Genomic DNA, 139,549 nt, shown 5'->3' with positions numbered 1-139,549 from the left:
AGGCTGTGGTTGCTGCTGCACAAAAAGTTGATGGTCAAATGATCAAGACACTAACAGACTCCACGGATGGAAGAATTTTGAGTGTTTCTGAAAAGAAGGTTGGCTATATTGGTCACTGGTTTATTTTTTGAATTGTCAGGAATGTTTTATTTGTAAAGTTTGAGTTGATTGTTTATTATTCTGACTTAAAAAGATGAAAATAAGTAAATGAGAAGGGAATATTTTTGTTTTTCTTTGAGTTACGTAATAATTCTGCACACTAATAGTTGCCTAATGATTGTGCACACACAGATAATCTCCAAAACCTCACTTTCACTTCCTTAAATATTCAGGTTTGAGGTTTATGAACATTGAGCACTGTTGTTGTTAGATAATAAAACTATAAACCAGTATAAACCATTACGTGTTAGCTGGCCAAAAAATTATCAATTGTCTAATTACAGTAGTTGTTGTTTTCAAATGAATCCCTGATTTCTGTTGTGACTCAACAAGTGACCAATGTGATAAGGTGAACTTGACAGTGAGGGACAACAAAGTCAACAATTCGTGGGCGAGCTTTACTTGCAACGCGCGTCCACGGCGCTGTTATCCGGGGGCGCGGGCCAGCGGGGAAGATGACCCCGCCAGGAAACTGATTGTGACATAAGACCGGCTACAGCTTCAAGTGGTCGACCAAATCTTTCCCTGAGTTTCCAGTCACAATACGTTGTAATAAAAATCGTAGAATCCATCTTTAAAAATATAGTTTTATTTGGCAAATGTTCCAAAGACGTTGATTTAATTTGTTATCAGAAAAGTTGTATATACACGAAGATGATTTGTTGACTTTGTACGCTACATTTAAACATTGCTGCCACTCATTAGTTGTCCAACATTTAACGTCACCTTCGTTTTACTTGATTCGTTACCTAGCAACGGCGACTTCCCAAGTTGAGATGGGGAAACAGGTGAAATCTGACAAACAGAAGTAACGCGATAACTTTGCTATTAATTAAGACAGTTATTCAGCTGTTTCACCAAACATGGCCGTGGCAAACTCAGAGCCTGTCCTGGAAGAGTGCGAACTGAAACAATGTCTGCCACAAATATATAAGGTAAATTATCTTGTGTAGGAGTGTTGGTGACGCTGTGTGGCTAACAAAGTTTAGCTACGTTAATATACATTTAACTCACCGTGACAGTTTTTTTTTTGTTGTTGTTGTTTTCTTCTTGAATGTTAAAAATCATGTTAATTTTCCTTTAACAGGTATTATTGACAGCTTCGTGTCTGTCATGTCCCAGTGACCCAATACAGTTTCTGAAGAACCGTCTTAAGTCCTTGCAGGCAAATGATGACCTTCATGGTGTGGACTGGTATGTAGACCCTCTTTTGTGACTTTTCTTAAGACAAACACATGGTGGCTCACTTTCTCACGTTTTCTGTTACTATAAAGTCATCAAAGGCTACCAAATGTGAACCAGGGAGTGTTATGTTTTTCTTTAGCTACATTTAATTTGATCAAAAGATTAATTTCAATGTGTTTCCCTGGTTGCAGTGCCCACCTTTGTTAATTTACGTTGTGGATTTACATAGATTATCTTTACATTTTAATTTTTACTTAAAGTCACTTTATGAACAACCACCCTGGGATATTTGGTGTCCTCAGCTCCCAAAGATAATTTATGGGTTATGTAGAATAGACAAAATGCATGACCTCTTCTACTAGTAACCACTTCTCACATCGTTTCCATTATACACTGATCACCACAACATTAAACCACCTCCCTAATAGTGCGTAGGTCTACCTTGTGCCTCCAAAACAGTTCTGACTCACTGGGGAGTGGACATGGACCTTCTGAGTGTGTCTTGTGGTGCCTGGCACCAGGATGTGATCAGTTTGGAAGCCAGGTCAACACTTCAAGCTGTTTTTTTATATTTTAGTGCTGTTCCTAAGCATTTTTCTGTGGTGTAGCAGGCCACATTGTTCCAATGGAAATGGGCAACAGGCTGTGTTGTTGCAATGTGGTGGGGGAGCCTGGTCAGCAATGATATTTATGTGTCTAAGTAACATCCACATGAATGTCAGGACCAAAGGGTTTCCAGCAGAACATTGTATTCTAATGAGACGATGAATGTTATTCACATATGTTATTCACATGAACGTCATACACCTGTCAGTACTTTTAATGTTGTGGTTGATCAGTGTATATTGACATTTTAAACGGTCATTTAACATGATTTTGTTAAATCCATTTCATATAAATCGCCGATTAATAAACTGTCTGTGATGTGAGGATTCAGAAACATTCAGTTTTTGATGATAACTTTCTCTTTAAAAAGGCACAAATTTGTCGCTGATGCAGCACAACACACTGCAACAACAACCTCTCTGACACGGAAGCCAGTGGACACAGACTATATGGATCCATATAACAACATGGTATGGTTTGGCACCGTGCTCAGATTAATTAAAAGTCAGATACTTTGTGCTTTTATAATATTTTCTGCTCTGTATTCCTTTCTAGGCATCCTTTTGTCTCTTTGAGAAGGCCTATGCCTACTACAGTAACAATTTAACAAGCTCTTGCTTCAGGTAGGCCTGCAGTATTGTACTCAGGGTTTCATTAACTGATCAAGGATTTCTTGGAGGTACGAGTCAAAAGCCTTAGATTGCTCGCTGTTGGCTTTTAGCATTTATGACAATTGTCAGCTGAAAAACAATGAAATTGTTAAAATATTCCATTTGAGAATAAAGACAAGTAAACACTGTAAACTGCTTAGGCCTTTACTTATTATTGTCAATATGTGCAGACCACAAGAAACTTGATTTGCTCCTGTAAACAGATCCCACTGGATACAGAAGTAAAATTAATTCAGCTCCAGTTGGAGAAAGAGCATTCACACTGTATTTGCGACTAGCAATGTGACCTACAATTTAAATGAGGAGGAAAGACATTCACAAGTTTCACATGTGATTTTTAAAGTTTTGTTAAAAGGGCAGCACTTATATTCACAAACAAAACATTTGAAAGCTTCTCCAGGTACCATTTAATCTGTCTGCTGTACTGTTCTGCATATTGTAGGATGTGGTGTTCTTTTATTTACTTTGTCTTAGGGCATGTTTCTGTCTTTAGCAGTCATATCCTTGCGCCTGTCAATAGGGTGTAAAACGTGTTTTTGATTGAAAAGCTTTAGCCCTTGTGTACCAGTTACTCGATTTCATATATGCATTCAGAAATAACGGTGACATATTTCTGGGCCGTCGAGGAGGAAGGCTCTTTCCGTTTCCACCGTTCCTCGCAGCGATCCAGCTCAGAGCAGAACCTTTGGGCACAGACATCAGTTTAGAGATCCAGTAAGGAAAGTTTCTGCGCTCTCTATTCACGCTGGCTGGAAGCATCTTCCTTACGCTCACATTTATATCATCGGGGGAAATGCCTCGTCTTTGTGGCGTAGAAAAGGAGCGCATTAAGTTTTTAACTTTGTAAGATGTGACCCCACTCTGGGGTGAGCCTGTGCCACTAGATGTGGCGTCGTCATTCAGTTCCTCAGTGACAGAAACTAGATTTGGATTGTAAAGGTCTGATTTCTCCTCAGTTGGCATGAAAGGAGTGACGCGGTCTTTCTGGTATCCAAGGTAGCCATTATGTTTGCTTGTACCATGAAGGGAGGTGGACACCAGGTGAGACTTGTCCATCTGATTTTGAAGATCACGTGGAATATTTGTTTGAACACCCACAGAATCAATAGGCCTCTGCGGTAAAAGGCTACTAGAGCTTGCAGAAACAGAACTGCCAGTTCTGGGCTGGAAGACGACAGGAGTATAGTTATTATTTTGTGAATACTTGGCTGGTATTTTCCTTTTTGGCAGTCGATCAATTGGTGCATATAAAGGTTTGCCATGGTAATTCAACAATGCTGGCTTTTGTTCATGTGGGACATCAGGTTGAGTCACTCTGGGGAAGTCTTTACCAAGGTCAAAGCCACCTGATGGCGTTTGATATCTTTTTAAATAGTCCTCACTGTGAGATGTATATTCTGATTTTGGGATATTCAGCTCAGGGGGTGTTAAACTGGATGTTTCATTGTGGCTGAAATCTTGAGATGATTTGCCTGGATGTTTAACGGAAGCTGCAGTAAAAGAATAATCCTCTCCGAAGAATGAGTCTGAGGGAAACTGTATTTGTTCTAGCTGATCGTTGCTTGTCGACTGAACATGCTCATTTTTAGGCGCGCTTAAAAAGATGTCATCATATCCTCCAGGAAAATCTCCATCAGCCACATTGCTCGAGTCACGTTCTGTGGCTGCTAAATGATATTGTGCTTCCAAGAAAGAGCGCGGTCGAAACTCTTGGTTGTCAGAAACATTGGAAGAAATGAGACTTTCACTGGAGTCCACAGGATCAGCAAAAGAGAGACGTTTATCTGGCATTTTGTAGCTGGCATCCTGTCCATTCCAAACATCATTTTTACTGTTGTCAACATGAATAGTACCTTCATTGTCCAAATTAGACTCTCCTGAAGATTCAACATTTTTCACAGCTTCCTGTGCAGTTTGAAAATGTATACCAAAGTCACTCCCTGGTGTTAAGAAGGCGTTCTTCATAATTTCTATAAACTGTTCAAAATGATTGATTGTTGGGAAACTGATGCCTTTCATGTGCTTTTCTGCATGTTCCTTCACTAAAATGCCAAACGGATGATGTTCAGAACTTGAATGTTCATATTTCTTCATCGAAGGAGAAGGAGAAGCCTCTAAATACTCATCTTCCTCCTGTACCACGTCTGGTTGTCTTTGTTCCATCTCTTCATCAAGGCTAGTTGCAGGGTTGACGTCCTCTCCATCTGTATCTAGGAAGTGATCTTTCTGAGGGGGAATGCTTTGTTGTCTTGTAGTTTCCGTCTCATCCTCATAGTTTGTGTTTAAAGATACTCCAGAAGGAAACAGATGGGAGTCATGTGCAACGCTGTATCCTACCAGGGAGTAAACGTCACATTAAACTCATATGGTTGCTTATGTAAGTGAAGAATGCTAAAATTCTTACCTTGCTGGAGAGGAAAACAAATCCAAATCCATAACACAGTGCAAAGCCAAGACACCCTGGAAAATAAAACATTTTCAGAGACGAAAGTGACAAGACACATTTAGCTAAAAAAAACAAAAAAAAACAATGTTATTATGTTATTTACCCACACAGAAGAGCCATGACTGCAACAGAAGCAGATCGTTGATTATATACAATAATCACTCATGTTCTGCCCTCTCTTTCTCCTGAAAGTTTGAGCTCAAGCACTGGCAGGAAAAGTCCACGGAAGGAAAACCTCAGTGCTCACTGATTGCAATTAGGTGACTGAAGGCAGCTGGTGCTGTGTCAAAATCAGTCCAACCTGAAGTTTAGCGTTTACTCCAAGGGCTGCACTTCCGTCTGCCTTTTTAGTTCAGATGTAACTCTAAACCGTCCTGATCAGTTTCTCTACATCATTGTGATCAAGTGGTTCAGGAGGATATTATATTTCACAGATTACCTTTCAGCTTGCCCATTGTCAGTACAGGTATCTCCCCCATTGACCCTTTTTTGTCCCATCAGTCACCCCCCCCCCCCCCCCCTCCTCCTCGCCCCGTCTGAATGTCCAATACTAATAATTAATTTAATAAACTTATTTGGGAAGGATAATACACCGACCAGATTTGCTGCTGCATTTTAATTTGATTATTTCCTAATTCCCTGCATTTTTTTCTGCCAAATTACACCGATCAGGCATAACATTATGACCACCTGTCTAATATTGTGTAGGTCTCTCTTGTGTCTCCAAAACAGTTGTGACTCATCAGAGAATGGACATGGGCCTTCTGAGGGTGTCCTGGTGTAACTAATGTTGTTAGTGGGGGCCTTAAATCATATTTGTGTGTGTGCCTGTATCAGGCTGCATCCATCAAGGAGTGTCATTGCTATGGGGTGGGGGTGTCTGGTCCGGTCTAGGTGGGTGGTACATGGCTTAGTAACGTCCACGTGAATGTCAGGTCCAAAAGTTTCCCAGCAGAACATTCTGTTGTCACGAGATGGTCAATGTTATTCGCGTCACCTGTCAGTGGTCATAATGTTATGCCTGATCGGCTTATGATTGCCATCCTACTGAATTAATGCAGGCTTCTGAGAGGCTGCCTGCACACCTCGTCACTGAATTAATAATGAGCTGTGTTTGCTGTTGTGTGACAGAAAGTGGAAGAGGTTCATCATTCAGAGCAAGAGAGATGCCATGGAGCTGACACTGAAGATGGACGTGGCAAAGAAACACTTTGAGAGGACATGCCAACGCATTGCACTCACCAAATGGCTGAAATGGGTAAAATTACGCAAGAAGACAAAGGCTGGTAGGTGACTACTTGAGTAAATTGGAATGAGGGCTTCTTGGCTTAAATAATGTGGATGAACGTCTTTTCAAGCTCTGACACTCAGGTACACTCACTTGCCAGTTCATTGGGTACACTTGTGAAAATGAATGCATTCTAATATATCAGAACTAAATCTTAGCTTCACTAATGTTCAGTCAGAAAAGTGGTAATTTAACTGCATGATAATTTTGGGGGGTATACTCTTTGTGGTGCTGTTAAATTGGAACTAACTGAAATGGGGATGTCAAAACTTTAGAAACGTGTGTCGGTACAACACGGTACAATTTAATAGTACTACAAACCACAGCCTCTGAAATGAAAACACAAATGAATCAACTCTCAGTTATTTTAAACAAGTGCTGAATCTCATAACCTTCATGAAGCTAAGATTTAGTGCACGACTGTTACACGTAGTATTAGAATTCATTCATTTTCACCAGTGTACCTAATGAACTGGCAACTGTATATACCCTGAGAAAACACAAGCTGCGGTTAAGAAATGTGTCCAAAGTAAAAGTCTTTCCTCACAATCATTTCTTCCCCACTGTGTACACCCACTCCTGTGACTCATTTTGCCCCCGAGCACTTTATAATTCGGTTTTTACGAGCCAAAACCATCCTCGGGGGTTCTGAACTCAGTATCTTGTTTTTCTAACCTTAACATTTTTTCCTCCCTTCCTCTAAGGAGAAGCACAAATGCATTCTGTTCAATAACCATTGCTAACCATTTAAAATAAGTTTCAAATTTCTTCTTAACTTAGCTGCCATTGAGAAACTCGAGACACTTGTGAGCGCTGGCCGCCTCAAACGCATTATAGCCGCGTGGCGCGTTGTTACAAAGGACTCAAAGAGGACAAAAGAATACTTTAAGGTAGTGTATTTGGAATTGTAAGGAAAACTATAGTGAGCTTGATCGATTTTTCCTTTCATCATTGCTCCTTTCTGTGTGTATATCTTGCAGAGGCTGGAAATGGATTCTATGGAAGTCGGCCACAAGCATCACCAGATTGGAGAAGGAAGTGATGGACTCTCTGTGCTCCCCAGCAGCCTCTCACTAAAGGTAGTTCCTATTACACCATTCATGTGTCAATTTTTTTTTTATACTGTAGTGAGTCTGATGAATTTGCACACACAGAGATAATGGCCTAAAGCTGCTGCTGCTGCAGCCCTGTCCTCTAAGGAGTCAGTGTTGAGATCATATGTGTTACATAACACTTTAAGGGGAGTCCATTGTAAACATGGGTCCAGTCTCTTTTTGGGGAGTTGATTAAAGTCAGATGCGGCTCATTATACTTTAGTTTAAACACTTATATATATACAGTATGTCTTATATAACCATAAGTGTATTTTCAACAAGCACAGTCACTGAGTCTTACCAGTTGTAGCCTCTGTTTGTTTTGGAGTCATGTTTTGGCAATGGGAGAGCAGTTTTGGCTTTGTTTGCTCGGGGGTTTCTGTCCAACACCTCTTTCGATAAATAATACCTCAGCATGACTATGTTTGGAGACGACGGAGGGTACTTGTTCACATGCTGCCTTATAAAGTGGCAGAGGACTCTGTGTGCCAACAGCTATTCATGTAAAATTAGAAACTGGAGGACCAAATATAAATCAAAGAATCAGTATTAAAGTTGTTTTCATTGCTTCTGTGTATCGGCGTCTTCATTTGGGATCAGTAAGAGAAATTGCTCTACTTTTATATGCATATCTGAACATACGCAGAATATTATTTTTCTGACTTTTGAATTTACAAATCAGAGCTTTTTGCCAAAATACAAATACATTTAAGCAATCCAATACGAGTCAAATAAACAGAGAGGAAATAAGTTTGTCTACTTTCATTTTAAGCATGATGAAATGTGTACGTATGATTGTTTTTTTTTTTCCTCCTTCAGATCTTTCAGTATTTAGAATTACGAGACTGGTTAAATTGTGCTGAGGTATGTTGCTCGTGGAAATCTATCATCCAGTCAGCCACGCTGTGGAGTCAGGTCTGTACTGAGAAAACACTTCTTGCATTTCATTCATGACGGTGTTTGGAGTAATGCTTTGAACTGGAGTCTAATTGCTCCCTGACTTGTGTCCTTATCAGATCAACTTCTCTGTGGGGAAAGATTGGATAACAGACGGCACAATGAAGCAAATTCTGCAGAACTATCGACCGTTTGTGATCCGTCTAAACCTGCGCGGCTGCACGTCCCTAAAATGGCCCAGCCTGAAATTCATCAGTGAGTTTTGCTGATCTAACAGACAGATGTTATTTGCATGCACCCACGTTTCAAGTCATGTTGTTTAACCGTAATAATTAGTCAGAAACAGTCAAGATGTTGATTCATCTTATATTTTGATTAAAAAGACAACAATGATAAAATAGAAAAGCAAAAAAAAGTAGTTTCACCATCTGATACAGATTTTTTTTTTTTTTTACAATACTGAGAGGAAGTTAATGAAGAGAAAACACAGTGTTTTTTTAAAGTTAGTTTTCACTTGAGTCAGGACAGCCTGATGATCTGGTATTTCTGCGGCACTCTCAAGTGGCTTGGCTCCAGCTCCTCCTCCATCTCTCTCTGTACTTCCATCGGTGTGTTCCAAAGCTCAGGGTCAGTTTGGTCTTGATCTGTTCTGCTGTGCTGCCTGTCCTTTGGACACTCTCTATTGTACTCATTCACATACTCCTCCACGCTATCCCCTGCGTGTTCAAGGGGAGAGTGACACAGCAGGCCGGAGTGCTTCACTCCTGGGTGCAGACGTAGCCAGTACACCATGTATTGGATGCTGAAAAAAGGCAGTCGGCCATTATTTACATTAATCTAAAAACATGCGTGTAAATGTTTTAGCCGAACCTACCTATAGTCACACATCCAGGGGTTTCCTCCCAATTTTAGCCGTGACAGGAAATAGAGGTCTTCAAGAACCCCGTACTGAACAAAATGCAGACTGTTGTCTGACAAGTCCAACTCATGAAGGTGCAAGAGTCCAGTCAAGGAACCTGGGTGAGAGTGAGAGTAGAAATACATGTGCATATCATCCATTTTTCTTCCTTTTATCAGTATAATTATACGTAGACACTAACCAAAGAATCTAAACACCAGTGGTACAATCAGACTGGCTCCAGTTTGTAAGTGATCACTTTAATAAGCGATCGCTTCATGTCTATAACCCTCTCAGCTTTCCCCACCATAAATAAAACTAATACTGTATAAACAAAGATAACCGTCTGGGACACAGAAGTTAGCAGCAGTTGTTTAACTGTTCTTAACCATATGTCACATAAAGAGAAACATAATTGTAGGGTTTCCTCCAGGATATGACATAAACTATTAGTCCCTTTACATGCTGTTGGATTCACTGATTATGATTAATAGGTATCAAGAAATAATAACACACTTACCTGTGTCAATGCGCTCCATGTTGTTATTATTGAGTTTAAGGGTCAGAAGTTTCCTTGCTCCTTGGAAATCTCTGGCTTTGAGATGACGGATTGTATTATGGGACAGATCGATCTGAACAACTTCCTCTGGAATACCTGTAGGCACCTCTTTTAGACCTGAAAATATGTATATTAGAATATTTTGCCAAAATCTCTGGAAAAAAATACAAAATACAGTTTACATTCATCAGAATTAAAGATTTTTCATGTAAATAAAAAAGTTGTCAAATTAAACAGTGCTCTAAGACATGAGCTTAGGTTCCACTACTAGCACTGTAAGTTCAGTAGATAAAAACTATCATAGAGACAGACTGAAGCTCTGTCTCTAGCCATAATTTATGACACTAAAATCCAGGCCTTCCGCTAGTAGTAGACGCATCGTAGTAACACATCATTTGATTTATGTCAACTTTGTATTTATTACGCAAAGTTGACATAATTTTCTGACCCAGCAGCCAAATGTTATTTTTTTCCCAACTTAATAAGGTGATAAATGACTATAAACTGGTTTCAATCAAAGGTTGAGGAGACAGCATAACACTAAATGAAAACATATGCCCGAACCAGATGTGTACGTTCACTAGCTCTACGGCTCACCCTGAAAATACTTTGAGAAATGGCGGTGTAATCATTGAAGTCATGCACCAGTATATGTGAATCATGAGCATACGTGGCTTCTGACAGTCACAGGTATTTTCCCTAACCCCTCTGTTACATAAGAAACATGTGTGGTGCATTTTTCAAAACAGCGAGGTCCAGAGAGGGGTGCAGTCAAACTTATTTATGAAAATAAAGGCTGAGTGTGAGCTTACCTCGATTACTGCAGTCCATCCGCATCTGGGGGAAAAGGTAGGTATGGCAGACTGTGGTAGCATCTGGTTTGCCATGTATTGGAATAGGCTCTAAGTGGCCTGAGGGATCTGTTTGGTCACTCTGTGGGTCACCAGCTGCGTCAGGCTCTTTACAGAGTAACTCTGCATCAACCTTCTTCAACTTCATGTTTTTCAGCCTGATGGGCTCTGCGCATCTAGCAGAAATTAGGAGGGTAATCATTATTCTGAGACTCAGTAATGATTTATATACCTGTGGAATCAGAGCGATAGATACCTGGCATGGTTTCCTAGATTACGGTTGCTTGGGACCTGAAGAGTGCGTATGAGACTTTCCATTGGGCAGTGACAAATCCAAGGATTATCATATAAGCGCAAGTAGTGAAGATTTGGCATGGGAATGAGTGCCTCCTCACTCAGTGTTCCTAGGCGGTTGTGCTGCAGCAGCAGGGTTGTAATTCTTGTCAGGCCATCAAAGGCCCCATCCTCCACCAGAGAGATCTGGTTCTGCTGCAGATCCAGGCTGATTAAGCTCCCATATCCACTGAAGGCTCCATCGCGAAGGACTTTGATCTGATTGCGAGCCAGAAGGAGGTGCTTGGGCTTTTTGGTCCAGGTCTTTGAGGCAGGAATGGAGATGAGATGTTGGTCCTGACAATCCACAAAGACATCTCCAGATTCTGTCGACTCTGTACAGTTAGATGACTCAGGGTTGAAGCGATCAGATCTGCTGTGACGCCCAACACCTCTTGCCCTGACGCTTTAACAAACAAATAATAATTTCCAGTTTGTCATAGTCTTCACATGGTCTGCGTAAAATGAATTGTACAAATTCGATCTAAGATTAAATCCATACCTGCCCTGTGCAAGTTTATTTCTTGCTCCTCTAAGGCCTCTGCCCTTCCCCGGTCTTTTCATCTCGGTGGATGGAAGGAGCAGCAGGAGGATGAGCAGGGTGGCAAAGAGTAGAGACGGGATGACATGCATCCTGAGCTGTGTAGGGTTGGTGAGCTAGAGCCAAAGCAGGAGTTTGTACTGCACGTCTTCGGGCTTGGATACAGAAGCAATAAGTCAAAGGGCAACAGAGTTAATGTTGACAGAACACAGCTGCTGTTTACCTTGCAGAAGAAGTGAGAGATAGCACATTTAGAAAGAGATGAGAGCCCTCCAAGAAGCTTTTAAAGTAGCAGAATACTAAGACACATCTTGTTCCTTTACACAATCTGATTAATTATGTTGTTATATCAGAATTAACACGGAATAATTATACTCAAAAATAGTTAACATTTTTTCTGTGTCTTCTGTTTTCTTAGGTGAATGCAAAAATCTCCAAGAGCTCAATGTGTCAGAGTGCTATAATGTTACAGTAAGTAAACATGGTTAAGAGATAATGTGTCATCATGTCACATGTTCACACTTTTTCGAAAGACCATTAATGATTATTTGGTCGTGTCCAACAGACAGATGCCACCCTGAGATACCACCCTAAAGTGACATTTGAATCTGCTCTTTAACAGGATATGATGATTCAGAGAATTGTTGAAGGCTGTCGCTGCTTGCTCTACTTGAACCTTTCCTGCACACTTGTAACAAACAGAACTCTAAAAGAGCTGTCTAGGTAAACATCCACTTGTTTTAAAACCATTAGTGGCCTCACTTATGTTTCTAAGTGATCCAAAAAAAGTTTCACAGGCTTCCTGCCAACTTAGTTTCCAGAATTATCCACACTTTTGTTTGTCCAGTTGTAGCCCAGGGCTGACATGTATTAGTGCAGTCAGTGGCAACTAAATGATTTATAGGAACAGATGTGGTACGTATAACTCCCAGACGGTATGATTGCGTTGTTGATAGATTTGCGGGTTCATGAGGTCTCAGTCTCACAGGGACTAGTAGTATTATGCAAGATGTTTTTTAGTGTTTCACAGCTTACCATAAGAATTTTAAGAATATTGAATATGAACTCAAATTGAACTTATTATTATTTCTGGATACCTAATAATCATAACCAGACTGAATCTGCACAAAGCTGCAGTGAAACTTATCTTCAGTATCTTCTCATAACTAACTGATCATTTTGAACAGGAACTGCCTCAGCCTTCAATACCTGAGTCTCGCCTACTGCTACAGATTTACAGATAAAGGGTTTCTGTACCTGACCACAGGGAAGGGTTGCCGCAATCTCATCCACCTCAACCTTTCCGGCTGTACGCAGGTCAGTTGGTGTGCTCCTCTCAGTTTGGCCCCTCAACTTCAACAGAAGACACGACCAAGCTTTTTGCCTCTTTGGATAAATCCAGCCACTCCTCTCTCTTTGCACGTTTCCACTCTTGTTTCTGTGTGTGCACTCAGTGAGAGCTCAGAGCAAATTGACAAAGATCTGAAGGACAGGGAGAGTAAAAGGCAGCTGTGGCCAAGTGGAGGGTTGGGTTTAAAAAATCAGCTCTGGCCCACCCACTCACCATGTGTTCGCTCCGTAAGGCACACGCACTCCAACATAGAATACACTTTCCTTTTAGGAATGTGCAATAGTTTGGTTCCAGATGTATGGTCTTACTTTAGGGGCCCTGCACATGTGAGGAGTGAGGAAAACTGCATCCAGGAGAATGATTCAGTTTCCAACAAAATTTCCCGTCTTCCCTCTTAGATGACAGTAAATGGATTCAGCTACATTTCTCTTGGATGCCCTTCACTAAGAGAGATTGTGATCAATGATATGCCCACGCTGTCAGATAGCTGTGTCTTGGTAAGTGTGTCCATACCAAAAAGATCTCCAGTCAACATCACTGCTCTGGACTGTTGAACTAGGACGCAGAAAATAAGGAATGAATGAAATAGTTTTCTTAATAACTTACCGATCTCTCACAGGCACTACTTGCCAGATGTCGCTGTCTGTCCGTCATTTCTCTGCTAGATGCTCCTCATCTTTCCGACATTGCTTTCAAAGCCATTGCTGAAGCAGCGAGACTTAAGTCTTTCAGTACAGAGGGTGAGATCATTTTAGATCCTCCAGCCTTCATTTCCATATACACATGAAACAAGTTAACACTTGTCCAATTATTCTGTCTGTTGTTCAATCCATGTGTGTATTAGGCAATAACCAATTAACAGATGTCAGCTGGAAGGCCCTGTGCAGCAGCTCGCAAGGTCTCCGCAGAATCCACGCTGCAGAATGCCCCAGGATGACCGACGCCAGCCTCGAATCTGTTGCCACCCTCAAAAACCTGCAATACCTGGACATCTCCCTTTGCACCAGGTTGGTGCTTGTGACTATGAGAATACAAGCTTTTGCATTACATTGCTTCACACAATGTGTTTGTATTTCAGGGTGAGTGATGTTGGGATACAATACTTGACTGAAGGCTTCTCTGTCACAAAATTGCAAGAGCTGAATGTCAGCCAGTGCAGTCTCATCACTGACGTCTCTGTCATGAGGATTGCACAAAGGTAAATGGTATGACTTCACAAACGCATGCACTCAGCTAAAAGGTTGTTAAATGTAACAGTATGAACAGATTTACACCGATCAGCAACAAGACTTTGATCCAGAGCGCATAATCATTGGTCAATCAGCCATTAAATTATGACCAATTATAGGTGAACTGAATATATTATATAGCAAATGAACATTTTGTCCTCAAAGTTGATGGATAGGATGGTGGAAGTATAGGCCGCAACCTTGACAAAGGCCAAATTTGATTTGCTGGACAACTTGGTCAGAGCAGCTCTTGTGGGTTGTTCCTGCACTGCAGTGATCAGTACCTATCAATCCAAGGAATCTGAATCTGCAACAGTGTTATGGGCGGCCAAGGCTCATGGATACACATTGAAAGTGAAATCTGTACCACTTGGGTCCAAACCAACAAAGCATCTTCTATTGCTGCAGAGCTGCAGATCAGTCAGGGTGCCCGTGCCGACCACTGTCATGGGCATATGTTTTCTTTTACATCACGTGGACGGCCTGGTGCATATGTGCCATTTGTCTGGGGAACATGTGGCACCAAGATGCAAGGAACACCTTCCTATGTCCTGGGGGTGTGCTTGTACTGCAGTAATGTTCAGATGGTTTCAAGGTAACAGCCACATAAATGCCAGGATTCAGGTTTCCCAGAAAAACATTACATCATCTTGTAATAAGATCATCAGTGTCATTCTGTTCACTGGTTTTAATGTGGCAATAGATGTGTATGTCCCCACAATATGAGTAGTACAAGTACACACACATCATTGTGGTCGCTGCCTTTTATGTGACATATTTGTGCACAATCTATCAGGTTTTGTAAACTGTACCATCTCAATTTGAGTTACTGCGAGAGGCTGACTGACTTGACTGTAGAGTGGCTGAGTGGCAGCTCCATCTCCTCTCTTGACATCACCGGATGCAACATCCAGGATCAGGTACTGTTTGCATGTTTGTTTCTGCCTTCAAAAGATAGATGGCCATCCTGGAGAAACATTTGTAACTTGGTATTTGTATATTTAGGGACTGGCTACTCTTGAGAGAATTCGCTTAAAGAAGTTAGTTCTTGCCGAGTGTGTCTACATCACAGACATTGGCATCGAGGTACGAATCTCAAATTTCACTACACTGTTTAGAATTTAAGGGGTCAGTGTTTACTTCCCTTTACAGTCTACTATCTGTGTGTTCTTTCAGATATGGTTTCCCATTTCCTTCACGTTCTCTTTCCTTATCAGAAATGTTTCATCACATCCTCATCCAATTCCCTTTGTTCCTCACATTTGTTCAGAAGCTGTGCAAGAATGTGAGAGACCTGGAACATGTTGATGTTTCCCATTGTGTAGCTTTGTCTGATGCGGCTGTCAGAGCCTTTTCATTTTACTGCAGAGGTCTAACCACACTGCGGATGTCAGGTTGTCCAAAGGTATAAATACACACACTTTCCTAAAGCATTTAGATGTTATCTCATTTAAGGTCTTTTCCCATGGCACTTATAGCCACATGTTTTCTATTTTCTTCTACTCTGCCTCAGATGACCGATATGGCAGTGCAGTATCTGACGAGTGGATCTCAGTACCTGCGAGAGCTTGACGTAAGTGGCTGCATTCTTCTCACAGATCGCACACTTCGTCACTTAGAAAGGATTTGCCCTCCTCTCAGCTCCATCACGATGTCCTACTGCAGCAATATCTCCAGGTAAGACACAAACTTAGAAGAGTGCTTTAAAGGTACAAGTCCGGCACAAGAACTTTGAACTGTGATTGTGTGTTCCCCTCAGGGCGGCTGCTTTAAAGATGCAGCCACGTGTGGCATACTGGGAGCACAGCAACGACAACCCTCCGTACTGGTTTAGATACAACGTGGGCCACATAGTGCAGCCAATCACAAGACCCATGAAAACTTATGAGTCTTGGGAAGTGGTGGTGCCGCACCCAGTGATGACAACAGCAGCAAGTACATAGAGAACCTAAGTAGATCTAAATAACTCATGTTTATGTAGAAAAAAAATAATGGGTGCAACATTTTTTGGGAATCAGTCACGGGATGATCTTTGAGGCATTATATGCTTGAGATGAATAATGTCTAAAATTCCAAATCGATAATCAGATTACGTTTTTAGTGTCTACCCACAGCCATAGTTAAGCTGCCTCTCTGACACGTCATATTGTTCCTGACAAAATGTCCTGTTGCTGCTCATACTTTTAGTCCCCACTCTTCGTTGTAGTGCTGTAAAAACTTTCCACTATGTTTTTTTTTAATACAACCATTTTCCTCGGGTCAGTTTTAGATCCTTTATTGTTTACAGCATAATTTATAGTCATATAGAGTATTGAATCTATTATATTGCACAATTTCTGACATATTCTCGGCAGCCATCAAAAGTCTTAATGCTCCTATTTGAGATTGATGGCCAGCTGCAAAAGTTGCCGTCATCTATGGAAGTAAAGATTTATTCCTCATCCTTTGTTGTAGGCTGTCTTATGGTTGGCCATATTTAGGAGTAAGATTTGACTGCATCAATATTGCTGGTACTCCGCCTCTCATCCGATGACAGCTGGGATAGGCTCCAACAACCCTGCGACTCTTCATAGGACAAGCAGTTACAGAAGATGACGAATATTGCTGGTGTTGCTCCAGTAGTTCACCAGCTTGATTCAAATCTTGTTCTTTTGATTATTTTTAAGTAATGTCTATCCACCTGAGAGTCACTTTTTTTACCTTTAATACTTTTTTGCTTTATTTATTAAATTAAAAATATATTCTATGCTACAGCCTTCAAATTTATTTTGAATCTAACACGTGCACAGTGTCTGAGATGTGTCATAGGATCTAAATATTCAGTGCTGAGAAAATAATTGATTGATTATTGACTTTTATTGATTAGAGTCCAGTAAATGGTGGAGTGCATTGGGCAATAACAGTGGGAGGTGGGCCTGCACAAGGGGGCTCTAAACAATTTATCAAGATGAGATCTGATCAGAAACTAATACATTCAATGAACTCGTTCTTCACTACAACAGCAGTCTCCACTCGATGTTGACCTCTCTTGCTCCCATAAAAACCCCAAACTGTATGATTCACCCGCTCTGCTCCTTGGTTTACACCTCAACTCAGCCTCCTCAAAGCTAAAGGACGACGACTGGAACGTCTCTACAATAAAACCCGTCTCACTGTTCATAAGGAAACGTATCACCTCCACATCCTCCGTCATAAAGACTCAATCAACATCAGCCAAATCACAATACTATGCAGGTCTCATCAGTGCCGGTGATGGGAACACTCTGACTCTGTTTTCTTTACTCAACAACTCCCTGCAGCCTCCGGACAATTTCCCCCCACTACTCGGTTGAACAATGCAACTCGCACATGAACTTTTTCAGTGCTAAAATTTAAAATATCCATCTGCAACTGGTCTCTCACATCTCCTACAATACATTCCCTCCCCTTCCTTCCTCCCTCACGTCTGGTTCAGTCCCACCAATTCCCAAATGTGCTGCAGTAACTATGATTCTTAAGAAACCTGGTTCAGACCCCAGCAGTTTCAATAACCTCCAGCCTATTTCCAACTTGCCATTCCTCCCTAAAATCTTGGAAAAGGCTGTTGCATCCCAACCTCACTCTCATCTCTCCAACAATAACCTTTATGAACAGTTCCAGTCTGGTTTCCATCACAGCACTGAAACAGCTTTACTAACTTAGCTTAACCAACGACCTCCTCCTGGCAGCAGACTCTGGACTCTTATCTTATCTCAAACTCAACAGTGACAAAACTGAGGTTCTCCTCATTGGTTCCAAATCCACCCTCTCAAAAGCCAACAGTTTCACCATCACCAATGACAACTCCTCTGTTTCCCCCTCCCCTCAAGTCAAGAGTCTGGGTGTCATCCTCGACCGCACTCTGTCATTCCATACTCACATTAATAACACTACCCGGTCTGCATATTTCCATCTGTGCATTATCAACCGTCTCCGCCCGTCCCTCACCGCCAACAACACCGCCATCCTGGTCCATTCCCTCGTCACTTTCCGCCTGGATTACTGCAGCTCACTTCTCACTGGTCTCCACCTCAAGTCCCTCTGTGAATTACAACTCTTTCAAAATGCTGCAGTCCAGATTATCACCAGGACCCCTTCTTCTTCACCACATCACCCCTGTCCTCCAGCAGCGTCACTGGCTCCCAATCACACACCACATCATCTATAAAATATGCCTCCTAACTTTCAAAGCCCTCCAAAACCTCGCCTCTTCTTACCTGACTGAACTTCTCCACATCAACACACCCAGCCGGCCTCTCAGACCATCCTCACCATCCCACCTGACCACCATGGGGTCCAGAGCTTTCAGCCGTTCCGTCCCTCGCCTCTGGAATTCCTTTCCACCGAACATCCATAACATTGACATTGACTATTTTTAAATCCCATCTCAAAACCCACCTGCTCCTACAAGCCTACCCACCCTGACTGTCACTCTCTCCAGATTTCTTATCTTTTTTTACCCAAACATTTTATCTTCTTATCTTTTCAGTGTCTTATAGTTTTTTAATGCTTTTGATGTCTGTTATATATTTTAAACCCTGTCTTACTTTGTACGGTGTCCTTAGGTGTTTTGAAAGGCGCCTATAAATAAAATGTATTATTATTTTAATAATAATAATTATTATTATTATTATTATTATTATTAATAAATGTCTTAGATGGGGTTAGGGTTAGGGCTAACCCTAACCCTAACCCATAGATGGTGTTTGGTGCAGTGTAATGTATTGTCCTCGGTTACTGAAGTCTATGGGATCAAATAACATGATCGTGAAATCATAAAATCCACAAGCTGAGCAAAAAGGGGCAGTAAGGGCGTTCCTTTATTTTTAGCTTTGTCTGGGAAAAATCCCAAAGTCTCAGACTTTGAAAACTCTGGTAAGACTCCCAATCACACAAAGTATGCGTACAACAAAATATGAGAAAACAAGTCTCTGCTTAACATCCAAGACAAACAGTTAAGCAAGGGCTTGTGTGCACATACACAGTATGTTTCCCAAACTCTGAGTGGGATATGTTTGGTGAGGTACAGCGATTTCGAACACATACAGAGCAAAAAAACAAATAGATACAGCATACCCTGAGCTCACATTTATATATTAATTAATGACATTCAGTCTGCAAAAACTTGCTCTTTTTTTTTTTTTTTTTAAATGTAAAGTCCCAGCACTGTGATGCACCATTGTGACTCTGGACATCCTGCCACTCAGCTCCCCAGCCTCAGGGACTCAAACCAGCTTTGTGTCCTGAGTCTGACGGAGCCTGTGTCTGCCTGAGCTTTAACCCACTGCTCAACTGGAGACTCTCCGTTCATGTAGCCTGAAAAGACATAAATAAGAGAGAGGCACATTGTGGAAAGCAAACCGAGTGCTCTGTGTTTATTTAATTGTTGGAGGGTTTAGTTAATTAACTGTGCCATGGTGGAGTGATGTAACGATAAATAACAGCTTACCAGTAAGTATGCTGTGGCCTTGAGTGGTGTTGTTTTCTACTCTATGCAGAACAACCTCTGGGCTGACATCCAGCGACGCTCCACGCAGTTCCACCCCAGCTCTTAACGAGGACGGGACACGCACACTCACTGTTCCTGGATATGACGCAGCGTGAGGCGTAAGAAAAGAAAAACAATGACTCAAAAGAAAAAAAAGCAGTGTACTGGAAGGAAAGCTGAGGCTCATACGGTGAATATTCTCCTCATACTGTGCGTTTACCTTCCTGACTGTGGAGGTCAGCGCTGCCACCGTCTCCCACGTAGACATCAATGCCTCCGCTGTGAGAGGAAACCTTCAGGAAACTATTTGAACCATCTGCAAAAGCAAAGCAAACCTCAGGTGTTTTGCGTTTAGCGGCCACTGATGGATACCATACGCAGGTCACTGTGCAATCAGTCAGTCTGCTTACCTATAACTGTATCTCCAGAGACATTCTTCACAGTAGTCTTACCTTAAAAGAGAAAAAAGACAAAAAAAAAACTCAGGATTAACGAATGTGATGTCTATGTATCGGATTATTTTCTGCTAAAGCAGATAAATGATAACATGTATGATTTATAAGACTGTACGTGTCAAAAAACTGCATCACTGAAGTTAATTGTTTCCATGTATACTACGATGAGAGGCTCATGACACATTTACTTTGCTTCATAGGTCTGTTTTGACTTATATTACTGCTTTTGTTTGTTTTTTTTTTTTGTTTTTTTTACAACTTATTAGTTTTACAGCTGATGCAGAACAAATAACAAATTGAGAACTTTATAATAAATTGCAAACACATTGCAGCTACGTCCAGGAATGCGGATCTTTACCAAGCAAGTTAACGTAAAGCAGCTGGGCACCAAAATGTGCTTAGCAATAAAAACAGTTCTCCTTCTGCAGAGAACCCCCAAAATAATAAGTGAACACGTCTAGATTTCTTTCTACCCTTTCAACAGAAATATGCTGTAGATGTTTAACGGTAAATAACTTGAGTTGACATCATTTAGTTGCTGCTTGCTCACCGTGTACATGTCCCAGTTCTACTCTCCCTGAGCAGGAGGAGACACAGCTGGACTCAGCGTAGATGGCTTTGACCTTCAGGGGGCCGCGTTCTGTCGACACGTTCATCTCGGTGCCCTGGAGCTTCTTGACATCCACTGCCTGCAAACACACACCTGATCACTGCATGTGGTTGTAGACAGGTGGTGTGTGCTTTAATCTTCAAGAGGAAAACGGTAACACAACCACTGCTGCTGCTAACACATATGTCAGGCTGCTGCTGCCCCCTAATGACAGATGGGTATATGATCAAAACATCCTAATAACGCTGTCCTCCTTACGCTGTCTCCGTGTGTGCTGATGTCCACGTTGCCGTGGATCGTGCCCACACCTGTAACATGTCCTCCATGGCTCTGCACCGCAACCTGATGACCCTGAGATTTGGACAAACAGCAGTGAGAGGACCAGAGAGACGCCGTCAGAGTAACGTTCACAATCATGTTTGCTTATACACACACCACTTAGCCATAACATTATGACCAGTTACACGTGAAATGAATAACACTGATATATTAGACAGCAAGTGAGCATTTTGTTCTCAAAGTCGATGTTAGAAGCAGGAAATTAGGTCAAGTTGAAGGATTTAATGAGCTCTGACAAGTGGCAAATTTTAATTGCTAGACGACTGGGTCAGAGCATCTCAAAGACTGCAGCTCATGTGGTCTGTAGAGGTCAAAAGCGGTCCAAGGAAGGGAAAACAGTGAACCAACGTCAGGGTCATGGATGGCCGAGGCTCACTGATGTACGTGGGAGACGAGCAACTGTAGCTCACGTTGCTGACAAAGTTAATGCTGGTTCTGATAGAATGGTGTCAGACACATAGTGCGTCACAGTTTGTTTTGTGTGGGGCTGCGTAGCAATAGATGAGTCAGGGTGCTCATGCTCACCCTTATCCACCGCACATCTACAATGGACACATGATCAGAACTAGTCCACGGGGCAACAGAAAAAAAGTGGCCTGGTCTGATGGAATGGCCTCTTCTAGCAGGACAACGCGTCCGGCCAAAAAGCAAATATGATTTAGGGATGGTGTGAGCGAAAACAACGAGTTCAAGATGTTGACTTGGCCTCCAAATTCCCCATATCGCAGTCCAATCGACCATCTGTGTTATGTGCTGGACAAAGAACCACGGGGGCCCCTCCTTGCAGCTTGTCAGACTAAAAAGGCTGTACTGCTAATGTCCTAGTACCGTAGTACCAAAACACATCTTCAGGGGAGTCCATGCTCCGAGGGGTCGAGGCTGTTTTGCTGGCAGGAAAAGGGGGATATACTAAATATTAGGATTAAGTGATGATAATGTTATGACTGATCTGTGTTTGTGACGCCCTATGGTGAGAGACGCCAGACAGAAAAGTGGTTTTAGAGACTTAATATGTAGTACTCTCACAAATAACACATTTTATTTTCCAGTTTTGAAACCACCAGTGCTGAGTAGTTTATTTCATCTTGAACAAGATGACACAGCTTTTCTGCCGTTATTAATCCCCCACATATCAGCCATCACTAAAGTAATGTTTGAGCCTTTGTGTGTGGTTGAATATTTGTGCATTTCATACTAGTGCATGTCCAGTTTTATATGTATTTGTTTAGTGATTATTATGCTGCCACCACCTACCTTGACAGAGTGCAGTAAGCAGTTGCCCATTTCAGTTTGCACCTTGCAGATATCACACTCCATTTTCCTCACTTGCACGCTGCCTTTTCCTTGAGTTGTAATGAAGAGATCTGACAATAACACACACACACACACACACACACACACACAGCACTTGTGATCAGTGACGCCCTCTGTTGTGGAGCTGTTCATCCTTAGCTGCATCATTATTTCTAATGAGGGACTTACTACTTTTGATAGGTGCTTCCATCTCAATAGACACGTCGCTGTTCACCTTCTCAGCAGAGATCTGCAGCTCTTTGCTCTCTTCATCATAGTGGACGTGTAGGTGGTCCAGATCGACCTCCTGCTCGGTGTCTGACCGGCGGACAGTGATGAAGGCTCGGTCAGCCTCGGGGTACGTGTGCGGGTCCAGCGGCTGGATGGAGATGTTGCAGCTCAAATGAGCCCGGACGGTGCTGAAGGGACTCACGGCCAGAGCCCACTGCCTCAGAGGTTGACTCACCTCCTCACGAGTTGGGAACTTGGCGGAGGCAGAGATGGAGAAGGACCGTGGTGTGTAGTACAGAGGACACCGGGGGATAGTGGGGGTCCTGGGACTGACTGCTGTCAGGGACCAGCAGCGGAGAAGTCCGACAGATCCCCGCTGACATGATGATCTCAGAAACATCTCGGTCACCTTCCGGTAAACCAGCTCATCCACACTTCACACTGCTGCTGTTATAACTACACAAACTGTTGGGATAAAACCACGCTGTCATTCAGTCAACATGAAGTCACCATTAGTCTCAACGCTGCTGTTAAACTGAACAACACCAAGCATTTCCGGCATGAGCTTTCAAACTAAAAGCTTCATATAAAGCATTTACAAAATAAAAATGTGAGTTGCTATTATCAGGATAAGGGTAGTAAGTACCCTAAAATAAATGAATGCAGAAATTGTAGTATAAAATGTAGTCTATGCGTGATATCATAAATGTAAAAATGTAGATATTGATAATACATGCTTAGACCTGGACCTCCTAAATTGTTTATTTTACTAATGAAAACATTTTCAGGTACATTTTAACGCCATAAGCAGCTACTGATTTACTACGATACCCAAAGTCATCTAGTTTTTTGTCCACACTTGTGAACAGTTGCTACGTGGGAATACTACATAATATGAAGTAATAAAGAAGTCCTTAGATATTGACATAGGGGCTCTCTGCTTATTTATTAACACATTTATATTAGGTCAGCATCAGAGCTGCACATCTTAGTCCCTTATTCCCCAACACATCCCTTAGCTTTATATGTTATTTGTTAAATTTGTATATTTGTGATTTTATTTTGAAGATAATATCACTCACTTCCGCCCTCCGCCTGCATCTTTCTAATAAACTTGACAAACCGGATGTATACGCTTGTATAAATTCAGAGCCACCCCTCTTCTGGTCTTGTCCAATCAGAAGGCTTGGTCTGGGCACATTGCATGTGACGCCAGTCTCGCCGCAAAGGCTGTAGGGATATTGAGTCTGGAGCCTTGCGTGGCATTAAATGCACCAAAATAGTATAAAAAGTAAATATATGGATTCATTTATTTACAAAATGTGACAAGAATTGATAAGAGGGGAAATGCAGAGTAATCATAATCATAAATACGTAAACATATAGTCAAGAAATAAAGCAATTAATAAATAAAATGGGATATAAATAAATAGGGGCAAATTAAAACAGGATTGTTAAAGTCACATTTTTTAAATTGATTCCTACATATATTTATAATAAATTTGTTGCAATTAATGGCATATTAATGAATTTATTTATTTACTGGGGGGTATGTTTATTTCTGATTTTGACAGTTTTGTTCGTCCATAATCTAAAACATGTGCCAGAGAGGACTCTTTTGTGGTGATGCTGATTTGTTTTTGAATGCATTGCACAGTGTATTTTGTTCTATAACACAGGACAAAAAAAAAATAGCTTTATGTAAATCAATTTTATTGATCTTAACAAATCAAACAATTACAAAACATCCCAGACAGCTTTAATCAACTGGCCCTTCAGTACCTACTGTAATAAAAAGTCGCTACTTACCCGTCAGATTCAGTTTTCACTGATAGAAAAATAACTCTTTCACAAATTCCTTACTCGACAAAAATGCAATGACTATAAAATACCAGATAAGATACAATGCAATCAGGACTCTAGCTTCTCTAACTACCATGTACACCCTCAGTTACTGTCATGCCATACTGTAAACAAACAGCCTTCTGCAGATTCAAACGCCACAAGGCGGCAGCAGTGCGTTAATAGTTTATGATAACTGTGTGGAGAGTACAATGATTTTTATTAAACGTATAAAGAATATCTTCGGAGCTTAAGTTAATATTTAGATCATTGATGCTTATTTGTTTTTTCCAACATGCACTGGAGCAGAGTTCATGGTGCAAAGCCTTTAGGCCTGATCATCATACTGACTGATTTAAAAGACTGTCTCTCATTTGTGGGGTAATACTCTAAAGATATGTTGTGCCACGTTCCCCAGAAAATCCCATCCCGGACTCCTTTATACTTCCCAACATAGTATCTCCCGTTGAGGTTGGCAGCCATGCAGGCATCAAACCACCAGCCGGAGCTGTAGTAGGCCCCGCAGTTCCCGGATGGGTAGCGGTCGTTGTCCCTGTCCGGAGTGGTGAACGCCCTGTTGTTGTGGTCGTACTGTTTGTTGAAGCGAAGAGCATCACCTGCGGTGCCGGAGTAACCTCCCACCGTCAGTCTGAACCGTAGCCGCTCGCTCGCAACCCGGAACTGCTCGTACTGCGCATACTCCGTCATCCCCTCGAAATCCTCCAGGTCCACCCGCAGCCCCATGTCTCTGTCGCGGGTCAGCAGGTGGATCATGTGGTTGCCCAGCCAAAACTCTCCTCCGTCCAGCTTCCCGAAGCCGGACTGGTACTCCGCCCAAGTGCGGTTGAAGCTCACGCTGCCGTCCAGCCGGCGCTGCAGCACGGTCCATCCTCCACCGTAGCTCTCCATGTCACAAAACACCGGGAAGCTTCTGCTGCGGGGGTCAGGGGTCACCAGGTACACTCCGCTTTTTGTTTCTCCTCTGAGCAGGTGGTCTGAGCAGTCTCTCCTCTCTGTAAAAAATATGAAGGATGATCATGACCCCTCTTTTTTGCCTCACAATCCTCAAAAAACAATCAGTATATAATAAATGATCTAATAAATCATGGTTTGCTCACACCTTGCAGGTGAAATTATCATCTTGCAGCTGCAATGTAGCCGTGAAATGTGTTGGATGAGGTCGAAAGTGCACCAGGTCAGTGCAAAACTACTTTTTCCACATAAAAAGAGTAAGTGCTTCTGACTACTTTTAAGATGGACCTCCAGAGTAGTTAAAACACAGAGCTTTTAAAACATCCGACAACATGTAGTGGTAATTTAGAAGTTGTTAATTAGATCTAAATATTTTTTTCCTCAACCAATTGGTTAATACACAGATGTGCAATACAATGACGAATGCAGTGAATAGATTGGGAAATCGTGTTGACCTTCTCCTATCACCACGTGATAAGGAGGATTAATTTGCAATATCTGAAGTGTCTAAATATTTATTTATTGTCGTCTCTTACCAAAGGCTCCACAGAAGGATGCTTTAAAGCTGTTAGCACACTTGTGCATACTTGTGGTTTTATCCCCACACTCGTGTTGAGCCACACATTTTGTGGACACATGTGGATTCCTCCTTTGACAAATAACGACCATGATGTGTGGCACACGAAGTTGAGCTAAGACCACATCACTATATTACAGTTTGTTAATAGAAGATCATTAAAGTTTATTGTGCTATCCTCTTCCTTAGATTCCTTTCAGCCCAGCTCATCATCAGTTGTTGTTCTGCGAGTGAGTAATAACGTTATGAAAAAAACAAACACTAATGTTTAACAGCTCCTCAACAGCTTTGCATTGTTTTATGATGCAGCATCATTAAAAGATTTTTTATTTCTACAAAGTGGGCTGAAATAGATTTTCTATGAGAAGTCGCATATGATTAATTTTAGTTTGTCTTGTCTATTTTGTGAATTTATTTCAGCTGACATGAAATTAAATTTGCATTTTTGAACAAAATTAATCTCTGTGACAGTGTGAAATATTATCTCTTGCCTTTAGATGATCCCAGTGGTGTTGGTTCTGTCCTGTCCGGCCGGCTGCCTCCCTGGGTGTCCTTGGGGTGCTCTTTTGTGTACCTGTTTGGTGGTCTTCCATTTGGATTCAGGTTGTTATTGAGGAAAGCAGCCACCTGGTTGATTTTTACACGCAGCTCTCGTGCACTGGGAGTGGAAGCCTCTACAGGCAGAGCCTCGGGGCCAGAGGTGGTCGAGGTTGTTGACCTGAAATCAGGTCTGACTGTGGAGGTGGTCTCGGAACTGGAGGAAGGGACCAAGGTTTTAGTTGGACTAGTTGTGGTCTCCTCCACCTTGTGAAGTGTCTTGGTATGTGAGCTGGAGTCCGATTTGGACATTTGATTTGGCTTTGTGGATCCTGGACTGGTGCTAGGGATAACATTTGGGGGGATCCCATGGGTGATTTTGTTTGGTCTTATTGTCGCTGGGATTGATGGTGGTTGAGTGGCTGTTTGTGGCCTCAGATCAGACATAATCCTGCTGTTAGGGCTCATTGTGACATCTTCAGGAAGGCTGTGAGGGTGAGTCAAGGGCCCAGTTTCCAGGCTGTTGGAGGTCTTTGGATTCAGAGTGTTAGTTTTCCTCGTGCTGGGTCTGACCTCTGTGTCCTCTGGGGAATGAGCCACTTCAGCGGTCTGTTTTATAGAGCCAGATGTAGGTGTCATGTTGGTTTGAGAGTTTTGGATGTCATCTGAAGTAGTCCAGCTGATCTGAGGAGGATCTGAATGTGTTTTGGTCTTTGGATTTGGCTTCAGTTGCAATGCTGGTTTTGGCCGTTGAACAGGTGCTCCTCCTGGCTTGATTGCAGGTCTGGTTGGCAGTCTGAATCGGTAGGGAGGCCTCGGTTTGGATGTTTTGTTGGACTCTGCTCTGGGGACTCCTTCAGGCACAGAGTTGGGATTGAGATGAGGCATTTGGCCAGGCCTGAGTGTTATAAGGCTCTGATTGGTTTGTGGTGCTTGGTCAGTTTTAGGGTTTACATTGGGTTTCGTCTTTAAGTCAGTGACAGGTTTTGAATGTTTTGGCTTTAGTTTAGGCACCTGGCCAGGTTTAAGCTTTTGGTTAGTTTTAGGGATTCTCTGGCCAGGTCGAGGCCTTTGATCCGAGGGTGCATCAGCTCCATTGAGTGTAATCTTCTTTCCTGGTTTTAAGTCTTGATTGGATTTACGCTCTGTTGAGGGATTTTCATTAGATTCTTCCATTGGCCCAGTTTGAGGCTTTTCGTTTAGTTTTGGTGCAGAACTAGCCGTTTCACTTCTTTCAGATTCAGGCTCTTGGAAAGGTCTGGGAGATCGGTTTGGTTCAAACCTTTGACCGGGCTTTTTGTTGTCTTCGCTTTTTGTCTCTTTCTCAGTTTTTTGATTTTGGACATCCTTGTCATTCTCAGGGAAGTGATCCAATTTTTTCTCAGGTCTAGAGGTTGGATTAATAACTGAGATTTCATCAGAGTCGTGTCCTTGGTCGACTGGAGTATGTTTGTCAGAATGGGTTACAGTTTGTGGTCTTTCATGAGACGTAGGTCTTCGTACAGGAGTCACGGGTTTTCGATGAGACTTTGGGTTTTGAATCGGTAGCTTGTTCTGATCAGACGCACCGTCTTCATCGTTTTTAGGTATTAGATTGTTTTTCAGATTTTGATCCATTGGTGAAATACCAGGTGGAGTTTTTTGGTCAGGGTTGGATGTTTGATCTTGTTTTGGATCTTGGATGAGTATAGGTCGGATGGTTGTGGGTTTGTGTTGAGAAGGCTTCTGCTTTTGGTCATATTTAGTTTTTTCGTCTGGAGAAGGAGCTTCGTATGGTTTACGGTCATTCCTAGGATTGCTTTTCAGATTTTGATCAATTGGTAAAATACCAGGTGGAGTTTTTTGGTCAGGTGTGGATGTTTGGTCTTGTTTCAGATCTTGCGTGGATTTAGGTTGGATGGTTGTTGGTTTGTGTTGAGAAGGATCCTGCTTTTGGTCATATTTAGTATTCTTGTCTGGAGAAGAAGCTTGGTCGGGTTCACCGTCATTCCTGGGATTGTTTTTCAGATTTTGATCAAATGGTACGATACCAGGTGGAGTTTTTTGGTCAGGGTTGGATGTTTGATCTTGTTTCAGATCTGGTGTTGATTTAGGTTGGATGGTTGTTGGTTTGTGTTGAGAAGGATCCTGCTTTTGGTCGTACTTAGTATTCTTGTCTGGAGAAGGAGCTTGGTCGGGTTCACCGTCATTCCTGGGATTGTTTTTCAGATTTAGATCAAATGGTACGATACCAGGTGGAGTTTTTTGGTCAAGGTTGGATGTTTGATCTTGTTTCGGATCTTGGATGTGTATAGGTTGGATGGTTGTTGGTTTGCGCTGAGAAGGATCCTGCTTTTGGTCATATTTAGTATTCTTGTCTGGAGAAGGAGCTTGGTCGGATTCACCGTCATTCCTGGGATTGTTTTTCAGATTTAGATCAAATGGTACGATACCAGGTGGAGTTTTTTGGTCAGGGTTGGATGTTTGATCTTGTTTCGGATCTTGGATGGGTATAGGTTGGATGGTTGTTGGTTTGCGCTGAGAAGGCTTCTGCTTTTGGTCATATTTAGTATTTTTGTCAAGAGAAGGAGCTTGGTCGGGTTTACGGTCATTCCTAGGATTTTTTTGTTTTTGATCTGCTTCAGGTTTAATTCCAGGTTTCTGCTTTTCACCGGGCTTTCGTCCTCTGCCTGGCACAGGTCTCTCACCAGTCCTAGTATTAGAGCTGATGTTCTTTTTAGCCGTCCATTTGTGAGCAGTATCTCTGGGGATTGCAGCCGTGGTAGTTGAAGTTGAGCTAATGTGATCCTGGAAGCCTGCCCCAGGCCTTACCCTGGAGTTGACTCTAGTGGTGCTGCTAGCTGTCTGTTGTGCGTGTCCACCCACTGTGCTTATTGTGGCGGAGTCTGAATTAGGGCTTGGGGGCTCTGGAATATGAGCTCCTCCAAGGCCTGTGCTTTGGGTTGGTCCATAATCAGTTACTGTCACGTGGCTGACATCTGTGATCAAATCTAAAGTGGAACTGGGCACAGGAGTAGATGGAAGAGATGACGTAAAGATCGTAGCTTTGTTTGAGTCCACCGACTCAGGCCTTGAAGCTATGGCGGAGTGAGGAGTTGGGCTGATTGAAACAAAGTCTGTGCTTTCAATTGCTTTGTTGGATGCTAATTCCCCATCACCGTCTCTCTGCACACTCTCTGTTTTTTCTTCTTCTGTTTTGATCTCCTTTCCCGTCTCCTTTCTCTCTCCCCCCACTCCCCCCTCTTTAATAGTCCTCTCTTTTTCTGTGTGCCCAATGTCTTCGGTCTGTTTAAGTTCCTTATTATTTCGCTCCGTTTTTATTCCCTTTTCCATTTCCTCTTTCCTCTCCTCCCTGTGCTGCGCTCGCTCCTCATCTGTATGCTCACCGTTGTCCTCAAACATCTTTCTTCTATCACCAGCTTTTGTCTGGGTCTCTGTCCCTGTTTCCTTTGTCTCATCTTCCCACACGTGATGGTCACTTTCTCCTGGTTTCTCTTTATTTTGTACTTTAGTGGTCGTCTTTCTTTCTTTTCCATTCTCCAACGCATTCTCTTGATATCCCTTTGAATTCCCCTGTCCTGCGTTGTCTTTATTTCTGTCTGTCTCCCTGTTATTTTTGTCAGCAACCCTTTCTCTCATTGTGTCCACTGTTCCCTCATTTCCACCAGCAGTTAACACATTTCTCTGTCCCAGTTTGTCCTTTCCTTTTGACCCCTCTGTCCGAGTTTTTCCATCTGTTTCTGACACTTTTCTTAGAGTTTCTTCTTGCTCATTTTCTTTTATGACCCCTTCGTCCCTCTCTTTTTCTGCCTCCCAATTTTTCCTTTCTTTCTCTTTTTTCAATTTGTTTTCTGAGTCGCTTTCAGCCATTTCCGCCTCATCTCGGTCTCCTCCACACCCATGTCTGGTATCATTCTCTTGAAGTCTCTCATTCATCCAGTTCCTCTCATTCAGCTTCTCGCGCTCTCCCCCTCCTTGCTTTCCACACTCTCTCTCAGTTTGGCTTACTGTACAGTCGGTGCACATCTCCCTCAGCTCATCCACGCTGTCCTTCAGCTTCTGCAGGTCCTTCACAATCTTCTCCAGCTCTCTTAGCTGTTGTGGCAAATAAACAGTTAACGGCGGCAGACTGAATATGTAAGGGCACGTGCCCTCATGCTGCCCCTCTCTGCATGGCTCCTTGGGTGTCAGAGTTGCAATGCAGGGTCCAAATCCTTCATCCCCCAGCAGGAGTCCTTCATCAGAGTCTGCTCTGGTCCAAAACGGACTCGCGAACACCAGCAGGGTGCCGCATACGCACAGCGCTGTTAACCTCATCACGTCCTGGCAGTAATGAGTGAAGGGTGAGCCGGGAGAGAGCGTAAAAACGATCCACCTCAGTTTGTGAAGCGCAGTGACAGCAAGAGGAGGAGGTAATGTGGGAGGGAGAAGAGGGAGGAGGGGGCACTGATGGAGCTGTGCAGTGGAAAGTGAATCTGAGACACTTTCAGGAAAACAGGTGGAAAAAAAACAAAAAGAGCGAGAGGAGAGTCTTTACTGTACTTCTCAATAGATGTTGTCTGTGAGATAGTGGATTATGAGCACACTGTAAAGAATTTCTCCGTCATAATATGAGCAGATTTAAACATTAGATATCAGTCATGATATGTCTTATTGTCATCTTATTATTACATTACCATTTATCCTCATTCTGGACACATCACTTAATGAGGACCATTTGTCGTGCATTCTCGCTGTATGCTGTAATGATGAATGTATCACATACTGAAATGTTCATGTGTGTCGCAGTTGCTTTGGCAGGCTCTTCCCAAGCTTCCTGTTCATGGTATCTACAAACATGTGATTGACAGATGTGACAGGTCAAGATATGAAATTGAAGCAAAAATATTTTGTGCTGGCCCAACCCAAGAAGTTGTAACTCAGATTTGAGAAGACATTTTACTGTAAGCTGGGTGGTTTAGTTTAGCTTCTGAGTAATGAAAGTGAGGAATGTCTTCTTTATCCAGGAAGTATTCAAACGCAGTGCCAGAAATGAGAAATATCTCCTGTACTATTGTACTAATCCCTAACAAGTGTCGGGAATTGGTGGGGGCGTTCTCTGGGTGGAGAAGCTAAGCTCACCGTGTACAGACGGTGCCTTCATCTGAGAGTTTCTAATTCGTTTTGTCTATGTGTGATCAGAAAAAAAAGGAGAGAAAACACAGTCACATGAACTAAATGAGGCATCTGCTTGGCAGGGAGTTTAGATAATGAGGCTTTAGTTTCTCAGACCCCGGGTGTAAATGTCAGGCCCACCACAGGAAATGAGAGATGAGTGATAGCATGCAATGCCAGCGTGTGATGTTTCAGAAATTTGTGCATTTTTGATGCGCATTAAACCACTTCAATTGTCTTATTTTTATCCTGAAACGTGACTCTTGCGCACTTTTGTGTTTGCTGTCTCCTTCACTGGCTGAGAGATTTCTCAGCTGTCTTTTAGTAATGACAAAGGAAACCATTTGTTTAGCGAGAGGACTGTGGGAAGCATCAGGTTGGAAATGACAAATGAGTTTAGATGGAAGAAAGGGGCTCAATATAGTGGATCACTGGCCTGGAAGTTTATATGAACATCTGGAGAAAAAGCACCTTGTTTGAGCATAACAACTTTTAAATGCTATCGTTAGATGAAATGCTAAAGTTTGAATTCCAGTTACAGAAAAGGGGTTTTAAAACGATTCAACGTGACTATAACTCTTGGTTTATATTTCTGCCACGGGTCTAAGTAGAGCGCATGCAAGTGCTCCATGCTGTTTTAAGTGTTTATACTCGTGCGCTGCTAAAATGCTGGTCTGCAGCTAGTCAGCGGCTTGTGTCAGAGTGGGAGCAAGTAAATGTTGAAATCACAGAAATCATAGGAAATCACTGCAGCACAGAAAAAAAAAAAAGAGGAGACGTCTGAGTAGGTGGTGTGTAGGAGGCAGAAGGAAGGTGAATCTTCTTTTCTTTTCTGGCCGCTGAGAGACGTGGACAAGGAAAAATATTTTAGACCAATTACAGCTGTTGTCTGTGCCCACGCTATAAGTGTGACGCAGAAGCATAAATCTAGTTTAAGCACAGACGCACTTTATTGAGGCCTTGTATATACAGGTCGTAGCTACCTATCCAACCTGTCATCCTGTCTGACTTTTCTTTTTAAGTATCACCTTTCTTCCTCATCCTATGCAAATGAACCCATGAGCTTATTTGACATTTGACACGTGACAACTGTTGACTGAGCAAAAGCCAGAAATAAGTGTCCTTTCACCTTTCACAGTCATTTCAGTACTTCAGCACTTACACTGGGAAATAGTGTGAGAGAAATGTTTACACTCTGGAAAGCCTTGCGTCTGAACACTATTGATTTATTATCGCCGAGCCACATCTTTTACAGCACAGCCAAGCACAGATCTCAGACAGTCGCTGCTTAGCCACAACAGACGAACCTGAAGCACGGGTTGCATGAGGAACGACAACTCTTAGAAGTCAGAGTGCGGTTCAACGGGGTTAATGGGGTCGAGCCATATGATAATAGCCAATTTAAATCAATTCATCTTGTTCTTGACAGCTACAGAGCACAGCCATGAAGTCTATTGTTCCTGATAATACCCCCACTCTTGGCTTTACCCATTTATGGACAGTTAGTTTTTTTTTCTCTCTTCAGGGTGCCCTCTTGGGATACAGTGTTTTGAATTCCCCTAGTGAGCTGGCTCGGCCCTCTCTCTGTCCTGGATTGTGTAAACACTGTGGTTTTTTCCATACAGACTAGAACAAACATCTGACCATCAGTCCAGCTTTGCTGTCTGAGCTTCCTGGCAGACCACTTCATCTCCATCCACTTTGGGTGGAGAAGCCAGTGTCGTCGGTCATGTCTGTTATGTGCATAAGTGTCTCATTTCCAGATGAACTGCAGTGAACCCAACAACCGTCCTCGCGCAGCGCCAGCGTCTTGTAATACCACACTCGGTGTGCCTGCCTGAAGGTACAGACCTACCTGGACAATATTATTCTACTGACTCACCGTTTGCATGCGAAGAACAAATAAACACATATTCCTTTAGCTAAACGGTAACATGACACAACACCTGCCTTAATCGGCTGGAACAGTGTGTATCAGTTCAAAATTAAACTTTAAATCCTGGGCTCTTACTTAATCTTTGTTTCCTCTCCGTCATACAAACACACACATTCATATTCACATGTATTGTCTATGGCTGAGTCCTTAACGCTGCAGGAACCAAAACATTCCTTTGCCATGTGCGAGAGTGTTTTTCACCGGTCAATTGACGGATAGTGATTCTTAAAAATGAAATAATCAAGTGTCCTTCACATCTGGGCTGAATTTCCTATGGCAAGCCAACACCAGATAACGTCTGGTCAATTTGTTTCTAATCCAAAAGCCTGAACTTCATTAAGACAGTGTTTGAAATTTATATTTAAGAATCCCTGTCCTGATGAATGATAACATGGGAACAGATTATCAGCTGCTGTCGCCGTTTGCCCAGCGGGAGTGGACTGAGGTGAAAGTGGAGATTTTTGAGGCCTTAGCATGCATGACACGTAAACAGGTATTTTTCCATCAAGGGACAGATTTATTTTGCATATGTGTTTTGTGGTAAAGCTCCTACAGAGACGTAGCTGTTCGTTTTTCCATCATATCGCGTCCTGATGTTCATACTGAATAGATTTGTGCTGCATTCTGTATACTTCCCAGCTGTGGCTAATAGAAACCATGCATCAGACAAAGACAATGGGGTAGACAATGCACAGAAAGGTGTGTCTGAACGCATCGAAAAGAACCAGTTCGGATATTTTTTCACAAGTTTGACTTTAACATTTTAATACTAAAAGAAAAACACGTAGTACTGCACTGGAAATGTTACACAAAACTATTCTTCAACAGGTCCTTAAAGCATCATAAATAACTGTGAGTGTAATGGTAAATACATTATTAACACTGACAAATGATTGTTAGAGTAAAATCAAAACAATGTTTCTCTCTGTATTGTAAAAGAATAGTAATAAAGAATAGTAGTTAAGTTGCATAAAATGGAAAAACTCAAAGTAGAAGTAGGACAACTTTGTACTTGAGGAGCTGTGTTTTCCTTCACTGCTGTCACTGCTTGCTTCGCTCTGTGTTACAGGAACCAGAAATAACCCTACTTTATTATCCTGTGTCCTTTTCTCTGTGGCAGCTGTTTAAGCGTCGGTTGTGCAGTGTAACATTCAGCCTATGAACAATTTGGGTCAAAAGAAATAGATAAATCTCATTTTAGAGTAAGCCAGTGTCGGCACTGATGAACACTCTGTATAGTACCTTTCCAATCTCCTTGGCAAATTAATACTTCTACTTTTGTTGAAGTATAGATATATAAAGAGATGAATGAGAGGGTCGTTTGACAAAATGGAAGGAAAAATGTTTTATTTTCCTCATTGTTTCTTGATTTGTTTCAGTTTTATGTCATAACACAAAGATGACTTTCATCCAATATTCATATATTACAAAAGAACAACATTTGGCATTGCATCCATTTTTTTTCAATCACTTTTAATAATGTTGACATTAAGGGAGTAACCGTTGTATTGTGCAATAGTTATGATTTTCAACGGACACCTCCCAACGTTTAAATCAAACAAATGAAACAGTTGTGAGGGTCAGGGAAGGTTTTTAGAGGAAAAATACCTAAGAGTGTAATTAAAGCACTTTACTGCCATCTACTGGCACATGGAAGAAATGGATCATAACACACAGATTACTTGTAAATAACAAGACGTTGATTAACAAGATACGGAGAAATCATTGTAGAAAAAAAAAACTTTTTGAATGTAAAGTCTTGTAAATAAAAAAGATCTTTCTGGAGGCAATACATTTTGCCAGTCCATTGAAAAAAATAAATAATAATAATAATAATAAAAAGATGTAAGTGTCTATTTTTGTTCTGGTTATCTTCCAAAACATACTAGGGAAAATCAGAAATAGATTTATGGGATAACATGTAGCCACACCAGTAAGTTGCTACTTCTCCAATTCATATTATTATTATTTTCTTTTATGGATTTTATTATTATTTTTATATGGTGTACACACTGTAAACCAGGCAAATAGAATATAATCTCTTTAATAAGAATGATAAAATTTGAGGGCTGTATTTTATACTAAATATACTGCTTCCCAACAATTATTTCATTTAATGAATTCATTTAAAATGAAACCAGATGTCATGTAGCATAAATGATAATTAAATCTAGTTTATAATAATTAAATTTTAGCCATTAAAGGTGGTTTGAAATAAGAATTAAAGAAGTCATCTAAATGTGCTAAAACACATCTGAAAACAAGAACACAATTCATGAGCCATGTATCTTCATCCCCATTCACGAGTTGAGTCTAAAGTTTATGGCCAGTAATGGGTCGTTAGAGTAACACTTGCTGGAGGATGAGACAGGATCACAACAAATATCTCTAATGTCAGGGGGGGGGTGTCAGCACACTTAAGTCATGTGAGTCTCAAGTGGGTAGATGTTCCAGATAAAACCCAAACTCCAAACCAGTCATTAAGGACTGAATAAGCTACTTGAATGAAGGTAAAACCCCCCTCAAGAAAAACCCAACAAGTCCAGCTACTGTCATTGCTGTTTCAACATAAACTGAACATTCAGACAAACACGATTTACTACAGGACCGTTATAGACTTTTCACTAGTGTACCTAATGTTTTGGCAAGCAAGTGTATAAATATAGCTAAGATTCAAGATTCAGACAACTTTATTTGTCCCCGGGGGGCAATTTAAGGCACAAGTGAGCAGCTTAACGTGCAAGTACAGACATTTTAAAGTGCAAAAAAACAAAATACAAATACAAAAAGATACAAAATACAAAGTATATACAAGTTACCATGCCATAAATGTTATGACTATCCAAAATATCCATGGAGAATGTAAACAGACTGTATAAGTAAAGTGACTAAAGTGCAAATGTAAACAGTAAACAGTAGTTACAGGGAATATGTATTTACAAGTTATAGCCGAGGTAGAATGGGTAATGGGTATGCATATTTGGGTATAAAACAGACTGATCCAGCTCCACTCCCACACTGAACGCTACAGGACTACTTTCATACCATTCTCGGTCCAGCTCTACAACAACTCACCTTTCTGTAACAGATAACTCCATGTTATTAATGTTAATGGACACTATTGCACCTTACACCTTATCCTGTATATATAATATATATTCTTCCGTATCTATTTCTTGTACATATGCTAATATGCTAATTTGTACATTTTTGCTTATACTATTTTTATTTTATTTTACTAGATTTTATCTATTTTATTTAATCTTCTTTTATCTGAGGTTCTTAAGAGTGTTTTTTTATGTACAACTAAGCTGCTGTGACCAAGCAATTTCCCTTGTGGATGAATAAAGTCTATTTATACAATAAAACTCTTGAATAAATAAATAAAAGAAATATAAAACTTTAAAAGACCAAAATATTAGAAAAAAAACAAGGTGCAAGATAAATCTGTTAAAGGAAAAGATTGTCAAGGTGCTTTGTGATATTTATACATTCAGTGGGAGTGATGGGGATTTGAGGCAGTGTCATATGACCAGGAGTCTGATGGCTTAAGGGCAGAAACTTTGTTTTCATTCTTATCTGACAATTAAAACGGATCCAGTCCATCTTTTATATGTAGTCCAGGGTTCACCTAGCGGAGCAAAGCACATTGAAGCCCATAAAGGGCCCTCTGTCGGCGGCCCTCCTCTGCTGTACCGATGGTAACACTGCAGTCTGTAGCACAGTTCCGCCTCTTGTCCTGCAGGCTGTAAACAGACTGCCTCCCCCTCCCCCTCCGTGCGTCTTACGTCACGCTCCAAGCCCCGCCCCCGGCCTGGCTCTCACGCACCAGTTACGTCCGACCGTAAAAAATAGAAACTTCCAAGATGGCCGAGTCCGTGGACTCCATGCATTTCGCAGCAAACAGCAAAACAAATTCCCCTAAACCCCTCATAGCCAAACGACCGCCGGAGAGTCGTCCGCAGTCTTCCAGCGACATTTTCCCACCGCCCCCAAAGAAAGTCCGGGTGGAGGAGAAGGGCGTGAAGCACAGGAAACTGAACGGAGAGGTGTGCGCAGGGGAAAAACACAACGGGAAGCAGAGTTGTGGGAGCCCAGCGAAATGGAGTTTCGGCCCGGCCAAGGCGAGCCACTCCACCGCCGCCGCGGTGCCAGCGACCCCCGCTCGGAAAATCTTCAAAATCAGCAACTTCCTCGCGTCGCCTCACAAAATGAAAAAGGCGAAGGAGAAACGGCACAAGGAGAAAAGCAGCGAAGCGCAGCGGAGCTCAGTGGCTGGTGTGGAGAAAGTGAGCCCAGCTAGCTGCCATACAAAGACCGAGAACGGCGACGTGAAAATGCTACAGAGAGGTAGGACGGTGCAGCCAGGCTGTCTCTACTGGACTTACTTTCACCAGTTTATAGCCATATTAAACCTGCATTTGAATCTGTGTCGCCTTGAAATGTTTTTATTACATTATTACATAATCCACTGTACCAAAGGCCCCAGTATTTATTAGGCCCGGGTGGTGATTTATATACATACACGTGGAAATGTTTGCTCGTTATTTATGTTTCTCGGCATGCACGTAGCAGCAACTTCAACCCTCCTCTGCTCCTCTCCTCAGATCACCGTGTGAAGGAGAAAGACAGAGAAAAGAAAAAGGAGAAGAATAAAGAGTGGAAAAATCACAAGTTGCCACCTGTACATGACATTGCGAGGGAAAACGGAGAAGTGATCTCGCCGCAGAAAGGTGGGAATGAAAGGAGCTGTCAGGACGAGACGTGACATTTTACATTGTTTTGGAGTAACTTTAAATTATTTCAGTGTCTTTTAATGTGTTTCGTCTGTATTAATGTGTGAGTGGGTGCAACTTTGCTCAAATCGGTTCTTAATCATTTTAGAAAATAAGAAATTAGTTTTAAGAGTTCAATTGACTAAATACTTTATTTTAAATTTGTTTTAAATTTTAAGGAAATTCAGCTGAATATGTTTTTTATGTCTGTGTTTGCACCAATGAAATACCACTGTGTACTACTACACTTTTTACTTTTTACACTTGTATTTACTTCCTATTCTCTCTGTTATAACAACATCCTCACTGCAGGATAAATAGATCCTTAAGTTATCAAAGATTAGGTGAATCAAGTTTTACTTTAACCCCACCTCTAAAGATGCTCATTATTATACCCATTAACTTCTGTTTTCCATCACAGACTCCAAGGAGAAGCCCAAAGCTGGTTCAGACGACGACCTCCTGCTGAAGAAACTCAAGAAGAAGAAGAAAAAGAAGCACAAAGATGGCGAGCGGCCGAAGGAGAGGCACAGCCGGCCCAAAATGTATCACCGCTCATGCCAGACCGTGTGCTCGGGGGTGTCTCTGGCTCTGCCCGAGTTCCTCAGTCGAATTAACGGGAACAACAACAACAACAGCAACAGCGGCGGTGGCGGTCTAATCCACCAAGCCGCCACAGCAACGCAACAACACCACCACCAGGATCCTGCTGCTACCTCCACCTCCATCTCCTCCATGGTCAGGGACAGGCTCGGCTACAGCTCCCCGCTCCACTGCACCCCAGCGCCGGGCCTGCTCGGCCTGGAGTTCGGCCGCCTCATCCACATCGAGCAGCAGGCCAACGGAGGGGCGTCTGTGGCGCACGCCTACAGCGAGCAGCTCTCCTCTCTGTCTCCGGCCGAGATGCAGCGCTTCGCCGAGGAGTTTGTGACCCTGTCGTTCAGCGAGGACGAGACTCCGGCTGCCAACTTTGTGATGGGGATCATCCACGGAGCGGCGTCCTACCTCCCAGACTTCCTGGACTACTTCACCTACAAGTTCCCCAACGCTCCGGTAAAGATGGAAGTTCTCGGGAAGAAGGACATAGAGACGACCACCATGGCCAATTTCCACTCTCAGGTGAGAAGGCTGTTCATTAATTTTTCCGTCTTTGGTGGGCGCTAGGAGAAGAAGGGGTTACTGTCGGCTTTGATACTGCTGAAGTGTCACTTTGTAGTCTGGAGGTGTGAGCGGCGCACACACAGCAGAAGCCCATGTCCAGATTGTTGCTGGGTATCACTTTAGGAGCTGCACCGAGGCATCTTTACTCAGAGGGATTCATGGTCCAGGCTGTCTCGTGTCAGCCCTGATGGTGTGTGGCGTGAAAAACTCCCCTGATAGTGATAATGGCACCTTCAGTTGGAGTCGGCTGCTGCTAAAGAGCGTTACTTCATGGTCTGAAGAGGTGACAGCGAAAGGTTTACGGTCTGGAGGCCTGTTATAGTGGTCACGGTCTGTGTTTATCATTTGTTTTGTTAAAAATACAAACACAAGTCTACTTCTGTTCAGTCTAAAGTTTAGCAGTTTCTTATTGTTGTCTGTGTACTGTCGCTTGTGTCTGATTGCTTTCCCTTCTTATTCGAAACATCCTTGATTTTAAAGAATGAAGCGTTTCCCTTCGAGTTTAAACTCCTGCGATGACGCATAAATGAAGCTTTAATGTTCAGAGATCAGATTGTAATTGAAGTACTTTTTTAAAAGAATTGCACAAGATTCAAAAACCTACAGCTTTGATTTAATTTGTGCTTTATTCCAGACGTAAAACACTGTTTATCGGTACATGTATTAGAAATACACTCACTAACCAGTTCATTAGGTACACGAGCAAAAACAAACACATTCTGATATAATGGTCCTGCACTAAATCCTAGCTTCGTGGAGGTTATAGTGTTCAGCATTTGTTTTTAAATAGCTGGGAGAGCTATTAACTCAATACAGCTTAACAGCACCACAAACTACATCCTCCATAAATACTCATACAGTTGAATCAAAACCTTTCTGACGCTGTTTCAACACAAACTGAACATTATAACAGTCATGGAGCTAAGATTTATTGTAAGACTACTAGTGTACCTAATGTTTTGGCAAGTGAGTCTTTATTAACGCCTAATATTAGTAACAGTTGCCTGAAAAAGTACCAGCACTTACCTTTGAATTGATTTGTTTACGCTGGCAGCATCTTGCCGGTTAAAAACTCTGAGATCACTGTTAGTTAACTTTTATTATCTCAAAAAGTCCCATTTTCATTTACTAAACGCTAGAATTAATGTCCACCTTGCACCTGACCACAGCGTGTAATCTGGCGTCACGAACATGTTGGCAGAAGAATCCATTTAGGTCAGGAAATTATTCATACCAGACCCCTTTCTGGGAAGAAAATTATTCCAAGGTCTCCCGCTCTTGATCGTGCTGATGCTCCAAGTGCTTTGTAATCAGATATTGCTTCAGCTTGTCTGGCATCATGACTTCCTCCCTGACCAACATAAGGCAGATGGTGTGTTTCGTGCTGTTCTCAGTTAAAACTAAACTTGATACAACTGTCAGTGTATTTTCCTGATTTAGCTGATTTGGGCTTAACGTTGCTCTGGCTGTGAAAATGTATTTTTCAGTACCAGCAGACGTGAGGGAGCGATGAGACGTTTTTTTTTTGTTTTTTTTTGCGTCTGTGTTTTCTGTCAGACTCGTAGCAAAGCGTCAGAATCAGAGTTTCTACTGACACTAAGCTTACGTTTGGGAGTAATGGATTCAGGATCGCATGCATTTTATTGCGTAGCTGGGATTAAGTGTACTGCGCGTGACAGAGTTGTTGGTCTTCAGTTCTTGTTTTGCATCTAGGGATCCTGCAGCATGTTGATTTGTTTATTTTTAACAGTTTTCATGCCTTTGTGCTGGAATTTTTTTTTGTTGCTGTGGACCGAAAATCTCAGAAATACCTTTATGACATTTCTTAAAATCCGACACAAACATTCACTTTGACATTGACTCCGGCATGAACTGATTTAAATGTAGTGGCGAAAGGTCAAAGGTCAACATCGCTATAACCTCACAGAACTCATCTTTGGCCACAGCTCAACATTTAATATGTGTGTTATGACAAAAATTTCACACAAATGCCAAATACAATGCAAAGATTAAGTGATCAGAAGGTCGTTACGATGCTCTGCGAAAGCACTTTCTAAGCAGTCTTCACTCCAAATGTTATATTACACACGATCAGCCACAACATTAAAACCACCAACCAGTGCAGTGAATAACACTGATGATCTCATTACGATTTAATGTTCATCTGAGGAAACATGAGTCCTGGCGTTTGTGTGGATGTTACCTTGAGACGAATCACCACGTAAACGTAGTTGTAGACTGAGGACACCCCCGGGGCTACACAAAGTGGGTGTTCCTTGCTTCCTGGTGCCATATGTTCCCCAAATAAGCAACGACATCCATGTGATGTAAAAGAAAACGTGTTCCATTAGACCATTAGCCACTTTTTTCTGTTTCTCCTCGGTCCAGATCTGATGCTCCTGATCAGCATGGTCACCCTGACTGATCTGCGCAGGCCCGTACAAAACAAACTGTGATGCACTGTGTTCTGACACCTTTCTCTCAGAACCAGCTTTAACCTTTCCGGCTGTTTGAGCTTGAGTCTGTTAGATGGGACCCCAGAGCCTTGGTTTTCACATGACCCTGTCGCCTGGTTCACCTATTTGGACCACTTTTGATAGGTACTGACCCCTGCACACCATAAAAACCCAACACTAGCTGCACTTCTGGAGATGTTATTGACATGAACGGGGATTATAACCAGGTGGCTGTAATGTTATGGCTGATCAGTATATTTCTGGTTTGTAGAGGTGGACAAACATGAGTTTCAAAATGTCGAAACACAGCAAGGGTTTGGTTTAATATTCTGTATCCAGGACAAACGTTTCACTGGATGGTTTGATGGTGGTGACTGCTGGGAACGTCATAACGCATCAGATCAGGTGTCCTTGCTCCTCCTTGTCCTCAAACTGGACTGCTGAAAAACGTAATTTTCCTTCAGTGGGACGTGATAGAAACATGCAACATAAACATGGAGGAGAATGGAGTCGTGGTGGTCTAATCAGTAGGTCGAGTTTACGCTGCATCAGTAAATATTTTTGGTATTTCATTCACAGTTAACACAGCAGTGGCAGCTAAACAAACATCTACAGTATCATATTAATTTAGTCTGAGTCTGGTGTAAGTAACGATCACTGAGTAAAGGTCATCCTTTAACTCCTGTTCTTTTTGTTGTCGTCACGTCTCCTGCTTTAGGTCCGATGCGTCTCCTAAATAGTTTTAACATCTATAACATATTACCACCGGTGCAGCTGTTTGTTTGCACCGTTTTTATACAGAAACACAGTCACCGCACAGATGCACATTCAGCACTACGTTTTATTCTCTTACTTTATTTTCTGCTTGCATTAGATTATGATCGTGGAGGGACGACAGGAAATGCGGGAGCGGCCCGTACCTGGATACACACTGTAGTCATGTAGTCAGTTCATCGCTGGCGTCTTTAACACTCAAGTCCCAGGGTCGGGTGGACTGAAGTGATTATAATTTATGAAACACTGTCATAAAGACTTCATCTGAACATTTCTCTTTATTTCAGGTTTATTTTTTTTTTTTCTATTAAGACAAACAACCAAAACACTTACAGGACAGGGACGAAACAATTTGTACAGATCATCTAACATAGAAGGTTGTGCTCTGTGTGTGTGTGTGTGTGTGTGTGTGTGTGTAAGGGTGTACGGTGTTGTACTGGATGAAAATTAAGTCTGGAAGGAAGTACATGTTTGTAAAGGACAGATACAAAGAGAAATAAATAAAATACAGAAAAGAAAACATAGCTAACATAACACACACACACACACACACACACACACACAAAACCCTAAATTGTAGGAACAGGGAAGAAGGTCTATAATTGGAGGCCCAGAGTGGTGCAGTGGAGTTACGTCAGGGAAGATTTTACTCTTTCTTTCTATGCATGTTTGCGCCATGTGGGGTAAACATCATGTGACGTGACGATAGAAACACGACGGCAGCGAAACAATGTGCTGCTCCAGCAAGTGTCTGAAAAAAAATGAATGTAGCAGGACTTGGTGTGTGTAGCTGGTCTGTCTTCTATTATTGGATGAATTCAGTCTTGTAAACAAAGTTGGGAATTTTTTTCTCAAAAACATTAGATACGCTAGTTGAACAAATGTATTATTGTAACATTCCTGCACTAAATCTTCCTTCATGGTTGTTTTTTTGTTCGGTTTAGGAGGACGTAGTCTGTGGTGATGTCAAACTGGATTAGTGTTTCTGTTATTTTGCTTAATCCACTGACTTAAACGGGGTTGTCAAAATAATAGGTACAACAGAACGCAGTTCAAAATGAAAACACAGCTGAATCAGTTATTTGGACAAATGCCGAAAACCACAACCTTCGTGAAGCTAAGATTTAATGCACAGCTATTATATTAGAGCGTATTTGTTTTCACTTGTGCACCTAATAAAGTGTATTTGTTGTTGACATCGAGAAGAACCACTTTATTGTCTTCTACTTGATGGTTTGGGGCGTGTAAGCACATAAACCATAATGGATAATTTTTCTTACTGTCCATGTAACTCACTCACTTGTCTCCAGCAGACCAAATTACGTTTTGTTTAAAACGCAAATGGATTATAGACAAAAAAAAAAAAAAAAGAAAACATAAGCCCTTTTGTGCCACCTCCAGGGAGGTGAAACTCGGTCCTAATGGAAGCAAATTAAACTCGGGTGTGTGAAGAGTGCAGGCACCTGAGCTGTGTAATATGTATTTTTCACATAAACGGCACATATTGAATGTTTATAGATGTGTACTTTTGAATATATCATATTTAATACAATGCAGTTTCGCCCACACACGTACACAATACTTATATTCTGAGACGTTACAGTTCAGGAAAAAGCCCGATACAGGTTTATGAACCGTTCTGATGCATCATCCGTGCTTCGTGATTTCCTCTTCACACTGTTGAAGTGAGCACTTTCACGTTGATGTTCATTGTGCAGAAGCTTTATTTTTCTGCTGGAGTCAGACTCTGATTCACCAGCGAGGGACCCGGGTGCGCTTGACATCTGATTTTGTTGTCGGAACTTAAGAAGTCTAAGAGTTGATGGTGTTTGAATATTTCAGCCGGGTTTTAAGATGGTGTTTCATTACTCAGAGTGACGCTAGCTTACCTTTTTTTTTTTTTATTATTTGTGTGCTGACATTTACTTCTCTTGTTGAGTGCTGGGTGTTGAGGAGCTCTTAAATTCGTTTATTTAACTTCCTGTCAACTGAAAGCTTTATTTAAGGCAGATGCAGAGAAAATGTCACACCGTTTATATTTAGAACACACCAACAGCGTTAGACAAACACATTGTCAACACAAGTTGCGTATGATGTTTTATGTCGTCTCATGTGGCAGTAAACTGGATGTTTGGGTTAGTTTTAGACAAGACTGATTGACTCCTGCTGCGTCTGATCTCGTGCAGGTGAAGCGGACATATTCCCAGGGAACGTACCGTGCCGGGGCCATGCGGCAGGTCAGTCTGGTCGGAGCCGTGGATGAAGAGGTCGGAGACTACTTCCCAGAGTTCATCAGCATGTTACAGGAGTCCCCCTTCCTGGAGGTTAGTGAATATCCGTGTGTCACAGCCAGTGACAATGTCTGTCCTCGCTGCGTGTTGCTGTGATGTAACCTGACGTTTCTCACCCGGTGTTTGCGCAGCGAACTCTGCCCTGGGGAACGTTCTCCAGTCTGCGTCTGCAGAGCCCAACAGAGAGTGACGACGGCCCCATCATGTGGGTCAGACCTGGGGAACAGATGATCCCCATGGCAGACATGCCAAAATCACCCTTCAAAAGGAAAAGGTGTGTGGATCTATTCAGTCTGTGAATATTAGCCTTTACACCTCACCAGCATCCTCAATCTGACAAGTCTGAAATGTAGCCAAACCAGTGAAATACTTTTATCTTTCACCTGCACATGTCTTAAACATACCCTGACTCTTGTGGATAAATGCCTTTCAGGTCCACCAATGAGATAAAGAACCTGCAGTATCTACCCAGAGCCAGCGAGCCCAGGGAGATGCTGTTCGAGGATCGGACGAGAGCCCACGCTGACCATATCGGCCAGGGCTTTGAAAGACAAACTACTGCTGCTGTTGGCGTGCTGAAGGCTGTGCGCTGCGGAGAGGAGTGAGTGAAAAGTGACACCTTTTTCATCTTATCTCACACTCGCTGCACTGAATATAAATTCACTGTAGCCCAGTGTAGCTTATATTAGACTGATAAATTACGTCTGATCGACTGCTGTTAGATGTGGTTTAAATGTTTAGAAAGGTCACATGTTATGTATAATACAACAATGAAATATATACATATATGTGTCTGAGTTTCATGTGTCGTTTGTTAACATCTTAAAATGTTGTTGCTTTCTGTATTTATGATTTATGATCATAAACTTTCTCTGTATTTCCTCACAGCAGCAACACTCCTGCTCGGATCACCAAAGACGTCGTGTGTTTCCACGCTGCAGATTTCCCAGAAGTGGTCATGAGGCTGCAGCTGGACCTCCACGAGCCCCCACTGTCTCAGGTGGGTTTGTTTTTCTGACTACATGTCAGATATACTTTCTTTCTGTGTCAGGTCACAGCTCCGTTTTTAAAAGGTGCACAAATATATATTTTTTATATTGATATCATGCTCATATTTACAACCCCCCCTGTAAACAGTTTTCAGTGTCTTTTATTTCATAGGTTCTAGTTTACTATCACTGCTCTTGTCAACCTGATTTATGATATTTGATAGAAAACCTAGGAGCATTTAGCAGGTTAGATAAATTTAAGCTGAAAGAAAAAGGTTTTAAGCGAGGACACTGCAACCTTTCCTCTCCTAAATGACAAGCAGTAATCATCTCTTTCAAATTGGTCACTGCAAACATGATCTGCAAGGCTCAGCGTACAAACAGTGCTTCATCTGTTTGTGGTGCATGTAGCGACAATTTCAGTGAGCCCCCTCCCGCTGCCGCCGCCGCCACCGAAGGTAGCTCTGATAAAAGCTTTGCACGGGTATCTCTCCTCACTTGTGTTTACAGTTTTGTCCTCTTTAAACAGCTCACCTCCCACGAGATTTCAGAGTGAGATTTCACCTTGAGCGAGGCCTTGAGGAATCCTATCCATTATGTCTTTGAATGTCCTGTTTACACTGCAGCCGTGCTGCGGTAGCTGGCTAATAGTGCCATTGTTCTTTATTTGATTGATTGCAAATATTTGTTGGAACCATTTAGACCGTATGTATATACAGGAGAGTAGGCGCCAAGTTTAGAAACACCAGAATTATTAAAGGATGGCAAATGTTGGACGTCTGTGCCAGGTAGTCAGACGCCACACTCGTAATGAATACTAATACTGGTGCAAATGTGCAAAGAATAAAATGTTTTGTGAGTAACTGATAAGAGAAGAAGAATTCCTGAGCCTGTGGATGACCACAGTTATTCTTTCAGCTCTACTAGACACAAATGTAAAAACATTCCAGATATTTGAGGGTTTCTGAATGTGTCCCTGCCTTCACAGTGCGTACAGTGGATCGACGACGCCAAGCTGAACCAGCTCAGGAGGGAAGGCATCCGATACGCCCGCATTCAACTCTACCACGACGACATCTACTTCATCCCCAGAGGAGTCGTCCACCAGTTCAAGACTGTGTCTGCTGTCTGCAGCCTGGCCTGGCATATCCGACTCAAACAGTATCACCAACACGAAGAGAGGGAGGAGGACAACGAGGAGGAGGAGGAGGAGGAAGAAGAAGAAGAGGAGAAGTGTTCACAAAGAGAAGCAACACTTCTTATCAAAGAAGAGGAAGAAGATCAGGAGGTAGAGGAGGAGTGTGACCTCGCTGTACAGACGGTGATGAAGCTGGAGGACGTGGAGGAACGGGAGGGGCCGTCGCCACAAACTCCTCCGACGCGGATTTTCAAGGAGGAAGAGCGAGAGAACAGAGCGGAGATGGAGGAGATGTCAGCAACACCGTCGCCACCTTTTGTCAAGAAAGAGAGAGATGAAGGTGTACTCACTCCCACACTAATGGAGCCTAAAGCTGAAGAAGACGTGAAAGAGGACAGTAAGGGAGGTGGAGACACGTGTCAGGCGCAACAGAAGAGCCACCGGGAGGGTGGAGTGGACGGTGCCTCCTTTAAGTCATTACAGCCAATTAGGAAGGAAAGTGACGTGGAAGACGAGAGGCAGCAAAAGACGTCTCTGCCAGGTCACGGTCAAAAAGACAAAAGCAAAGATGGTACGATGAGTGCTCAAAACACCCCACAAATCAAAAAGGAAAAGGATAAAGGAAAAAGAGAGAGAGATGAAAAGGAGAGGGCTAAAGAGAAGAAAGACAAGGACAGGATTAAAGAGAGGGAAAGGGATAAAAAAGACAGGGGGAAAGACAGAGACAGAGAGAAGGACAGGGTAAGAGAGCAGGACAAAGTCAAGGCTGAGGGCGGTGCACTGATGCAGCCACTGCCTCAGATGAAGAAGAAAGAAGACGAGGAGCGGACAAGAGAGGGCAGCAAAGCCTCTCAAGCTACCCCGACCGCTCAGAGAGACGAGAAGTGGACCAAGGAGTGGGACGTAAAAACACAACCCCACGTCAAGAAGGAGAAGGAGCATGACAAAGACAGAGGAGGCGCACAGGCAGCATCGCACTTACGGCCGGACAGAGAGGAGACGCGGGACACCTGTACGCATAAACACAAGTCTTCGCATGGGAAGAAGGAGAAGAGCGGCCACAGGGAAGGCAAGGACAGCAACACGTCGAGCACGCCGGGGGCGCAGGCGAAGACGGGGAGAGAAGACGGGAAGACTCCCAAACCGGCGAACATCCAGGTTAGGAAGGAAGGAAAGAAGGACAAAGACGTCGGCAGCAAAGAGGAAAAGAAAAAGCCGCTTTCTGGTCCCGGCCAACCAGAACACAAACAACCACGGACGCTCGTCACCTTTGACCTTTTTAAGCCAATGGAGGCTCACCAGACTTTTGCCCTTTCCTTTACAGACAGTAGACCTAAGACCCACCACTACCACCACAGTGACTCTCGAGGCTCCTCCTCTAAGCCCGGGTCTGACGGTCGGACAGTTGTGCCCTCTAAAGGACCAAAAGTAAAGGACGCGGTGCAGGGGAAACCTGCCACAGCGCTACAGGACTCGTTAAAGCAGCCCCTGAAAACACACACAGCCCACACACAGAAAGACTTCTTAATATGAATGTCTAGATGTCTTCTTTTTTTTACTGTACAACTTACGCTGAGGCTTTGTTAAAACATTTGCAAGTGCGTCCTTCGTTTCTTTGACACAGCTGCGTTATCCCCGCGATAATGAAACGAGGACGCGTCTACCGAGTGCTTTAACAACGCCTAAGAATGTAAGCTAAGTAGCTCACTTCACGTTTGTTAGCAGATGTATGTAGGCTTTATATAAAATGTTATGTGACCCGTGTGTCAGTGCCTGTGCACTACTTAGCTTCGCTCTTAAAGCACCTATTTTAGGTACTGGACTAGCCAATCTGAAAACAACCTGCTGCAAGAATCGACTACATCCATAGTTCGGGACGCGACTGAGCTTGACATCCTCTTCGTATCGCTGCTCTCGTCCGTGGAGTTCGTTGTTTAAAACACTCCCGGATCAGAGCAGAGTAGTTGTTTTCAGACTGGACTGTTGGACTCACACAGGGCTGTAAATGATACTGTATGTACCAAAACTGTACAGTATAGATGTTATTAGCACCAATGTGAGAAAATGTATACAGAAATTGCATATATTTTTTGTAAGACAAGTTTTATTTTCCATAGAACTTATTTATATCATTTACTGTCTGTTTTTATTTGAAACCAATGTATGTGAAAAATTTTGTTGTATATACATTTTATTTCCTAAGATAAGACTTGGTAGTGTGATTTATACTCTGATCAGAACCTCTCAATAAATGGTTCAATATGTTGACTTAGTCGGTGTTTATGTCTTTACTACATTATCTCTTAGCTACGTGTTGCCAAATACAGAAGCAAATATTGTTCAAAACCCAACAAAAACTATTAGATTGGTGGTAGTACCCTGACGTAAACCTTCACAGCAGACGGTTTAATGTGTCACAGCCTTTAAAATATTAAAACCAGTGATACCTGAAGTGGATAATACTGCCTGTATCATTACGATGTATATAAATGTGTCCTGCCACACAGCAAAAAACTCTGACAGAGTGTCTGCAGGATGTGCTAGAACAAGTCTGACACATGGAAGTCCCGTCCTGCAAACCACAAGACCTGCCACCAGTGTCCATGTCTCAAACGGTCAGATCTGTTTTGTTGACATTAAGGGGAACAGCGCATTGGCCAGATGGTTTTAATGTTGTGGATGGTAGGTGTGTGAAAAGCACAGCTGTTTCTAACAACGATAGCCCTGTCAACAAATCCTGGTGAGCCAGCACGAACGTAACCAGCACCCTGACTCTGAAGCAGTTAAGTTAATTCAGTCGTGACTATTTTTTTATTGTTCACACTTGTGCTTTTCTTACTGTGACACGTCAGAATTTCTGCAGTGAAAAATATCTATTAAGCTCCACCTGCAGGCAAGCGGTACAGCTGAAGCTGAGGTTGCACTTACTCTAAATCTCTAAGGACAAACGTGTTTACCATAATAATGTGAGAAGAACTGCTGCTGCTGCAGCGGATGATTGTTGAGCAGGGAGTGTTTACTATTTGAACCTGAAATGTCCTAGAGGTCGTAAACGAGCCAGACCCAGTTGATTTAGAGAACAGTACGACATTTGGCAAAAGTTTTAGAGTGCAAAAAACATTTAATCCATACAGGTAGAGGAAGTTCTCCAATTACATTCAAGTTGTGTTACTAATAAAGGGTCATTTGATGTTTGGTCTATCACATAGGAAGATGTGAGGCTTTAACATGTGTCTAACTTGTGAAATAAGTCTCACAGCTACTTATGGCTCAGTGCTCAGCTAGTGAACCTGTGAATTTTGCATATCGAGGGGCTGGTACACATTTTTCTATCACAATGTCCGATCACTACTTCTGTTCTATCCACTATTTAGACCCAATCTCACCCGGTGTGGCCCCTTTTTCTCTCGACTGTTGATTCAAGAGGAGCCAAAAGGCAGCAATGTGAATCCCACAACAAAGTGAAGGCTGAATTTATTCTTAAGATACCAAACCGTGTGGCTGGAGATCCATTAACTACTATAGCACGTTTTCTCTGGCGACACAGATTTTGTCCAGCTGATTTTCAATCCAAAACAAGTCTTTTTCTCATATTTAACGCCCGTATACCACACTGTGTAAAGCTGGGACCCTAACCCAGTTATTCTACACGCTGGTGTTAATGTACAGTAAAATGTAGCAGAAGAACGACAGGTTTTATGTGAAAGGTTAGTGTTGACCTTCAGTGGCACATCCTTCGTCAGAGAAGTTTTTGTCCCCGTCACATCATTTCAAAACCAATGTCCTCTAGGTCAGTCCCTCCTGTAGTGGAAAACACTGTGTCCCAGCTCCACCAGCGCTCCACCCAGCAGCACCCACAGAGGCACACACACCACACTAACCCAGATGTCAGTGAGCTTCTCCAGGCGCGAGCACAATGTCAGACAGAAGGCCAGCTTCAGCAGGAGGGCTGTCAAATACCACAACCTCCTCTTTAGACTATGCTCGCCATCCCGGGGGCCAATGTCTGGCTTGCAGCGGCCCGCCATCTTCACTATTAGCATGAGGATGAGGATGGTGTCAAAGGTCCAGACGGGGAGGAAGATGAGGAACCAGCTCCAGCTGATTTTGGAGTCCAACTTGAGGACCAGCATGATGAGGAAGATCAGGGCAAATATCCAGGAGAGGAGCACTCGCTGGGCCAGGGACATCTTCATCTATGGAGGCCTGGCACAGGGCCAGTGTCATCCACACCCAGAGAGACTGGAGAGGAGGCTGGAGACCACAGCCAAGGTTACAGACACACAGATCTGAAAATACACAAAAACACAATAGAGCTATTTCTCTTTTAATGTAACGCTACATGAATGAGCACATAAAACTAAGTTTACACATCAAAACAACCACCTCTAGTATTCAGGCTTTCATAAGTCTCGTTTAGAAAATACAGATGTTGTTTGCCCACTTAGCATTAATGTTAACACGAAGCTAGTGTATGTTAGCAAGCTGCGGCTAACTTGTGATAGCCAGGTGACAACAATGTTCAAATATGTCTTACCGAGTTCACCTGAAGAGCCAACTTGTTGTCTTTAAAAAACAAACTTTGAAACACCAGCTCCTCGCCGGGACGACGAATGACGGCACTTTAAATATTTTAAAGTTTTAACAGCAACGTAGTTAGCGCTAGCTTTCACTTAGCTCCGGCTAGCACTAACGGTACAACATCCGGTTAGTCTTTTCAAAACAAAAGCATTGTTCTAATCAACCCATGACTTCCGGTATCTGTTTATTTTTTATTTTTTTAAACAAAGGCATGATTTTAACATTTTTGAAATAGGTATTGGAAGATATTGTAAGATTTGAGATTTGAAACAGACAGCTTTATATATATATTTTTTGGAAATTTTGGAAAAAACTGGTGACCAAAACCTTAATCTAAATAATTTAATAGGTTTAGGATCAATTTACTAAATTTAATATTTCCAAGATTAATCTGAGAATAGTTCTTAATTAAATTAAAATGTACACAATTCTAATTTTCAGAAATTCATCATGTCTGGTTACATTTTTTATTTTTTTTCTAAAATCTTGGTTATAAACTGAAACCTTATAACTGGAAACTAGAAACTATATCCAAATGCAACTGCTCATTATCTCCTATTTAAAAAATCTCAGTGGTTCCTCATTTATGTAACTATTAATACATAATACATTTGCGTTGTTCAAAACAGAAAGATAAACCCCTTGTTTTTAAATATTACTCAAATTTATTTATTTTTTACTGGGCTAGTATAACAAATTAATACAAAGTACAACTCCGTAGACATCATAGATTGTCAAAAAAGTAAAGTACAAAACGCTTGAGGTAAAACATCATTGAAAAAGATTCAGTTAAAAAGCCCTTATTAAAATCTCACTTTACACCATCTAGCTGTCCTAAAAAAAAAACAACAATGCACTTTTATTTACAAGGTAGCGGCGGTGCAAAATACAGTGTGTGAGACAACATTCAGTCAGAATTTCCATGTCTTTGTCAAATGTAAACAATAAACATTGTCATATACCTTGAAATCCAAAGCTAAACCAGAAAATCAAATGCTGTCACACTGACGTTTGCTCTAAGAGCGCTGCTGGCAAGGTAGAGCAGGAGACCTCATTACTACCAAGCAGAACACAACAGAGCGCAGACGGAAAATATAAAACTGTTGTGAGTTGTTAACACATATACAAAACAAATCCATGAATGTTTAAAACATGATGTGTATGGAAAGTTTCTATGGTCTGTGGCTGCACGGTTATTTCCCCCGCAAAGGTCTGTTGGTGAAAACCTTTTGATTTCAACTTTTATCCTCAGTTGAACGATTAAATCCTCCTGATTCGGTTGAAGGATACAAATAATAATATCGTCATTGTTTTACTTTTCTTTCTTATTGCCAATAAAACTCATAAACACACCAAAACCAAGAATGAATCAGTCTGTCTGTGACCCATCCCATTCATTCATACCGATTCTTAAGAAGTGGGATACAGATATAGTTTTATTTTTAAGTATGAGAAGTTATTTTCTTCTTTTTGCAAACAATACTGTTTGTTAGGGACTATTTTCAGCTGCCGATGAATACATATTTGATGCTTCATTAAGTATTTACGGTGACACTGTCAGAGAAATAGGGAGCATGGTGGTGTAACAGTGGGGCTCGCTGATATGTTTGTAAAAGTCTTTGGACAAAAATAGAGCTCTGTGATATTTCAGAGGCAATATTTGTTTCTTTGATCAACTCATTGTTAATTATGAACTTTGTTGACAATAAGAAAATGTCCATTAAGAACAACACATCCACAGGTCTTTAATAACAGTACCAGTTTGGGATTTTTGTAGCTCCGAAAATGTTTTCATCAAGGATGAAAAGGTTTTCACCCACCAGTGAAAGCACTTGGAGGGGACTCATCATTTGAAACTCATTGTACCACAGTTTAGAAAAGGAAGATGGTACCCTTTAAATCAAACGCAGTTATAAGACTTCTTCCCATTTTCTCCCAAAATATTATCGTACACGCTTGCGGGTGCATCTCTAAAGGCAACCACAGTTACACAGTGCTCTGCCTGCTCTCGCGACCAAGCCCCATTGCCTCTGAGGAGTGAGGTGGGAAATCAATAAATATCCCATCTGAGTCTGAGTCGGCAGACTCTAGCACTTGTCCAATTATGGTTTCAGGGCTGGATGATTCACTGGGCGGCGTGGAGGATGCACCTTTACTGAGATCAGTCATTGTTGTCGTGGCCTCGGTGCCGTGGAGAGCTCCTGAGGAATGAAGTGGAAGGATGGCGGGAGACGAAAGAGCAGTGGCTCCTGCTTGCATCATGCCTATAAACGAGACAATACTGGATTATTATGGTGTATTACATAATGATTTTCTTGTTATAATCGACATAATGCTAGATGCAGATGTTTAAAAACAAAAACTGCCACCGTACCATTGAACTGAGAGCCCACACACAGCCTGTTGGAGGCAGCGCCAGACAGTTCAGATCCAGGGGCCAGGTCAGCGAAGGCCAGTCCTTGGTCCTCCAGGCATGATATGATCTCACAGGCCGAGTGCCGTCGGATTCCTCCGCTGCCAACCGAGCTGGCATCTGGGTCATACTCGGCCACTGGGGTGAGCAGCAGAGGAATATTGTAGCTTTTAGATCGTACTACAGGGTTTTTAGACGGTTGATCTCCAGGCTTGGGCCAGCCCCAAGGTAAACGCTTATCTGAAAGACAAGAGCCAAACAGAGAAAGGTGTCGTTAAGTTAAATCATTCCTTGCACACACACAAAAACAAAAAATCCCTGCTTCCTGTCTCACCGAAAACACAGCATTGGGCCTCAGTATCGTCTCCAGAGTAAAGCCCATGGGTGCCCAGGTACGGCGAGACCACCTTCTGAACCAGAGACTCCAAACGAAGGTAGTCGTCGTTCACACCACGCGACTCATGGACCCCCTAAATACAGAAACAGAGGCAGGCAGCGGAGTGAGACTTAATGCTACAATCACACATTGATCATTAGGTTCCAAGTAAAGCTGTTTCTTAGTGCTGATGTCAGATATAGAGAAATAAATGACAGTTTGATCATTAGAATAAATAATTTTTTAAATATATTGCGGTTGCAGCATCTTAAATGTGAGAATTTGGTGCATTACGTCTTTTTCTTTGTCTCATATGAATGTAAACTGAAAAACTATGACTACAGAACTAAACAATAATAAAAAATAATAGAAATTATATAATTAAAATGGGAGCAAACAATAATAAAAATGTATCTGATCTGATTTGTGTGTATATGTTTATACTCTACTGCCAGTTTATTAGAAGGACTCATTCAGCAGTCCTTGAGAAGGATACAGCATTCAGTTTTCGCAGAGGCGCTGATTTACTTTTATGATCATGTTTGTTGCTGCATTATGTTGTGCATTTGAATTGCATTGCTTTATAATGAGAGGTGTTTCTTGCTGATGCAGATACACAGGAGAAACATTCAGTGTGATGCAGTGCAATTAAAAGTGATCACAAACTGCTGCATCCAGAATCAACACCTCTCTGATGAAATAAATAAACATTATCGCTGTCACAAATGGAGAATTGATTGCAAAGGATTAATTGTAGCACAGTGAACACAATAAAGTGGTGTCTATAACTTAGATAGGAGTTTAGTATTGTGTACTTGGAAGCAGACTCAAGTGACCATAGCTTAAACACATGACACAGTGCTGATTCTCCTTGTCCTCAAACAGTGAGTGAGCAGAGGAAGAAGAGGTCAAATTTGGCTCGACTCCCGCACGCTTACCTGTAGAATAAGCAGCATCTGTGTAACAGAGGGGGGCACACGGGCCCGCGGTCGAGACAGGGCGTCCTCTAACTTCACACTCAGGACTATAGTGTTCCTGAAGTGCAGCAGGGCGAGCTGTCGGACAGAAGGCTCCTTACCCTGCACGCGGGAAGGATGCAGAAAACGGCAGCTGGAGTGAGCATCGTGAAGGAGGTTCATGTTGGATGTCAAAGACAAAAACACTTCAGGAGGTTGCGTACCTGAACCGGGTGAAAGATGGCCTGCAGCATTGAGAGAACATCACAGAAGAAGAAGTCCCAGGTCTCTGCCAGAGAGTCGAGCAACTTTTGACCTGCATGGATCACACAGGAAGAAAGGAAAGGCTTGCCTAAATCTTAATTACCCAGTACCATATATATATATTAGAGCTGCATAATAATTCAGTCGTACCTTCGTAGAACCTTATTTTGTCCCGTAGGATGACCATGCCTTTTGTCAGCAGCTGGTTCTGTAAAAAGAAGCAGAGCAACTATAAACGTCTGAGGTACTGTCGCTGTTGAGTCACTCACAGTGCTCCAGTAAATATTATTGTCTCATGAAGCAGTGGGTTTCAAATGTCTAAATTAATGTTTTGTGTTACCTGAAGGTATTCTGTGAAGAAGGATCCCAGCTCAGTCTTCAACAGATGTCTGCGAGAACAAACACGAGGGATTTGTTTCATTTCTATTTTAAAATGTCAATCTGAGGATAAATAATTAGAATAAATATACAGTGATAGATCAAACTAAAGTAAATCTATTTATTTATAATTAGGAAAACAATGCAAGCAACCAGGAATTCATTCCTGAATTACATTTAATTACATAAGAGAGTTTCATAGTAAAACCACGGGGTGTAAACTTCTCTATTAAATATTGAGCTCTTTGTATGAAGTGAAAGAAATGTGTGTCAACCTCCTCTTGGCTTTTTTTTTGTACATGGAAATATGTTTACTGAGCTATAATGGAGGCGGGTAGAAGTGATGTGTCTGGTTTGGAAAGATAATGAGATATCTGGCACAGCCACATGACTCCCCAGGCCCACATACAGCACACTACACACAAACAAACTCATTCACAGGAAGACATTCAGTCAGCGTGCAGTACAGACAGTAATTATAATAATTATGGCACAAAATTACATCAAGAGTCTAAAGTAAGATTCTTCCCAGTGTTTGTGTGTGCAGCTGTTTCTTTCTCGACTTACCGGACACCTTCGTTAAGGACGTACAGTTCGTTATCAGCCAAGCCCTTCTTCTGGAAGACTGCTATGACGGCATTGTGGATGCTGGAGCATGAAACAAACGGAAACTTGTTTACTTTACCGTCATTTAACACATTCAAATGCTTTTATTCTGCATGTTGATCGCATTCGGTGTACCTGTTCCAGGTGGCGTTGGCTCCTGCCCTCTTCTGCTTCTCTCCTCTGTCCTCTGGTGAACTTTTCTCACTCTTCCCCAGCTCGCTGAGGCTGGGAGAGCTCATCAACTTCAGCCGGTGCAGAGTCCTCATGGGGTAAACGTAAAGGGAAAGAGAAACAGAGTGCTCGCTAAGTGACAGTGGACAGCAGAGAAAGAAGGTCAGGCGATGAGCCGACATACACTGAGACACGGGGAGGAAACACGAGGAGATAGCTGGAGGGGAGAGGAGAACACAAGCAGCGTGAGTTTGAGAAAGAGAGACGAGTATGCAGGGGGATATAGCACAATGGCGATACACAAAGAGCGGCCGGTGACAGAGGAGGAGGGAAGTAGGACAGAATGATGCATGGTGAGACAAGGGCAGCACACTAAGAGCAGGATGGGTGGAGCCCAGTCTAGAGGTGGGCCACAGAGTCGCTGCACTGCCCGTGGGCTCAGAACAGCAGAAAACAATAGCACATGCACTGATGGGGGCATACTCTTCCTCCCTCTCTGCCTCTCCGTCAGTACAATACAGCCATTGATGCAAATAAATATTTATGCAGAGCACAGATGCCAGAGGAACTGCAGGGTAAGCAGGGCCGAAGCAGTTGGGACTTTGTCGCGCTTGTGACTGTACAGAGAGGAGGCGGAGGAGGAAGTTGTCCGGCTTATTAACAACAACAGAAACAGGGTTAGGAAGTAGAGACACAATGCGGGACAATGAAGAAGCTCTTCCTGCTCTCCCGCAGCTGGACGTTAGTGGCGCAGGATGAGAAACAGCACAATGTGTGAAACAGGAACTTGACCAATACTGGATTTTTCTATGGCGAAATGTGACTGTTCATTTTCACACCAGGGGGGTTAGATGAGAAGATCAGAGCCGCTCCCTTCTGAGCGCTAAATACGTAACAGCTCAGAGCTGATTAGCTTAGCTTAGCATAAAAGACTGGAGACAAGGGGAAACAGCTAGCCTGGCTCTGACCAAAGGGAGTTATAGATCACGTAATGAGGTGGAGGGCCGATTATTTATTAATGTAATGAATTTGAGCTCGAGTATTAATGCAGTGTTGTTGTACAAGTGCCATCAGCTGCAAACTTTTACAAACAAACTGAAAGCATACTGTTGCCATGGAAACAGCACTGCAAGCTGCAACACGAGCCACCCTTTTTTTTTTTATTTTATTTATTTTTTTTTTAAGCCCTGCATTTGTTTGTTTACATTTTGAAAAATGAAATATGCCAAATCACCTATTAACAGTTCATTTCTGACACGCGCCGCTGGATGCACTGACAACTCACGCATCAGTCTGTCGTGAATTCTCTCTTTAATTACCAGATGACATTTTGTTCCTTTATGGATGAAGCATCTGCGTTAAACAAAAATCTCTTTCCCATTTTGTAATTACCTCTTATCTCACTTGCCATATCATTAGGTACACTAGTGTAAAAGAGTGCATTCTGATTTAACAGTCCTGCACTAAATCTTATTTTCATTAAGGTTATGATTTAAATGACAGAGAGAGCTGTAGATTCATATGTTTGTGTCCTACTGACTCATGTTTCTATTATTTTGACCACCCCAGTTCAATTACCACCTTTCTTACAGCATTTCAATAGTCACGAAGGAGGATTTGGTGCAGGACTGCTTTATTATAATACATAACTTTCACTGGTTTAGCTAATCAACTGGTAAGTGAGTGTATTTACTGACTTCATATGCACGACTCTTAATTCTTGATTTACTTCCGGACAAGCCCATCTGTTTTTATTGCACGCTTCAGTGCAGTCATAAAAATGAAGATCAAAATAAACCTTTTTTTTTTTTTTTTTAATTTTCAGGATTGAGCAGTGAAAAGTCGCTCTCTCTCCTGAAAAAGAAATGATGAATCCAAACCCACGCAGTCCTGAAACTCTCTGCTGACAGCACAGCAGTAAACAACAGACCCCCCCCCCCACCCTCCCCATTCACACCCACGTACACACACAGCACAACACAAACACAGAGAAACATGGAAAGCAAGTGTACAGACTGATGAGACGTACACACATGAGGAAATGAGTTAATCAAAAGTCCCACCAGGAGATCATTATCATTAGGCCGGCATGTGTCGCAGCAAAGCTCAGCTGGGTAATGAAATCATCTGGGACCAGAGAGGGTGTGATTTTTATTTATTTATTTTTTTGAGAAGGCTAATGAATGTTTTATGCATTTTCCGGGAAGCTGCGTGTTGTGAAATGCTAATACCGGGAGCCTTACCTCCTGATTGGATGCTCGCTGCTGCTGTCCATGTCCGGGCTCGGAGGAGGGGCAGAGAAGGTGCTGAAGTTGAGCGACAGGGGTCTGGGGGAGGGCCGGGAGGCGTGCCTCCGCCGGAGTCCATCGAGCATCTGGACACAAAGAGGGGGGGGGGGTGATGGGGAAAAGCGTTTATTAAGGTTTGAGTAAAGCAGAGGAATAAAGGAGTGATTAAGAGTGGATCAAAGCAGCTGTGTGAGGAATCAGTGAAAAATGTCTGACACAGTCATGATGCTCCTCCTCCTCCCCCCCCCTTTGCTGAAAGAGTGAGAGAAATGAGGAACATAAAAAAACACCAAAATCAATTAAAGGGAGACTTACGGTCAGACTGGGACAGGAGAAGATCAAACCACACATGTGTGACCTCTTCAGAGAACAAACCCTGACTGCTTTCCTTTTCGTTATTCTGTCGGTTATTTCAACACTCATGGTGTTTTGCAATCATAGCTCAGCCTGGGCTCACACACACACACACACACACATTACATCAGAGGGAAGGACATGTGTTTGCATGCATGGGTGTGTGTGTGTGAGAGAGTGTGTGTGAATAGTTCCTGTAGCAGTGTGTGCTTACAGTAACAGTGTGTTTGGGTGTCTCCCCTCAGAAACATACTGTACATAGTAAAGCACCATCCCCTGGTCAGAGGGGAGAACAACAGTCTGGGTTGTCACTCTCCAGACAAAGACTCAACACAAGCCTACTTCACTGCCACCCTGCATGCAAGGGATAAAAAAAGATGTGGCTCGTGTGTTTTCATTAGGACTGGACTTGTGTTTCATTAGAGTAAGATCACATTTCAGTCAGAAACACACGCACACACACACATACACATACACTGTCTAGTCGAAATGCCATGCCACGCCAGTCTGGGCATTTCTGCTTTTGTTCACCCCTCCTCCTTGTCTTCTTTTAGGGGCGACTACAATCAGATCGATGCCACTTTTGATTTGCATTAGCCTGTGTGTCTCTTTTTGGACAATAGATTTCCCAGTGTGCTGCTGTTTATTCGACGTTAGATGGCCAATCAATCGGCCCGATACGCAGCCACCAGTCCACGTTTATCCTACAGGGAGGAATGTACAGCCAGCCGTGCGTACGTGGAGCTTTTTTATTTTTTTTTTATACCTGCATGGACGAGAAATTGAAGCAAAGTACCCGAATACACATAAGCATTGTGTTGTGAGTACACTCATGCTGGTACAGAGGCAACACTGAGTCCACCTATGGATAAAAACTGTGCCTTAATGGCCACAAAGTTGCCGTATGTCATACGCCTCTGCCCGCCCACTGTAGCCTGTACTCACCGTTCCTGATCCTGTCGTGTTGCTCCTGATGGGATGAAACGGTCATGTAGTGCAGAGGGGACGCGTTTACTGTCCGGGCTCATCAGCGGCTGGCTCCTCTACTGTTCCCCGCCGGTGTGCGCACCCTCACGGGCATCAGGGTGCGGGCGGATGAAGGGTCCGACCTGCGGTGCAGCGGAGGGGGACTCATTCATGAAGCATGAACCGACGCTTGCTTGTTCGCCTGCTCGCTCTCTGGCTCGCCCCCGCTTTGTTTTGACGAGATGCAAACGCGAACCTGGGCGCGGGCACGAACCGGCACGTGGACGCGCGTTATGGTTATAGCCGTATGCAAAACAGATTCAGGGGGAAAAACACAACGATAGAGTTTTTTTTTTTTCTATCTTACACGTTCACGGACCATTGACATTTATTATTTAAAACGCAGGCAATAAAAGGCAGATTGCTAGGAGCATACAGGCCCAGACACACAACATACTAACAAGCTAAGAGCCACACTGCACTGGCACTGCAGTACAACACCACATGCAGGTGTGCGGTCAGTACTGAAGGAAGGAATGCATGTGCCACGTTGCCTTGAACTCTTGCATGCATCTGGGTTTATCAACAGAGGAGATAGTAAACACTATATCCGGCATTGACCCCAATCTATGCAGTTTAACACACAGGGTGTCCAGCCATCTGTCAGCGCAGCAATATTTGAAGATAATCCCCCATTTCCATGGGTCTCTATGTACATTAACAAGTCTTGTAAGGAGTCTTCACTAGTATACGGTATCTTAGAAAATCATTTGAATGTACGCAGCCCTGCAGAAACCTCAAGAATGCTTATAGGCCTGTGAGAGAGTTTGAATTACACCTGGTGCTCAAACGCAGACAGGCATGAAATAATTCCTCTCGCGTACATGTTGTTAATCTGTTCATGCAGTAAAAGGCTCTTAGTGGATCCAAGAGGCACACTTGAGCACAGAGTTTCGCTGATAAAGATAGAGGCACTTTATTTCATCCAGGAGTCAGACTGTGGTCATTTTCAGATGATTCAATTGTACAGTTTAGTCAAGGTGTGGAGTAAAGATGAATTTTAAAATTACAACACATGAATGAAGACAGGAAAGCCAGGAAGCCACTCATAAACAAGAGTAAGTTAGAAAATTGAGGAACAAAATGGCTTAACAAACTAAATTGAATCTTCCTATGCTGTACATGCAATGCTCACTTAAGGAACGCTACGTACTTTTCACTTCCTGGGCCTTTAAGAACAAGAATCGCATTTGTATCGCATAAACTGTGCTTACGTGAAATATATTTTCATTCTCAAAAGATTAATACACACAAATAAATAACAATCATAGAATAGTGTGGTTATATAAAAAATGCGCTGGCTGATAATACACAATACATAGCACGTTTGAGTTCGAGTGTGTTTTTTCCGATGCGCTTGAAAGCAGCATAAGCTCCTCCTCCCGCAGTCCGAGCGGGAAGTTCAGATGTCTGACTCGTTCAAATACTGTTATGTAAATACTCAAATATTCAGTCGTTACTTCAACAAAAAAAAACTATTTCGAGGTATTTTAAGTGGTGAGTTTGTATTTACGTGGTTTGGCGAACTTTCAACGGAATTCAAACCCTGGCTTTTGTGTTATTAGCGAGCTAAATGGGGCTAGTTTAACCTGCTGATACACAGACTGTAGCTGTTAGCTGCTCTAATAGGTGATGCATCTTGGTTTGTTGTATCTTTAAATACGGAAGTGAGCTTTGTAGATGTTTTAAGGACTCTTTAGTTGTTAGAGGAGACGTTATTTAGCTGTGTCTATTTATTTCAGTGACTGTAGGACACCTCTGCAGTCATGTCCAGCGAGGAGGAGAGGAGCACCTCTGCATCATCCAGGTGTTTTGGACAGGTAGGTAGATCACAGCACAGAAACCACACCAACTAATCAAAAACTCAGGTGTGCAGAATTAGTCACCACTATACACAGCTGTGTGTTCAAGTCCTGCAGCTGTGGAAGTAAAGAACTAACTGGGTTTTATTATTTAGAGAGTAGTTCAATGTATTTTATTCTGCAAACACTAAGACAATCACACTGAGGAATATGTTAGACAGCATGTGAACACTTTGTCCTCAATGTGGAGTTGTTAGAAGCGGGAGAGATGGACAAGTGGAAGGATCTGAGCGACTTTGATGAATGTTAAGTTGTGATGACTCGACAACTGGGTCAGAGCATCTCCAAAACTGCAGCTCTTGTGGGTTGGTCCTGGTCTGCAGTGGTCAGAGACTATCACCGTCAAAAAGTGGTCAAAGCAAAAAATAAAAAAGAAGCAGTGAACCAGCAGTAGGGTGAAGGCTCGGTGATTCACAAGGGGAGCGAAGGCTGGTTGTTGTGGTCTGATCCAACAGATGAGTTACTGTAGCTCAAAATGCTGCGTCCTGATGGAAAGGAGTCACAGCATTTATTTTATGTAAGGCCGTGAGGACACAGACCACTCAGAGTGCCAGGGGTGCAAGGAACGCATCCTTGCTGTTGCTATGAGTGTGTGCTTGGACTATAACAATGTTCAAGTGGTGGTAAGTGTCAAAGGAGCAACCACATAAAAGGCAGGTCCCAGAACATTTCATCATAATGAGATCATCAGTGTTATTCTCTTCCCCGGTTGGTGGTATTAATGTTGTGGCTGATCGGTGTACACTGTTATGACCTCATCGACCCTGATCTTCCTCAATCTAGAAAAGATGATTATAATTACTAATTTGAAACCCATCAGAATGTGACATAAAAAAAAAAAACCAATGTCTTTTAAGTATTAATAGTATTTTCTTTCTTGTGTTTTCTTTCTGTGCCTCACTGATGCCGGACTGTGTTGACAGTTCACCTACACAGCTGAGGAGTACCAGGCGGTGCAAAACGCTCTGCAACAGAAGCTGGGGCCAGAATACATCAGCAGCAGAGTGGCCGGAGGAGGACAGAGGGCAAGTCTTTGTCTTTCTCTCCAGCTGTGGAGCCGATTCAAAGTCTCCCTCCACTGTACAGAGCAAAAACACATGAGGCACAAATTACTGTTAAAACATCTGTATTATTTTTACGTGTCGTATGATCATTTTTAAACCAGTCTTCTTTTGCATGTGTTTTTCTCTCTCATTTTAACAGGTGTGTTATATTGAAGGGCATCGTGTCATCAGCCTGGCCAATGAGATGTTTGGATACAACGGGTGGTCTCACTCGATTTCCCAGCAGAACGTTGGTACGTCTTGTTAGACTCTGGAGGCTCTGGCTTTAACGCCGTACGATTAGACTAATATCAGTGTTTCTATTTTCAGACTTTGTGGACCTCATCAACGGGAAGTTTTATGTGGGAGTCAGTGCTTTTATCAAAGTGCAACTGAAGGTTGGATGAACAAACGCTTTCACTTTTCATTTCTTGATCGTCGTAGTGTCATATGATGGTTGCTGTGGTTATTCTGCTTCTTTAGATTAGATTAGATTAAACTTTATCTTCATTACACATGTACAGGTACAGAGCAACGAAATGCAGTTTAGCATCTAACCAGAAGTGCAATAGGCAGTAAGGGCATAAATAGTGTGGTGTATAAGCAAGGGTCTCAGGGTCTGATCTCAGGATCAAGTTCACTAGTATTCTTTAATGTCCATCTCTGCTGCCTGTGTCATCTACTTTTGAATGACTCTGTGTCACGAGGGCGTTTCCCTCCAGGACGGGTCGTTTCATGAGGACGTAGGCTACGGAGTCAGTGAAGGACTGAAGTCCAAAGCTCTGTCGCTGGAAAAGGCGAGAAAGGAAGCTGTCACTGATGGCATGAAGAGAGCGCTGAAGTACTGCAGCTTATTATTTATACTTATTAGCTCTGAGGTCCAGGGAATTTTAATAGAATAAAAATAATATTTTTTTTTTTGTCTTGTTGAGATGTTTCGGTAACGCCCTTGGAAACTGTATCCTGGATAAAGGATACCTCCTAGCCATTAACAAGATCCCCAAACAGGTAAGAACATATAAAGTATAAGATTTTATCATTTTTGTAAAGTAATTCTTCAGGAGCTGAATCCTGTCTCTACTCCTCTACACAAAGCCTCCTCCTCCTCTAGACCCGGCCCAGACTAAACGCACAGAGGGCGAGCCGTCAGTGGAGAAGGCCCGCTTTGGCAGTATGGCCCGAGAGGAAAATCAAGTATCAGCTGCGGGTCCCATCAGGACGCCACTGGAGCCCAGAGTCATCAACCAGAACCACGAGTGTTCAGACGTTTATACTCCTAAAGCTGCTGACCCTAACCCCGGCCGGAGGGATGAGAACGGCAGCTCCAGGTAAAAAAAAACAGCTTTGGTTTGTGGATTTAATCTGCACAAAAACTTCCTCATCTACTCATCATATGCTTTCCTTTCTGACTAAGGTCTGCTACGGACGAGTCGGACATGAAGACAGACCCCAAACAGCTGAGAAAACTCAAACAGCAGCAGCTTCAGCAGAAATTCAGGAGAGAGATGGAGGCCAAGAAGCTGCAGCAGAAACCGGATCAAGCCAAGTCAGAGGGGGCGGAGGTCACTATTGGACGAGGATCCAGTGGAGGTAAAAGTTTCACATGCAAGTCAAGTCAAAGCAATTTCATTCAGTTTAAAAGCCGCTGCCTCAGGTTTATATTACTCGTCAAAATGTTGTGTTTTTTAAACTATAAATGTCTTCTGGGGCGCCCCTAGTTCATCTGTTTGAGAAGTCACTCCATAAACTGAGGCTATATTTGTCACCGCAGGCTGGAATCAAACCTGTGCCCTTTGTTGCATGTCGTCCCCTTTCTCTCTTGCACCATTACTTCCTGTCTCTCGGCACAAAAGTCCAAACAGAGTCTTATAATACCTTCAGCCGTGTTGTATGTGTGCAACTAAAAAATGTCAAAATCTCTTGAAGCTGACAGGTTGGTTCAGTAAATGTCAAATAAACTTCCAATGAATAAAACTTTTCTTTGTTTCCGTTCCTCAGGTCATGAAGGTGTGTCTGCATTCAGTGACTCAACCTCAGGTGGACACGGTAACCACGGCAGCAAGGATGTGTGTTTAGCAGGTGCTGTAAACCACCACCACCTCCACCAGAAGAGACTCAGCATTACCTGAACAGTGCGATGAGAAAACCTGACTCTCTGATGTGCTTCGTCTTCGCCTGCAGATGATCCTGAGCTCTGGGATTTCTCTCTGAATGTAAACGAGGAGCTGGATGTCCCGGCGGACGGCGAGGCCCTCAGAGGGCTCAGGCCCAGCACGCCGGGGAATCACCAGATGCAGACGCGCAGCAAGACTCCTCAGAGACCCCCGATCAGAGCTCCAGAGGCCCCGTCGTACAGTAGAGGACACGAACAGGCTCAGTACAGACCTCAGCAACAGAACCAGCGTCAGGGACGAGCAGGTGAGTCTTCATGGGAGTCTTCAGTATGATCGTCACTATGAATTCTGTGGTTGTCAATTAATTTCTAATTTTCCATCTTTAGGTGAATCGATGAGTCCGTACAGACAAGGACAGTACATGAAGAAACGCAAACTGGACACGTGACATTTTGTACTGCTTGTTTTTCAGCGCTGTCTAAAGTTAAGCCTTACGATTTTATTTATATATGTATGTTTATATTGCACTCAACTTTTTTGTACGACATTTAGACAAATGTTTTTTGGGTGTTTTTTTAAAAAAGGAAAACCAAAAGAAGTCACTCAACTTTACGTTTATGTTTTACATTGAACATGTAGCAGTGATCTGACCTGAATCACACTGAACCTCCTCCTGAATATAGTTTCTTAACCTTTATGTGGCTTTCTTAGTCAACTATTAATGTTGAAGAGAAGAATTTAAAATAAAGTTTTCGGGACGTTTAAATCAAATCTGATGTAAAATCTCAGTCCTTTACATAAACAGGACATACACGAGTCACATCAAGTGGTGGGATGTAAGCATCTTTGAAACAGGACTAATTCTGATGGCTAGACAACCGGAACCGGGTCAGAGCATCTTAATTTCAATCACGACGTGTTCCTCGCCTGCAGTGGTCAGCGCTAGTTAAAAAAAAAATGGTCCAAGGCAAGAAAAGTGGTGACCCAGCAACATGGTCATGGGCAACCAAGACTCACTGATGCACACGCGAGGAGAACTGGACCATGGAGTAATGGAAGAAGGTGACCTGGTTTGGTGGATCAAGTTTTCTTTTCCATCACATGGATGTCGTCTCTTATCTGGGGAATATATAGCACCAGAATGCCAGAAACACCTCCTAACCATCGCCACGAGGGTGTGCTCAGTCTGTAATAATGTTCAGGTGGTCGTATGTATCAAAGTAACGTCCACATACACTGATCATGTGTAACATTATGACCACCGCCTTCCTAATATTGTGTAGGTCTCCCTTGCGCCTCCAGAACAGTTGTGACTCATCAGAGAATGGACATGGTCCTTCTGAGGGTGTCCTGTGGTGTCTGGAAACAAGACGCTGTTAGTGGGGTCCTTTGGGTCCTGTGGGTTGAGGGGAGGGGCCTCTGTGGATCAGGCTTGTTCCAGTGCATCCCATGGATCAATTTGGGATCTAGAGAATTTGGAGGACAGATCAACACCCTGTGCTGTTTTTCAAGTTGTTCCTAAGCCGTTTTTGTGTGTGTGTCTGTGTCAGGCTGCATCCTGCTGGGGATGGCTGCTGCCATCAAGGAGTGTCATTGCTGTGTGGTGGGGGTGTCTGGTCTGGTCTAGGTGGGTGGTTCATGTCTAAGTAACATCCATGTGAATGACAGGTCCAAATGTTCCCAGCAGAACATTTTTCCCGCCAGTGGTTTTTATGTTGTGGCTGATTGGTGTAAGTCAAAATAATTCAATGAAGATAACCGGTAATCATGACTTTTAATTGATATTATTTTTATTTGCTTTTACATTTTGTACAATGTGAAAAACATACACAAAACAGACACTGAATCACAGGAAGTCAGTAAGGAGGGATCAGAAGTAAGAGTACAACTGTGTGTCAGTAGCCTCAAACGGTACGGTAAAGAGGTCTGAGATAATTACTGATAATAGCAGACTAGCACACGGAACTTAAGCTTTGTTGGGAGCTTGTGCTGTACAGGAGCCAGTCGTGAGTGGGTTGACACTTGTTATATTGAACACCAGGTAAGCCAGCATGCAGAACTCATATGCCGATAGTCTTGATACTGAAGTTGTGCCTGTGATATTGATGAATGGCGAAAGAACAGACTAGTGACACTCTCAGGAAGGCAAAGAAAAAGATAATTAAAAAAAAGAAAACTGATATTTCAATATCAAAAACATTGAAGTTGATAACAACCCTCATAAGCATGCAAATGTTTCCAATTCCCCCTCGGTCCCTATAAAACTTTAAACATTGCATATTCTGCATTGCAGTAACTTATTTTTTTTCTCTAGAGAAGTTAAACTATTCGTTCAATCTACGAGCAGGCGAAAAGAGTCACGACGACAGCATGGCACTCGTGTGAGGTGGTGAGACAAAAGCTGAGTCAGCATGACAACTTAAAAACCTTTGTACAGCTCACTCGCCGTCTGAACAAGTGGTTCTGCGAAACTGTTTAATGATAAATCCACAGAAAGGAAAAAAAACAAACAAAAAAAACACAGATCCATGTTCACGTGAGCCAAGTATAAATACACAGCTGATTACACAACCAACACAACGTAACTGTAGAGAGAAAAGAAACTGCTTCCACTTTACTCAGTGTGCTCCTCGTTCTGCAGTCCTACGTGTGGCGTCTGTTTCAGTGTTGCATGCTCTGAACTGGTCGTGCCGGGCGGTTTGTTGTTTACATTGGATTTCGTTAACAGGTTTACTGCAGTACAGTCACAGCTATAGGACTAGATGAATGTGGAACTTGTCATTAGTGAGGATGCAAGGCACTAAAGTGTTCCTCATGTTTACAGGTTAGAGTGCATGTGCATTTAGAGTGGGTCACCACAAGCGTACTCTAGTGACTGAGCATTACGTGAAAGCATTTACCTCACATGAACATATATACAATAAAATAGAAAAGGGGGGGGCAGGGCAGTTATAGATAGAAGAGCTTAATAAACTGCAGGATTACTCCCGCACAGTGAGAAGGATACCAATAACAACAACCCTGCAATTGCACTTTTTATATTCCTTTAACTACATGTTGTTTAACAACCTTTAATAATAATTACAGTGAAACAACATCAAAATCTGATGGCTGAATACAGGTCCATAAAGAACATTGTTGTTTGTTTTTATTAAATATATGCATACAAAAACAGACCACAGAAAGAGAGAACCCCAGACACTTGTGATTTGAGAGGTCGCAGCTAAAGGTTACGGGGAGAAATAATTTGTGGTGTGACTTTTTCTGTTCGTCTGTGTACTGTGCACCATCAGTGTAAACATCTGGGAGAAGTGGGGACACACCTCTCAGAGTCAGAGACCTTCCTCGAATACTATTCTCTTCAAACAACTGTTTAATTTAGCATGTTATGATGAGCAGATTATGAATCGCCAACGTGTCACGGCTAAACACCAAGTCATCCTGTGTCCGTTTGGGAAAAACAACGAAAAAGACAAAGAAACTGAAAAACCCTGCAAACACCGAGATTGTGATCTACAGCAGCGTCAACTCTTTAGTTCCAATCGGTGGTCAACACCAGGACAATGCTTCATCATGCGGCAAATCCATTGGCTTACAAGCTTTTTTTTGTGAGGAATAAATCTGAATGGGAGACAACTCAAATCACAATGACACCAGACTCTCACAGGGACATAAATATGTTAAATGTAGAATCATAACCCAGAGAAGACATTTCTATGTACAGAGTCAATGTTTAAACGTGTTTGGGGATTAAGGCCACAGTTACAAGAGACGGTATCTACTTTGCCATTATTGCGTTTAATTTAATAACCACTGGGATGTATTTATACGGCAACTCTATCCATTATCCAGCCTAACTTACCAAGTCCTTCTTCTCCTACCTCTACCAGCCACTTCACTTCTCCATCTGGGACAAACTGTCCCACTCATATGTCCCACTTTCTGTACACTGACAATCTCCCCTCACTCGCTAAGACAAATTAACCTACCAAGTCCCTCAACCAGGTTAATGTTTAGACAGGTGTGCGCACTTGTTATGTTTGTGGCGTCTTAGTTTAACTCTCATAAGTCCCAGCTTAGCATCAAGTCCAAACCTGTCCCTTCCTACCTTCTCCCCTTCAAAGGAATGACGGTATTGCAACGTCTCCTCTTAAAAGACATCTTTGGCAGCTGTTGGTTACGCCTTTGGGTCGACACATCACCAGACACAACCAACTGACTCGTCACAGCTCGTTTCCACAGCTAATGGCAGGCTAAATGTGAGACTTTTGTGCTGTGGATGTGTATTGCACTCTCCCTCCAATTGCCAGACAGACTTTGTTCTGCCTGAGAGGACTTGAACCACATAGGTCAACTCTATTACAGAAATAACACATAATATTAAAAGGTGAAATAAAACAGCACAATACCAAGCCAGTTAACCAGCAAACTGCAAAGAGAGGCTGTGGATCTCGATCAACGACTGTCTGACCTCTCTGCCCTGTGCTGCCGTTCTTCTCAGACTGAACAGGGGCTTGGACTGGGCTACGTAGGCCTCAGGTTGGACCCGCCAGAGGTGGCCGATTTCTGGGGGGCTGATGTAGGTCCCATGTGGTAGCCTTGGTGCTTGGACACTGAGGCTGTCGTAGGTGGTTGGTACTGTGTTAGAGGCTGCGCCGGGTTAAGCATGTTGACTTGGCATGTGCCTGTGGGTCCTGCCCACTGGGAAGAACTGTAAGGGGCTGAGGCATATCCGTATCCTGGGGCAACTGGGCCCAGAGAGCCTTTACGAGACCCCAGAGGGACAGAGGGATTGGCTGTGTTGGGCAAGTGAGTGCCGGTGGTGGTGGTGTTGGAAGGCGTGGGAAGTGGACAGAGGAAAGCCGGAGCTGAGAATTTACGACCCATGTTGGCTGGAGGGATGATCTGTGGAGATGCAGAAAAGAAATGCATATATGTTTAAATAACACCACAAAATACTCCAACGGCAAGATAAATTTTTACATTCCAAGAATACTGAATGCCTACATCATGTCCCAGGGCTGCCTGTGCCCCAGATTTAGGACCTCTCTTGCAGTGGGAGAGGTTGATAGCATCTCTGGCCCAGTTATCAACCAGTTGGTGCAGATCGTCAGTGAAGGTGCCCTTGCCCTTCTGGGGGTGAGAAGCAGGAGGAGTTGGTCCAGTGGTCTGGGACAGGGACATCGAGTGGTTTGGGGAGTGGCCTGAACCATTTGTGGAGCTACTCCCACTTGATACTGGAAATAAACGCAAGATGGGTGAGGTGTGAACGAGAAAATGAATTACATGAAGTGAGCAAATCAATCCAAGAGGTCTGAAAAGGTGTACTTGCACATACCTGCGGCGTAAGTACTGAGGCTCGGCATGGACGGAGAGGACGTGAGCTGATTTTTGGATGACCTGCTGACTGCTGGACACGCCTCAGCTGCAGTTTCTGAAGCCTCTGATGCTGAGGGTGAAACTTGTTGTGGAGGCGACTCTGAACCATGACTCTGGTGAGGTGAGGCTGGAGATCAAAATTATTGGGAGTAATATTTAGATACTGGGCAAACACATATACATTAAACAGAAAAAAAAGGAAGTACAACAGCAAAGCAATTATTACATTTGTCTCGAGAACTATCACTGTCCTTACCTGAGTGTATGGGGCTGGGCTGTCCGCTGCTGCGAGACGATTTGTGGCTTTTGCTCTTGAGCCTACGTCGACCTCCAGCCATGGCCGCCGCAGGTGAGCAGACAGACTGAGGAGGAGGTTTTCCCATCCGCGTGAAGAGGGCCTCAATCTCCTCCTTCTGACGAGACTGCAAAGCCTGAGTCTCCATCATATGTCTGTGAGAAAGACAGGCGGTGTCAGTTGTTTTGAGCTGTGAAGCAACATTTGTGGGCTAAATAAAAGGGTAGTGTCGAACAGCACTGTGGTATGCGGCGTACTTTTCTCTCAGACGGCTTATTTCTTTCTGCAAGGCTTCGTCCTCAGTTTCCGAGTCTTCATCGTTATCACTGCTGTAAAGGTTGTGTGTGTTATGAGGGTCAGAAGTTGAGGATGACGGTCCATTCTGCACACTGCTGGCCTGTGATGGACTGGAGCTTGCTCCTGAAGCTGGGGTCACTGCAGGAAAATAAACCCAAAATGCGAATAAGGCGTTAGAGTAAGATTTAAGATTTAAAATGGACCTTAAACATCTGTCTTCTTCCAGAGCGCTTAACACAATCTTAGGGACCGAATCCAAAAATGATCTTTTGGTGTGATTAAACATAATGGATTTTAAAGCTCAGGAGCTTGATCATTGCTCTCATTGTGGCCTGTAAATGCTTCCACAGAGACCATGAGTTTCTCTAAAGACGCCTCGGGGTGCATTATCCTCCGTATAGCATGGCCACTTATCAGCGCCGCTGCAGTGATAGCAGTGAAATAAGTGGTAAAGATAATGTAAGTATTAATTCTGGATGTTATTCAGTAAAGACGACAACACACAACGTGCTGCGTAATATTAGTGGGAGGCTGGTTTTACATTTGTTTAATAGACCTAGCTTCTATTACTAAGATTTTGTTAATGTGTTGTTAGTCTGCTACGCACCTGTGACTGAAAACCGTCCCACTTTAGAGCCAGACGGCTCAGATGTGGCGTTGCTACTTGCTGACACTTGGAAGCGTCCAATAGTAGTAAGGTGAGCGGCAGGATCAGTAGAAAGAGGTGAGGCTCCATTCCTATTGTCGGGTTCACTGACTCCTTTGGACAAAGTGGATGATCGGTGGAGGGTATTTTCTGGACTTGAAGGGGAGGACGAGGAAGAGGAGGATGAGGACGAGGAAGAAGATGAGGAGGAAGTAGAAGACGGCGTAAGGGAGGAAGAGGAAACAACGCTGGAGGGATCTTGAACACTGCTTGATGCTCCGTCAGCTGCGACAGAGACCTGGGAAGGAGGAACAAGATCGCTTTAATCAACTGAGTCAGAGGTTAAAGAGGTTTACCCATGTAAGACTGGATTAACCACATTCATTTTAAGCTGCGCCTACAACTTACTTGAAAACGTCCTAGAGTGAAACCTTCTGCTGGGCCCTGGGCTCTGTTACTGCCTTGGACAGTCTCTGGACTCAGAGCTCTTCTCAACTGGGCATCCAGATTACCCAAAGGCTGCTGCGACTGTGGAGTCACACAAACATATATAATATTATATAATACAAGCAATCATCTAATTAGTACTGTCTGCCAGTATGAGAAGTACAGAAGTAATGAGGTAGGCAGTATTTAGAGACAATGTAGAACTTACTTGATTTGGTCCAGGAAACGGGGGCACAGAGTCAGAGGGAGTTGTAGCAGCTTGGTCAAAACCAGTTGGTAAAGTCTAAAAAAAAAAATATAACAAAAGATTAATGTCTAAATTTAATATTATCATCAATATTAACAGCATGCTGGAGTTATTTTTGGATGTTGTATGATTCACTTACATGTGCCCTGGGCTTTGTGGGAGGTGTCTGGGCATGTCCACCCTGTCCTGGAGTGGTTGCGGGGCCTAGAACACCTTGAGCGCCAGACGTGAGGGGAAGGTTAGACGGGGGAACTGCAGCAAGTCCAGGTGGAGGAGAAGAAGTCCCCGTGGGAGGAGAGGAGGTCCCGGTGTTCTGACCGGGATCCACTGACGATGAGGAGGCAGAACTCTGGTCCTTAAAGAGGGACCTTAGCTTCTTATCTAGGGCTTGGATGTCATCTCTACCAGCGGCTTTAGTCTGCAGCTCAGTCCCTTCTGACTCCCCAGGCTGGACCTGGCTCTGACTGGAAGGTGGAGGCTGAGCAGAAATGGGAACAGGCTGGGAGGTTGGGTGCTGTTGTGCATGGATGGATGAATTCTTGGAATGAGAAGAGCTAGCGCCACTATTAAAGGGCTGTTGCTGTTCAGATGTGTGGACAGTTGCAGTACTACTGGATGTACCACCAGTAACAGAAGACCCAGGTACTGCAGGGAAGGAGGTCTGTGTTGAGGGAGGAGAAATGTTGGAAGATGATGGCGGGATGCTAGTAGCCGGTAGAAGCTGTGAGGGGGTTGTTTCATGGGTAGACTGGTGTGGTGGACTGGAATCACTGGTGATATTTTGGGACTGAATAGATTTGGGCGGAGGAGAAACCCTCCCAGCAGAGTGAGGCGGTGAGGATGTTGCAGTAGATGTGAGAGATGTAGCAGGAAAGGTAGCGCTAGTGGTGGAAGCTACAGCTTCTGGAGGAGTCCGGATGTTGTTAGAGTTTGAGCCGGCCTCAATGGACAAGGAAGCACCTGGTTCTCGCTCAGCAGCAGGGGGATCGACGGTGTTACATCTCTCCATGCGAGCCTGCTTCATGGCACCAAATGCCTGCTGGAGAATCCCAGATGGTGCAGAGAGAGAAAGGCCCAATCCCGTCAAGGGAGCTAGAAATCAAACAAAAAGAAAAAAAGTTAATTATATGAACATTAGCAGCGCTGAAAATGTAGAAAATGTACAAAACAAACAATTCTCTCACCTGGTTCATCACTAAAGGAGGTATTAGCAGAAGGAGCTCCAAAGAACTGTTCTTTAAGACGAGACTCTGGCACTGGGCTGACTATAAACCTTCGTCCTGCTGAATGAACCACTTGAGTTGCAGTGCTGGGGGAGATACCTGAGGAAAAATGAGAGGTCCAATGTAAGTTGCAACTTGTAAATATAAATAACATTAAGCACTGTACAGTATGTTTGGCTTAAGTTTATTAACCTGGCAGCATAGGAACGGACAGCGCAGGCTGTTGTTGGAGATCACTCATCTGCAAAGAGACAAAATGTCTTCAGTTTGAGCAGGCGAGGATCAAATATGTAATATCTGGCTAATGAGAGGATGTGTAATGAAGGAATACCTGGGGAAAGCCTTCTTTCATTCCCTCTCCTTTCTCATCAGCCATTTCTATGACCTCACGGATTTGCTCAATAAATGACTCTCGCTCACTCTCCAAGATGAACTCACTAGCAACCTGAAACAGAAAAGGAAAAGAAGTGTTCAGTTTTCTCTTGGTTTTTAAAGTTCAGTGGACTTCTACAGCCAACAAGCAGAATTAATATATAACATGAACTACACATGCGCAGAGAGTATATTTAGCGTGAGCGACAATTAGAGAGATAACATTTTCTCAATGTTTAGTGAGAAAATCACTCCTACCATGATCTCTGCAATCTCCTCTGGGTTATCCCCATCAAGGTCAAATTTGAAGGTCACCATCTTTCTGTTGTGTGTCTCCAGCTGGCACTCGGCTACTCTGTCGCCCACATTAGAGATCTGCAAAAGATTTATTTATATTAATAGTGTTCAGTGACAAAGAGCTTTAAGAAAAGTACGGATAAGCTCGTCAAGTTTAAAGGCGTACACTGAGAACATTTAGCTTGGCCTTCGTAGTCTTCTCGTGGCGAGAGCGGCTGCGTACAGATCGGCGTTGGTGACGCTTCAGTGAGCGGCCCTCGTGGCGACCCCCTGATGTAGAACTTCCGTCGTTACCGTCACTAAGACCTGAAGGTGGATCTGAAAGGCAGCTGAAAGAGAGAAAACTCCACAAATCAGGTTGTGCCTCTTATGCCATGCTGACATAAAAAAAATAAAAATATCGAAGGATGTGCTTCCATCTTACGTTTCTCCAGATGGAGGCACGAGAGCGGTGGACCCTGGTGGCTGCTCTACTTGCGTTGACTGGGGAACACTCACAGGTGCCTGAAACACAAAACATTCAGAAATCAAGCATTTCATCTCCACAGCAGTTCTCCAAATTAAATTTTTTAATGATTATTTCAGTAAGCTGAAATTGCACGTGTCGTTTATTCATTTAATTATGTTTTCGGCGTTTACAGAAAACCAAAAAAAGATTTAAACTATCAACCACTAGATGGAGCTATTTAATCTGGTGAAACATGAAACGCCATACTGCCAGACACACCATCGTCACCTCTGATTCAGGGTGTAAATACAGCTGTACTGTGGAGTTTTTATTTGAGTTCCTTCATCATATGGTTCTCCGTCTATGCTTATGCAAAGATTAGGTATTTTTTATTAGGCTGAGTCTGTTCTATCAAGCTCTGACCCTGAGGGTAGTTACAACACTGCAGTAAAATGTCTTTGTGTGATTACACACATATAAGCAGCGGTACATGTGTACTGCCCACCTTAAATTATGCTAAAGATGCTCTAACAGAATTTACATGTAAAATGTATACGCCATTTTTTCTCCCTACACAAACTTCAATGAGCAGGAACCAGGTAAGGTGGAGAGAACAAAATACTTCACCCCTGACCCACATACTCCTAACCACACAAGTTTATTTTGTGCTCTAGTAGAGTACCTGCAGAACAGAGAGGCACGAAGCCTGATAGAGGAAGTATAGGTGCTCTGCGTTGAGTGGAGGAGACAGGATAGGTGGACTTGGATCATTGGCCCAAGACTTAATATTCATGCAGGAAACAAGCAGCATGCAGAGGGGAACAGTGGGGGGAAGAAAGGAGACAGTCATGGTAATGAGAGTAGTGTGTTCAGAGAAAAGAAAGAAAAGACAAAGGCTAAAATAAAAAAAATAACCGCATGACATTTATAATGTAACATGCTGGGGCCGGGAAAATTAATGAGTTTAAACACATGCAGTGTAAGCAAAAGCAAGATAAAAGAAATGTGCATGTTAAGTGTGACCAGGGGAGAAATGTGGGTCACCTGTAGCTGCTGAACTCCAGTGTGTGCCTGTGGTACTGAACCGCTGCTCTCTGGGTGCTGCTGGGGGTGAGATGACTGAGAAGACGGGGGCTTCATCACTTGCTGGGAGGGAATCTATAACAAACACAAGGCAAAGAAACAAAACTGTTGAGATAAGCTGACACCATTACAGTCATATTGACATGTAGACTATTCCTTGAAAATCCGGCTTCTCTCTAATCTAGATTGAGATTTACTTTGGCTCCATGTCAAAGTCAAGTGTAATCACGTGTTAGAAGACAGAGCTGAAGGAAGGATCGGAGTTTATTTACTTGACAGTGTGAGGTGTCATGACACAGACTGGTGAACGTCTGATGTCAAGTGCATTTTAGAAGAATGTACATGTCAATCCACACTGCACTTGCAAGTTCTTTCTTGTATACACTTGTATATGCACACCTTAGTTTAGTTGAGACTTACCAGAGTCTGTTATACAGATCAGTACTGACAGTACCTTTATTTTGAACATATTATCTGAAAGGCAGTGGGTGTGTTTAAACGTTGTAGCAGGAAAATGGGACATTTTATCTACCTGAGGGGGTAGCGATGGTTGGTAGTAATGTCCGTACTATAAGAAACAAAACATAACACAGCGTAAGAGTAGGAAACTTGAGGAGGGAAAGAAAAGAAGCCTAGGGAAAAAAAGAAAGACTGGCAAACTTGGGAGTCTGAGCTTCTCAGTTGCCTGAACCGATGAACTTTAAAAGGTTAACTTAACGCCATCTGAAAATCATGTTTTTGCTGACTTTGAGTAGTCAAAATTCAAATTCATTGTAGTTAAATGTACCCACAGGGCGTGTTCAGTTGACCCCGACATAAATATGTAGCAGTATTCTTTGGGTGCAACAGATTTCACCCCAGAGGAGTTCAGTGAAACAATGCTTGTCAGCTGGCGTAAAGTTACTTCTTCAAAGACATTATGACATGCAGTATAAAATGTACCTGTGGAGGTGCCACTGGAGCAGACTGGCTGGTGGGTGCAATAGGAATAGGTTCAGGCTGCATCTGGGGTTGAACCTAATGAACCACAGAGGGGATTAAAAAAAAAAAAAAACAGACTAAGAATAAAGCAAACTACTACTCCATGAGAAGAGGACTGCAGTGGCACATGTTTAGAGCCTAAATGTGTAAAAGTGAACCGTTCAAACTTGTGTTTTTATGGAAAGAATGATTAAAAAAAAAAAGTGCTACTGGATACAATATTTTTGACACTTCACAGGCAACTCATACTAGATGAGTGGGTGTATCAGCACGTGAGGCTGTCTACAGTGCTGTCTGGGGCCAAAGGTAGATTTAGCAGTGGCAAGGACTGCAGTTCACTAGGAGCAATAAAGGAGTCGATAAATAAATAAACCAGTCGAAAATAGTCGACACTCCTAAGATTATGCATTATTTACTTACCCCTGACAACTGCTGCTGTGTCTGATCATTCTGCGGCTGCATGCATGCGGCTTGGGGCTGAGGGTGTTGATTGGGAGGAGAGTTGTAGGTTACTCCAGACTGGGGATGTTGACCCTCAGGAAGGATGGAAGAAGGGGGTAATCTGTCTCCCATGTCCCGAGCTGTATGAGGAGACATTGTGGTTAATTTCTGAAAAAGACCCTAAATGTAAAAACCACTGTATTGTCATGCAGTTTTCACTAAAGATATTTAACTATAAATCATCTTTGATATGGTACCTCCAGGGTGCTGTAGCTGCTGGTCACTCTCAGGCTCTTCGGATTCTGGCTGGATGGTAGCCACGCTTTGACCCTGAACTGGGACTTGTCCAGTTGACTGGGGGACATAATGGACCACACCAGTCAGCTGGGTGGATTGAGGAGTGTTGTAGTTAGATGTCTGAATGCTCTGCTGAGATGCTGGTTGGGCAGACATCTGTGTGCTGTGTTGGCTAGTTTGTGAGGAGACATAAGAAGCAGGCTGGGACTGAGGCACCTCCATGCTTGATTGTTGCTGTACTGGCAGTGTCTGGCTCTGCAGCTCTTCTTGTCTTTTCTTCTCCTGATCTTCTCTGACCTTCAAGAGGATCATCATCAAATATATTAAAATCCCTCAGAGGAGAACTTGTGACAGGAATAATAATCCAACCAACAGTAAACTTAATGGACATAATGTGCACTGTTCCAAGTGAGCATGGACATACCTGCTGCCGCTGTGCCCGCTTGCGACTGATTAGAGACACCCTGTCCTTTATGGCCTTTGCGATGGTCTTGTGGTCACCTTCACAGACATACCCCGACTCGACCTACAGCACAGACACATAACAATTTACCAATAAACAAATCAAAGACTGAGGTAATAGCCCTTTTCTTCATTTAGATTAACTCGCTGTAAAAGCGGAATTCACCATTTCCTGAGCCACATCCTCTGGAACATCTTTGTTGAGGTCAAAAGAAAACTCGATTGCTTCGTTGTCTTTGTACTTCCCCTTCAGTTTTTTTGTATCCTCAATTCGCAGCCACAGCTTAATAGCCTCCATCTCGCCATCATCCTCTTCTGCCAACTCCACACGCACGCCTGTTTCCTCTTGAAAGAAGGCATGGTTCAGAAGGTCCTTGATCGAGTACCTACAAAGAAGGAAGGAACAAATGAAGACATAACGTAAACCATATGTTTTCCTGAAGAGACTGACTACCTTAAACTTGTTAAACATGTATTGTTTAGTTAGAGACCTCTCATCTTTGTTCTGGCGGATACATCCCTCGATGATCTCCTTCACTTCAGGAATGGCCACCTTGTCGAAGCTGCCTGGCTTCACCCCCTAGAGGAAACACAGAACCCTGAATGAGAATGGTTCCCCTTATTTGACCTTTTCTTACTCTGGATATAACCTAAAACGTTCTTCACTTTTTCAGTTCTGTAATCTAGTATCTGTTAAAGTTATGCTCAGAAACTAATAATATTCTCTGAATTTTGTGTCTAATATGTGAAATTGCCTGGATTTTTAAATTTGGCCTACACCTCCGTCCTCATTATAAAATACAGAATGTATGTATACAAAGGCATTTGACAAGTTTACTGCATACAAGATGCCTCCTACATCACTGAAAGACTATGCTTAGTGTGTATGTAATCCATGATGGAAAATTATTCCACATCACATTGGTGTAAGTTGAATACTGGATGAGTGATGGCCTCCAAAATAATTGTAATGTCTTCAAACTAAGATGTTAGGTGAGCTAAGAAAACCCTTTTTCCACAAAGACTTTGAAAACAGGCTGCTAGTATCAAAATCTGCACATACTTCATTTTGCTCGGTGAAGGTCACACATCCAAAAGAAGCAGCATTGAAAATGATTTTATGAGTGGTGGGGAGGGGGGCTACTCTGCAGAATGTCGAGTGGAACAATGGAGGGCTTAAGGCAATGAAGGACAGCTTATGAGAGGCGATGAATGAAAAAGAAAATACCTGGTGCTACAGGAAAATGGAGGATTGGTTGAGAACTAAACAGTGGTGCTAAATGGTAGAAGGAAAATAACAGCCCCTCTCTCCAAGGGATACAGTAAAACCAGAGCATGTGACAGTACCTAAATGTAGGCTCAACAGCCCCGGCAGCCCTGACTCATCTATATTTGTGCTCTGCAGCACGAGCCACTTCTGGCTCATAAACAGAGCTGCAGAAGTTAACAGTGAAGTAAATACAAAAAAAAAAAAAAAAACCCTGCTCAGTAATGTGGTTAACACTTCAGTATTTGCATTTCGCAGTTAATGATAAACTGAACGTAGATTAAAAGGCACGTTTTGACGATAACGCTCAGGAAATGGTCCAGCCCCTTTATTTATTAGACTCGTAATGTAATAGCAAGAGACTATGCGTTTAAAAGGTTTGCCAGAATCAACTGTTTGGGCAAATCTAAAATATGAGTTCTTTCTTTCAGTTACTGCCCTTCAGGCATCATACCAAGATATAATTATTAGCTGTTCAGAACACGGCAGGACTGTACTTGTTCAGCTTATCACTTGCACCTCAGGTCTACATGTGTATAAGCACGCACGCTTATGATTCAGATGGAAAGTGATAGAAAAACAGTATGAAGTAAAGCAAAGACGGGTTAATTGGTGTTAATGCTTTTAGTTACAGGCTTTCTAAATTTGTGAATTCTTCAAAGCAGAGCAACTGGAAATCGTCTGGCACATACAGGTATGCAACAGCAGAGGACAGAAATGTGTTATAAGCTAAAGAGGTGTCAGCGGGAATATAAAATTATTCCAGAATGGGACACTAGTCCTCTTGGCACATGGGAAAAGGTGAAGGCAGGGCAGAGGGGGTGACATGGACGTCGAGAAGAATACTTACGCTCGTAACTCTGCGGTAGATCTGTGCAGCGTTCTGGCACTCTGAGTAAGGGTACTCTGAGGTGGCCATCTCCAGCATGCACATTCCAAAGGCATACACATCCACTGACTCGTCGTACTTCTCCTCATACATCTCAGGCGCCATGAACTCAGGGGTACCTTAAATCAAAACAACTATTCAGAACTCTCGAACTCCCTTACTGATTGAGTGGGCTTCTCACAACCCATTGCCCCTCTGCTCCTCTAACCCCTGACGGGTTGAGGAAGAGGAGGATGAGAAGAGTGACCAGCCAGTTGACAGCTCCTGGTGTAGGCCCTGCGAGGTGAAAGTTGGAAGAGAGAGAGAAAAAAAAAAAAAAAGAAAAAGGGAAGGAAAGCAAAAAAGAGACAGAAAACAAAAAAGGAGGGAGAGGGTGGGCTCAGTTAGAATGCAGAGACGAAAGCACGTGTTTGTCTGTGTAAGACCTTTAAGTTTTGGGATGTAAGAGTGTGACCGAGGTAGCTAATATGCAGAACACACTTTTAAGCCAATGTTGTTTGTAATGGTCAGAAAGTAGCTCTGAAATGAAGCATTTAAGAGGCTGGAATATAGCAAAATTTGATGCCAATTAGATCTATAAGGAAATTATGACTAGCTATGGAAATGACTTGTCAAGACCTTACCTTACAAACACAAGAGCATTGCCTTTCTTTGGGCACCCACCTTTTGAAGTCTGACTTACCATCTCTTCTGCACCTGAATAAGAAAAGTGTTACGGTCAAGGCTGAGAGAAGCAGATCCCATAGCTAGTTACAGTGCTCAACAGTGTGTCCCTGCACATCGGCCTTGTCCTATTCATTTATTATTTTACATTCAATCTCAGGTCTTACACAGAAAAACTCTTTTGTTTATTTGAATGTAATTGTTTTTGGTATTGATGTGTACAGCACACTGTCAGACTTACCAGGCCCATAAAAGATCATACTTACTCAATGACCAGCAGTACCCTATTCATTCCAAACAGCAGAATGGGGCACAGCTGAGGCTAGAGCCTACATTTTAAAAACATACCCAAGAATGTGAAAGTAAAAATAAATAAATAAATAAATAAATAAATAAATCAAAAAAACAAAACAAAAAAAACAAAGGTAAAGGCTGACAGAGAGAAAGTGGAGAGAGCTCCCTGGACACAAACATGGAGCAAAAAGATTCTGCCGTCCTGTAATATTTTAAAAGACAGTAAGAGACAAACACTAGGAAAAAAAAAAAAAAAAAACCTGTTGAGGCAAACCCATAGAAAAGAGATGTTAAACATTATCGGTATAACTGGCAAACAGACCACATATTTCCAAACCACAGAACAAAGACCAGTCTAAGACAGAAGCAAAGGCCATACCTTTAGACATGACCTGGTTAGCCTGCAAGAAGGCATGACAGCTATTATAATGAAATTAATATTTAATAGGAGAAATGTAAGGCGCTACTTACATTCAGTAGATGCCTGAAAAAAAACTCTCTCTTTTTGGAGAAACATAGAACAGAAATACTTTGTACAAGGACCATACTTGATAAAAGTAACTGTGTGACTGCAAAGAGAGAAAGTGTTGTGGTTATCTGCCTAAGATTACCACAGTATATGGCCTCCATTTGAGCTGTGGTTTGAGAGACAGCTGAAACGCTGTGGTCTGTTTTTGAACCACATCGTCAGAAAAACAAGTCAGAAAAATACCTTCTTTAAACACCATAATTTTACATACAAGCATAATACCATAACCTCAGTAAAGTCCACTGCAGAACAGGGATTTAGGAGGTAGAAGTGACTTTGGATTCGTACCTATAACACTCTTGGCAAAGGATGCACGCTTAAGCGTGGCCAGTCCCAGGTCTCCAATCTTGACGGACCCTGTTGGGCCTGTGATGAAAATGTTGTCACATTTAAGGTCTCTGTGGATTATCGGAGGAGCCCGAGTGTGAAGGAAGTGGAGTCCTTTGAGGATTTGTCTACACCAGCTCCGCAGCACTTTAATTTTCATCACCTTGAACCTCTTCAGATATCTGCAAGAGAAGACATCAAGGTTTTTACCTGCGGACTTTCAAAACTTTCATGTTTTTTTTAAATTATATTAAACAATATTTAGACATTTTGTAAATTTGAGGCAACTAGTTTTTAAAACATAAGAAAAATACCGACCATAACAATTATAAGATGATCTTTTTATTAAAAAGTACAGTCTCAGGGTATGCTGTATACGAGTACTATATCAATACATTCTATAGCTCTGCCGAGTTTGAGACTCACGTTTTGAGCGTGCCAGAAGTCATGAGTTCCGTGACCAATACAATGCACTTCCTGCCTTTGCAGGGTCCCTCCCAGGAGTCATAGAAGCGAACAATGTTGGGATGCTGCAGTCCTTTTAACATCCCAGCTTCCTCCTTAAAGCGTTGCCGCTCTGTCTTTGATAGCTTACGATCCTACGGGGGACAAAAAAAGATATTGCACAACTTAGAATGCATGTCCTGTATATACATATAAGTCAGAGCACTGAAAAGGTAATCGGTAACAATATGGCACGGGAAGATGATCAATATTAATGGCAAGGTCCCCCTCTATTGAAGGTTAGATCTGAAGTTTAACTAAAAAAAAAAAAAAAAAAAAAAAAAAAAAAAAGTTAAATTAAAATTTCTTTTCACATAGAGTTGGGGAAGCAGGAATGTGGCCCTATTTTCTCTGGCAGATGACTGTAAACCAAAATGAATGTGTTTAGCTTAGCCCTCGATTCCAAGCAGATTCCAAAAAGAGAAAAGATCAACAGCTGACTAACAATTACAGAAGAAGTAAAGGACTTAATCGCCAGTTATGGAAAGAATATGACTGGAAATTAAAAATAAGATAGTTTAATACACCTCTCATAAATTCAGCTTATGTGAAAGAACCTAATATGGAATTGTTTTGGGGAAAATGTGCGAAACACTGGAGATCATTCACATATTTTTTGGGACTGAGAGTCAAGAAAGAAACTGACAAAATCTTACAAGTGAACTCCCCGTTAGACCCACTTATATTCCTACTGGGAGCTATACCTAAGTAGACATACAGTTCAGATCAAAGATTCATGTTACGGATACCGTCAACTGGAAGGATCCAAAACCACTGACCATAACTCAGTGGGTACAGAGACTGAACAGGGTCTACACAATGGAGTGAGTGCACTGCATGTCTACAACTGAAAATGGACACTTATAAAAATATCAATTTTTCATGTGATTTACCTTTATGGTATTTCTATTGCATTGTATTAACTTGTATTTTAATTCATAGGGTCCTACGTCAGCTAATGTTTTGTTTTGTAATGAAAACAAAACATTCACTGACATAAGACATATTCAACTGATATGAAAATACCTGAATTAAAAAGTAAAAAAAAAAAAAAACAATTACAGAAGATGACTTTATCTAACACGATAATCAAACCACAACTCTGACCACTTTTCGGAAGTCTTTAGATGTGCAAAAGCATTTGTTAATGTTAGAAAAAAATGTTCACAACCAACAACCACGCATGTGAACTGATAGTCATCAGAATAACTGTGTTAATTTAAACACAGTATAACCGTTTATAACATAAATAATCACAGACAATAATGAATACTCATATTGACCTATAGTGCACTTTAGCTAATACTGTGTTCTCCAGTTCTTAACAGAGATGAGAAATGTCTGGCAGCTGAGGGGTTGTCAATTAATCATAGTGAAGGGTATGTTAAGCCAGCACTGCCTGACGAATGGGCTTGAACATGCCATAAACAGACTACTGCGTATAGAAGGACCGACATAAAGGCCCTTTGTAGGCCCTGCATATGAACAAAATAAATCTGGAACATGTATAACCACCCTTCTCAAGTTTCCTGAGCAATTCCTAGCATGACCTACATTTACAGCATGTATGACTATGAGGCATCAGCTCCATACCAACTAGACAAGCCCAGTGAAGCACCGCAGTCAAAGACCTCCCTTGAAACCCGCAGAAATCTGGCACCACACCAGGCTATAAAACAGAGCCAACTGGTGACGGGAGAATGAGCTTTTGAGTTTGTGAGTGTTACGAGATAGGAAACTTTCCAGTGGCTGACATCACTTATTTTGATGTCTTGGAGGTTTGAGGCTAAATGTCTGGGGCCAGAACTGGTCAAACAAATTGAGAGTTAAAGTTGAAACCTGTTAGTAGCAACGACTAGTGGTAAGGGATATATGAGGTGAGAGGAGTCAACTGCAGGAAATACAAGTTTAAAGAAAATGGGTGAGTACTTGGACCAAGTGATTCACTTCCCAAAGTATTTATCATGTGGGGCACCTCTTTCTGCATACCATGTTGAAAGAGTCATCCAAAACATCCACAGCAGCATTCCCAGCTTTAGAACATGAGTCTACAGTGTGTCACACCCCAACTCCTTGCTCAAACTAAAAACTATTGTATTAATGACAGCATTGCCAATGAATCAATGATGTCAATTTCATAACCGAGTTGTCTTCCCTTTTATAGTCCAGACTAGTTTAAAACCCATTTCCCAGTGCGAGAAAGGACATTCACCTGTTTGAACTGTTATATATCATTAGAAAGTAACAGAGAGGATATCTTGGATGGTTTAACATTTAGGCCACGTCCACACGTACGAAAACGATCTTTTCCCTCTCCGTTTTCAACGGCATCGTTTCAAGAAATATCCGCGTCCACACAGGTCCGTTTCAACAGACTGAAAACGCTACTTCATATTCTAGGCCTATAGAGAGGCGAAGTCCCGCCCCTCTACTTCCGGGTTATGGGACCTATCTTTCGAAAAAATATGAACGGCAGTCTATGGAGAGATAATAATTATTTTCTGGTCCCGTTCGAATTGTGGCATGAATTTCACATATGATGTGTGTGAATTTAAAAGATAATTTTTCACGTCAAGAGATAAATTATTTGACGTAAATAAGCTGAACAGCATTAGGTTTTGTATGAGATCGCTTAGTGAACTACATCTCTCGTCTGGAACAATGTCCGTAACTAGAGAACTATGGCTGTCTCCTTGTTGAGCTTTACCGTCTTCTTCCAGGACGAAGGCAGAAGCATCAAACGAGGTGAAAATCATTATAAATCGGGTCATGTCGAGCGCTGTAGTTACACAAAGGGAGTTTTGGTCGGTTTTGTACGCGCCAGCATGCGGGACTTGTAGTTCGTTTAATTACGTATTTTCCATAGCGTTTTACTTAACTATCTTGCGACAAACTGTGACATTCTTGACATGTAAAATCATTTTTTATTCTGAAAAACAACATATGTATAATCCAAGGCACAAGTCGATCGGGACCAGAAAATAATTTATCTTTCGCCATAGACTGCCGTTCATATTTTTTCGAAAGATAGGTCCCATAACCCGGAAGTAGAGGGGGCGGGACTTCGGCTCTCTATAGGTGGCGCTGTTTCAGTTTCAGAAATTCACCAAAAAAAACAGAGAGGAAGAGGCGGAGCATGCGCGTAAAGCTTGAGCGCTGTTTACAAATCGGCTTTAGAAGAAACCAAACTCAAGGAGAAATGATATTTTGCCCTGGTGACCCTAATAGGCTCAATATCTTCTCCAGCAGGAACACGAGCATGTAGTCCGCCATTGTTGTTGATGCTGTTATGAGACGTCTCGCGGGATATAAGAGGTGGAAGGCTGCTCGAGGGGTGTGGCGATGGTGGCGATGACACCATCGTATGCGTTTCTCTCCGTTTTTCCATGTCCACACAGAAACGCAAGAGGTGCGTTTTCCAATTTTTATCCACCCTGGGACCCGGTTTCAAAAAAAAGTGCGTTTTAAGGCTATGTGTTTACAGGATTCGTGTGGACGATCGGCCAAAACGATGCAAAACAAATGCGTTTTACACCAAAAAGCGTTTCTGTGTGGACGGCCCCTTAGATGACTACCTCGATGACCATGGTTTTAGTTCGGCTAGGGACGGGTGTTGTAGAAAATCTTTCTCTTTGTCTTCCCTGTTTGCTCTGGATTACCATTACTACCTGTCTAATAAAGGCCTGATGTTTAATAATGTTTGCTTAACTGGCAGGTGTCTCAGGTCATCAGTGGGGGGTGAGGTGGCCATCTTACCTCACCCCAGCTCCAGACTGTTCAAAAACAAATAGTCAACATCAAGCCTTTCAAAGTATTTTAGGTGTTTCCACATCAGGGTAATCTATCGCAAATCCTATTAGTCAACACTGCGCTGCTCTCTGCAGAGTCAGACATTACACATACTGTATATGAAGTAAAGAATCCAATGCTCCAGTGGCACGCCTCCGAACAGGCCAACGCATGGTTGGGTGGTGGAAAAACAATTTATCATCCCAGTCAAAATTACATAGTTACTTAATCTAAACTGATCTAGAAAAAATAAAAAGATGGATCAAAGTGTTTGGATCTGATTCCCACAATTTATACACGTAAAAACAGAAGTTTGAATGAACAGAACTAATTCAACTGAGAGGTCAACTACAACTTGCAAAAAATTAAAAAACGCTACCTAGCTCTAGCTGTGGTCCAACAATTCATGTTTTAATTACAAAGTACAAAAATAAACAGTGGTTAATCTGAAGAGTGGAGCACTGAACATGTAATGGGCTGGGTGATTTTGAAGAAAAACTCACATGATGTGACATGTCATGTTATCACAAAACGATGACATGACGGTGACTTATGATCACATAAATTTAAGCCATAATTGACAAGCTCCAAACTACCTGAGCAACTGTTTGACTTGAGGTGTTTCCAGCCAATCTGAATCACATCGAATGTCAGTATGACCAAAGCCGAGTTAAAAAGACTGCTTCTAGGCAAAGGGCATCATAAATAACCCAACAACCCTAAAAATAGACTTGGGGGGGAAAAAGCCTGTGATCATGCCAAGGGCTGGCTCTGTCAGGTCCCTACTCTGAGGTTGACACTGAGGACTAAATGGAGCCCTTCGGCTAACACTGGTTAAGATTTGGGTAATGGCTGAAACCAAAGAGGCCACGTTAAAAAGCTTCATCCTAAATGTTACTTGGTTTTAGCGCAGTACATCTCTCTGGAGAGAAACGTTTGTTGTTCCCATGACCCTGTGACACATGGCAATGAGATCAAAGATGACTAAGACTGACAATCAAACTGTCAGATGACAGATCAAGGCCATTTCACACGTACGGCTATGACTATGATTACTTTTATGATTTTAAAGGGACTGAACAGAACAAGAAGTATCCACGTCAAATACTCTTAACATAATGGATACTGAACACACACTACTAAAAAAACAAAACTAAAACGCTTTGCCCTTGAGATTTTGCCAATTCGGGTGAATCCAAGGCTTAAAGATAATTACACAGTTTTCGTCTGAAAATGGCATATTAATCCATAAACTATGTTAATTTGGGGATACTAGAAGTACAGTGTTTCCTGATCAATATGGTTTAATTTATTTTTAACGTATCCAACTTTATCCGGTTTAGACAATCTTGCAAACAAGTCTTATAATATATGAAAAAACTGATTTTTGTCTGTGGTCACTTCCTTATCTATGAATGTGAACCTATTTTTATGGAATAATCGACATGCCAGAAAGTACAATAGTCAAAATCTGAGTGAGTCATTCAAGTTGCCTACGTCTCAAAGGTCAAAACATTCCACACACTTATAGTCAAAAGGGAACCAGCATTATGTAGTTAGTCTTATCAGTTCAGCTTTCTGCACTACTTCTAGAGCTATGTTCTTTTTTTGTTTAGCTGGTCCAACAGCTCCACTATCAACATCAAATCTTAGATAGCATATAGCTGAATGTCATCTGAAAGTCTACCTCATGGTTTCACTGAGGAATTTTATAATGTACAATATTTCTCTTTATAAATATTTCTTTCCAGATCGGTCACATCTAACAAACTAGTTACACATTTACAACTGAAATGTAAGATCTTACTGTAAACCTAAAGACTATCGGTCATTAAGAGTAATGACAGACGTGTCACTATGTTACGCCACAGTCTATGCTACAGCCTATGGTTGGATATAGTGAGCCACTCCCACTGGATGCCAATGGCCAGCTGGACAGAAAGGTCCCATAGCTATGCGGAGGATGTCTAGGGTTCTCTTCCTCATCTTTCAAAGTTTGGCTTCACCAAGTGCTGTTGAGGAAGGGGGGTGGGGCAGCGAGTGGAAGGATGACATGTTTGAAAATGGATGAGTGAGCAAGAAAGGGAGGTTCCTAAATGTATTCCTTTTTTTTCCCCCCTCGACTTCCTCTCTGTGGTGACCTACTTATTGTTCAGACATGCCTGCAATGTGAGACGTGAAAGAAATGTGTGGGTTCATGGGTGGGTGAAAAGGGGGAACGCCTTGAAATTCTTAGACAATTGCGGACAGATGGCCTCTCAGGCCGAATAAGCCTAGTCCATTTCATATAAACGTAGAACACAAACTTTTTATGCAAACTTGCTTGAAGGAAGGCAAAGTTCATATATGGATTAGTCCAGCATTTTGGTCCAGAAAGAAATCTCTCTATGCTAATGATTTTAGTCCCCTGAAAAATAAAACAAATTTCCTGAAAGGGGCACAGGAAAAACACCTTGAACACCAATTTTGTCCCACATTAGAAAATGTCCCATTATTTTCATGGTTTTCCCTGAGTGTAACAATTCTTGTGAGAATAGGGTTACTGGTGTGGCTGCATTTTAGCCACGATTAAGTATGATTAAAGGATCTTATAAGGTAAAACCTGCCAGACTTGTTTTAGTAGCAAACAGGCACAAGGTTTACTTCCAGCAGACACCAAATTCCCAGTGTACAAGCGGCAAGCCTGATTAATTTGTGCATCAATGGAAACAAAACAAGAAGTAAACTAACTACACGAGCCACTACTTCTTTCAAAACAGCACAACCTTAAAATTCATTCTGATTATATCCGCTTGCCTTTTAGGCAGATATCTACATTTTCCACACAACTTAAGATGAAAGGCAGAAAATGCAACTGAAATACACCGAGAACTTGATTGTAAAGTAAACTAGCAGGAAATAATATTGTTCAGACTGTGTTTAACAAAATATGCCTTCAGGGTATATGGGGAATTAACAGTTGGATGATTATGGGACTGCTTTGAAGGCCTGAGACATGTGACAGGGGATTTCAGTTTCTCCTGTGTAGCTAAACCGTTTCTAGCACTGAAACTCCCATACTGACAGGAAGAAGAGTAACGATAGTGTCAGGTTGCATGTTAACAACCGACCATGTGCCTGAAACACAGCTGGATCAATTTATATAAATCGTCTTTTTGTACCGAATTCGGGGAAAAGAGAAAAACAATAGATCCTGTGCCAAAAATAGGTGAGCCTGCCTTTTTAAACTGGACGTCACAAAAATTTCAGTCATCATAAACACGTATCAGTAGCTGCAGCCTTAAAACAAACTGATCAATAACATTAAGGAGCTGCCTCACACCTACATTACATACCACAATATTTCACTTTGCATTTTGAACTCATGGCAGCAAAAGCACAATGAGCAATCACAGTGGCACGTTGAAAGATATTTAATTGCCAAAAGCCTGAAGCTTTCTTCAATAGTTGGCAAGTAAGCATTATCAGGTGAGTAAATAAGTAATTATCTTGAGGTCAAACGAAAGAAAGAGATAACACTGTAGTTTAAACTATCAAAACGTAAATGCATGATAACTCAAGATTATATAAAATAATGGAATAAAGAAAAATACTCAAGAGTAGAGGGAAACATGAATATGTAAGGCCGTTAAACGGCTGGGAGGTGGACCCATATTTTGAAGCAGGCCTTGGCAGGTCAGCTTGCTGTGTTTCACACAGGAGATTCCTCTGTGAGGAATGTGACCCATTTTACATTCACACAGGCGTTCAGAGCAGGAGTGCACTGAGCATGCGTGTGATCTGGTCTGCATGAGGGGGGAGGGGCACGTGTCTGTAATCTTCACATTGTTCTGAAACCAGCGTGCATGTGTAGCTGTGGCTCTGTTGCAGCGCGAGGCCTATTGCTCTCACAACGAGGTGAAAGCGTGACTGTGAGAGCAAACATTCATGTGGTGAACGAGGTCAAACTTTGCTGTGGGCCATAGAGATGCTTTAACGGAAAAACAGCAGAATTGCAATATTAGTATTTAAGAAAGTCACTGATGCTCAAAGAAATCTTTTTAAAAAATAAAACTAGGTCAAGACTGCTAAAAATACATTTAAAAAAAAAAAAAAAAAAAGTGGAGCTCAATCATCACCACAGCAGACCCGCAGTCTAATGATTCTGTCTAGAGTGTCTGTAATTATTTAAAAGTAAGGTTAATCATTAAGCTCTGCTTTTGTTTTACTTCAGCACTTCTAAAAAATACCCCGTCCTTTGGCAGCGTGGAAAGTGTCAGGAAGTGATATATTTTAAGTGCAGTGCAAAAGTCTAACACCTCAGATCTTGCCCATGGTAATTTCCATTGTGTCTAAAGTGTCAGTCATAAAATTAAAACCATCCACATAAACACACTTTGATCGTCCTCTGGCACAGTGCCAGTGTCTTAGAGCGAAGTAGACATTTTTGTTGCCTGACACATTCACCGTGTCATGCCAGCCCTTATTGACTGGACTGGACTGCAGACAAAAGCCAAACAAGGAAATGAGAAGTTTTTTTTGTTGTTATTCTCTGATGACAGATGCAGTATTAAACAATCAAAAGGGAAATGTTGGACAAGCCTGTCTAGGGAAATCGACAGGACTATGGCTCAGGTAACAGTATGAAAGGAACGTGTTTTGGTTTAATCCACCAAAAGAATATCGCCCTTTCAGGAGAATATTACACTAAGGCTGGTACAATGTAGACATAAATAAAACAAGGTAATAAGAACAATGGTTGCATATTTTCATACCTGCAGCTCACACCAAGCCACCTCCACTGTTGTCTCAGTGTCCAGGCCCTTGTAGACGGTCTTGAAGGAGCCACGTCCAATTTCAATGTCAAACTTTAGGAAACGTCCGTCAGGTGATGTTCCCACGGCTTTGATTTCTGCCTCTTCAATGTCATCTTGCACTTGTTTCTCAGCTTGTCTTTGCTCTGCCTCCGCTCGGGACTTAGACTCCTTATCTTCCTCCTCCCCCTCTCCTTCTTGCTGTCGCTTCACCTCAGCAGCACTTTCAGGTTCTGTTTGGCTAGGTAATTCTGTTCCTAAAGACGGTGCGGAGCGGGCTGCCACCACCTCTCCATCATAGATATCTGGTACAACAGCAGGCTCCTGCTCTGAAGGCACTACACCCAGCTTTGCTATTTCTACAGCTTTTCCTTCACATGTTCCACTATCAGCAGACTCCTCATTTTTAACTAAACTTGGTTCAGGCTTTGGCAAGTCTGTAGCAGCAGCCTTTTGCTTCTGGGGGACGGGTTCCCGTAGCGGAACCCGTTGAGGGGCAGGGATGGGGATCTTGCTGGGTAAAGGAAGGGCAAGTGCTGTAGCATTGGAATCACTGATGACACTTCGACGTAGAAAACGATGCTCGGGGTTACAGCGATCACGCTCCATGGTGTGATGCCGGCGACGCACTTCCGTAGGCCGGCACTCACCCACCATCGAGTCTGAACCGGAACTGGGGCCATTTCCACTTCTCTGAGGGGGAGCTAGGAACTTCACCATATTGTCGTCTGGCTTTTCCGACATCCCACCACCCACACTGAGAGCAAGGGGGTACAATAATTGAAAAATTAAAATAAGGATACTTCCATGTCTGCCATATAGGTTTATGAATACAGTTTCTGCCTGTGCTTTTAAACTTAGAGAGATAGTAAGACTCACAACTTCTACCTCCAGCGGTGCTTTGTTATTGCTTAAAGACAGTCTTTATATATATAGTGCAGGGACTGGAGGTGTAAGATGGGAGGTGTTCTCTTGTAAATGGAAAAAGATTGAACACCGCAGAGGGACACAGAGTGCTGATGTTGATACACAAGTCTCTTTAAGTCCACACCATCCATCCTGTAGGACACGGGATGCAGCTTCTTTCGAGCATAAGGAATCACTGGTGAGGAACAAACACGCACAGCCTACGACAGGCACCAAACTTCCTAGTGCAGGCAAAGGTGGGAAGGCCAGGCGGTCTGAATTTGCTCCGGTCCAGTTTCACTGCAAGAGAAAACAGAAAACAAACACTGTCTGACATGTTTCAAGAAGTAACCAATAGTATGTCAAATGTCAACAAGATCTGTGAAGGACCAGCCTAAGTTTCCGCAAGTAGAATTTACAGTATACATAAAGTGTCGAGCCAGAAGCACTGGTGACAGACTCTTGTTGACTGTGATATGTATTTCCAGTCGACTGCATTTAATCACTGTCATTTATAGATTAAAATTTCATTGTGACCGTCTTCAACTGTCCCCTTCTCTCTTAAAACCATCTTGCCCAAGGATAAGTCATGTAGGCCATATGTTTGACTTCAAGTAGTATTTTCAACACTGCCCACGCAATGTATTATTCACCGATTTGTTTAGAAACTATTAAACATATCGCCTTTAAAAACAGCATGTTAAACTGTGTGACGTGACAGTAAACTCAAATGCGGCCTTTCAGAATGACAGGCTAAGAACTTAATGTCTGACATTTATCAACGACCAGATGTAACTCACTGAACACAGCTGACAGCTAATAATTCTCCAGTCTCCAGCTTAAACAAGCAATTACATATACTGCCATTCATGAGGTTAGTGATTATAGTCTGAATAAGTGAACCTTACATTTCAATCATTAAAGCTGCACAAAGCTATACACATTTAACTTGCCATTTGGTTTTTTGTACAGTAATAATTTATAATTCTGCATCCTGTCCTCTGTTATAGTACTTTAATTATGCCACACAGCTGTGACAGTATTGTTAATCATCGATATCCTGTCATGGTTGCAGCCATTACCAGCCAAGGCAACCATAATGTCACTACCAAACCGGATAATGGTAGCTGCGACATGCTCACAAATAAAACAAACGGCAGTGCGAATTAATAAAACTAATATTTTTCATTAGACCCTTTCTAGCATACATATTCCTCCATCGTTTTATGAGTGACACCATGGCCATCTGAAGTGGCAACATCGACTACAACCTCACAAAACAAGGAGGAGCAATTGCTCTTTGTTAGCAAGCTAACGAGCACAGCTAGCTAGTTAGCTGGCGTTGGCTAATCCTTGAACGGGGTAACGATAACCAGCGATGACTAATTTCCGCGTTACGTCTTTTAAAATGTATCGCACACTATGATTCAGCTCACATTTTCACGCGGCTATCATAAATGATGTCATGTACAAGGCATCTGTAACACCTAGCAAACAGCACAGGCTAACGACTTTACCGCATCCAGGTCTTGTTTCCATCCCCGAAAGATTAACATCACACCGGATACGTTCGTCCGGTGTAACGCCGGTTGGAGACCTACCAGGGACGGATAGCGCCACTGCTAACCAGCTAGCTAGCTAGCTAACGTTAGCCAGGCGGGTCTCGCTAACGGCCTAAAGAGCTGGACCCTCCTCCTGGCTGTCTCCATTCAAATTAAACGTTATCTCAAGCGTTAATAATATTAAAGCTCATTTGTCGACATTAAAATTATAATCTTAACCACTGGTTCACACCAACCACTCACAATATGGTAGTAAACCATCTAATGTTAGGCAGAGCTTATTTGTATCCGTTAACGTTCAAGGGAATTTCGGTTCGTTGGTGAGTCTGATTTTGTTAGCATTGCAGACCTAGCTTAGGTTGAGCGGTGCCGGGTGGCGGATAGCGACCTACCTCAATATCGTATCCACAACACAAGTGACGGTCAGCGGCGTTGAAATTGTCCTCACCGGCGGGAATCCGTCTTCAGATATATGAAAGGGACCACACGTACATACTCCACATATTTGTAAGTGTCAAGCAGGTAATGCGCTCCTTAGTCAGTGGACGTCAGAGTTTTTATCGTCTGGCTTTCAAACAAGCGGCGCAGGAGCTACAGATTGACGAAGAAACGGCTTTTCCCAACGCGCCTGCGCAAAGCAGAAATGACCTCATAACCATAACACAGCACTTTGATGCTATCGGTGTTGGACTTGATCTTATAATGGGATAAAGGGTTTGTGTGTACTTAAAAAAAAAAATACGACAATATATTAATTAAGACCACCCACAAACTAATTATAGGTGAGCTAAAATATTACGGAATATCAGAAAATATTTCTTGAGATATGTTAATGTAGGAAAAGAAGATTGCGGTAAAGTAAGTGACAAGCCCTCACGATGATCCTGATTGCTTTGATTTTTAACTGATTTTGTTTACAAGTGGCATACTCTGTTTGAGCTTAATTATTGCAGTTGTTGCTTTATATGTTTTTGACAAAGAACCCACGAAAGGTTAATGTGACGGTGATTTTGTATGTTAAATATCAAACATCTATATTAGTACTGGAATGTTGTATATTTGTTCAGTTCACAAATGAAAACAATTACTCTTTCTGCCAGCCCTTCCAGATATGCAAATTATTAAACACGTGGTATTTTTTCAAAATTCTATCATACTATAAGAGTAAAATACGTTGTATTATGTCACAGTGGCTGGATAATATAGTCTAACCATGTTTTTTTATATGCAACGAAAAGGATGAAAAAAAGAAAACAATCAGCAGTTACTAACGAGTTCGAAGATGCCCTTTTTCTACATGTTAGCACTGCCCCCTGCTGGTACGTGTTGACTAAATATGCTAAATATTTCTGCTTTCATGACTTATACACAATAAACTGCAGTCTAGCATCACATACAAATATTCCATTGTTAATATCAAGAAGAGAAATCCTGAATTAAATGGTGGCATGAACGTAGAACGTCATGGGTGCCAGACCTCAACTTTTACTTTCACTTCCTATTTATTGAGAGCTTTGTATCTTGCCAGCGTTGATCCCAACTGAAATGACTTAATCAGGAATTCATGTGTCAAACAAATCACTCAGTAGATTTATTTATATTTTTAAATGTTTAACCAAAAATAAAAGACAGTATATTTTATATTTTGTTCAGATTTCACTTTCACGTTTCATCTTTGGTTTCAAACATTGTTTACTGTGGTTATTTTGGGTATTTTTTTGTGCTTCAAGTGAAGCAGGAAGTAGGCAGAAATGTTGTGGTTATTACACTGGGGCATTTACTGGGGAATGTACTGGGATTCAATGAAAATATTTCTTTACACACAAAAATATATTCTCTTACGTTTTTGTTATTATTGTTGCAAATTCACCCTCTCATTTAATGCAGATGAATTTATCAGCATTTCTTGAGAATTGAGAAGTATTCATCTAGTCATTGCGGTGTCAGTCTGTTGCCTAATGTTAAGTTAAACAGATTTATGAACTAAATTCAACTATTATAAAGTTGCATTGCAGGGGCCTGGGTCTTCAGTAGGTGTTACCTCAAATGGAAGCAAACACTTAAGGGGAAAAAATAAGCTGCTTTCAAGTCATGTCCTTCTTTGTGTTCAGGTTCAATTTTCAAACCTGTTTTCAACCAGCTCTCAAGTCGCCAGCCAGCCTGCTCATCTTACGTCTTATTCTATCTGGAGCTAGCCACCTGTCTGCCCATTAACCATTGCCACACCAGCTCATCATGCCACACAGACCAGAAAGTGGATACAAATTATTACACTTTCTAAATGTTTCATACCATATTTTTGTTCCATTTAAACCCTAATTCACTGTATAACCTTTATATGTTATATCTACATATGTAGGTGGCGTCCTTCAGATCTTGTTGGGTTTTTGGCAGTTCTTCAAGACTGGTTGAGTCTTGAAGAACTTTACTGGTCGTAAAGGCCGCAACTAATTTTTAATTTGGCTCCTGTTTCATTTGTGTATTCGGCTAGTGTATGCAGCCTCCAAGCAGTCTCAAGGGAATTTCGGATAAAAGTGAAAATGTTTTTCGTCCTGATTCCTGAATTCAACACATGATCTTTGGGCTGACCCTGCATCTTCACAATGACTCTCGCGGCCTCATATTCACAGTGTGTCGGATACAAGTGCAGGCCAATATACGGGAAGGCCAAAACACTGCAGAGATCACCCATGCCCACTGCTTTGTCCAATAGGAGGCCCAGCATGACCTCAGGGGCCCTGTAACCAAGGGCCTGAAAGTGCCCACAGCCCATAGCGGATGTCTAAGTGACCAAACCAATGTCAATCCGTTTTGCCTTGAAGGGCTGTGACTGATGATTGACGAGCATTATGTTGTCTGGCTTGATATCAGTGTGAGCCAGACCAGTGATTTTCAGAACATTCAGAGCCACCAGCATCTGCTGAGCAATTACTCTGATCTCAGACACATGCAGTGGCTTGAACTTCCTGCCTGCCATAAAGTCTAACAAGCTTGTGTCCGGCATTTCAAAGGCTAGACAAATGTGCCCCTGAAATTCAAAATGCTCCGGAAACCTGAAGAACTTGGCTTAGTCCCTCTGCCAGCCTGAGAGTTTTTAAACATAGCGACCTGCTTTTAGCATTATTGTTGTATGTATTTTTAACAATTTTAACTGCGACAGCATCTTTTGTGTTCAGTTTTATGCACATGGCCGCTTTTACATAACTCCCCTCACCCAGAAACCATTCAATCAAGTATTTACCTGACTTACTAAATAGAACATCGTATTGTTCAATCGTGAAACACGCCATTTCTAAAGCGCCTGATTGTATACAGCAAGTATTCTCTTCAGATAATTGTTGATTTGGTACAATGGTGCAATACAGGTGTTTTTGTCTGCATGGTATTTACCCGCAGAGAGAAAGTGACCTCAGAGATATGTAAAAAGCAATTGTTAGGCTTTGATCTTAACTGACAAAGGGCTTTATGTTAAGCACTGATTGACTTTGCTCTTTTTCTATGGCATTGTTTGATCCTAACTGAGGTTTTCAGTCAGTGACCTTCTTTTGGCCCTGGAAAGTACTGTCACCTCAGTTCTCAGTTCTCGCTGCCAAATAGGGTGGGGACAAAGTTCTTGGTTTGTTTACACAATAGGTCAGAAGTTATACACCGATCAGGCATAACATTATGACCTAATATTGTGTAAGTCCCCCTTGTGTCCAAAACAGTTCTGGCTGATCAGTGAATGGACATGGGCCTTCTGAGGGTGTCTGTCAACACAATGTTGTTAGTGGGGGGCTTTTGAGTCCTAATGGTTGAGGGGAGGGGCTTCTGTGGATCAGGCTTGTTCCAGCACATCCCACAGATTCTTGGTCAGTTTGGGATCTAGTGAATTTGGAGGCCAGGTCAACACCTTGCACTGTTTTTCATGTTTTTTGAGTTGTTCCTAAACTGTTTATGTGTGTGTGTCTGTGTCAGGCTGCATCCTGCTGGGGATGCAGTCATCCAGGAGTGTCATTGCTATGCGGTGGGCGTGCCTGGTCTGGTCTAGGTGTCTAAGTCATGTCTAAGTAACACCCATACATGCCATAAATCCAAAAAAGTTTCCCAGCAGAACACTGAATTGTCACATGATGATCAATGTTATTTGTTTCTCCTTTCACTGGTTTTAATGTTGAGGCTGATCGGTGTAAGTCTGCATTATGATGGTGACTTAGCAACCATAATGGTTAACCACAGTTACAATAATAATAAAAAAATAAAAATGGTTTTATTATCTAGAAGTGTGGCATGTAAACCAATTTGTTTGTTTTTTAAAAAACACAAATGCAAACATAATCAAGTTTACACAAGGTTAGTAACATTTGCCAAAAAAAAAAAAATTAAAAAAAAATCAGAAAATAAATTGTATACTTACATCTAAGCAGCAGCAGTGACAGTTGACAACAACAGTAAACTGGTGTAACTCTGGTATCCGGTTTTAAAATAAGATAGGATAATCCTTTATTTATCCCACGGTGTAATAATTATTGTAAATTTACAAACAAATAATTTTCTCAGTACAAAGGCACAAAAAAAAACATTATTAGCAGGAACAACACTCAACAAAAATCACAAACCGTTTACACAGAACAGTACTGTGTATTGAGTGTAAAATGCCATAAATGATAACAATAATTAAAATATTCGCCATACAAGGGGGATATTCAGTCTAAACCCAGTTAATTGTTTCAGTCGGAAGGTGTTTTAAGATATCCTAAGTTTTCTGTTGTCAGTGAATTTGCAGGTCTGATTTATCTTCTCTGTCCGTATCCCCCCCACCCAACACCCCCCAACCATTGACTCGTGACCGCGCGTCTAAAATTCAGCGTGGCGAAGAAGACTGTCGTGAACGCGCACAGGAGGCTTGACGTCACTGAGGCGCCCTGGCTCTCCTGAGCCGCTGGTACTGCTGGCGAAAAAGATGGGAAAATCAGATACACATTTACCGAGAAATTGATGTAAAATGACCGCTTTTGCAGCCGATTTCCATTTGACAGAAGACTCAGCGTCGGCGCCGATTTGAACTCCAGCAGGCAACGAGAAAGGTAGTTTGTTTGGAGTGGTTTTTCTTTTAACCGCTGGCTATTGTGTTAGCGAGAGGAAGAAAAAAAAAAAAAATAGAGATTCTGCTTGACCACAAGAAAACTGGATGTAGTAGCCTCCATATGTAACGGTGGGCTAACGGTAGGCGTATTCACAATTTATATATATTTCACCGCTTTCTTTTGGTATTATACTAGACTTGTGTATGTGGACCTGTGAATGAACAAAATCGTAGCTCAAAGACGAAAAGCCGTTCAGCAGAGGAGGAGGAAAATGGATATGGTTTGACACGGGTGTCTCCAAAGCAGACGTTGTACGGAGCCGTTAGGATTGTGCTAACGGCTTTAGTACCGGTTAATTTGCTCACATTTGGATACCTCGTACAATAACCGTCAAATATACAGTCTATTCTACAAACTATTATTTCTGTTTGTGTAAAAAAAGAAATAAAAAATATCAAGCTGGGAGTTTTTTTTTTTCTCCCACTAAGTCCACCATGGACAATCCCCTTTTTTACCTCCCTTGCTAGTTTTAATCCTTAGCGTCAGCACATTAGAAAAAAACGATCCAGGGGATTCAACGTTTACGTCCCAAAGGAAAGACACGAACGAGTTCACAAGCGTCTCAAGCAAACGGTGACATTTCAGGGCGTTGTTAAAGATAGAAATGTCAGCCCTTTTTGCTGTTAGCCGGTGTGTAGACGCCACATTAGCCGCTAGCAAGGCCACGCAGGCTGGGAGTTAAATGGCTGTGGGAGAAATGCAGTGACCAAACAAAAAAAATAAATAAAAACTCAGTGTAAAGCAGAATAGTTGCACATGTTACTGTATGCAAAAAAAAAAAGCCTCTTAGATTTGTTAAATATCTGAATTTCGACCCCAATTGTAGGATTGTGGTACACATACTTCCCCATACCTGTGTCCTAAAGTATATATAAGACATAGAGTAACATGGTATTTTCTCCAAATGACCTCACATGAAAATAATTTAGTTCTTAAATATAACTTTATACAGTTTGCATGACCGTATGTACTGCAGGAGCGAAACTAGTTGAGACGGTGAAACCTAAACACTTGATTTAGTTGGGTTTTGATGCTGCTTTTTCTGTTTTACATATTGTCTTATTAATTTATAGCTTAATTCTTTGTTGTTTATTTTATTGGAACTTGTGTTTTCTTTACAGATTGGTGCCATCACTTGTAGCACAGGATACCTCCTCTCTGACCTCTCTTGTATCATGAACGTTGCGTCCGTTGCCTCCAGTTGAAGCAGGATCACCAACACATTCACTCTATTGGTGAAAGTCGAAACTGCCAAACCTGTAAGGGATATACTCGGGGCTATAGTTCAGTTTTGGGTTGAGCGCCTTTCTTCTATTAAGCAGAAGATGTATGGTAGCGCCCGCTCTGTTGGCAGAGGGGATGCCAATCATAGCGGAGGAAGAGATGGAGGCGGTGCTGGTAATCAGGGATCCGGTCGCTCCCCTCGACTTCCCCGCTCTCCTCGGATGGGACACCGTCGTACCAACAGCACTGGAGGCAGCGGAGGGGGTCCTGGAGGAGCGGGAGGGAAAACACTTTCTATGGAGAACATCCAGTCCCTCAATGCTGCCTATGCCACCTCAGGGCCAATGTACCTGAGTGATAATGAGGTCGCCATGGCGGGTGACCACCTTCCCAAAAGTGGCGGGACTGTGACGACCATGGGGAGGCAAAGGGTGACGTACGGGTCACGAGGTAGCAACAGCGGAATTGTAGCCGCGAGCACTCCCAATATCTCCACCTCAGTGCCTGGCAATGCGGTGCTGCCCGTAGGCATGATGGCTGGTGATGCTCTAGCATTCGGGGACCACCACATGGCGTCCACAGTGCCCCATTCTCTGAGGCAGGCCAGAGACAACACCATACTTGACCTGCAGGCCCAACTTAAAGAGGTATGTTGCCAACAACATTTCTGGTATTAAGAATGTGGATTTTTGTTCAATTAAACTTCTGACTTTGTAGGTTTTACACATATCTCATATGCAGTAATCATGTGCTAACCAATGATCTTGCTTTCTCAGGTTCTGCGTGAGAATGAGATGTTGCGACGAGATGTGGAGGTTAAGGAGAGCAAGCTCAGCTCCTCCATGAACTCTATCAAGACCTTCTGGAGCCCAGAATTAAAAAAGGAACGTGCTCTTAGGAAAGACGAGGTTTCTAAGATCAATGTCTGGAAGGAACAATATCGTGTCATGCAAGATGAAGCACAGGTGAGTTTTCTCTTATAGCTATGTGAATGAATTTGCCTACAAAAAAAAAAAAAAAAATCCTGTTTCCATCTCAGTATGAGTCCTCAACCTGCTTGGGACGAACGCATTTCCTCCCATATTCTCTTCTCTCAGCACAGGTTAGAGGCAGTTTTTGAACATCTAGCTAATCCTCTTATACACAGCTATATGCTCATGCTTAGTAGATAAAAGAGGGTGTTAGTCTAATGGCTGCATTAACATCTCTATATGTCTTAGAAATCACTGGATTTGGTGAAAAGGATAAAAAAAAGTGGACAAATTTAAATGTGGGTATATATATATATATATATATATATATATATGTGTAGTATTGCAGGAAATAAAAACCAAACATGAGGAAGATGTCACTGCTGGGGTGCCTTTTAGCTACGTGCATTCAAAAGCATTAAACATAATGTTCTAGTTCAGTTTATCAGATGTTTATCAGATAGTATGGGGGACTGATGATGGAGCTTATACATATTTATGTTGTTGACCACTTTAATTATTTTAAAAGCATTCCATTCCATATTTTTTTAAATGGCGTGTATCCTCATTACTCTGCGTCTGAGTATATAACCATGTGCTAGGCTTGAGTTATACATTTGTGTTGCATTTTCGTCCAAATGGGTTATTGTGTCCTGATGACAGATGATGTCAGTTTGTGTTTTTTTACTCTTGGTTCAAAGGTGTTGGCCTATTTATACTAAAGTAATAGATACAGATAAGGCCTTAAAAAAAACTACATGTTGTAGGAAATTAAGTTTAATTAATGATAAGCAATTGTCTTTGTTTAACTCTGATTCTTAATAGATGGGCCGACCTGTATAATTTCCTGTTTCCACTCCTGCTGAGTCACAGAATCACACTCTGGACTAATTCCCAGTAATGCCCGACTAGTGCGGGGCTAATCATCGGGTGCTTTAATTTAAAGATGTCTGCTTTCATACGTCTGCTTCCACCTCCCACGCTGGCACACATGCAATGGAAAGCATGGACACACACACACACACACACACACTCGAAGACATTTGGTTAATTACAGCTTGGTGCCCTCGCTGAAAGGAGGTCTAGCTGGATGCGCATACAGCATGATTACACATGTACACATTTCTGTGTGTAATTTAGTTTTTTTTTTTGGCCTTTTTGGTTGTGACTGCTGTTAACATGTGTAATAATCATCTAATCATCTTCTTCCCCACAATAAAAGGTTAGAGTCAGAAGATAATTACTACTTCTCAAATTTATGAAACGTTACCGTTTGTGAAATGCCAGTGATGTTTAAACATTTTGTTAAAATTATGCTGGTGCTGCAGATATACACTGACTTGACTTGTCAAAACATTAGGTACACTAGTGAAAATGAATGCATGTAACAGTCCTACGTCAAATCTTAACTTCATGACTGTTAGAATTGTTGATTTATGTTGAAACAACGTAAGAAAGGTGGTAATTCATTCAGCTGTAAGATCATTTTGGAGGACGCAGTGGTGCTGTTAAACTGTACTGACTAAAATTCAGTTGTCAAAATAATAGAAATGTGTCTTTACAACACAGTGTGATTCTATAGTACTACAAACCTAGCCTGGTCGTCACCATCCTACGTTTCCGCCCGAAATTTGATTCGGGCGGAAACGTAGGATGGCCAAACTGCCCTTCTACGGTTCGCGTGTAACCGCGCCAATCAGCGAACAGTTGAGTGATGACGCAAAACTCGCATGCCGAGTTGCTTGTAGTCCAGCGAAGCTTGTAGTTCAACAGCATAGCAACAATGGCGACGGACGAAGAGACGCTAGAAGCCATCCGCGAAGTTGTCTCAACTCTCGAGACATGTCATTAACAGCCATTATCTTGAAGAGTCATTGCCACCACGATGACAATGTGGTGACTTACCACCACGATCTCAAAACCGGTACAACATAGCCAGTGGTCTGTTTACTACTGAGAGCGGAAGTGGTAAGCGGTAAGAGCCTGAATTCCGGCGCACAATATACGTCATTACCAAACGTTGCTGATTGGTTAAGGGAACTCCAATGACTTTAAACGTCAATATAAGCATCCGCCCATTACTGAGACAGATTCCTATTACATTGGGCCAGACTAACGTGCAGAGCGAAATCAAATTTCGGGCGGAAACGTAGGATGGTGACGACCAGGCTACTACAAACCATAGCCAAACTCTTATTTTCAAAAAATGCTGAGTACAATAACCTTCATGATGCTAAGACTTAGTTCAGGGCTGTTGCATTCATTTTCACTAATGTACATAATGAAATGAAAAGAGTGTGTATTAATAGTAAAAAGGGAGTTTGTGTGGCACCTTTTGATGTGGTAACTTTTATACAGTCGATGATCTGTAGCAGACGTTTGATTCATTGTGACTTAGCGTTTAGATCAGTTTATTTAGTGCATCATAACTCATCTGCTCCCACCAACACCTGACTGTTGTCTCTCCTCAGGCAGAGAGCGAGTGAGAATATGGGGGCTGAGGAAGGGAGGTGTATGAGTGTGAGTGTGTGTGTGTGTTTCTGTGCTTGTCTGTGCATGCATATGCCCGTGTGTATGTTGGATCTGTGCAGTCACAGCAGTGAGTCAGCCTTAGTCACGGGGTGGAGAGGGACGGTTAGTGAGAGGAGAGGAGAGGAGAGGAGAGGTGAGAGTATTGGAAGGAGGAGATGGGATGACAGCAGGCAAGGTGGATGAATAGTGTGTGAGGATGAGAGAATAGTGTTTGCTGGTGGAGGCCGAAGGAGAGAGTGACAAAGGAAGGAGAGGGAGGGGGCTGGAGGCGGAGGACAGAGAGAAACGAAGGCAGACACTGACTTCTCTCTTTGTTCTGTCGTCTGAAAACGCTCACAGCTGGTTCAGACCAGTGCGTAACACGGCCTTGTGTTACTGTCTCACAGCAGCGCTGCCAAGTGTCCGTGGCGTCAGATGCCACAAACAATGCAATACTACACTGGGCTGATTGTGTTTCACCACTTGAATTTCTTTGGGCATGAAATGTAACACTGTCCACAAAGCCTGCACGTTGGGGGGTGCATCAGTGAAGGCATTTCTAAATTTTCAGTCTTGATTAGTGGCTGGTTTTTAACGAGCTGTAACACACTTTTCTCCCAGTGAAGTAAGGTGGTGGCAGCCCATATATCATTCAAGTCATCAATACATTTCACCTCTTCTACCCTGTATAAATCATTTTGTAATAAAGGCTAGTGAACACAGAGAAGAATAGTTAAATTTCTGGAAATACATGTGTCTCCTCTCCGTCCTCAGCATCTCCAGATGACCGTTCAGGCTCTTCAGGATGAGTTGAGGATCCAGAGGGACCTGAACCAGCTCCTCCAGCAAGATCCAGCCAGCCATGGAAGGGACCTGGCTTTGACATCTGAACCCACGGAGGAGAATTACCGGCGGCTACAGGGCGAGTATGAGAGGCAGGCCAAAGAGCTGTTCCTTCTTAGGAAGACCCTGGAGGAGATGGAGCTGAGGATTGACACACAGAAGCAAACCCTGGGAGCCAGAGATGAGTCCATCAAGAAACTTCTGGAGATGCTGCAGAGCAAAGGTTAGTTTAATCCTTGAGTGAGTACGTTAATTAACTTAACTCTAAGGTTTAGAGTTAATTAATCCTTGTAATGAATAGAAGAGGAAAGGTGGCAAACTAAGCCACCACGTTTCTGCTCTATCTGAAGCTACTGTGGGCCAAAAATATAATTCTTTGCTGCATTAACTAGCTCTGATTCACTCTTCAAACTAAAGCAGGACCCAGTGAACACCCAAGGCTTTTGCATAGGTGTCTCCCACAATAATTGCATTATGTCGTCTTGAGGGCATCAAATATGGGAACTTTCGGATTTAATGTATGGTAACAGAAAAAACAAAGATCCATGAACCCATGTTACTAAATAACATACAAATACAGTTGACAGCTTTTGTCTGAAGCATACAACAGTCTCAGCTTTTGTGTTCTTGGTGTTCTTTTGTGTGGCTTATAACTGTATAAACCTCTTGACTAAATAAGCGTCCTGCTACCTGCGTCAGCACTGTAACCCAGATTAAATGTTTGCTGTTTCAGGGCCGTCTGCCAAGGCCTCAGAGGAGGACCAGGAGAGGACCAGGAGGCTGGCTGATGCAGAGATGCATCGGCATCACCTTGAGAGCCTACTGGACCAGAGAGACAGAGAGATAACAGCACTAAGAGAGGTAATGTCCAGTTTATCCATTATTATACAATACATTTCAATACATCTTTTGTTTAATATAAAACTGTGTTCAAAATCTGACCAAACAGGAGCTGCACCGTCGATACGAAGGAACCCCAGAGTCGACCAAAACTAAAGCTCTACAGACTGTCATTGACATGAAGGTGAGGATTTGAGTGGAGAAGTTTGTGTGTGTGTGTGTGTGTGTGTTTGGTCACAAAATGCAATTAGTGTTAAGTCTTCCACATCAACTGTAGGATGCAAAAATCAACTCGATGGAGCGGAACCTGAGAGACATGGAGGAGGAGCTGCTAATGATGAAGTCTAACGGACTTTTGAGCTGTGAGGAGCGCCAAGAGGAGATGAAGCAGATGGAGGTGTACCGCAGCCACACTAAGTTCATGAAGAACAAGGTCAGAGACCACATGAGATGAGTGTAGTTTGACTAAAGTGCTGTAATTGTTGTCAGTCCAATGCTCAAACTTTGCCTAAATATTGTTCTTTAAAAAGCTACTGTTTGTTTAATCCTTTTCAGATGGAGCAGGTGAAGCAGGACCTCTCCAGGAAGGACACTGAGCTGCTGGGTTTGCAGACTAAACTGGAGACGCTAACCAACCAGTTTTCAGACAGCAAGCAACACATCGAAGTTCTCAAGGAGTCCCTCACTGCCAAGGAGCAGCGTGCTGCCATTTTACAGACAGAGGTATGATGCATGCCTATGGTCTCTTCTATAATGTATGCTGTAAGGGCTTAGTTATTCTTCTTGCGGATGTGCACACGGACAAGTGCGGACACCACAGCCAAACAGTTGCTGTTGTTATACTACTTTCCAGTCTGCTTGGAGGACATGCAGTTGGTGCCCTTGTAGATTAGACAGTCTACATGGTCACAACAAACTGGAGGGTACACCAGTGTCTGCACAGAGCCTCCTTTACATATACTGATGACACTATATACATCACTCAAACCCCAGTAGACCCTTGTGTCCTTGCGGAAAGTGTAACTCTAGCCTACATCTATATATGTGTACTGTATAGGACTGTGGATTGAGTTGCTCCAAAGACCACTTTCCTTTATTTTGTTCACAGGATCGTTTTCTTTTCTTTTTTTCCTGTTGTTTACCTTGATTTTAAACTTGAGAGTGGGTCACATTCATGGTTCGTTCTGAGTTGTCAACTGTTTCCTGGCCAGGTGGATGCATTGCGTCTGCGTTTGGAAGAGAAGGAGGCAACTCTGAATAAGAAGAGTAAGCAGATACAGGAAATGTCAGAGGAGAAGGGAACCCTCAATGGGGAAATCCACGACCTGAAGGACATGCTCGAGGTTAAGGAGCGCAAAGTTAATGTGCTACAGAAGAAGGTGATGTTGACACAAGAACCGTTTACGAGAACTTCTGTTGATTTTAGTTGTGAAATCACTAACAGACTTCTGAGCTGAGAAAGATGGATCTATCATGTCTCAGCATGTGCCCTGCCCTGAGGTTGATGTCCATTTTGACAGATGGTTACTTGTGTTTATGCTGCAGATTGAGAACCTGCAGGAACAGTTGAGGGACAAAGAGAAGCAGATGAGCAGCCTGAAGGAGAGAGTGAAGTCGTTGCAGGCAGACACTTCCAATACTGACACTGCTCTCACAACACTGGAGGAGTCTCTTGCAGAAAAGGTGAATTTAGAAGTTTCTATATCTATATTTATTGGTAACAATATATGTATATGTTGGTTGGTTGTATTTGTGAAAACGTCTTGGGTGATTGTTTCCTCTACGTCTTTGTAGGAGCGCATCATTGAGCGTCTAAAGGAGCAGCGAGATAGAGACGACCGGGAGAAGACTGAGGAGCTTGACTGCACCAAGAAAGAACTGAAGGAGTTGAAAGACAGACTGAGCTTACTGCAGGGAGACCTGTCAGACAGAGAGGTGAGAAACAGATGCGGAAACACAAGCTCACATAAAGAAAGGGGACTTGTGTGTGCATCTATTAATACAGTGAAACATTGCTGTCGGAAACGAGCATAATTTTTTTTCCCATCCGTTTGCTGAGTCACGGTAACCTGTATTAGATTAGTTTAGTTTAATTAGTTTAATAAGCTGGAAGAGGTTCATGTATACATCTCTGTACATGCAGACCTCTCTGTTGGACCTGAAGGAGCATGCGTCCTCCTTGGCCTCCTCAGGCCTGAAGAAGGACTCCAAGCTCAAGAGTATGGAGATTTTCTTGGAGCAGAAGAAGGAAGAATGCCTCAAACTGGAAAACCAACTTAAGAGAGTGAGAGACCTCAAATAAAATAAAAAATCACACATCATATTTGGCTGACTAAGCTCGTCATTATTGGCAGCATATATAATTATGATACAAGCTGACATTTTTTTTTTTTTTTTTACTGAAGTTACTTCTAACCAGAGCCTTGTCGTCTCTCAGGCTCAAAATGCGGCACTGGAAGCTCAAGCCAACACCGAACTGTCTGAGCGCATTAAAAACCTCGAGCAGGAAGTGGCTCGCCACAGAGAGGATTCTGGGAAGGCACAGGCTGAGGTGGACCGCCTCTTGGAGATACTTCGTGAAATGGAGAATGAGAAGAATGACAAGGACAAAAAGATCAGTGAGCTGGAGAGGTGGGTTAAAACATGTATGCTGTCCATTTGTACATGTTTGATGTTCATTATAGAGCAGCATAGATATCATGTAGGCTACCTAATGAAGAATTATGTAGGTCCACATTTTGTCTTAATATTAAAACTTAAAATCCCTCTCAAATTTCTTTAATATGCAGCAAGATGCTGATTGTTGGTTCTGAAATAAGTGTCTGCGTAATGTGATGTTTTTGTGGTGGCAAAAAGCAGACTGTTTTTTTTGTTGTTGTTGTTGTTTCTGCTGTCTTTGACTTATGACCTTTGTCCCTTCCAATTGATGCAAATTGTTCAAGAGTGACATCATGTTACTCTGGAGACTGTTGATCTGGCACATCGAAGGGTGGATTTTAGCCTAATGTGACCATCTGCCATTTGGCATCTTAGCAGTATTGATTAGAACTTTCTCAGCAGGTCAGTTTTTCTATGGTCATGTTCACAGCTGTAGTAATTTGGTACGGGCTTGTCCTTTTCTCATGTAGCGTCTGCATTTCTGTCTTTGTCAGTGATGAATCATGTGACCCACGTATATAAAAGATGCCGCGTAATCTTACAGCTGATGTGCACTAGCGCCCACCCTTCTTTCTTGTTCTTCGTATTGGCTTATTATCTTGGTCTGAGTCTGTTTTTCTCTTTCCCGCTTTCTTGTCTTTACATTGGACATTTCTCACCCTACCAGTTTGACCTCCAGGTTAGTATTTGCATCTTTTTCTCCCCCTGACCATGACACGTATTTCTCTTTGTCCTCTTCTCACATTTCTCTCTCCCCCTGTTCCTTGCACCTCTTGCCTCTACAAAGTATGCAGAGCTGCAAGCAATTGTCTTTTCCTGACACATTGAACCCTTTGTGTCTCCTCTTATTTCTGTTCAGGCTCATTTTTCCCTTTTTCGCCTTCTTATTGTTTTGTCTTCCACCCTGAGTCAAATCTGAGATTGACTCTCTGCAGTGCTTTCGAAAAATCTTGCCAAAGCAAGTCTACAAGGTGGCGGTTGTAAAAAAGGGCTGCTTTTCATGAGATCATATCTCTGTGTGTCCCCATTTGATGTGAAGATATCTTTTATTTGCTTCCTGACACTGTATTTACTAAGTGTGCAATGATTACTCAGCTTCAGTCATAAAGTACCCGAATCATCGCGTACAGCTAATACACGGTGTTTACATTTGGTGCCATGGCTATATTTACATCAATCTTTTATTTACTTATGGATGGGCCTGCACAGATTGATGACACGTCATGGATTTGAAAATGCTTGCTTTGCGATTGTGTGTAAAACTCTTCAGTTGGAAGTAGACACAAAAATGTGATCAGTACACTAAAAATATAATTTATTTGCAGAAATGTATCCAACATTTATTGACCATCTGTTTAAAGCTTGAAGATAAATGATAGTGATAGTTCTTCAGATACTAGATATATACCTTTGTCCTTCTGCATCGCATCCGGTAGGCAAATGAAAGACCAGTCGAAAAAGGTGGCATCGCTTAAGCACAAGGAGCAGGTGGAGAAGAGCAGGAATGCTCGACTCGTGGAGGAGGCCAGGAAGAGGGAGGACAACCTGTCAGAGAATTCCCAGCAGGTGAAGGTGAGGCCTGTGTGTGGATTGCATGCAGAATCCTGCAGGGAAGTCCACATTTGCTGGCACAGCAAGGTCAGCATCTAGCAAAGCAAATTTTTACTTTTCCTCCTCCTGTTGAAAAGGACACTCTGCGTCAGAAGTCGGAACGCATAGAGGAACTGGAGGAGGCCCTGAGAGAGAGCGTTCAAATCACTGCTGAGCGAGAGATGGTGCTCGCACAGGAGGAGGCTGCCAGGTCACTCCAGGAGAAACAGGTACACAAGCCACACAAACAGACGCATGCAAAACTATGTTAATCAACAAGACCCTACTTACACTACATGCATATCTAAACCCATCTATGTACAGATAACAAAACGGCTTCTCTTTCTCATTTTTGCTGCCATTGTGGTGTTACTCATCCTTACTTCCATCCTCTCCTCTGGCATCCGCTACTTTCTCAGTTCTTTTATCTTTGCTTGTCGTTTTCTCTTGTTTTCTCTCTGCTACACACCGCCTCTCAGAAGCACTCATTCAAACCAATGCATGAGTCCAACCTCGCCCACTTTAAGTGGTCTAAGGTATGAGCCCAGTATATGTGACCTCCACCAGTGAGCAACAACACTTACAGAGGGTGGAAACAACAAAAGCAACACCTCTACAAGTCATGCAGTCTCAGTCAACTACCCCGCAAAGAATACATCCAAGTAGTTTGGTAATTTAAGGGGCTTTTAGTTTGATGTTGTGGGACTGCATGTTTTTGCAAAGTGTTGCCGTTGTTTCTAACCTGTGTAATTATAATGACATTTTGTTTACCTGTTGTTTGCTTATAAAGCAATGCTAATGAAGTGGGTTGCTCACACGTCAAATATTTAATAAAACTGATACTTTGAAGATAAATTATTAATTTGTTCTCTCGTTCAGTCAACTGTGATTAAACTATAAGTGGAAACAAATGCACTTTAGTATCTTTTAAGTAAATAACAGGTAAATCACACCTAGTGCTAAAGTTTACTTGTAATTGTATTGTAATTGCTCCCTAGTCCTTTCCAACACATGAATTATGCTGCCCCTCCCCCTTACTCTCAAAGCATCATGTCTTTTCTTAAAAAAATAAATAAAAAAAGGCCTGTGTGGTCACTGTTGAGTTTTAAGTAATGCATTTTACTCTATCTATCATTGAAGTGTTTTGTGTGTGTTTGTGTGTGTTCCCAGATGGAGGAGCTGCTGGGGGCCATGGAGAAGGTGAAGCAGGAGCTGGAGTCCATGAGGGCCAAGCTGGCATCCACTCAGCAGTCTCTGTGTGAAAAAGAAGCACACCTCACAACCCTGCGAGCTGAGCGCAGGAAACACCTGGAGGAGGTGCTAGAGATGAAGTATGTGAACGTGTGCACAGATAAACACACACACACAGACAGTAGGGTGGCATAGACTCTGGATTATTGATCGTTACCTTAATCTCGTAAAATGTCAACCTATTCTGGCCTTCCCCAGCTGGCAAGATGATATTATGCGATGAATAATAAATGAAAATTGAGCTGTTTACTTGTGTGGGTAAATGCCGTGTTGTTGCATTTCCACCTAAACAGGCAAGAGGCGCTGTTGGCTGCCATCAGTGAGAAGGATGCTAACATCGCGCTACTGGAGTTGTCCTCCTCTAAGAAGAAGAAAACCCAGGATGAGGTGGCTCTGCTGAAGCGGGAGAAGGACAGATTGGTGCAACAGCTCAAACAGCAGGTGAGGAAGCAGCGGCATCTATCTACAGAGGAGAATACAGGACTGATTCAGTAACAATAATCTGTTTTGTCAGCAGAAACATTGCCGTGAGTTTGTCTCACATTAAATATGTATTTGGCATAGGAAACCTTGCACATTCTCATCTAACTTGACTTCTACTGACAACAGTATTTGATGTTGGTTAGATGTAGAGAGTTTTCCTCTTCCTGTTTCGTCTAGGACATAGCCAAGTCCCAAAACCACACCAATTACGCTAAAAAACACCGGCCACCATCCGTCACTGACGTTTCTATTTTAAATTCTCTCTGTCTTTACAGACTCAGAACAGGATGAAGCTGATGGCAGACAATTATGAAGATGACCATCTGAAGACTGCACCTGTCCAGACAAATCACAAACCCTCTCCAGATCAGGTAACCCGCGACAATCAATTAGCTTTGATAACATCTCTGATTACCATCCTTGCCAGCTTCTTAAAATTCCTGCAGTTAACAAGATCATGTCTGTAAAGAAGGTTGAACTGACTACTTCTCTCTAAAAGGAAAAAATATTAGCAGATATAAGTCGTCTTCTGTGTTTTCTACTGTTCTTGTCTGTTTACACACTAACCAAATGTTCTTTCTAATGCTGCCATTGGCTTACCTTGTGGCTAACAGGATGATGAGGAGGGTATTTGGGCATAGCCAAGTTCTTGCCCTCCCCTCTCTCTCACAGCCATTTTGTTCAGAATGGTGAGCTTGTACGGAAAGCCAGACCTGTCGTTGTGCCAGTGGCATGTTGTTTAATCATCTTACATTCATTGTTTTTTCCTTGTTGCCATGCCATTCCTTTCCACCTAATGACTGTCGTCATCAAGATTGCTTGTTCTCACAAACTCATCCTTTGCTTTAACACTGTTCACTGGTGTCTGTTTATGAGTGTTTGCATGTGCGATCCAAGAAATGCCTCAGACTGAAGCATCTTTAGCTTTGCATGCCACTTCTTGACACTAATGATTAGCTTTTCCTCCATATTGACCCACACAAAGAGGTTATTGATAACAGTTTTAACCTCAATGTAATCAGTGGTTGAGGAAGTTGTTTTGTGAGACTTTGTTGATCCGCACACACGAGTACCGAAGAATATTGGCTCTAATGTGAAGTGGTGATGGGTTCGTAAGCATGTACGCAGATGATGCTGCTTCTCTCATTTTTTTGTTTTGATGTAAGTGGTTTCTTGTGAGTGGATTGGAACTTCTGGTGTGTAGTTTGAACTAAATATTTTTTTTCTTACATTTCTGTTTATCTGTCTCCTTCCACATCCTCCCACCCCGCAGATGATACCCCCTCTTTTAGCCCTGTCCCAGAACCGCAGTAAGCTCAAACTCTACATCGCCCACCTGACAGACCTCTGCCACGACCGGGACCCCAGCATCCTCAGCCAGCTCACTCCACCCTCTCACTACCACCACAGCGACCCTGAAGACTGGGAGAAGGAGCTCCAGAAGATGAGTGTCGAACAGGTAGCGGAGGAACTCTCACCTATGCATTGCAGCAACTGGAATTCATGCATGTTTTTATATAGAGCAACTAAATTCTCTTCAGAATTTGAATTTGAACAACATTTGGATGTTGTTATGGGGCGTTTTAAACCATTACAGAGAAAAAAAGTACCTCTGCTGCTTCTTGTCAAAATGTTGTATAACAAACACAACAGTGAAATCCAAACATCTCACTTCTCCAATGGCAGCCGATTTGTTGGAAACAAAATCACCTCCACTGTACTCAGATGAATTGTATGACTATGTCACTGTTACTCCTCTGTCAGCCACCACATAAAGCCCGTCCCCTGCCCAAATGATTTGATTGGTCCAGTAGATCTTTGCCAGGAATCTGTGGGTGGGGGAATTTCAAGCTGCCATCTAAGCAAATTTTTATATGCTGTAAAGGTCCATTTTTTAGTCTTAATCTTTTTGGAGAGGGGAGATGAACTACTGTATGTTGCAGATAATGAAAAAGTATTTAGTATGTCAGGCTTCATAAGGGAAGGTAGGTTTATTTATGTAGCAGATATAGAGGAACTTTGTGCTTTACATGATCCAAAGACATGATGCATTTAAACCAAACAAAACCTATATATATATATATAGAGAGAGAGAGGGGGGATAATAGAATATAAAGAACTAATGCAGTAATAACATGAGAGCAAAATCTAATTTATGAAATAGGAAAAGGCAAATGTCCATATGAAAAACTGCTCAGTCAAAGACACAGTAGATAGTGAAAATTAGATTTTAAGGTGGATAACGTTGGGGCACACTGAAGAAAGTTGATTTCCGTTTCCCTGAATCATTTTTGCATTTGTAATAATTATCAGATTGGAAGTGACGACAGTGAATGTGGGCACCAGTCATTTTCTCCAATTGAATGAAGACTGTTGCTTTGTGATGGGTTTTCGGACGGTTCAAGAAGCATTTTTTTTTCTTCGTTGATGGCTGCATTAACTAAGATGATTGAAACCAAATGTTTAAAAGATACTAATTCTTGCTTCCTTGCCACCAGTTAGAGCAGGAGCTGGAGGTGTGTGAGAAGGAGAGCGGAGAGCTGCAGGAGTATGCCAACTCTGTTCTCCAGCAGATCGCAGACTACTGCCCCGATATCCTGGAGCAGGTCGTCAACGCCCTGGAAGAGTCATGCTGACAACTCTGACCTCAGACACAACCCGGCTGAGTCCAGGTGCCCCTACCTCCACCCAAATAGGCTTTTGCAAGGAAGAGAGAAAGTCGGGGCGTTATCTAATCCCGCTGGGCTCTTCTTCTTTGTCCCTCTCATCTACCCTGCAACAAACTTTCAGGACTCCTGAGTGCTTTCCTGTCTCATATGTCACTTTAATGCTAAATCTTTTTTGATTACTCACTGCAAATGCTATTTAATGATCGTGGTAAGCACCTAATTATGTTTTCAGACTGACAATAGTTAAGTTGAGGTTACTGAAAAGTTCAACCATTATCATTTGGGAATTCGATTGTTGTCCTTTACACTGTAAAAATCACATTGGACACAAGTGCATTGGGAGACAAAGGATATTGGAGGAACTTCTGCACAAAGTCTTGGGGCATACTGCCAGTCTTCCTCTCTCTAGACTGCTCCATTTAAAGCAGGAATTGCCAAATAGGGCACAGTTACCTCACCAACTTTTCTTCTTTTTACCTTTTACATTTCTCTCACATCTTTTGAGATAAAAAAAAAAAAAATCTGTATATATATATATATATATATATATATATATTACTTACATGGGACAGGAAAGCACTTTCTGTCTTGGAGAATTGGGGAGCTGCTACATCTCGAGGGGGCAGAGATGATCAGAGTCCAGTGGGTAAAACATGGAGCCATGTAGAAGTTTGCTTTGTGTTAGAGTAGTAATACTTATGAAATGCCACTTTTAAACCAAATGAAAGCATCATGTTTTCAAAAATGTGTCCTGTCCTAGCTCTGAGCTGTGGACCTATCCACCTGGCTAGGATTAGGTTGTCGGTACGCTACTATGTCGTCTGTGGTTGAGTCACTGGCATTAGAGGGGGATCAAGGCCTGACATGGATCAGAGATCAGATTTTAGTTACTATGTTCTCAATGGAACGAGAGAGAGGATTTAAAAAAAAAAAGAAAAAGCTTTTATTATTGGTGACGTGTTCATTTTTAGATGGTTTTGCACACAACGTCCACTTGTTTATGAGGTATGCAATGTTTCTTTTGAGAACGTTCTAGTGGCCTTGGAGCATGCACAAAGAGCAGTACTGGACCTAACGCAGGGATACTTATTCCTCTGTAATACTGGTGCTAAGGCATGATGTGAGAACTTTCAATCTGACACGCTGGTCATTCAGTCTCATCCAAAGTTTCTATAGTTGTTAAAACCCACCTGATCTTTCATTCTTTGACTGAATCACTGAAGAATACAAGCGGCGCCCCCTTTTACTTGTATTTTTCAGATCACTTCCCAGTGACGCCTCTGTTGTTGTGTTTTTTTGAAATCTTCAGGTCTGAGGTTTTTTAATTACTAAGTGCATCTACATTTACAAGAAACAAGTCACTTTTCAGCAGATTTTGACTTTTTAGATCAGTTTGTAAATAATGTGATATTTAACACGTACAGTGACTGAATAAAGGTAATTAAGTGGAAGGTGTTGTGCATTCTTTAAAACAAAAATATCTGAAAGCAGTGCAGTTGTCTTGTGTCTAATTTTGTCTTCAGGACAAAATGTGTGTGCGTGACAGTACTGCCATAACTTGCGGAAAGTCATGTTCTATAGAGATCTATATAAATATAATGCATATAAATAAATATATATATATATATAATGTTTACCGTATCGATATGCATTGAATGTTTGCACAGAATCTTGAAGAGCAAGCTGCTCTGAACAAAATGACTGTCGAGTTAGTGTCCCCAGCACAAACTGAGGAAAGAAGTGTCAAAACAAAAAAAAAAAACAACAACTTTGTGTCAAAATAATGTGTGAACTAAAAATGTTTTCAAACGTGACTGTGTGATGGGGGAGTACTTTTCTTGCATTTATTTCTAATGGTCTTTTTTATATATATTTTCACCTGATGGTGATGTAAATGTATTACCCTGAGATTTCAGTGTTGATGTCTTTTATTTGTTGGTTGATGTCAAAAGGCAAAATCGAGCCTGATGGATTAAAAACAAGCCTCCACCCCTCCTGCTGTTACAGGAGAAGCACAATGCTACACAACAAAAAAACGGTGTAAAGTGCGTCAGTATACGTCTTAAAATAGATTTCTAACAAACTTCCCACATGTCACAGATTTACAGATAGATTTGGTAAAGGAGGCACAGTGAAAACAGAACACACCCCTTGTGTGCGGGTGTTGCAGGACGTTAGCTGGATGCTTGTTTTTGTGCTCATCATCCCAAACCTCTGAGTCAAGATTATTTCCATTCCTTTAACCCCCTCACCGTTGAGTTTGGAGACAAGGGAGCATCTTTCAAAGTGTTTCATTTCCCATACTTTGTCCTCTGTATCCCTGCCCCCTCTGCCTTAATGTCTGATCATCTCTTTTTCCTCAACTCCTTATTGCGAAACACGGAGCTGATTAAGGGGCTTCTGCATTTTTGTTCTATTTTCTTTTTGCGTTTGTAAAAGACATGTACTGCCTTCTGTCTGTTCGTGTTAAGAATCAAACTGTGTAAAAAGAAAAGCAAAACAGATTTGTTTGTGAGTTACTTGGATTTTGTATGTATGTAAATAAATAAATTATAAGCCTTGTTTTCTTGTCGAAGAATTTTAACTAATAACCAGATTGGATAAATGTGCTGCCTGCTGCATTTGACGGCTTTTGTTCCTGTTCTTGTGAATATGTCGAAAAGCAACAAAGCTGCACGGACACTAAGTAGAGTGAGGTAGAATGTGTTATCACCAGCTGTTCACAAGGTTGGCAATACTATCTCTGGACGAAAACCTATTTGGAAAATGTAACTCCATTACTGGACACTGAGCTAGCAGTCTACCCAGCTTCTTAGTTTATCGCCAACATTTAAATGTAGTGAATATTTGCAGGGTCTCAGGAAGATGTGCACAATGACCAAAATGTCTGTAGCAGAGCCTTAACACAGGTTTACTGAAAACATGATGAATAATTTAGGGGGTTTAGGATGTAGTGAGCTGTTCCTCCAGGTCAACTAAGCAGAGTAGAAACTTTGTCTTAACGAAAGACCAAACTCAAACATCATCAAATGTTTGCCCCTTAAATATTTTCTCTGACTTCGGAAGTAAAGCTGAAAGAAACTCCTGCTAAGGGACAAAAGATGATGCTCAAAACTGCAGCTTAGAGGTGCAAGGCTATAATCGTGCAACATATTTGTACACAAAAGACAAAACTAAAACATATTTGCCATCTTTATTCATAAATATCACTACTGTATGAATATAAAACAATCTTAAATTACTGTTTTTTTTTTAAACAAATACTCTGGCATTATCATTGGAAGCTCCTCAGGGGACAAAACCCACTGAATTAACAGTTTAAAGTATTGCATATAGCCTTGGTAGCTGTTAGTTACTACACCTTTCTGTAGCGGTGTTGATGAACCTTTAACAGAGTGGAAACTGGAACATCTGATACATAACTTACTTCCTCAGGAATATGAAACTTAGCCAACTATACATAGGTAAACAAAGACAGACAGGATTGATCCACCCACTTCAATTTGAAGTACAATTTTGTCAGCAACAGTCATTCAATACAGGTAAAAAAATACATCAGCCAAAAAGAAAACATCTATCAAAACTTCAATCCAGGGTACTCCTGCCTTTCTGTTAAAAGTTAAAATGCCTAGTCATTATTCTGCAAAGAGATATCAAGATATCATTGGTATGTGAGTCACAAAAATATACAATCTAATCTAGTATTCAGCGGCAGTAGGCACTCCTGTGTTTGATGGGTGAGGTAGCTAACAGTGAGAACTGTACACAGGCAGATATTTAAACAAGAGAGCACTGAAAACAAGTCTGAATAAGAGTGGAGTATTGCTGTGCAGATGAACAATATTCCAGTGATCAATGCTGAGTCCCTCTCCTTGTTTTTAGTCACAGTATAAAAGGTAAATTTAAGAATGTTTACAGGCAGTCTCTCAGTGCAAAACTGAGCGCTATGCACAATGAAATGCATCCTAAACAGATGAGAGCTTTCACCTCACTCTCTCGCTCTCCGTCATCTGCCACAGTCCCAGGTTTAATACTTTAAGGCACGGGAGCTGTGTTATTCTCTCAAGACCCCTCTTAGTGATCTTAGTACAGCCGTACAGGTCAATCCCTGTCAGCTGGGTCAAGTGGTCAGCTATCAACTCCAGACCTTTGTCTGTGATTCGCACACACTGTCCAATGTTAAGAGTCTTGAGTTCGTGCATCTGACGTACCATCCTGTTAATTCCATCATCACTGATATGGCAGGAGCACAGAGACAGGGACTTGAGCTGATACAACCCCTGGGCGATGTAAGCCAGGCTCTGGTCTCCGATCTTATCACAGAAAGAGACATCAAGTCCGCACAGTCGGAGGGAGCCCATAGCCAGATGCATTATCCCAGTGTCACTGATGTTATCACACGACCTCAGGTTCAGGCTGCACAGGTGGGTCATGTGTGACAGGTGGATCATCCCTGCATCCGATATCCCGCCACAGAAGCTGAGGTTGAGCACTTTGAGCTTGTTTAGGCCCTTTGAGACATGTTTGAGAGACAAGTCCGTGAGCTTCTGGCAGTCCTGCAAGGTTAACTTCTCCAGGGACAGGCAGCCCTCTGCAGCACTACGGGTCATACCAGACAGGTGGCCGATGCCCACATCTGACACATGCCTGCAGCTACGCAGGTTAAGGCTCTTGAGTCTGTGCAAGCCCCAGGCAATGAGCAACAGGCCTGTGTTTGTGATATTGCTGCATCCCCCGAGTTCGAGCACCTCCAGGTTTTTGAGGTACTGGGCGATCCGGCCCAGGCTAGAGTCTGTGATCTGTTTACAAAGACTGAGGTTCAGCACCCGCAAGGATGGGATGTCCTGCACAAAGGCATGTCCAAGACCATTGTCCGTGAGGTTGAAACAACCACACAGGTTAAGGCTTTCGATGTGTGGCATCCCTTGAATCACGTAGCTCAGACTTCGCCTGAGGCTCAGGATCTGAACTTTCTTGATTCCTCTGGTCTGAAGACTGGGGAACAGAGAAGGGTTAGCTCGCCGCAGATGAAGCTTGGCTTCCACCCCCCTCCACACCGACTTGTGGTAGGACGCGTCCCTCCAGGCCGCGCACACTTGGGCTACTCTTCCTTTGTCTTTAACGTCCAGGTAACTGAAAATAATGGCCAAGATTTCCGGGAAAAGGCACGAAATATGTGTCTCCATTTCAAACATGGCTGCGGGCCGACTCCTTTTAGCTGCAGAGGCTGCTTGTGAGCGACAATACTGTCGTGATAGCTCCCCGAAACTCTGCTGCCGAAGTTGCGGTCTGGCCCGGCAACGTTAGCTAATGTCAGCTAGCATACGATCAGGCTAACTAAAGCTAATTAGCTTTGTGTGCAACATAACAAAAATCCACCCATCTCGTAGGGCCAATGCGTACTCTCGGGTTCAACAAAATGAGGACATAAAAAATTATTAAATGCGTAGTTATTACGTTGACGACACGGAAGCAGGTACAGAAAACTCCGAAAGCCAGTCACAATATTTACCTAGCAAGCTAGGCTAACAGAAGCTAACAGCGGCGTAGCGCTTGGCTAGCCGTCTAAACTTCTGAGCTTCAAAGCCGAACAACCTCCTCGTCCGAGACGTCCGGGGCGTTAGTCTTTACTCCGGGTCATCGCAAAGCGTATCCAAAACTTTTTTGTTTGTAGAAAAGCCTTTATCTACAGAACAGTTGTCTCGTACAAAGAGCGCTGCCTGGCTCCTTTACCTTCTGTAGCATTTCCAGCAGCGTCGGAGCATCTACAATGAATAAACCAACTGTGTTAGCTCACAGCGACTTTAGCTTCCAGCCAGCGGCCCCTAGTGGAAGAAACAAGCACGACAAGTCATAACAAAACTAACATGGAAGCATCACAAACACATTTTAAAGTGTTTTAAAACTTAAATATGACATTGATGTATGGTTGTCTGTCTATTGTCTGATTCATGCTTTTGTGTTTGTATATTCTGCCAGGGAAAACCTAATAAAACGCTAGGGTAGGCATAAAAAAGAGCAAGTCAAATATGTCTTTATTAATTAATTGTGCTTACACTGGTTGCTCAACATTTGAGTGACAAGTTTACAAGCCATGTATGCTATATAACTTGAACAAACACAGAAAAGCACATGGCTAATCAAAGGCAGACAAGCTTGACGAGAGCAAACTAATTTTGAAGTGTGTATAAACACGCAATTCAAACCCAGACAAACTGTCTATATACATGCTGTTTGGGGGGTAAAAATGTAACTAATAATATTTTCTAAAATGTAAAACACCAGCTGATGATGAACAGTGATGTATATTTAGTGAACAAAATTAGATCCCTACTTTATTAAACTTTTAGAATCAAATAGAGACCACACAAGAAGCTGAGGAAATCAGATGTGACTTGGTCCCATTAGCTATTTGCTCACCTTTTGTGAGACATGAAAAACACAAGTCACATTGCACCTCTGAATATTTATATATTTTGAAAAAAACTTGAAGCCACACAGTTGAAAATGAACGTAAAAGTTTTTGCTCTTGTAATATTATTTTTTTTTAGCAACAATTTAGGCTTAAAATTAATAGAAAAAGCTGACTTGTTTAAAATATGTTAAGATTATTTTCTCCTCGACTGAATGTGGTTGCTGCCATGAAAAATACCCATCTAAATAATAATGTACTATGGAAAAGATGAGTCGAAACTGACTACAGGAAGTTTTAACTCCAACAGTCACTATGAATCTTTACATTATGGACAGTATAATCTGTCAGAATATACTCACATTTCTCATGTTGTATTCGACTCTGCGATGCTCTGTCTCCTTCTTGACTGCTTCTTAGCCTAAATGTTTGTGACCTGGCAGGAAGCCAGTATAGAACACCTTTGTGTCAGTAACCATTATGACGTTTTTTAATGGGCGGGGCTTAACTGGAGGCAAAAGTTCTGTGACCCGAAGTTCTGCTTAGCTAGCTAGCAGCAAAACAACTCTGCGTCAGGCTTGGGTTACTGTGCTGCGAACCGTTAGCAACGTCTTGGCAAGTAACCTACAAATTGTATCTGTCAATTTTCAATTACCATAAAGTACACTACATACCTGTTATATATGCAATAGTTATATAGGCTGATGAATATGTCAACGGAGGCTGTTACACAGACTAATGGCTAAGAGGCTAATGTAAAAGCAAAATGTTGTTAGCTGTGTTATGTTTAGCAAAATATGAAGTAAATGAAGCTTGCTATCAAAGCATCGATGTAGCTCATTATTCTAACATTAGCTAACTTTCTAGTGGGAGCTAGCAAATGCTATTTTGTGAAGGCACACACAAGCGTAATCTGTAAAATGGTGTATGGAGGCAGGATGGAGTGTGGGTCCTGAATCACATTAAGCATCTGACTGATTTACAAAAAAAAAACAAAAAAAACCCAATTATATTTATAGTTATATGTATATATGTATATTATTATTTATTACCATAGTACCGATACTACCAATACCGTTTCTATTATTTTGACAACCCCATTTTAGTACAGTTCAACAGCACTACAAACTTCAGCCTCCAAAATGATCATTCAGTTGAAACCACCTTTCTGATCCTGTTTCAACATAAACGGAACATTGTAACAGCCATGAAGGGGGATTTAGTGCAGGACTGTTATATAGGAATAGATTTATTAGGTACTGCTGTACCTAATATTTAGGCAACTGAGTGTATTTTTTATTCTGTGTATTTGTTATTGTCTTTATGTTGTTATTATGTGTCTTTATTTGTTGTTTAGTATCTGTTTAAAAAAGGGAATTGAAGCTCAGTATGTTTGTATATTTGTTTATTAAACCCTACAGTTAAATAAGTTTTTGACCCAAACCAGCTAAATACTAATTCAAATACTAATTCAGATCGGTCACATGATAAGCTACATGACGGTGTTTAAATTTACAGCAGAGAATGAATTCTTAACTATGACTGATCAAATGAACTTAAGCGTTTCTCAGTCATAAAATCTGTTATTCGACTACAACTGACATGAACACAACTTAGTCCTGTCTTTGTATTGTCTACTTGAGTATGTGCACTTTCATCATGTTATGTGCAGAACCAGCAGGGAGAAGTTAATGTAGTTGGAGCCTCACCTTTGACCTTCATTGCTAGAAATGCCAGCCCCCTCCCCTGACAGCAGCTCACTCGAGGCCCTGAAACAATAAATATCTACAATTCCTGGCATATTTCTAGGCTCCTGTCTGGTTCTGGGCCTCTGAATCACCCGTGGTCTTCCCCCAATAACGTTTCTCACATCATCTCTACAAGTTTAAAGCTCTTGCAGCAACTCAGGAACTGCAAAGGGAAACACAGAGTCAGAAACTATTCAAGGTTTTGATGTTTTCCTAATACTAATTAACCAATTATGTGTAAATAACAAGTTTTCTTATCTGACTTAGGACGAAAGAAATTCCAGCAAATGTTCATCTTTACAGAGTTCACATAACAATACAACTGTACTATACAAAACCTAAAATAATGATTGCAATATTTAATAACGTTATATGGAAACCACCTGGGTATTATTTGTTGCATTTGTTTTAGTTTGTTTGTTTGAGTGTAGCCAAGGGTAGTTAGATTAAATAATAGTATAAATGCCAGCGCCACTATTAATAACAACAATAGTTAACAGTATACTGTAGAATAATGCCGTGCCAGGCATCAATTTACTTTCTTTCCAGCAGTGAAGAAAATTAACGTTTGTGAAAGAGCGAAGCACAAAACCCCCAAACTGTAGTGGAGGTACAAATAACTAGCTAGATGTAGTGAAATACTAAATATGCGTTTGTTGTACATTGTTGGACTTAATTATGTAGATGTATGTTGTTCTTCAGGCTGTGGGACATAGAGATGCAGACTGAGTCACACTCATGAACTTACATACTGTTTTTTCCTTTATAAGAGGATACATGAAACTTGTTGAGACAAATCTGGGGTTTTCCATATGAAAATATTAAAAATTCACAAAGGCAAAAATATATAACAAGTAGAAAACGATCCATGAGGAAAAGGGCAGAGGCCAAAATACCTTATGCCAAAGCTTCCACTGGGTATTGTTTTGTGGGTTGTTGATAGATTGACGAGTTGGTTCTTGGGAAAGTACGGTGTGAAAAGGAAGAGACTATTTTTGTAAAGCTGATGTTTGGGATAGTCTTCCAAATTCCAAGTTCCTAACCCTTATCTCCTTATTAGCGTTTCCTTTGCAACAACTCTTGCAAACATTGAGGATCTAGATGTGTTTCTTGAAGAGGCAGAGCAGAATCAGTCTCACCAGTGTGGGTGGTCCCGGTTGGGCCTCAGTACTCAGTCATCCTTCTTGCCTCCGTTGTCGTGCAGAGCTTTAATAGCAGGACTTAACAACCCACTGTTAATTTACAAGAACCTTTGGTGAAGTAACATTTCTCATACCTCCTACTCTAATCTGTGGCGTTCTTTAACGATTACTAACTAGACATTTATAGTGAACCCTCTGGCAGGAGCTGCAGTCAGTTTATTCCCACCTATAATTGTAAATACTTCTGTCTACTACTACTTTATTGCACCAAACACCCAGACAAATCTGTGTATGTGTTAGGAATGTATAGAAATTTGGGGTTAAAGAAACTTAAGGGGCGATGTAGAGACCAGACTTAAAATGGGGACCATAAAACAAAAGTATGATAAACAAACACTGATGTCTGCACATCAATTAGAGTTCCGTTAGTGCAAACGTAGGAGAAAAATGCAGCTTCCTTTAATGTGCATCATACATAAATCATTTACTGATTTCATTTCCGCCACATTTATAATATTGTCAGTCTAGAGGAGATTTGCAGCAGCATGTAGACAATAGTGTTGGGACATTAAATTCATTTTAAATATAATGCAAACAATTGGAAGTTCATTTCTAAGATGTAGATGGATAGATAGATAAAACAAGAAAACAAAAATCTATATATGTACACAATATTTACAAGAAATCCTGCAACGCCATCATCCAGAATAAGGTAGAGATGAGAAAAACAAAAATGTTTCTTTGCACTTTTGGACATTATTGATTTAAAGTCAAGTCCAATCATTTATGATCAAATGCATTTAAATACAAGTTTTCCTGTTCTTCAAAGAAGCATGGTTAATAATGTATACATAAAAGAAATCAAACTAACAATTAAGGATGCACACATACAGTTTGTCTGCATACTCACTGTTATAATGTCTTAAAATGTGCAGCGTGTCGTATTTATTTGTATGAATTTAAGATTTCTTTCTGTGCTCAGCTCTGACACCAGCAGAGGGCAGTGCCGGTCTGACAAAACAATAAAACCAAAGGAGCCTTCTCTCTCTCTCTCTCTCTCTCTCTCTCTCTCTCTCTCTCTCTCATCATGGAACACACAGTTAGATCATAACCACTTCAAAATGCTCTTGAGCATATAACAGAAAAAATAAGTCAAACAAAGGATAAAAATGTTTCCTTCATTCTGAGCAAATAGCAGACATTTACAGAGTGTAATGAGATGAGATCAAGCAGTCCCGAGGACAGACACAGGAGAGGAGAGGGATGGGTAGACAGGAAGGAAACGAAAACTAAAGACAGAAGGAGAGAAAGTGAGGGATGGTGATCCCCCTCTCGGCCTCCCCTGTGGCTGGACTTGTCTCTGCTAATGACCCTGTCTGCTGGCTCACACAGACAGATGGTGAATTAACTCCAATTAGCCCACTCTCACCAGATCTTCTCTGACAGCTCACCACACACACACACGGTTATGTTACTATCTCGTCAGCGGACATTACATTTATTTTCTGGAGACTAACAATAGCCATGACCTAAGCCTAACCTTAAACCAATCCTTTACCCTTTTAATGATTTACGTGGCTGTTTGTGGATGAAACTGTAAAAGCCTTTTGCATTCAAGAACGACATGTGATTTGTCAGTGGTTCTAAATCATATTTCAAATATCTGTGATGTGGTCACTGTGCTGTTTAGATTAAAACATTTGCTTCTCATAAAGTTTTGTCTTTCGGACGGTAAACCTTCGGGCGCAGATACTCATTACCCGAGACTGTTGAGTCATGTGTTGTCATTGTGGTTAACATATGCACTGGATCACACACTGTTTTTTTTAGACACACTGTAGAACCGCTCACACCCATACACTCTCACACACAGACCAGAAACCACTACCGACTGAGTGTGTGACCTCCTGTCATTGTGTTCAGAGTCACTGAGGTGTGACTGGTCATCACTCATGCACATTCTCACATGACATGTCAAACAGAGCGTGGTGTGTGTCAGCTTAATTGTCACTAACAGGACCTGAATGAGAAGAATATGTCTCGTACAGAACTGAATGCTGACGGACTTGATATGTATGTGTGTGTGTGTGTGTGTGTGTGTTTAACAGGTGTTGTCCCTGCTACTAAAAGGACTCCATCTGGAAGTGTGGCTGGGCGTTCCCCTGCGACCTCTGACCTCTCCTGTAAAATGGGTCAGCAGGTGCTGCGTGCAGAGGCGGAGGTCAGGAGGTCAGCTAGCCCGCAGCCGGACACGGTGACATTATCGAACACTGCTGCAAAATAAACACTCTCATAATGCAGTTACATGGAAGTCCATAAGCCTTCCTATCTGTGCGGCGTGCACGTTCGCGCTGTGTGTGCATGTTTGTGAGTGTAAGTGTGTTTGCGTGCGAGTGTGAGTGTGAGAGAGAGAGTAAAGTAATCCCTTTAAATCTCTTTAGCTGTTCTGATCCATACTTCAGAGCATGCAGGCAGTATGGACAGCAGCTGTCTGTGAAGGGCGTGTGACCCCGGCAGCACAGAGGCTACAAAGAGAGTCGTAACACCGCCTGACCTCTGACCTCAGCTCAATGGATGTCACACACACTGTTTATTGAAGAGCTTGGACTAAAGTAGACCTCCCATTCCTCTGTACACGTCTCCCACTCTGTTGTGTTAGTGTGTGTGTCCTCTTGTTGGCTTGACACTGAAGCGAAAAAGACAAGTGTCACTGAGTCATTATGTCGCGAGAGAGAGAGAGTGAGAGAGAGAGAGGGGAGAAAAATGAGAGAAATGAGATGAGTATGATGTAGGTTGTTGTGTGGAGGTGTTGATGCGTTTATGAGCGATAGACCAAAAGAAAAAGCAGGAAAGAAAGATGAAGATGGAGGCACAGCAGATAGAAGGACAGAGGAGGGATGATTTAAGGAGAAATGAATGTTTTTCTTGTGACGGGAGCCTTGTCAAAGACAATTTTCTGTAACCTTGTGTAACAGACAATAAAGTATTATCTTATCTTATACAAATGAATGAAAGAAAGAAAGTTCAATTAAATTCTGAGATTTAAAGGATAATTCTGGTTTATTTCAACTCGTATTACCCATTACGTAACTGTTACTGTGGCTCTACGGGTTGTGTTAACATATCCACCTCTTTGGTGGAGATTGATGCTGTGTTCACGTAATAAGCAACAAGTAATTTTCAGTGGAAGCTGATGATATTTCAATAAGGAGAGATCAAGTGGGAGTGCAGAACAAAGCATGCAAATATTTTAGTGGTTAGACTTCGAAGAGGGACGGATGGAGGTGAATCCCAGATGAAGTAGGAAGTTGGGGACCTAGTGCAACCAGGAAGAGGTGGAGATGGGAAAGAGGAGGATTGCACGATAGACGGACTAAAAGTCGTCTGCAAGCAGAGTGACAGATTTATAATGAATTTAAAGCACAGGGAGGAGGAATTGACCGGCTCAGAGAAGGTGTGAAAATAGATAATTGGACGAGAGGTGTGACGTAGATGTTGAGAAAGAAATGACATTGTGGGAAACTGAAAGAGACGATGAAACAGAGCGGCAGGATTGATTGATCGGGTGATGCTTCACTGGAGCACCGAAAAAAGGTCACCTCAACTTTGATTTGTGGCACGTCACAGAGCGTCAAATATCAGGTGTCAGTTTGTGGCTTAGTGAAGCTGAATAGATCCGTCCCCTCATGTTCTGTTTCTGTTTGTATCTCACTAGTTTGCTTAGTGCTCAAGTGATGCATCAACCAATCAATGTGTTTGATTCAGTTAATTTTTAAGAGGACGACATCCAGCTACCTCAACTAGTGCTTGGGCAACACTTCAACGACATTTTGCAGGAAAAGTAGCTCAAACATCATGCATGTAACTTTTGTCGCTCGTGGCGTGAACATACTGCCAGTGAAACAAGGACGGCCAAGCTAGTTATACTGTCAGCAAGTTGCTCTTAAAGTGCTGCTCAAAGCTTAGCTGGTGTTAACTGGTGAAACAAACCAGTGTGCCAGTGGTGTGTTAAAAAAAGTTGTATCCAATGCAGCTATAATAGTGTCAGGCTTTAGCTGGACTCTTCATATTGGCAGCTTTCATTGAAGTTGAATTGTAGCTTGTTGCTCTCAAGTCGCTTGTGTATACACAGCATTATATACAAATCATCTGCAACTGTGGATACCTGGTGTCCGACCAAATCACCCCCGCATTTGTCTGTCTGTTTGAATATATGTTGGTGAATTAAGTAAAATTATCCTTTAAGGTGAAGATTCAGACCTAAGGAAAGAATCAGTTTTTCTATTTTCATTATTTCTATTTCACAAAATAACATTAAAGTAATTGCTGGGAACCGGAAACACTGAACTGGTGACGTTGCTGTAGCTAGTCTAATTGGGTGCAAGCAGACTGTTTTAAAGCAGAGACATTCATGCAATATTTTTTTTTTTCTCATATTAACAATGTGAAATGACTGACACGTTGTGAAAGCTGCAGCTTGTAGTAACTAACCTACAGAGAGTTTTCAGCTGAATTGGCAGCTTACCTCGATGTTAAGGGACTTTTTAGTGGGTTTCAGCTCCTTGTGCAGCAGCGTGCACCCATACACTCAAGTGTTTTCTGGCAGAACCGCTAAAAAACACCCTGCTGTTCATTAGCTGCTCAGCACCAACAGCAGACCAAGTTAGCGGCTAGCTGGTGAGCGTAGTGGGACAGCTGAGGAGCCAGATGTGATCGAGACCAAACACAAAGCTAAAAGGAAAGAACTGCAAGATCGACAGATACTATTCTAAATGCATCCTAATGTCGTTGTGGTTGACACAGCCGAATCTATTGGATGCGCCAATTAGCAATGGTTTCCTAGCCACAGTCAACTGTCAGTGGTATCATAACAAAGTGGAAGCGATTGGGAATGACAGCAACTCAGCCACAAAGGAGAGAAAGCCACGCCAACTTTCTGCAGAGTCAATCGCTACAGACCTCCAAACTTCATGTGGCCTTCAGATTAGCTCAAGGACATTGTGTAGAGAGCTTCATGGAATGGGTTTCCATGGCCGAGCAGCTGCATCCGAGCCATACATCACCAAGTGCAATGCAAAGCGTCGGATGCAGTAAAGCACGCCACTACTGGACTCTAGAGCAGTGGAGACGCGTTCTCTGGAGTGACGAATCACGCTTCTCCATCTGGCAATCTGATGGACGAATCTGGATTTGGTGGTTGCCAGGAGAACGGTACTTGTCTGACTGCATTGTGCCAAGTGTGAAGTTTGGTGGAGGGGGGGATTATGGTGTGGAGTTGTTGTTCAGGAGCTGGGCTTGGCCCCTTAGTTCCAGTGAAAGGAACTCTGAATGCTTCAGCATACCAAGAGACTTTGGACAAATCCATGCTCCCAACTTTGTAGGAACTGTTTGGGAATGGCATCTTCCTCTTCCTACATGACTGCCCACCAGAGCACAAAGCAAGGTCCATAAAGAAACGGATGAGCAAGTTTGGTGTGGAAGAACTTGACTGGCCTGCACAGAGTCCTGACCTCAACCAGATAGAACATCAGTGTCTGACCTCACAAATGTGCTCCTGGAAAAATAGTCAAAATTCCCATAAACACACTCCTAAACCTTGTGGAAGCCTTCCCAGAAAAGTTGAAGCTGTTATAGCTGCAATGGGTGGGCCGACGTCATTTTAAACCCTATGGATTAAGAATCGGATGTCACTTAAATTCATAAGCGTGTAAAGGCAGATGAGCGAATACTTTTGGCATTATAGTGTATTTTTCCTCACAAGCAGCAAAAGAAACAACAACCTGAAATCAGTGTCAATAAGAGAAAGAAAAAAGCCGCTGTATTGAAACAGAGACCTCAACAGCACAATGTAAACACAGTGCAGATATTCAATATAGAAATGACAGACAAGAACATAAAATACCAGCGACAGAAAAGAAGAAAATAACACCGTGTGTCCTCCAGAGCTGGAAGAGGAAAATCATTTCCTCAAGAGTCAACATTTTCTCAGCATACCATGTCCAGATCTGAAGGTGAGGAGAGAGGGAAATGAAAAAAAAGTGTAGCAAACGGAGATGAATCCTGCTGAGACAACAACTCACTGGTAAGAAAAACGAACCTCATCCCGGTTTCCTTGGCCTTCAGCATCACCTGCTCCCCTCCTGCAGAGAGGAGCTGCCCATCATCTCCTGTATCATGGATGTTCGGGTATAACCTCTGTCACTGGTGATGCTTGATACGCCTGCCACTCAGATGGTGCCGGTGTTGACGTCTGTGTCAGAGGTACCGTTGTCGTGATTTTAATTTACTTAATTACTAAGTGTTTGCATTGCATTTCTGTACAATATACAATACACAGTCATCTGAAAATGTGTTTTCTAACGCTAGCAGAGAGAAGGAGGCTGCAAATCAGCAATTTGCTGGTGAAGTTCATTGTCAGTTATTAGACACACGGAAAATACCGCATTTTTTTATTTTACCACTCCGATTTTACAATACACTGTGAAATACTATTAAAAAGCTATTGTCCGTACCGATTTATTTATGCCATACAGTATTTGCAGCGCCCAGTATTGATAAGCTCATGTGTTTATGTTCAGTTCTGTTGTGTTCTATTAGTTGACATTGTTGCTGTGGTTGTCGAGCTTGTTTTTTTGACCTTGATGCCGCGCGAAAGACGGACGTTATGCTAGAGATGAGAATTAGAAATGTCAGACTGACGGTGTTTATTGTGTTGACGTGGGCTACGGCCGACAGTAGCCCCTGTTGAAGCTTCAATAAACTCTTAGAAAGGCCTCCTTGGGTTCCTTTGTGTGGGATGCTAGGATGTCTGCTCAGGTCAAGAATACAGATGGCATTGTTGCAAAGCATTACTTTCTACTGTGTTTTTGTTAGTGGCGTCGACTTCGACTCGACTTTCACCACAAAATAGTCGACTTTTAAAAATCTGAAGTCGTTCATCCCCCTGATCTGGCATTAAAATGTCTCCTCACATGTGTCTCAAGCCTCCACTCGAGATCCAATTACAGTTGTAGGCGCTACATGCAAATAAACATCAACATCATGTGCGTGGCAGTGGAATATTGTGCAAACAGCTGCTGTCTTGTGGAACATAATGAGCTGTGAGGTCCGTTTCACTCACTGAAAGTGCACAGTTAAGTCATTATTCATTTATAATTTATTCATTTATCTCCTACCGGGCGTTTGTTATTTTGGAGACCTGTACAACGCGCCTTGTGATACACTGGTGACCTGTCCCGGCTGTACCCTACCTTTCGCCCGGTGACAGCTGGGATAGGCTCCAGCCACCTCCCTCCTTCTCCCACTCCTTATGATTGTGATTGTAAAGTGCTTTGAGTACCAATAGGTAGAAAAGCACTATACACTATAAATACAAGACCATTTACCATATACCAGAATTGATTGTTTGTCATTGCTCTCTAAAGTGACTATTGGCAGGAGATAACAAATAGTTTTGACCCGAATGATTCATTGAAGTGTTGCCCTACTGCCACGTCTATGAAAGTTAAAAGATAGGTTTGTACAACTAACAAACATAGAACCAGGAAATGAGTCTTTAAACTGTGTGGTCCAGACAGAGTTTACTTAGTAACTGGGAAGTTTAAAACCTGTCTGACTGGCTTCATTTTAGCTAGCATGGTTAGTACAGCGCTAAGCGTCACCAGTAAAATGAGACACAAGTCAAATAAATTATCCTTTACAGTTGGTGCATGTGTTTGTTTAGTTCATCACCTACAACACAGCTCTCTGTGCGCTCTGGATCATCCATGCTCGTGTGTGCCAGTGGGCTGGAGTGCATCATTAAGAGCTTTTCCATGTCAGCTCAGCAATGCACTGCTGTCATGCAAACAAACAGAAAAAATGGGCCTGAAGACATGTAGTGACACATATGCAAATACACACAAACACACACTCTCAGTCATCACGTCTCGTTTTCTCTCCTCCCTCGCCGTGTTGCTCAGTGTGGGAACTCTCACTTAAAACGCCAAGCCTTGTTTTTATGCCGCATAAATTGACGTGTTCTTGTAATTTGGGTGTATTTCACAGACGCTGCACTGTCGTTGTTGTCGCTGTGTGCCTTATAAGTGCTAAACTTTCTCCCCCCCTCTCTTTTTCTCCTCTCCTCTTTCTTCATTTGTTTCCCCTCGGGGGCTGATGTGATTTAAGGCTGTGCTTCAAGACTGAGGACCGGGCTGTTATCTGCCCGTTATTGATGTGAGCTGTAAGTCTAACTGTCCACACTCCACAGGCACAGACACAGAGACAGAGGGCTGCTGCTGTGGAAAGATGGGTGGACGGGAGAAAAAGGAGCAGATAATGCCGGCCGACTGATGGCTGTTCCCTTCAGATGCTTTGGTGATTTTCTTTATGGATTTGTGTAAAAAGAAATACATGCATATGGATGGTTTTGTTCTTCCAGCATCTCCTCCACGATGCATGCAGCTCCCTAATCTCCTCTTCTTTCCTTCCTATTTCCTCTGCTTTCACCCCCCCTCCACACACACACCTCCCCCTCCATCTGTACATTATGTAGATGTCAATAATTTAGCGCAGGCTTCAAAAATTCAGTACTTAACAACAGGTTACGATCTTTGCTATAAAAGCCATAAAATATGCGTTTGTGAATAAAATATGATTCGGTCTCTTTCAAAGCAGCTGAAACCTGTCAAGATTGCCATTTGTTTTCTGACAGTATCGCGGTGAAGTGACAGTTCAAAAGCGGGGGTTTGTCTTTATCTTGGCAGGTTTTCAATCTTTGCTCTATTTCTGCACACCGCAGAGCATTATTTTGTATCCATTGTTTTGTAGACCGTCTTTCATCTCCAGGGCTTTGTTGTTCTCTCACTCTCTCCCCGTCTCTCCCTCTCTTACATCGTGACTTCTTCTTTTTCTTTTTTTTTCTCCTACCCTTCTCTTTTACAGTTTCATCTTGCATTGTACAGTAGCAGTATCACTGGGAATGAGGCGCACGAACAGCCAACGCATCCCGCTCTCACCGCTCCCTCAACCTCCGATCACCTGCCTCAAACAAACGCACCACCCAGCTTGAAATGCACTCACACTTCCTTCTCCTGCTTCCTATCGCTCCTGCTCCTGCCATCCCTCCTCCCTCTGCTTACTCTCCCTTTTTCCTCCCCCCCTCCTTTACCCCACAGGCCTGGAGATCTTTCCTTTGTTCTTGACATCTGTTTTGTTGGGTGATTAATTGAGATGAGCATGTGGGGTGAAGGCCTATAGAGGGGGAGCTCAGACCCCCCAGGTAATGTGTGTGTGTGCGTGGACATGTGTGTGGCAGTGTGTTAACGTTTGTGCGCGCGTGCTGGCAGCGGAGGACCTACAACAATCCTTGATGTGGTTAGTTGGCGCAGGCTGCCAGGATTTCCCTCAAGAGCCGGGGAATATGAAACATTTTGAATATCTGTTATCTTGATGAAATGTTTAAAAAGCCGCTTCCCCTCAACAGAGAGTCTCGTCAGACGTTTCCTCAGTGTTTTAATTCAGCAGTGGAAGATGTTAAGTGACAGCTGAGTGACAAGCGACAACCCCGACTGCGCACACCAGCATGCCAGACATCCCAGAAGGCGGAGCTGTGATGCTGCCACAATGCTTCGGTATAACACATCTGTCTGAAATGTACAGTGAATCAGATATAAGTTGATATAAGTGATATGACTGATAACCTGAATTTGCAGAAAGTGAACACAAATAACAGCCAAGACATTGTTTATTCAGACTGGTGGAAAAGGAAAACGTTAATTGTCTATTGTCTACTAATTATTATGTTGCATATTAATTTGTTTATTATAATATAATTTAGGACTTTGCAGGATTCAGTTATTTATTTAGTTAATTATTTTATTACTGGCTCCAGCTTCTTATGTGTGTTACGCTGATCAGGCATAACATTATGACCACCTTCCTAATATTGTGTAGGTCTCCCTTGTGCCTCCAAACCAGTTTTGACTCATCAGAGAATGGACATGGACCTTCTGAGGGTGTCCTGTGGTGTCTGGCAACATGATGTTGTTAGTTGGGGGCCTTTAGGTCCTATGGGTTTCCCAGAAGAATATTGTAATGTTACAAGATGGTCAATGTTATTTACTTTTTCCGTCAGTAGTCATAATGTTTTGCCTGATCAGTGTATATTATGTGTGTCATTTTTATGAACCCCTTAGTCTGAGAGTAATTTTGATTCCAAACTGCCAGTATCTTCGATGGGACAAATGGTTGTGTGACTATGAATCTACAACTGAGAAAAATAAAGCAGCGTGTATAATGTTTGGTAATTAATCAAGTAAAACATCCTAACTCTAAATTGTGAATCTCACATCAGCTTGCAGCCCAGAGAGTTGGGAGATCGTTACCAAACAAGAAATCTCCGTTACATTCAGTTACTGAATCAGTCTCAAACAGCATTTCTTGTTGCTTTCGAACTAAAATCAAACATACGTATAAATATCTTCAAATGCCACTGAGTCTTTCTTGGTGGTGAAAGTGGGGTAACGATGCTTTTCTAATCACCTGTGACGTTCATCAGCATTCTCAGTCTGTAAATCCTCACATGCAAAATATTGCAGCCAGCTGTCAGAGAATTTCAATCAACCAATTCATGTATTATGACTTGCACTTATGTGACATTATTCTCGCGCAGTTAGTTTCACATTCATCCTCAGATAGTTTGTGCAGGTGATTGCATGTTGTCACGTCCCAGTACCACTCATGTTCATTCATGTCTCGAACTCAGTTTGTCATCAAACCTCATTAGTGCATCACCTGGCTGCTTACACACTGTTTACTTCTATTTTTGTGTCTTTTTCACTCTCAAGGTTTGGACTGACGTGAATGTTGTTCACGTCATATTGATCTCTGAGCAAGTTCCATAAAAAAACGATTGAGTCGGAAATTTTGTTTTGCTGCGAAATTACCTTATGCCTTATGCATTGAACTCTTTATGAGTAATACAGCAACACGTAATCATCTCTTTCTTTTCAGCCCACGTAACAAGTTGAAGTAATTATAGTACATACCCCATGATTCATAACTTTCCATTCATGTATATAAATATAGAAAGTGGAGGTTTAGCAACACGAACACGTTGCTCCCTTCTGTTGACATCAGTGCCACCAGTTCTCCTCTGCCTTCCTATGACACTTTGTCCCCTTCACTTCCTGCTCCTCATGTTAATTATCTTTTAGTGTATTTACGTTTAAGTAATTAAGAGAAATATGTACAGACTGTAAAAAGAAAAACAGCTGGATGTGAAAGGCTTGAGAGCCAACCTGTGTGAGGAGATGATTTATGATCCTTTGAGGTCACAGGGCGTCAGAAGGGACGGATGGAGGTTTGTAGTTCGCAGAGTCGAGTCAGGGGTCAGAGGTCGGAGGTCGCCTCGGTGGTCGAATCGGGGCAGGGAGAATGTGCTGAGAGGAGCTTTGCGTGTGTGTTTCCTGGGGGAGCGTAATCGATGAGGCACCGCGGACGGCGGGACCTGACTGACCCAAGAGGGCTGAAGGGCTGAAGGGTTGCAGGACGGAGGAGGAGATACAAACGGAGATAATCATGAGATATGAGTGTGGCCAAACAAAGAAACACACTAAATGGATGGATGGATAGAAAGAGGATAGGCATATGTGAAGTATACTGTACTATAACAGAAATACATCCACATGCAGAGTTAGAAGACTGAATGTCAGAGCAGCAGGCTAATTTCCCACTCAGTATGTCTGTCGTTGTGCTCTGCCCATACTTGCAAATGTAGGCTGCAGATGGACAGAGGAGAGAGAAAGAGAGAAATAGAGAGAGAGAGAGATAGAAAGAGATTGGAGATGGAGAAGTACAGTGAAGCCCTGTGGCTCAGGCCTATTAACAGTCTTGATTTATGTTGCTCTGCATGCTGTGGTGGGACAATGTCAGGCTAGTCTCTCTCCGTGTGTGTGTGTGTGTGTGTTTGTGCTGATTCAGGGCTTGGGCTGGCCACACTCTGATGTCTGTGTGAATGGCATGTTTAGGATAGTTTCGTGGCCAGACAGGCACCAGACAGCCTGAGTCCAGAGTTTAACTCGGGGGGTTGAAATCAGGGGGACGGAGAAACACAAAACACTTCCCTCCCAGTCTACCCTCATTTCAGGCTGACACTGTCACACACGTGCCAGCCCACACCGCACACAGACAAAGACACACAAATCAAACCAGTCTGAAATCCCAACCTTCAACAACACCGCAGTTTGGGGCTTGTTACTGAAGGCTGTGTCATGACTTTGGCGGTGGGTGAGGAGGTAGGCCTGTGATTGTGCCGCCTTCTGGTTCATTTCTAAATATTTCCACGACAGGCTAACAATAATCGTGCGGATTCGGTTTAACGTCCCGGCGATGAGAACTTGTTTTTTTTTCTTTCCTGAGGTCGCAGCGAACCCGTCGGTGTCCAATTAGATCCCCGACGGTGGTGAAGACACTGAGAGGCTGATTAAGAGGACAGGAGAAATGATGAGAAGGACTGCTTGAAAGAAACATTCTCAGGTTTCTCTATACAATATAATGACTTCCTCTGACAATTATCTTTGATCCAACGCACGCCACCCCCTCCTCCTCCCACCATCCATCCCCTCACCCCCCCCCCCCCCCCCCCCGCCGCCACTTTATCCTCCCCATCCTCCATCCACTGTCTTTTAATCTTTTCGTCCCCCCTCTATAATGACGCTCGTCCTTTGTCGTATCTTCTGAAACGGCCCGAGTGACTTCAGGAATGACAAATATATTTACAATTCCTCCCGTCGACACACGCGCTCGTGTACAGATAGTCCTCCCTCCCCTTGCGATGTGAGTAGATACAGAGTGACTGGGTAATGAGGCTCACTCACTCGGGGTCAGTGACCTCACAGGGGCTGAGATGAGGAGGGGGTGTGTAGGGAAAACAAGAGGGGATGGGAAGGCAGGACTAATGGCAAGATGGAGGAGGGATTTTTCCTCTTTTTTTTTTTCTCCCCATAATTTCTCTCGCTTTATTTGTCATCCTCTCTGTGCTCCTTGTCAGCAGTTAGAGTGCTGCATGGACACAGGGGATCGAAGGGGGAAGTAGCAGCAGAGAGAGAAAATGTTTAAGTGCTGATGGCAGCCCCTGGTTGCTGCTGGGACCGGGGTGTCAGCTCCTATTCTGCCACAGCGTGCGTCTGACAGGCAAATGATAGAGAAAGAGCCAGGGAGGAGAAGAGGAGAAGAAGAAGAAGAAGGAGGAGAAGAAGAAGGGGGTGGGGGCGCTGCTTCTTGTGTATGTGACAGCGTCTGTTTTGAAGGCAAGAAAAAGGAAAAGGAGAGCCGTGAGATGGGCGAGGATTGTGTTTTATTTGACCACATCTCTCAACTGTCTCCCTCATCTTCAAATCATGTTTTTCCCTCCGGCCCCCACCTCCTCTGCCTCCTCCGCCTCCTCCTCCTCCTCCTCCTCCTCCTCCTCGTCTGTCGTCGTTTGATGATAGATTGAGTTATACGGCTCCCCTCGGTGACAGGCATTCCCTCACGTTTCCACGGCAATGAGGTCAGAGGTGGACACTCGTTATTGGCTGTTGTCTGTAATCATCACAGATTGTGCTGTGTGGTTATTGGCCCTCCTCCTCCTCGTCTCTTGACCCCGTCAACCCAACTCCGTTCAGCGGAGCGTGACCCCCGGGGGCCAATGGGTCTCGACTGTCTCGACCCAGGGGTCGCGGGTGTTTACAGAGTGTTGGTGACTGTGTGTGTGTGTGTGTGTGTGTGTGTGTGTGTGTAGCAGCTTGAGAGGATAATGCAAAAGAGAAACGTGGAACTTACAACCCATGTACACTTCCCCTGCTTCTACTCCCCTGAAACCCCTCCTCCTACCACCACCTACCTCTCCATCCTCTTTGCTGTTTCTTAAGTATTCTTTATCTCTTCTCTCCAGTCTGCCCCTCTGTCAGTTTGTGGTCAGCTGATGTTTCACAACTGCTCACACAGCTGTTGATCAGCCTTTGTGTTCGTGCGTGTCTGTCTGTGCATGAGTGAGAACCGTGCATGTTTACATGTGAATGTTAAGTGCTTGTATCTGTGTGTGCACCGTGTACAGTGCATCCTACAGCAGTCTCCCTTCATTGATTCCACGGTGACAGACGGGGTTATAGATAGCTCTTTGAGACCCTCTCGATCAATCTTATCACTGGCACACTTCCTCCTCACAACTCGCAGAGAAGAGGGTAAAGAAAAAAAAAAATATTGAGAGGGGAAATAAAGAGGACGGGGAGGCAAAGAGCAAATAGGGAGGAAATTCGCGACTACGTCCTGGATGTGTGTGCGCATGTGTGCAGAGAGCGCGCGGCTGCATGGCTTTTCGTGCACCATATGTGCAAGAGGGGAAGTGACAGAGAGAAATGAAGGCCACTGTGTGGAGATGGAGACAGTGATAGAGCAGCCAGGTTCCTTCGGGCTGCCATGGACACACGCACGCGGAAACCACGAACGGAAAAAAGACTCTCCGAAACGCCGCTGTTGACATTACACCGCCGCAGATCCTCCTGAAATAATTATTCCTAATCATTGCATTCGTTGTGATGAAACTTGGTTTTGATGGCGCGTTTGTGTGTGTGTGTGTGTAGGCAGCTATTTCTAAGTGCATCTCTTACATGGCTGTGATAGAATTGGGTCTCGGTGACAGTAGATGGCCGTTAGCTCGCCAGGAGTGGACGGTAATTGATGGAAAGCCGGGCTAACGTGATGTGTCAGACATATGAGGCCTGTCTAATCAATGGGGCCATGTGACCCATTCTGAGGCTACGTTTATATATATTTATATATATATATGTGTGTGTGTATTGTGTGTCTGTATTATAGCGTTATGCTGGTCACATCACAGTATGCACCAGTGTGTCTGTGATCCAGAGCAGACTGTTGATTTTCAGGACTGGAGGCTGAAAGAAAAGAGGAGGAAAGAGAAGAAGAAGAAGAGGAAGAGGAGATGTGAATGAAGCAGATGCTTAAGGGCAGGTTTTAACCCCCCTCCACACACTGACACACACACACAATTTTCCTCCCCTTCACTCTCCCTTCCTCTCTCTCCCATGATGAATCAGCTGTCACTCAGGCACCAGTCCAATCTACTGATAATGAGAACTGCATCAACACCCTCTCGCCTCTCTTCCTCCCTCTTTCTCTTTCTCTCAGTCTCTTTTTACTCGCGCACGCACACACACGCGCGCGCGCACTAAATCATCCTTCCTCCTCTCTTCACGTTTCACACGCACACATGCGCACGCCACACCAACATAAACTCATTCATCTCTCCCTCACTCATCTGTCTTATGATTCTCCTCCCCTCCTTTTTTTTTTCCTTCCTCCCTCTTTTCTCTCCCAGCTTCCCTCCCCTCCTTCCTCCTCCTTCCTCCTCCTCCTCCTCCTCCTCCTCTTCTGTGCTCGCCGAGCTGAGCAGTCAGTGGTGGGACTGAAGCAAAGGAGGAAGGATAAAGCAAGAATAGAGACAGAAAAGAGAACAGAGGCACAGAAAAACAGATCATTATACGGCAAACGACCAGGAGGCCGCTGAATGAATAACAAGGAAGGGATTACAAAGCGCAGGACTAAAAAAAAAGGAGAAGACGACGACTGAAGACTCTCTCTCTCTCTCTCTCTCTCTACTCTCTCTTTCACTCCCCCCCTTCCCTCCCCTCTCTCTATCCTTCCTGTCATCCTCCCAACTCTCTCAGAGGCTCTCCCTCCCAGACGATCTCCTCAGTAAAAGATGGCATGAGCACACTGTCACCCATCCTCAGCTTGTGGAGTATTTTCCCTCCTCTGTGTCACTCTTTCTGTCTCTTTCTCTTCTTCTCTTTCTTCTCTATTTCCCTCTGATTTCCTCCACTTCTCTTTGCACCACGATCCAGAGGGTGAAGAGGAGGGGAGCGAGGTAGACAGAGGCTGACCTCTCCCCCTCTTCCCTCCTCCCTCCTCCCTCCTCGCACCCGCAGGGCCCAGAGTGAGAGAGAGCGAGAGGGAGCCGGAGCAGGGAGTCGTCTGATGACTTACACCAACAACAAGCTCCTTAACCCAGCCGACCACAGCTCGAT

General features: G+C 42.5%; 11 protein-coding genes across 23 annotated transcripts; 4 read left to right on the top strand and 7 right to left on the bottom strand.

Moving 5' to 3' along the window:
- Nucleotides 1-6,256: 6,256 nt before the first annotated feature.
- On the top strand, nucleotides 6,257-16,071 carry fbxl13 (F-box and leucine-rich repeat protein 13; the record flags this gene model as incomplete). Its single annotated transcript, XM_084555983.1, has 17 exons — nucleotides 6,257-6,353; nucleotides 7,136-7,245; nucleotides 7,336-7,434; nucleotides 8,269-8,364; nucleotides 8,466-8,601; nucleotides 11,947-11,999; nucleotides 12,151-12,251; nucleotides 12,716-12,845; nucleotides 13,278-13,376; nucleotides 13,499-13,619; nucleotides 13,724-13,886; nucleotides 13,958-14,077; nucleotides 14,905-15,028; nucleotides 15,114-15,194; nucleotides 15,379-15,513; nucleotides 15,622-15,785; nucleotides 15,868-16,071. 17 exons carry the CDS (start codon nucleotides 6,257-6,259, stop codon nucleotides 16,049-16,051), a joined length of 2,013 nt encoding a protein of 670 aa, XP_084412109.1. The 3' UTR covers nucleotides 16,052-16,071.
- On the bottom strand, nucleotides 8,554-12,897 carry LOC311495190 (leucine-rich repeat-containing protein 17-like). 2 transcript variants are annotated; one of them, XM_084554555.1, is made up of 7 exons: nucleotides 12,786-12,897; nucleotides 11,490-11,683; nucleotides 10,911-11,393; nucleotides 10,616-10,830; nucleotides 9,765-9,920; nucleotides 9,221-9,362; nucleotides 8,554-9,148 (listed from the first exon to the last, which is right to left on the bottom strand). In XM_084554555.1, exons 2-7 carry the CDS (start codon nucleotides 11,618-11,620, stop codon nucleotides 8,866-8,868), a joined length of 1,410 nt encoding a protein of 469 aa, XP_084410681.1. In that variant the 5' UTR covers nucleotides 11,621-11,683; nucleotides 12,786-12,897; the 3' UTR covers nucleotides 8,554-8,865. The 2 variants fall into 2 exon arrangements, with proteins under 2 accessions (XP_084410681.1, XP_084410682.1); XM_084554556.1 differs by lacking the exon at nucleotides 12,786-12,897 and having other exon boundaries at nucleotides 11,490-11,830.
- A 2,861-nt stretch (nucleotides 16,072-18,932) lies between the features above and the next one.
- Nucleotides 18,933-23,124, bottom strand: fam185a (family with sequence similarity 185 member A). Its single transcript, XM_084554666.1, has 8 exons — nucleotides 22,501-23,124; nucleotides 22,273-22,382; nucleotides 20,938-21,030; nucleotides 20,620-20,758; nucleotides 20,025-20,066; nucleotides 19,835-19,930; nucleotides 19,576-19,710; nucleotides 18,933-19,442 (listed from the first exon to the last, which is right to left on the bottom strand). Exons 1-8 carry the CDS (start codon nucleotides 22,940-22,942, stop codon nucleotides 19,330-19,332), a joined length of 1,170 nt encoding a protein of 389 aa, XP_084410792.1. The 5' UTR covers nucleotides 22,943-23,124; the 3' UTR covers nucleotides 18,933-19,329.
- A 1,111-nt stretch (nucleotides 23,125-24,235) lies between these two features.
- Nucleotides 24,236-31,213, bottom strand: LOC311496029 (uncharacterized protein). Its single transcript, XM_084555760.1, has 2 exons — nucleotides 26,425-31,213; nucleotides 24,236-25,397 (listed from the first exon to the last, which is right to left on the bottom strand). The coding sequence occupies exons 1-2, from the start codon at nucleotides 30,785-30,787 to the stop codon at nucleotides 24,697-24,699; spliced, it is 5,064 nt and encodes a 1,687-aa protein (XP_084411886.1). The 5' UTR covers nucleotides 30,788-31,213; the 3' UTR covers nucleotides 24,236-24,696.
- Nucleotides 31,214-37,415: 6,202 nt separating this feature from the next.
- On the top strand, nucleotides 37,416-49,393 carry LOC311495525 (lysine-specific demethylase RSBN1L-like). 2 transcript variants are annotated; one of them, XM_084555008.1, is made up of 8 exons: nucleotides 37,416-37,910; nucleotides 38,168-38,293; nucleotides 38,757-39,454; nucleotides 44,913-45,050; nucleotides 45,149-45,291; nucleotides 45,451-45,618; nucleotides 45,909-46,017; nucleotides 46,995-49,393. In XM_084555008.1, exons 1-8 carry the CDS (start codon nucleotides 37,427-37,429, stop codon nucleotides 48,675-48,677), a joined length of 3,549 nt encoding a protein of 1,182 aa, XP_084411134.1. In that variant the 5' UTR covers nucleotides 37,416-37,426; the 3' UTR covers nucleotides 48,678-49,393. The 2 variants fall into 2 exon arrangements, with proteins under 2 accessions (XP_084411134.1, XP_084411133.1); XM_084555007.1 differs by having other exon boundaries at nucleotides 45,906-46,017; nucleotides 46,995-49,392.
- tmem60 (transmembrane protein 60) lies at nucleotides 48,877-51,845 on the bottom strand. Of its 2 annotated transcripts, none has more exons than XM_084555009.1 (2): nucleotides 51,682-51,845; nucleotides 48,877-51,433 (listed from the first exon to the last, which is right to left on the bottom strand). In XM_084555009.1, the coding sequence occupies exon 2, from the start codon at nucleotides 51,338-51,340 to the stop codon at nucleotides 50,936-50,938; it is 405 nt and encodes a 134-aa protein (XP_084411135.1). In that variant the 5' UTR covers nucleotides 51,341-51,433; nucleotides 51,682-51,845; the 3' UTR covers nucleotides 48,877-50,935. The 2 variants fall into 2 exon arrangements, with proteins under 2 accessions (XP_084411135.1, XP_084411136.1); XM_084555010.1 differs by having other exon boundaries at nucleotides 48,877-51,398.
- A 371-nt stretch (nucleotides 51,846-52,216) lies between these two features.
- prr5a (proline rich 5a (renal)) lies at nucleotides 52,217-60,713 on the bottom strand. Its single transcript, XM_084554410.1, has 11 exons — nucleotides 60,477-60,713; nucleotides 59,133-59,263; nucleotides 56,854-56,979; nucleotides 56,680-56,760; nucleotides 56,075-56,123; nucleotides 55,885-55,942; nucleotides 55,695-55,786; nucleotides 55,453-55,593; nucleotides 54,473-54,608; nucleotides 54,100-54,378; nucleotides 52,217-53,989 (listed from the first exon to the last, which is right to left on the bottom strand). The coding sequence occupies exons 2-11, from the start codon at nucleotides 59,261-59,263 to the stop codon at nucleotides 53,712-53,714; spliced, it is 1,371 nt and encodes a 456-aa protein (XP_084410536.1). The 5' UTR covers nucleotides 60,477-60,713; the 3' UTR covers nucleotides 52,217-53,711.
- A 1,275-nt stretch (nucleotides 60,714-61,988) lies between these two features.
- rad52 (RAD52 homolog, DNA repair protein) lies at nucleotides 61,989-66,489 on the top strand. Of its 2 annotated transcripts, XM_084554663.1 has the most exons (12): nucleotides 61,989-62,054; nucleotides 62,300-62,377; nucleotides 63,343-63,444; nucleotides 63,623-63,716; nucleotides 63,793-63,860; nucleotides 64,185-64,303; nucleotides 64,395-64,470; nucleotides 64,558-64,790; nucleotides 64,877-65,052; nucleotides 65,461-65,541; nucleotides 65,644-65,880; nucleotides 65,963-66,489. In XM_084554663.1, exons 2-12 carry the CDS (start codon nucleotides 62,324-62,326, stop codon nucleotides 66,022-66,024), a joined length of 1,302 nt encoding a protein of 433 aa, XP_084410789.1. In that variant the 5' UTR covers nucleotides 61,989-62,054; nucleotides 62,300-62,323; the 3' UTR covers nucleotides 66,025-66,489. The 2 variants fall into 2 exon arrangements, with proteins under 2 accessions (XP_084410789.1, XP_084410790.1); XM_084554664.1 differs by lacking the exon at nucleotides 61,989-62,054 and having other exon boundaries at nucleotides 62,238-63,042.
- Nucleotides 66,490-67,350: 861 nt separating this feature from the next.
- Nucleotides 67,351-94,699, bottom strand: LOC311495928 (serine/threonine-protein kinase WNK1-like). Of its 8 annotated transcripts, none has more exons than XM_084555599.1 (30): nucleotides 94,407-94,699; nucleotides 92,426-92,752; nucleotides 91,508-92,303; nucleotides 82,887-83,059; nucleotides 82,422-82,642; nucleotides 80,609-80,766; nucleotides 78,983-79,071; nucleotides 78,658-78,877; nucleotides 78,454-78,555; nucleotides 77,990-78,326; nucleotides 77,712-77,872; nucleotides 77,253-77,327; nucleotides 76,843-76,878; nucleotides 76,272-76,385; nucleotides 75,910-76,008; nucleotides 75,204-75,283; nucleotides 74,946-75,123; nucleotides 74,741-74,857; nucleotides 74,442-74,555; nucleotides 74,303-74,351; nucleotides 74,072-74,209; nucleotides 73,027-73,979; nucleotides 72,849-72,923; nucleotides 72,602-72,721; nucleotides 72,155-72,491; nucleotides 71,508-71,685; nucleotides 71,212-71,405; nucleotides 70,915-71,082; nucleotides 70,584-70,813; nucleotides 67,351-70,481 (listed from the first exon to the last, which is right to left on the bottom strand). In XM_084555599.1, exons 3-30 carry the CDS (start codon nucleotides 92,288-92,290, stop codon nucleotides 70,101-70,103), a joined length of 5,880 nt encoding a protein of 1,959 aa, XP_084411725.1. In that variant the 5' UTR covers nucleotides 92,291-92,303; nucleotides 92,426-92,752; nucleotides 94,407-94,699; the 3' UTR covers nucleotides 67,351-70,100. The 8 variants fall into 8 exon arrangements, with proteins under 8 accessions (XP_084411725.1, XP_084411726.1, XP_084411723.1 ...); XM_084555600.1 differs by having other exon boundaries at nucleotides 92,435-92,752; XM_084555597.1 differs by having other exon boundaries at nucleotides 91,508-92,752.
- Nucleotides 94,700-100,150: 5,451 nt separating this feature from the next.
- Nucleotides 100,151-116,742, top strand: LOC311495524 (ELKS/Rab6-interacting/CAST family member 1-like). Of its 2 annotated transcripts, XM_084555006.1 has the most exons (19): nucleotides 100,151-101,011; nucleotides 101,141-101,329; nucleotides 104,621-104,912; nucleotides 105,423-105,550; nucleotides 105,639-105,713; nucleotides 105,807-105,962; nucleotides 106,085-106,252; nucleotides 106,741-106,908; nucleotides 107,075-107,212; nucleotides 107,324-107,464; nucleotides 107,673-107,813; nucleotides 107,967-108,160; nucleotides 109,624-109,759; nucleotides 109,876-110,007; nucleotides 110,948-111,108; nucleotides 111,322-111,469; nucleotides 111,787-111,882; nucleotides 112,785-112,970; nucleotides 114,010-116,742. In XM_084555006.1, exons 1-19 carry the CDS (start codon nucleotides 100,466-100,468, stop codon nucleotides 114,145-114,147), a joined length of 3,333 nt encoding a protein of 1,110 aa, XP_084411132.1. In that variant the 5' UTR covers nucleotides 100,151-100,465; the 3' UTR covers nucleotides 114,148-116,742. The 2 variants fall into 2 exon arrangements, with proteins under 2 accessions (XP_084411132.1, XP_084411131.1); XM_084555005.1 differs by lacking the exon at nucleotides 114,010-116,742 and having other exon boundaries at nucleotides 112,785-113,250.
- A 617-nt stretch (nucleotides 116,743-117,359) lies between these two features.
- On the bottom strand, nucleotides 117,360-119,936 carry LOC311495467 (F-box/LRR-repeat protein 14-like). Its single transcript, XM_084554916.1, has one exon. The coding sequence runs from the start codon at nucleotides 119,373-119,375 to the stop codon at nucleotides 118,164-118,166; it is 1,212 nt and encodes a 403-aa protein (XP_084411042.1). The 5' UTR covers nucleotides 119,376-119,936; the 3' UTR covers nucleotides 117,360-118,163.
- Between the last annotated feature and the right edge of the window lie 19,613 nt (nucleotides 119,937-139,549).

Source organism: Chelon labrosus (assembly GCF_963514085.1).
Source record: "Chelon labrosus genome assembly, chromosome: 11".
Taxonomy (NCBI): domain Eukaryota; kingdom Metazoa; phylum Chordata; class Actinopteri; order Mugiliformes; family Mugilidae; genus Chelon; species Chelon labrosus.
This window is presented reverse-complemented; position numbering and strand designations above follow the sequence as displayed.

Bases quoted from the DNA above. Each gene is read 5' to 3' on its own strand.
- LOC311495190 (XM_084554555.1), bottom strand. From the start codon at position 11,620: ATGCATGTCATCCCGTCTCTACTCTTTGCCACCCTGCTCATCCTCCTG. The intron at 9,921-10,615 runs GTAAGCTCACAC...ACATATTTTCAG, and splicing joins GATGGACTGCAGTAATCGAG to GTCTAAAAGAGGTGCCTACA. The intron at 9,149-9,220 runs GTAGGTTCGGCT...GCCTTTTTTCAG, and splicing joins CCCTGGATGTGTGACTATAG to CATCCAATACATGGTGTACT.
- fam185a (XM_084554666.1), bottom strand. From the start codon at position 22,942: ATGTTTCTGAGATCATCATGTCAGCGGGGATCTGTCGGACTTCTCCGC. The intron at 19,711-19,834 runs GTAAACGCACAG...CGTCATATCCAG, and splicing joins TGACCTCCACAGTCAGGAAG to GAACAGTGAGTGTGCGTGTC. The intron at 19,443-19,575 runs GTAAGCTGTTAT...ATGTCTTTTCAG, and splicing joins AGGCCACAGCATACTTACTG to GCTACATGAACGGAGAGTCT.
- LOC311496029 (XM_084555760.1), bottom strand. From the start codon at position 30,787: ATGAGGTTAACAGCGCTGTGCGTATGCGGCACCCTGCTGGTGTTCGCG. The intron at 25,398-26,424 runs GCAAGAGATAAT...TATTTTTTACAG, and splicing joins ACCACTGGGATCATCTAAAG to AGAGGAGAGACTGCTCAGAC.
- LOC311495525 (XM_084555007.1), top strand. From the start codon at position 37,427: ATGGCCGAGTCCGTGGACTCCATGCATTTCGCAGCAAACAGCAAAACA. The intron at 45,292-45,450 runs GTGTGTGGATCT...AATGCCTTTCAG, and splicing joins TCACCCTTCAAAAGGAAAAG to GTCCACCAATGAGATAAAGA. The intron at 45,619-45,905 runs GTGAGTGAAAAG...ATTTCCTCACAG, and splicing joins GCTGTGCGCTGCGGAGAGGA to CAGCAACACTCCTGCTCGGA.
- tmem60 (XM_084555009.1), bottom strand. From the start codon at position 51,340: ATGAAGATGTCCCTGGCCCAGCGAGTGCTCCTCTCCTGGATATTTGCC.
- prr5a (XM_084554410.1), bottom strand. From the start codon at position 59,263: ATGCTCGATGGACTCCGGCGGAGGCACGCCTCCCGGCCCTCCCCCAGA. The intron at 56,980-59,132 runs GTAAGGCTCCCG...TTACCCCATGAG, and splicing joins AGCGAGCATCCAATCAGGAG to GACTCTGCACCGGCTGAAGT. The intron at 55,594-55,694 runs GTACGCAACCTC...TCCCGCGTGCAG, and splicing joins CCATCTTTCACCCGGTTCAG to GGTAAGGAGCCTTCTGTCCG.
- rad52 (XM_084554663.1), top strand. From the start codon at position 62,324: ATGTCCAGCGAGGAGGAGAGGAGCACCTCTGCATCATCCAGGTGTTTT. The intron at 63,861-64,184 runs GTTGGATGAACA...GTTTCCCTCCAG, and splicing joins TTATCAAAGTGCAACTGAAG to GACGGGTCGTTTCATGAGGA. The intron at 65,053-65,460 runs GTAAAAGTTTCA...TCCGTTCCTCAG, and splicing joins TGGACGAGGATCCAGTGGAG to GTCATGAAGGTGTGTCTGCA.
- LOC311495928 (XM_084555597.1), bottom strand. From the start codon at position 92,290: ATGTCGGAAAAGCCAGACGACAATATGGTGAAGTTCCTAGCTCCCCCT. The intron at 76,009-76,271 runs GTGACCCACATT...ATGAATATTAAG, and splicing joins CTGGAGTTCAGCAGCTACAG to TCTTGGGCCAATGATCCAAG. The intron at 72,722-72,848 runs GTAAGTTCTACA...GTGACTCCACAG, and splicing joins CGTTTCCTGGACCAAATCAA to TCGCAGCAGCCTTTGGGTAA.
- LOC311495524 (XM_084555005.1), top strand. From the start codon at position 100,466: ATGTATGGTAGCGCCCGCTCTGTTGGCAGAGGGGATGCCAATCATAGC. The intron at 101,012-101,140 runs GTATGTTGCCAA...TTGCTTTCTCAG, and splicing joins TGCAGGCCCAACTTAAAGAG to GTTCTGCGTGAGAATGAGAT. The intron at 107,465-107,672 runs GTGAGAAACAGA...CTGTACATGCAG, and splicing joins GAGACCTGTCAGACAGAGAG to ACCTCTCTGTTGGACCTGAA.
- LOC311495467 (XM_084554916.1), bottom strand. From the start codon at position 119,375: ATGTTTGAAATGGAGACACATATTTCGTGCCTTTTCCCGGAAATCTTG.